The sequence below is a fragment of the Mytilus trossulus genome, chromosome 14 (assembly GCF_036588685.1).
Source record: "Mytilus trossulus isolate FHL-02 chromosome 14, PNRI_Mtr1.1.1.hap1, whole genome shotgun sequence".
NCBI lineage: Eukaryota > Metazoa > Mollusca > Bivalvia > Mytilida > Mytilidae > Mytilus > Mytilus trossulus.
In genome coordinates, this window is record NC_086386.1 from 10745523 (window position 1) to 10889701 (window position 144179).

General features: G+C 31.9%; 5 protein-coding genes across 8 annotated transcripts; 4 read left to right on the forward strand and 1 right to left on the reverse strand.

The window, feature by feature from the left end:
- The first annotated feature begins 1703 nt into the window (after positions 1-1703).
- On the forward strand, positions 1704-10670 carry LOC134697366 (uncharacterized). The gene is made up of 9 exons (XM_063559599.1): positions 1704-1866; positions 2174-2342; positions 4390-4493; positions 5230-5343; positions 6353-6529; positions 7202-7314; positions 8048-8150; positions 8928-8945; positions 10401-10670. Exons 1-9 carry the CDS (start codon positions 1809-1811, stop codon positions 10634-10636), a joined length of 1092 nt encoding a protein of 363 aa, XP_063415669.1. The 5' UTR covers positions 1704-1808; the 3' UTR covers positions 10637-10670.
- A 113-nt stretch (positions 10671-10783) lies between these two features.
- On the reverse strand, positions 10784-59772 carry LOC134697367 (uncharacterized). Its single transcript, XM_063559600.1, has 10 exons — positions 59572-59772; positions 57623-57803; positions 56463-56566; positions 19372-19500; positions 18448-18609; positions 17137-17252; positions 16515-16629; positions 14051-14376; positions 12610-12681; positions 10784-11229 (listed from the first exon to the last, which is right to left on the reverse strand). Exons 1-10 carry the CDS (start codon positions 59624-59626, stop codon positions 10939-10941), a joined length of 1551 nt encoding a protein of 516 aa, XP_063415670.1. The 5' UTR covers positions 59627-59772; the 3' UTR covers positions 10784-10938.
- LOC134697369 (D(2) dopamine receptor-like) lies at positions 22039-23598 on the forward strand. Its single transcript, XM_063559601.1, has one exon. The coding sequence runs from the start codon at positions 22099-22101 to the stop codon at positions 23485-23487; it is 1389 nt and encodes a 462-aa protein (XP_063415671.1). The 5' UTR covers positions 22039-22098; the 3' UTR covers positions 23488-23598.
- Positions 25781-30430, forward strand: LOC134697370 (uncharacterized). Of its 4 annotated transcripts, none has more exons than XM_063559606.1 (2): positions 25781-25890; positions 27707-30430. In XM_063559606.1, the coding sequence occupies exon 2, from the start codon at positions 27745-27747 to the stop codon at positions 29017-29019; it is 1275 nt and encodes a 424-aa protein (XP_063415676.1). In that variant the 5' UTR covers positions 25781-25890; positions 27707-27744; the 3' UTR covers positions 29020-30430. The 4 variants fall into 4 exon arrangements, with proteins under 4 accessions (XP_063415676.1, XP_063415673.1, XP_063415675.1 ...); XM_063559603.1 differs by lacking the exon at positions 25781-25890 and adding an exon at positions 27243-27430; XM_063559605.1 differs by lacking the exon at positions 25781-25890 and adding an exon at positions 27461-27477.
- A 1971-nt stretch (positions 59773-61743) lies between the features above and the next one.
- On the forward strand, positions 61744-73874 carry LOC134696043 (nucleoside diphosphate-linked moiety X motif 6-like). Its single transcript, XM_063557593.1, has 7 exons — positions 61744-61844; positions 62947-63434; positions 65031-65237; positions 66200-66258; positions 66775-66826; positions 67749-67796; positions 73470-73874. Exons 2-7 carry the CDS (start codon positions 63014-63016, stop codon positions 73790-73792), a joined length of 1110 nt encoding a protein of 369 aa, XP_063413663.1. The 5' UTR covers positions 61744-61844; positions 62947-63013; the 3' UTR covers positions 73793-73874.
- The last annotated feature ends 70305 nt before the right edge of the window (positions 73875-144179 follow it).

Below are 144179 nucleotides of genomic sequence, written 5' to 3' on the forward strand. Positions count from 1 at the left end.
GGGAAAATACAACATCACATTAAGATTCTCCACAATGGACAATTACAGTCATATTTTTTTTTAAGATATGAAAACAACAAACACATCGCACTATGCTCAGATAATTAAAAATAGAAACATTTGTTACAGGCCTTTGTTATGAAAATGCCACTAACATTTATCTTAATTATTTAACGTTATATGTTAAAAGTCTTCTAAGCTTAAACGAAAATACAATATGTCCTCTCAGATTTTCATAAACTGACAACTATAGTCATACTCATATTGATTGAAATTAAGAAAAATAAACAAACACAATCACTACGCTCATACATTATTAGAATAGAAACAAGTCTAAAGGTTGAATCCTTTTCTATGATAATAAAATGATAAATCCTAAAATTTGTACTAGAGGATGTCAGGTAGACAAACACACACAGATTATTGTATAATTATGTGTATGCACTTCTGTTTCGCTGACATTCTCGGTACGTAAAATAAAATCAAACAATGTCATTGTTTGAATAATATACTGGTATTATTTTTTTTCATATTTTTCTATTTTTGCTCCATTTATATATTATATATATATATAAATCTAAATAGGCGATTAAGGGCATAGGTAAGGATGATTTTTCGTTCAATGACAGAAGTGGTTTTTTCTTGTCAGGGAATGAGGAATCACAAAATACCAGTATGTCTTTGGCAATTTATTTGGAAAAAAATGATGCAACTTACCATTATGGAAAAGGAAAAAACTACAATCAATCCTTTCTTAAGGATTCTTTATTTGCTACACCAATCGAGGGAGACGTCCTTACATTGGTAGCATATAACTAGCACATGTCTTGTTACCGGTTTCTAAATATACTTTTTATATATATGTATATAAGTATATCACATACGACACAAAGGTGAACAACCATATAAATTTTCTTAACAATTTTATGACATCTATCAATTAATAATGTACATTTCATTAGGGACTATTATTTGCACTTGATTTTTTTCATTTTCATGGTACATGTACCTTATGATATGTGTTTTTTTGTCTCTCAACATATATATATTTCCTAGTAATTCAGTCAAACATGTTCGTCAAAGTTTCATATAATTACTCGCCAAAACGTAATACTAAACATAAATTAAAGACTGAAAGTATATATACATAATATTTATGTTATATGAATTTAAGGTGCAATTACTACATGAGTAAGACGCCTTCCAAAACCAATAACAACAACAACAATATAACAGACATTTCGCGTGTGTGTGTCTTGTCATCGTCGGTGTTTAAATGTTTTTAAACATTCACATCAATGAATTATATTTGTATTTATTATGAATATAATGATAAAATTATTACCTACAGTCCATTTTTATGTTATTGTGAACTATTATCATATTAAAAAAGATTGAAACCCTTAACAAATTTGATATAAACTTAAATACAGGTCTTATAAATGTTATCCAAATAATTAGAGGTTTTAATTTCAATCACATCTACCAAAAACACATCATTGAAGATTAGCATCTTCATTACACTTTTTGAATTTGTTAACATTTAATTTGCATGTGTGTATACCCTATATAAAAATACAATGAACATATTTATAAGCGATGTAGATAATTAACAGTTGTTTACTGTTTGAAATCAATTGAGCATCACAGGGTATATGTTGAAATTTAAATCTGATTCATCCTACATGAAATTAAACGAAATTTTAAATTCTTTTGTTATACAATTATGATGAGGTCATTCATAAAAAGCAGTTATTACGAAATCATTATTGAACGTTTGTGTGTGTGTTTCCCATGTAAAAGTTGCCATGGATATAACTGATATTTTTGGCACGTATCTTCTTTTGACAAGTATACAATACTGTGGTAAGTTAACAATTGACACATGTTTATGTCGTTTACCTTACCGATTACTGTTTTGCATTGCCTTGTTAACCTCCAATTAATGTATTCTGTTTTTCAGAGTGGGAGGGGGATTTGATTTTTCATCTATTTATTCACTAAGTGCATACGAATGCAAATACAAGTTAACGCTTTGATACTAATGTTAATCATTATAAAACGCCTTGTTTCACGTACTGGCATACTTTATGGTGAACAACTATATTGACGGGTCAAACAAAGACTCTGGCCAAACAAATTTAATCAAGCTTGTTAACACACTCTTTTTTAGATGGCGTTTGCAGCTTTCCAGATGAATTGCGAGGAGTTTGGATAAGTCTATATAATGGCCCAATGGTTTTTGGGTCTTCCTCTATCTCTGGATATAACACATCTATACCAAATATGAAGACGTTACATCTTAATTGTGTTGAAAGAAATTCTACGTTCTATATATTAAAGTGAGTATATTCATTATACGCTTTCAATATAATGTCTTCCAGACTTGTGCTAGATTTTATCACCGTCAGTTACATCTTATTTTCTTGACATCACAACTCATTTTACGCTGAAAATGTAAGACAGTTATATTCAAAGAATTATTACATTCAAACATACATTTGTGTGACGCACTGTGCATTATTCTTTTTGCTGTATTATTTGGTACTGTCGTATAAAAATATTATATGTTTGTTGTTATTCTATGTTTCACATGTCGACATGATCTATTATATTATTCGTTTGTGTATTTCTCTTGCCTGACTGTTCTTGTTATTATTTACATTGTCATATAAATGGGAGGTTCGGCTACCCATCTTACTAGTTTCAGCCAACCATTTCTTTTTCAAATATCTCGTACAAAGTCAGGAATATGACAGTTGTGATCAAATAGTTCGTTTCTATATATGTCGAATTGGTGTATTTGTTGCACTTCAGTTCTTCTGTTCCTCCGTTGTTTTCCTCATATATTTTGTTGACGAGATTCCCTCAGTTTTAGTTTGTAACTCGGATTTGTTTACTTTCAATCGATTGATGACTTACAAACACCGGTCTACTACTGTTGCCTTTATTTATGTTTGGAGTTATTCGTCACTTCTTCAATACATTAGAGATTGGCACATTATGTAGAAACCTTGTAGGGTGGTCGGCTGTAAGTAGTACTCCATACGTTTTTTGAAGCACTGTAGGTTTTCGGTTGTTGTCTCATTATCTTAAACCGCATATCTATGTCATCGTCATTGATCGAACCAATCTTATTACATAATTGAATGTACAGTTTTTCCCATGTCAATTATGAAGATACATTAACATAGGAACTTAGTACTGTTTCCTTAATATTTTTATACAACACGCCATGCAAAACAAATGTTCCCGTTATAGATTTTTTTATCTCGTATTACTAATGAGAGCACAGGATCATTTATAAAGATTTTAAATATATGTTAAACAACTCTTATCCCAAGCATAAAAACATAGCCGTATTTGACATAACTTTTTTCAACTTTTCATCTTCAGTGCTGTACAACTGTGTACTTTTTTACACTTTCCATCTTCTATATCTGGGTGTCACTGGTGAGTCTTGTCTGGACGTGGCGCGTTTGTGGCGTATTGGATTTTTGACCTGATGCTTTTTGTTATCTATTAATCATTGGTTTCTTTGTCTAATATGTTCTCCTTATTTAATTGTATTGTAGTCATGTTATATTATGTTGTCATTTCAATGTTATTTTTAACATTGTCATTAAAGTGCGAGGTTTGGCATGCCACAAAACCAGGTTCAACCCACCATTTTTTCCTATAAAGATGTCCTGTACCAAGTCAGGAAGATGGCCATTGTTATATTATTGTTCGTTTCTGTGTGTGTTACATTTTCACGTTGCGTCGTTTGTTTTCTCTTATTTTTGAGTGTAAATTCACATTGCGATAAGACGTGTGACGGTACTTGTCTATCCCAAATGCATGTATTTGGTTTTGATGTTATATTTGTTATTCTCGTAGGATTTTATCTGATGCTTGGTCCGTTTCTGTGTATGTTACATTTTAGTGTTGTATTGTTGTTCTCCTCTTAGAATTAATGCGTTTCCCTCGGTTTTAGTTTGTTATCCCGATTTTGTTTTTGTCCATGGATTTATGAGTTTTGAACAGCGGTATACTACTGTTTCCTTTATTTCCCATTACGTTTTTTAATACATTTTTATAACTAGTTTTAAATTTAAGGTTCGTATGAAATTAGCATGGTTCCCGGTATAACATCCAACGGAAAGTATTTATTCTTTTGAATCAATCGACATATCCTGGAAAATTATTAAACTTTAATGAATTGTTTTCAATTCTTAATTACCAGAAAAAATCACGGAGACAATGAAAATATATTATATAATATTTCTATTGTCTTTGTAAACATCTAGCTTGCCGAGTCCGTGCTGACGTTATATCAAACAATAATTGATTATATTACAGGCTTATTGGTGATGAAACAATATTAAAAACATGTTCCCTATTTTGCAGGTCTGCACAGGTTTTTAAAGTATTTGGACATGAGGTACATATGTACATGTGTTTGGAAATGGCACAACAGTCAGATTCTGTTTTTCAATATTACATACGAACAGGTGAGGCAATATTCAGGAGGAAAGGAGAAATTAATATAAAGAAAAGAAAAATTAAAAGCTTGATAAGGTTTCATATCATTTAGGCATAGTACGTAAAATCCGGCTAAACGAAAAAAGACAAAGAGAAATTCTTTTGAATTTAAAAGTGGAGGGAAATCTATCTCACATTTGATTGCAGTTTTTTAAGTCATAAATATATATCTGAGAAGTTTCAAATCACCATTTTTTGTTGCTTCTTTTTCGGGGTTCTTTTTAGTGTTAGAATATATGAAGAATACTTGAAAACATGAAGTTACATGGTTACTAAAGCTTGTACACAAGAACAAAAGAACAAAATTTGCCTAATTATTTTCCAGTGATGGTTATTATTGTATATGAAATGAAATACAATGTGAAATGTCAAGTATTTCTTATTTCAAAAAAGAATAATTCAACACAATTTTTTCAAAAATGCAAATTTAACAAAAATTTAATCATTATAGTGAAAACAATCTTAGCATCACATCATACGCATCTTGTTAGACCAGAATAACAAAAAGTGAAAGCAATCTTCTCTTTGAATTCTTATCGATAAAGTAAAGAATGATATAATTAAGCCATTTTTATGGTGATTATACATGTTATAACTAAAGATTTTGGCCATTTGTCACCACTAAAATCTAGGATTTGTTTAAAGTTAATATACGTATGGCTGTATTTGAGGACAAAACATAAATTGAACAATGTCTTTTAATAGATTTCGACAATTATTTGAACGAATTTATGAAAGGACATGGCAAGATAAATACTAGTACTTTAGACGAAGTCTGTGTTCCAGGTTTGGCAAATGAAATATTACTGGTGCGAAATGGTAAGTATGATAAACTGTTATCACAGAGATATGTCTCGCCTTTTTGTTATTTTGATTATGCAAATGTTGATAAAATAGCAATACTTTTTAAAACATCTTACACAAGTTTTGGCAAATATACAATGATCCATAACTGAGTTACATGGCTAAACAATCTCCATGTAAATGAGATGTGCCAATGCTAATACCAAAATACCTAATACCATTGACTTATTATAAGTCGTTGCCAAACCTAAACACAAACATTAACTTGTAAACTGTGTAAAAGTTTCAAAGTAAATGAACCATGAAGAGGGTGGGGCTATTCTATCTCCATGCAAACGATACTTGCAAATGCAATTAAATTTGCATACCAAATAACATTGACTTACCATTAGAAGTTCATTTTAAACTGATCTAATCACACAAACTAATGCATGTAAACTAAGAAAAGTTTAAAGTCATTAATTTCCATAGATATGACATGTGCCAATACTTAAACAACTGCATACCAAATATCATTGGTCTACCACTTGTGGTTCCCCGTAAACTGACCTAATCACAAACTAATACATGTAAAATTAGAAAATGTTTTCAAAGTCAATAGACCATGACTGTATGTGTTTACGCTAAATAATATCCATAGAAATGAGATGTGCCAATGCTTATACAACTGCATACCAAATATGATTAATCTACCACTTGTGGTTTACCATAAACTGGACCTAAACACAAACTAAAACATTGTTGACGCCATCGCCGACGCCGGAAACAGCATACCTATGTCTCGCGTTCTGACTCCGTCAAGGTGAGACAAAAATGAAAATACTTCTTTAAGATCAAAGTAAGACAACGAAGAATAAATTCCAGTCAAACATAACTCTACTACGGACGCATATATATTTTATCTTGATTAAACTTCATCAAATACACATGTATATGCACGTGTTATTGCAGATTGTTAAATATGAGTGTGCATGTGCTTTGAATCATTCCTCATTTCCAATCTTAATTTTTTCTTCTTTTTCAGTTTCGTTGATGCAAAGATCGTTAGGGTCAATGTGCCCTCAGATTATTCAAGGTTACTATGGTAACATAACGCAAGACAGTACAGAAAATGGAATATGCAGTGATGGATACTTTGATTCTTGTAAAAAGTCAACTCATTTTAAGTTGAATATTGACGAAAACTGTTCAAATATGTTTGGTAAATACTATCTAAATATTAAAACGAATTATTAGTATATTGATTGGTACAAAAACATATGATAATGGTTTCTTTGTTTAAAAAATAAAATTTCATATATAACCTTAATATATTATGCCATAGAGAAAACATTTAGACACATTTTAGCATATATATTTTAGGGGCCAGCTGAAGAACACCTACACTACATTGAAGACCCATTGGTGGCCTTCGGCTGTTGCCTGCTCTATGGTCGGGTTGTTGTCGCTTTGAAAGATTTACCATTTCCTTTCTCAATTTTATTTAGTGCAGTATTAATATCTAACAATGGCTTTTAAATCAAATGTTGTCTTGAGAGTTGTAGTTATCAAAGGTACCAGGATTATAATTTAGTACGCCAGACGCGCGTTTCGTCTACATATGACTCATCAGTGATGCTCAATTCAATACAGTGCGTATACATGTACCACGTTGTTAACAATTTTATTGCAGTTTACGCAATGTTAAATTTTAATTGGGCATATATTCCAACTTTGTTTTATTTTAATTAAGTAACAGTTTGAAATATGTTTTTTGATGATATTTAAAGATTCCGTTTAGTGGATAAATCAAGCTGAAATTCTACATATTTATCAAAGGTCTGACCTGTTTAATGATTTCATTTACAATATTTGATATATAATTGTTTCTTAGGAAATACAACTTTTACTTGTGTTCATTATGTCGAAGATAGTGGAAGCCATTTATATGCATGGACAGACAATGCGAACCTTTACAAGTTTTCACCTTTTGGATTTTTCTGTATGGTAAGTTTTGAAGTAACGGATATATACTAACCATTACTTATACCTTATTCAAATTCGTAATGATATGAAACATATAAGGGCCTATCAATTTTTTAAAACATGATAAAAGTTAAAAGATGGATTGTGGTGTACAAAAATTAGATGTCGTCGCACAACATTAAACATTACTTACCTCAATGAATACTATAAAACAAATGAATGTTCTGTTATGTCCTACATGAATAGCAAGAAAGAAAAAAAAGTCTTCTGCTTTTGAGGTAAGTAGCCATTTAAAAATCACAAATTGTACATGTAATTGCCGTTAATGTAGATGACTGTATGTGATATTTATTAAAAAATGTTTAAGGATGTACTTAGGTGAGGTTAGGTGAAATTAAGAAGTTAAAATGTATACTATAAGCTGGTAGAACATCAATCAAGGATAAAAATAAGCTGAAAAATATTGAAAGTTCATGGACCTCCTTTTCGAAATATTTGAGATTTAAATATCGCGGGAAAAGACTGACTCGGACTTTTACCTTATATTTGCATTGGTATCATTTGGTCTTAACACAAAAAAAAAAGAAACTTTAGAATCTTCTTCAATTTTGGTAAATGACCTTTCATGAGGTATATAATCTTGTATGAAAAAATAAAGAGTGTAATGGGGGAAAAGAGTCCGAACATTTGACACAAATTCGAAAACCTGACCTAAGTACATCCTTAAAGTATTATAGTTTAACATATTTTACAGAATGTTTCACAAGCTGGCGGTGTTGTTAGTATGTCCATTCATTCTGATCTTTGTAGTTTAGCTGATAATACAATTCTCAGTTTTCAATTACAAGATGTATTTGGTAAGTTTTGTTTTGTCTTTAAAATATCTCTGATCATCTCTATTTTGTCCTTTTCGCCAGGCATTATATATAAAGATATTGAGTGATTATTTATTGATTTTAACGCCACTTACATTACTCTATGAACTATGCCATGACGGTCGAACTTGTTTTGGAGAAAACTGGAGTGTCAAGATAGAACCACCGACCTTCGGCAGGAAACCTAACAATCCTCACAAAAAGGAAAATAATTGCTAACTGCTTATTTTTTCTATGAACCATGTTATCAACAATATTTTTTTAATATAATCATTTGCAATGAACCTCACATTTACATTTAATTAGACGTTAAAGAAATACCATACACGTAACCAGTGATTAAGCACGTAGCTTTCGGATTTTATACGCCATGATTATCTAAAACCTACCTTTACGAATGTAAGAATTAGTTTGGCCTAGAGCTTCAATTAAGAGACATTTATTGTCGGAATCTGCATCTGGTGAACAAAAATTGGTACCGTTTATGTTATTCCACAAAAAAGGAGGAACCATTGTTACATACTTCTGAAACTTTTATTTATATGGCATTCAAAGAAAGAAATCAGAAGAAAAAACTATAAAAGGTACCATACTAAAAAATGCGTCCACTTTTTATTCATCTCTTGCAATGTAAACTCGGTCATCTTTTCTTTAGTTCGAAACAAAATAGCACATCTTCAATAACTTCGGATAACTGTACAGTTTCCGCTTCTTACTAGTTATAATACAATTGTTTATTGTTCATTATTTGTTTGTTAGATAAATGCTTTGAAGACAGTAAGTACAAATATTTGTGTCAATTAATTCATAAAATTTATGTCAAATTTCACCAAAAATACCACAGGGTTATAGTTGTGTATGTCAGACGCGCGTTTCTTTTAAATAAAACTCAACAGTAGCTGTCAAATAAAAACAGATTTTTCCAATTGAAGGTTTTATAAATGTTACAAATCAAATGTAACTAATCCATGAGTCAAAGGGGTTCAAATCTAATTAATGGTGAAATTGAAAACTGATATTCAATGACATTCTATATGTTCAAAGTAAGATTTATGTGTTGATAAAAGTATGACTACCTGTATAACTGGATACTCATTGTTAATGTGAAAGTCAATATCATTTATTTATACTCTATTTCAAGCTTCATTAACTGTGACATTATATAAAAACTGACTAAGCATAAACATTGTTTAATCTGTTAATCATCGTTTTAAAGAGACATTTGTTTTAAACTGAAATTTACGTTTTCACAGTCGTGAACTTTAGCATAACATACAATGTAGTACAGTACTGACTTCATTAGGTTTAACTATCTTTTTTTGAAAAAAAATCTTTATAAGTACAAACAATTGCAAAATTTTGCATAGAACTTAACAACTCAGTCTAATATAATTAGTACTGTAAATGAATTTCTTTTTTCCTTTTTATCTGTATTATTTAATAATATAGTGCTGGTTTCACCTCTAACACCACTCTGCTTTTGTAATCAATTTACAAATTTATATTTCGAGATCACGTTGAAAGTACTAATGCTTCTATAAACATAGATGTAGAATAAGTTGATGTACCTAGACATAAAATGCTTAAAACAGATATAAACTAGTTGTCTTTACAGTTTTACAATCCACCAAAACCTTCGAATAAAGAAAAACGTATTTACAAAAATAATACCAACTTATCAATTTGCTAAACCATATTATTGGTGGCTGATTTATGAATTGGCCTTAATTAATTAAGCCTATATTGGGTTGCTGGCAAATCCATCAAGGTTTTGTAATTCAGTACCACGTCTTTGTCAATATATATCTTGTTATGCTTTTAGAGCAATCATACTCAGCATTCATTTACTAACACCTGTCAATTACCTCTTTTGTCAATGTTCAATTACTTTTTTTTCTATAAAATGTTTTATCCTCATTTCATTGATGAAACGTAAATGCTTTGATGTATGTATTTTCTTGTATTTGTATTGAAATACTTTTTCTTATTTCTTTATTTACATGTTAGTTTTATGTGTTTATGTCTTCTAAATATATGACGGCTTATGTCTTGTGTCATTCAGCAACTTCATATTTTGCTTTTAGAAAACTGCATTACATTTTGTAAAGAATTTCATAAACTTTACTGGTATTCAATTTGATTTCTTTATTTATTTGCCTATATAAAGTACTGCTTTTCCGACTGAGGTTTTTATTGTCCTTGATAAAGTTTATCTCGCATTATCTTTTTCAGCTACTAAAGATATCAGTACTGTCACAACAGATAAAAAGATGGAAAGTAACTTAAGTTCTGGCGTGATTGTAGTGATTGTATTGGTTGTATTTATTAGTGTAACCTGTGTCATAATTTTCGTCTTACATTGGCAGCGTAAAAGACTTGGTCTTAATTGTAAAAAACGTAAAACCAATGAGGATTATAGATTTGATGACGTTGCAACAAAAACACAAGACACTGAATCTGTTCAATGATGTATATGTTAATAAGACTTGATTGTGATTAAAATTAAAATTGTAAGGATTTTTTTTAAAATACAAGAATAAAATTGTAATTTTTTTTATTTGTTCTTTCAAAACCAAACAAAGAGTAAGAAAAACATAATTAATTGTATGCAAATATTCATCATATAAATAGTAAACGTAAAAAGGTAAATAAATTAAAACAAACAAACAAACAACATTACGATAAGACAACTGTAGAAACCAAGCTGTTGCTACATTGGTAAGATCAGAACTAATATGGTGTTTGGAATATTCGTTAACATAAAAATAAATCATTTATCATTTCCTTTGAATCTGACATGTTTAGGCGTCGAAAGTTTTGTCAATTTCTGCATTTCTTGGAATTTATTATCCGGAATAGTTTTCCTAGGTTCATACCACAATCGGTATACCCTTTCCCATAATGATGTAGCTGTTTCCAGTTCTTCTTTCTCTGGAGTCACCCATATTATCTTACTTGTACTAGTAATAGAATCAGTGCTTCTCGCTGTCTCTGAATCTTCATAACTTATAGATTTAGCCCAATCAGGATCCTTGTGTTGTTCCCATCTCACCTGCCATTGCTTAAAATGTACATTGATCTATATAAGTCAGGAATATGACAGCTGTTTTCCATTCTTTGAAGTGTTTGGGTTTTTGATTTTGCCGTTTTGCTAAGGGATTTTTCGTTTGGAATTTCCCCCGGATTTCGGTATTTTTATTATCCACTTTTTTTAACATATTATTTTTTATCTTTGCTAAGAATACTCTACCTCACCATTTTTGTGTGATTTGAAAAAGCCATGTAACTTTTAGCAAATTTGTTAAATGCGAATATTTATACACCTTTATTTTTCTAATCATTTTTTTTCTGGGGGGAGACTCGGAGCGTTCATGATCACAGTAAATTTAGAAAAGTGATTCGGACGCACCAGATACAATCACACAAAAATCTACGCGTATAGCTACAAAACTGTATTTTGCACTTTAATTGAAATATTATGTAATGCTTTCTATATACTGAATTCAAGAATTTAAATGTACTGGTTTAATGCTTTTTGGTAAAAAAAAACAAAAAAAAACAATGAGACTTAACAGTTGTTTTTTAAAACTTATAAAGACATGAAATTGTGATCTGTTTGAGTATGACAATTATGCTTGTCCCTCCACGCTTTTGTTTTTTAAAGTCATAAGAAACGAGTGACCGGTGAACAATAATGTTCTTCCAATTCTTGAACCAATGCATACACACATCATAAACTTAGTCTTCTGTGCTCGAATTTTTCATTTTTTTCGTGTAAATTTCGTATAATTGTCAAATTTTTTTTCATCGGTCAGTGTTGTTGTGAAAATATGGCAGGTAATTAAAGTTCGTGTTTTGAAGCCGAAGTTTAACGATTGTCACCTGTTTGTCAACAATTGACGAAAAATAAACAAAAAAGCATGGATATTGAGCACGTGTTTAACATGTAAATTCAGATAATAGTTTATTTTTAGGACATCCATGCGTATTGTGGTCACCGGATTTTTACGAGATTGGTCACACTGAGGTCACCTTGCATACGGAAAATATGTCGGGGGAATTGCTTGCTGGAAGGAAGCTATTCAAATAAAGTAAACTTCTTCTAAATATGAATAAATTAAAGAATGTTCTTCAGAAAAAAGTATATGTACATAAGTTTTATAATGAAAACTGTCCATTGAGTTATAAAAATCATATGCATTATTTTTTTTGATTTGAGGTTTCTTATGACTTTAATCTTTTTTAAACGGATTTCAGAATTTGAATTGTTTAAATTTATGGATCACTTTTAATAATGAATAACTCATCTTCTAATCATTTATACTAAAGCTTTTAGACATATACAGAATACTTGGTACCGTTTATGTTATAATGTACTATATCCATAATTTATATCTAGATTTACCGCATTGAAAGGTTTATAATTGCATGCATTACTCACCGGTTTATCAAAACCATTAACGTTTCCACTGATACCAACAAAATCTGTCCATTTTAGTTTTTTTTCTTTAGCCTGTCAAATAATAAAATTATTCAATATCATATGCATACATTTTAATTGATTCTCATAACGGAACGTTATATACATGTAGAAAGGAAAAACCGTTAGACAAGTTGGCGTAATGCGTTACTTTAATGTTCATAATCTTCTTGGATAATTCCAATTATCAATGGAAAAACAAAAAAATGGTTTTACACTAGAAATTGTGGGGCCCTTTATAGCTTGTTGTTCGGTACCGGTGTGAGCCAAGGCTCCGTGTCGAAGGCCGCACATTACCTATAATGGTTTACTTTTTTAAAAATTGTTATTTGGATGGAGAGTTGTCTCATTGGCACTCACACCACATCTTCCTATATCTATGTAATAACAGCACTGTTCATGTGTTGATTTTCAAAAATATTCCAAAATTGTATGACGATAAAACCCTTACATACACCACGTCTCCAGTCGATACTTATGTTTTGGTATTGCGCGAAGTAATTTTTTCTAAGATCGTTTGCTAGTATTATGTTTTTACACTAAATCCCTTCGAATTGTTTTTTTTTTTGTTGAAAATATGGTTTGTTTATTATTTATGATTGAAATAGCTTTCAGTTACTGTGAGTACTCCTAGTTCGATGCGTTATATCTTTTGAGTTCTTTTTTGTTATTTTATTTCACTGCTTATTTTTATGTAGAAGAAGTTATGTAGATATATGCGATCAATTTGCTATTTGCTATACGGTTCCCTACTGAACCCCTACAGATAAAGAGGTATTAAAATTACACAGGGGATAAGGTCTCATCCCCCATGGCATTTACGAATCCTCTATAGATCGGGCATAGTGATCCAATAGCAAACTATATAAACTATAAAAGAGAATTGTACGGCCTTCAACAATGAGCAAACCGCTAACTGTATACATTTTGTAAAAAGCTATGATACATGACATAAGCCAAAATTTGGAAAAATTCAAAAGAGAACACTGACTGCTTGATGCATGTATACAGTCGCATAAACATAAAACATAAAAGCGTATATTGACTACGGCAGAAAAATGAGTTTTATCAAATTGGTATGCATTTAATGTATTTCGTTAAATTAAAACACTTTCAAACACTAAAATGATACATATTTCTTTACTAATACTTTTACAATGACAACACTGTGTTGCATTCCGAAATTGACTTATTTGACCTAGATACGACAACCGTTCATGCTGGCTGTTCAAAAACTCCTCCCTCTGAAAAAGCAGTGCAAGCTGTATGCTTCTTAATAATCACGAATATAATGCCTACCCATGTTAAAACAACCAATAAAGTATAGCTTGCATTAATTATTTCTTAAATTAACCAGGTAACAGAAAAGTGTGAATCGAGCACACTTTATTACAATACTCACTTGTTCTTTCATTGATTCTGTTCGTCTTAAAGAAACATTCATATTTTGGTTTTGATCTATTTTTTGCTCATTGGCCGTCTTCTTCTTTTTCGTTTTCTTGTGTTTCTTCTTTTCGTCATGTTTAGCTTTTCCATCAGAAGACTTCGATTTAGATTCTGATTTGCTTTTTTTTACTTTCTTCTCTTCGATAATTCTGACTGCTTTTTGCCGCCTTTGTCCTAGCAGGAAAAGGACTAACAGAACAATAGTCAACACAATCAAGACAAGCAGCAGTAGACTCAGTATTACGCCAACAGCTATTTGGCTACCTACATCATTTGACATATCTAGAAGAAGAAAACAAATGTGTGTGGCTGTTATTTATACACATTGTACATAAAGCTACCTTTTTGGTTTTCGTTTTTGTTGTGTGTGTGTGTGTGTTTTAGGGGTCTGGTTCGTCAGTCGTACGCACCGATGTATTCGCCAAGAAGATCAACGAGGAAACTTGAAAGTATTTGATTCGTTAATAATACCTTTGTTCAAATCAAAAGTCAAGCGGTCTATTCTGTTTACATTAAGTAGTTATTACACCGGGTATCAACGGCTGTTAAAAAGTAATGGAAATTATTGCTGAACCTAAAACGAGAAATAAATTGAGCAAATTGCAAAAATAATGCAAAAATTTAATGCAAACGATTATTCTGTTCTTGTTTAGAGAATTCAAAAACGTAAAACAAAAACAATTTTAATATTCATTTTGGTTTTTGAAAAATCAAAAACGAAAAATAAAAAAACATCCGTTTTCCGTTTGGGTTTTGAAGAAATCAAAAACGAAAAAATGAAAACACTAAAAATATCGTTTTTTTTGTGTTTTTTTTATATTTTAAAACGAAAAACGAATGAACGCAAATATATACGGACCCTCGTGAAGGGGGATTTCAGGCACTTTATACTTAATGAGACACTGAAGTAACCATTTGTTGTGCACTGTGAATCACCCGTTGTAAGGAAAAGATTGACAACTTCGGCAGAGCCGGTTTTTTTTATGTAGTCCTGCATTCCTGTCTTGCATCCTTGTTTGTTGGTTTTTGGCAGAACCTTGAGGCATTTGTCGCTATCTGATATGTCACTGTGTCTCAAAATTCCAACAAATAAGCAATAATTTATTAATGTCACAATACCGAGGTATTAGTTTCTGTCAGTTTTATAAGTCAATATAATAGCTAGTCAATTGGTTTCTGTCTAGTTGTGTCACTGTGACATCGATATCTGAACCATACCACATCTTCTTTTTTTGTGAATATAGCAATAACGATCACCACATCAACTGTAGTTACACATGGATTATAGTGCATTGTAACATTTAGAAGCTATTGCAACTACTAGCCTAACGATCGCGGTCTGTTTGTGTCGGTGCTAAATTCTTACAATATGACGCTATTATGACCGTCCAATCAGATAACATCTGGTTAATGAGAGTATGTTCCCGACCGTATGAGTATTTGGACCGTATGCGTACATTTTCAAAATACGCATACGGTCGGACAGTACGCGTACGGTCTGACTTATATTAAGAAGTTGGTCACGTTTATCAGATACAAATGTATATAACAGATCAACATAACTTATATCTCAAAGTAATGTAAAAATTTCAATTGTAATTGAAATAAAAAAAAATAATATAACTATTTTAGAAAATCACGTTTATTTAATCTGTAAATCTCCTGTATTCAGCATGTCAGTAATTCAAAAACTGAAGCCAAGTATGCTGAATGAAATTGAAGTTATCGGAAGTAAACTTATAGTGGGAGGACAATCTTTTTAGAATATTTAGGAACTTTACAAAAAAAATGCAAAGGAACGTGCATGTACAAATTATGTAACTGTAAAAAAAAATATGAACTTCTTTGTGGAAGTCAGTGTCACCTTGAGTACCAAAATAGGATTCACGGATAAACAAATAAACACATATTTAATTTCAATTGTTCGCTTAATCATTTTATCCATATACATGTAATAATAACAATTTGTATAACTAAAAATAATAATTTTGATGAATATTTGTTTAAATTCAACCCAACTGATCCCAAAACATCAGCTGGACCGTACACTTATACTCAAACGGTCCGACTGTACGCGTATGGTCGGACCAAATACTCATATGGTCTGGAGCAAGTATACAATTCAATAGCAAGTCATGGAACTTATTTTCATGTAAAGTTGTTTTATTTTGCCCGTCCAGCTGGCCAATAAGAAGCAGCAATGGGCGCCTTCTTTTATGATACCGCCAATGTCGGTGTTACATAGTGACTATAATGTGCCATAAAAGACGTATATCGTTCATTGGATAGATATATATAGGAAGATGTGGTGTGAGTGCCAATGAAACAACTGTCCATTCAAATAACAATTTAAAAAAAGTAAACCATTATAGGTCAATGTACGGCCTATTGTCTATTTATGTTTAATATTTTATACTTACTATTTGAAGCTACAACGGCCACCCCATCAGTTGCCGTCAGTATTGGTGTCTGCAGAGGTTGACAGATTTTGGGATGATATGTAAAGTATACAACATGACCATAACTCCAAATTACCTATAATAAAGTTTTCTAAATTTGAATGTATGCAAGCTAATATTGTTTCATGTTTATGACCTCCAGATTTTAACATGTTGTTTGGTGTTTTTAGAAGGGGTTTGAAGCAGAATTACTAAGTCTTAGAGTTGTCAGGGTTTTTAATTGTTCCTTTATTTGTTCAATAAATGGTTCACCGCAGTCTGAATACTGTTTTCTAGCCGGGTGTCATGCCAAAATCGGTAAAGTTGTGTGTTAAAGTAGCTATCGTATTTCGTTCTTATCAATCTTGAAAAAAATTACATTTAATTTTCACACACTATCAAAAAAAAATGAAAATAGCAATTGTAAAATTTATAATCGTCTTTTATTTCTTTTTTTTTAACTCAACTAATAATTTTGATTGCCTTTTGTCATAGCTTAACGAGATGTTTGTCTTATAGGGAATAATATATTGACAGTTATTTGATGCATTTGTGAGATTTAAATGCCTTTTTGTAGATTCAGTTAAACAAAAAAATTACTTACATAGCATAAATATCTAAATGTTGCAGATTCATCAACCGTTGTATCATTGTTAAATACAGTCAGATAAGTATATGGTTCTTCTGTGACTGAATACATACAGTCAAATATCCCACCAGCTATAAAAAAAATATATAGTGTATTTAAAGCACTAAATTATATTGTTTTCAGCATAGACATTTTTATTTATGAACATCATTTTTTTTATCTTTTCTCTATGTCAAGTTTTCTTCATAGGTGTAGTTAATGGCTTTTGCTTGTCTGTTTTGTAATAAAAAATATTTAATGTTGTAAGTTAACAACTTATCAAAAATCTAATTTATTGAAACTTTGACTTTCTTAATTTTTTTTTGGTGGCAAATTTAGCATTTATCGATGAATAAATAAGGCAACACTATCTATACATATCGTGAGCGTCTTAATCTTACTGTGAGGTAGATGTACGTCTGTTTCATAATTTGACCTTCAGTAAGTTTACGGTTGACAAAACAATTTAAAGCACTGTTCCTTTGTGCTCTATATTTCATCTTCCAAATTAAATACCTATTTTTGGCTTCTATGATTACAAAGCATTTCACATTTTTGTCTCTCCTAAACGTTTAATCTCAAGATTTCTGATGATTTTTATTCCAAATTGACGTGGTGTGCGTACTGACTTCATATTATACGTTTTCAATGTTGGCCGTTTTTATTTTGAGGGAAACTGCTATTTTCAAGTTAACTATTTAAATTAGTCCATGTACATGTAGCAGTAGGAGACACAAATGAACCAAACAATCATTGACTTTGTGTATTCGTAAATTCTGAAACTTTAATAATTTATGTACTTGAAAAACAACTGTTACAGACATTTTTAGTGCTAAATTAAACCTTTAATAGTCAAGGGGACTAAATAGATTTTCGGCTATTGTTTTTATTTACTTTTCAAGTAATCATACATCCCGGGCTCTGAAATTTCTAATTTCATCTCTCCTGGTATAATCAAATCAACAACAAACTTTTGAAAACACCACATTTTATAAATAAATGGTTTCGGGAAGAAAAACTAAGGTATAATTACTTGGAATATAAACGTGAAAATATGCAACAACTTCCTAATACTCTGTGAAAAAAAACACCCCTAAAACTCGTCATTTTCCTGTCTAAATCGAATACGAATTAAGTGCACATGAATTTTAAATATTTGTATGGATAAAACAGCAATAATCCGTATAAACACAAAACATCCGTTACTGCATAATACTGTAGACGTCAAGACTTGGACACTAAGGGTTAGTTAATTAACACCCAGACACACTCTCTCATATAACTTACACGTGTACTTTGAAGTGACACACGATGCATAGGTGTATGTATGCTGTGTAGCTTTAGCAGCCCCATCAATGAAGTTCTCAACACACCCACAGGACTGAATGGTGGCACTTAGATAATACTGGATAGATGCTGGACAGCTTATAGCTGACGGAGAGACAGAATCTAAAATTAAATACTTTGTTATAAAACTGCGTTATATATCAATAAAGGTTTATTAGTGTTAATATATTAATAGATATAGGAAGATGTGGTGTGAGTGCCAATGAGACAACTCTTCATCCCAATAACAATTTAAAAAAGTAAACCATTATAGTTCAATGTACGGCCTTCAACACGGAGCCTTGACTCACACTGGACAATTAAGCTATAAAGGGCCCCAAAATTATTAAGTTCACATTCGAAACATTATTAACAATTGTCACTGACTTCGTCAAATAGTCACTGCTCTTTAACAGTTTCGGTCGTAATACATCTTTGGCTACACATCTACTTTTGCATAGGTACTATTTATGATCATTTATGTACTTAAAATCTGTAGTACTGGAAATTTACTTGTAATATTTAGTACTATTTCTTTACTTTCAAAATATTGTAATATTTAGGTACATGCATTTTCCAGTACTTGATTTGTACTCAAAATATTGGTACAAAAATGATGCCAACAATGATCACAGGATTACATGTTTGAAATAAAACAATACGTTTCGGACGCTTGAGATTTATATAGTGCTGCTTTCGTCTTTTCCTTTTTCGGTGCTTTTTTTTAATTTAGTTAAACAGTAAAGCCTCATTTTACCGAAAAGAAAGAACTTTATAACCAAGAATAAAAATATGACCCTTTTTGTTACTAAGATATTCTAAATCAGCTTCTCCCATTATATTAACTTTGTTTTGTCAATATTTAAACCTTTGTGTTAACCATACCTGAACGAACTAGTAATTCCTGTGTACCCACCGGTTGTGAACTGGTTAATGCGCATGCTTGACTTGGTGTGAGGGTTCCTGTGACATTGTTGATCACAACTACCCTAACTAAAGATGTACTATCGATGTCTGTTAAAAGAAAGTGTGCAACTATATAGAATTTAGAAAAAAAATATAAATCACCGTATATATTTAGGACTCGGGTGTGATTAGGATGCTGAAGTGCGATGGTATGCGCCGAAGTGCGATGATCCTTTCACTGATGTGTGATGATCATTTCGCTGATGTACGATAGTCATTTCGCTGATGTACGATAGTCATTTCGCTGATGTACGATAGTCATTTCGCTGATGTACGATGGTCATTTCGCTGATGTACGATAGTCATTTCGCTGATGTACGATAGTCATTTCGCTGATGTACGATAGTCATTTCGCTGATGTACGATAGTCATTTCGCTGATGTACGATGGTCATTTCGCTGATGTACGATAGTCATTTCGCTGATGTACGATAGTCATTTCGCTGATGTACGATAGTCATTTCGCTGATGTACGATAGTCATTTCGCTGATGTACGATAGTCATTTCGCTGATGTATGATAGTCATTTCGCTGATGTACGATGGTCTATAAGACGCGTTATGGCTAGTTTATAATAACAGATGTTCAATAATTATTAGAGGTAGAATTTGTATAAGTTGCTACATGTATATGCATACAAAACATTCAATTGTTATTTTTCAGTAGAGCCGTATGCAATTTTTGCTTACTAGTAATTTGTTTCGTTGTGACAAATTCAATTCAATTCAAACAACTACTACACTTCAATTATAATCATTGGAATTAGTACTCCTTAAACAAAATTAAGTGTCAAGTTCTGAACGACTGTTTGACTACTATTTGCTTTCTACAAAGTAAAATATACACTGCAACTGTTACAGTCAATGAGGACTGGATATTCAATGACTGTTTTAAATCAAAAGGTTAAACTATCCATGTTTTACATAAAATAAAAAAAACTGAACATTTATTTCTTCAACAAATTCAAATATGAAACAAAACATTGGCATTATGATTTACGAAATCAATTGCACTTCAGGGAAGTCATCAACAAAAAATATAGCTTCACAATGACACCATCATACTTCAGCGTCACATCATCACACAACAGCGTGACAATAGAGGTTCGGAGTACCATCGCGGGTCAGAGGCCTTCATTAAATGCAAATAGCAGAATTATGTCAAAGAGGAAGATCTCTCATTACGTATGCAACTCTAGATGAGGATAGACATAGAAATAATAAATGTAAATTTATATTTATATCAATGTACTATTGTTTTGGAAATCTTCTTCTAATGATAATTGCATATCTAGATTTTAAACTATTAACCATGCGTCAAATAGAACTTCGCACATCCGCGTATGGACCAACGCACTTCGGTGTAGACCATCGCATGATAGCATGACAATTGAACCTAAGCGTCACCATCGCACTGTACTTCATACTCCTACATATAGGTCCAAATAGTTATGCTATATTTTTTTTCTTTAACGTCTTACATCGACGAAAGCGCCAAATCAAAAATTTAAAAAGCCTTCCTAGACGTCATAATTATTTGTACTACTTACATATATGATATAGAACAACGGTATTGTTTAAAATTGCATCATTCCATACCTTTTTAATTTATACTTTAAAAATCCCTCGTCTATCAGGACTGCATGGAACTTTTCCAGACCCTCTAGAGATGTTTTAAATCAACTGTTTACAAAATTTAGATTTTTTTTAAATACTAAGGCTTTTCTACCTCAGGCATAGATTACCTTAGCTGTATTTGGCAAAACGTTTTGCTCTTCAACTTCGTACTTTATTTGGCTTTTTTACTTTTTTGGATTCGAGCGTCACTGATGAGTCTTTTGTAGACAAAACGCGCGTCTGGCGTATATATACAATTTAGTACTGGTGTCTATGATGAGTTTATTTATATCGATGTTATACTATAGTACACTATGTTTAGACATAGTACACTACGTCACACTATTTTACACTATTTTACACTATAGTCTGTTTTTCCCCATCTCAATACTTTAATTAAATTTGATAAACTTGAATTTAGTTGCTTGTTAACTATTGTAGTAGGAAAACCACCGTCCGGGACAGATTTTGAAAGCAAAGAAAACTGTGCACAATACAATCAGCATGCATTTATCATATGTCAAATTTAGGCAAAAATAAGACACAGGATTCAGTCACGGACTTGCGAAGTCGAGGGTGTGTACTAGTAATCTCGTTCATTGCCGGAAAACCTTTCATAAAATGTTGAGGTTTACTTTTCCTATTTCAGTTATGTATTCTTTCCTGTATGTAAAGAAATATTTAAAAAAAAATAAACAAAGCGTATATTATGCCTCATATCGTATCAGGAAATAAGGGGTATTTAGAGGGATAATCAGGGATAATTAGTCTAAATATTATCAGAGAACTTATCAGACAAAGCTATAACTCTTGAGTAGAACTCATAACACGTTAAGGTTTGATGTATACTCATCTCTTGAAACACTTGTTTATTTTAGTTACATTCGACTTCCCGGTATCAATTAATTGATTTTACACTATCCCATAGGCACCTATAAAATTATCATATCGTTGATACTGTACATGTTGTTTATATATGAAATGTTAATTCTCTTTCTATATTATAACTAAAACACGTATATCGACTCAACATGTCACATAATTCGACAGCCATTCCGGTCTCAGATATCTTCGACTGGCAAAGAGATACGATCCCAGATTTTGTGACGCTGTCGCTGTACATTATAATAGGTCTAGTTGGAAACACTATAGTTATTCTAGTTTACAAATTTCATATAACCAAGGCATCCGAAGAGAGATATTTCATACCAGTACTAGCACTAGCAGACCTTATAGCATGCGTTGTAAGCTCCTCGCTTGGAATAGTTTGGAACTACCACCAAGAAAACTTTACAAATGTAGCGCTATGTAAGATAGTGTACTATTTCATGGGAAATACAACCTATATGTCTATTTTCTTATTGCTTTGCATTGCAGTTCAAAGATACTTGAAAATATGTCGGAAGCGTACTTTGAGTTTACGATGTAGGCGCATTATGATTTTTATATGTTTACTGTGTGCAGTATGCTTTACTATACCGCTCTGTTTAACATACGGAATTGTACATTTCAAGAACAATGGACATGTGATAACATCGCACTGTAGTAAGTTAAAATACGGTAACAAAATATTTGGCGCCCTTTACGGCATTGTTGTGTCTTCGTTTATTTTCCTTGTGTATTTATCTTTCATATTTTTATATGGGAAGATTGGATATGCGATTTACCATCACTTTAAAACACATCAGTTCAAGCATACACAAACACATTATCCAAAAGATTCAACGCCAACAACTTCCAAACCGAGCAAAAGTGAAGAATCCTATGAGGATCGTTCACAATCGGAAAACAGTGAGATGGGTAACAATCTTACGTTCCAAACATTTGGGGATACTAACAAAGTCCATGTCAGAAAATCGTCGTTACACGACATGATATCCGACAAAAATCTGAAGACGAAAGGTTTACAGAACATTGCGTTCCCTGATGTAGACCTGGTCAGATTTCAAAAGATTAAAAATAAATCGATGACGGTAGACTTCCGAACAGTTGATAATGGAGTTATGACAGACGACCAATCTATTGACTCGCTTCAAATCACGTGCCCAATGTCAGACGTATCTTCAGACTCTCTTTCAACTACAAAAACCTATTCAACAACTATATCAAAACCATCAAAGAAGAAACACCGCAAACGGAAGCGGAGCAGACGTCTAATGAACAAATTCTCTTTCATGTTTATGATAGTTACAACAGTATTTCTTATATGCTTCATTCCTGTTTCAACTATTTTAACCTTGGAAGGATTCTATCCAGACTTCTGGGAAAAACTATCAAGTTCACAGGTCAATATAGTGATTTGGTTGTATCGAACATTCATCATAAACAATATATCAAACCCGCTGATTTATGCTTTTATGGATATTGAATTTCGTAATGCAGCAAAAAAGCTTTTTAAACGATGCTGCGGCACGATGTGAAAAATGAATGTGTTATTTTTGGGATAATATCTGACTCTTAGTTCTTTAAAATCATCCTTATTAACTAACTGCAACATAATGATCTATGTTGTATAACATTTATATGTAGATATCAATAAATTCATGATTTGCTAAAAAATTTCGTGATAACTTACTTTTTGCCGACATGTTTGAGATATTTTCACGTATTTGGATTTCCATGCCCAAAACTCTCTTATTCTTAACAGCTAGATTTCACGACCGGGTGGTTTTCTTAATACTTAACACGTAATTTGTTTGATGAGAGTTTTTCATCAGAAATATTCCAAAAATTACCAACAAGCATGAGGATGTCATATAATAAATAAAACATCTTTTGCATATTATTGAAACAAAAAATGTGTCTTCGGGTGCAAGAGTTTCTCGATATATTGAGGATCCATTGGTGGCTGTTGTCTGCTCTATGGTTGCGTTATTGTCGCTTTGACACATTCCCCATTTCCTTTCTCAATTTTATTTTTGTCTTCTATACATGTAGTGAAAATATCCAATGAACCGTGTCCAATACGATATTTTCCAATCCTCAACATTTGAATTTGATCGGCAATCCTTGCATAAGAAATATGAAAATATGGTATGTTGAAGTGGAATCTAAATTTACCACCAACACAATATCCTCGCTTCAAATTCAATTAAGCATAACATTATGCATATTAATTATTATAGCGAGTTATTTTGAAATATATCATTAGTTTTTACCCGATTGTTTTTGCATATCTATTATAGCATATTTTTTTTATTATTTCAAAATGTAGTTTATTGTTGAACATACGATTATTTTACCTTGAAAAAGAAAAACAATATCCCCTCTTATCTTCAAAGCGGAGACCTCCACCCCACCCCACCCCCACTCCCTTTATAATATACATCTATTTTCAGTGTTTTTAGTTATACCAAAACAAAAAGATTTAAGTTAACATCAATAAAAAACCACCTAACGACACAAATAAATAACAAACTTCTAGAGGTAAACAAACAGTTGCCAGCTATATTCATCAGACATATCATGTTTTTAAAAACATACTAAAACGACACTTTTTCATTACAACACAAGCCTAATTATATTCCATATATATATTTTTAATTATTGTGTATTCCATTTAGCGTTTTCATAAAATAATAGATGTATATCCGTAGGGCCATGAAAGTCTGATCAAAAACTGTTTAAAAATATGCAATTGTCTATATAGTGCTTCTGCAACATATGGTAACTATATGGAGATATAATGACTAATGTTCTTTCAAATTTAGACAGGCAAGTGAAAATGACAAAAGAATAATGTAAAGAAGAACCAATTTATACATCTTATTTACAATCTTTAAAGTAAGATGATATTTTCTAAACTTTTTTTTTATTGTACTGTCTTAGAAGCTTTCCCTGTTGGATTGTTGCATTAATTGTATGAGGTGGTTTAGGCTATATATTTTACTGTTACCTTTGTAAATATCATATGGAACCATGAAAACTATATATGTTAAACATAAGGCATGTGTCAACAAAGGATACGTAGAGATTTCAATACATGCTACTCAACAAGTTGATATATATATAAATAATTGACGTTCTTTTATAATGTATTTGTAAAGGAACATTTAGACGAATGATATTCCTACTGTTTATAGGTGGATAGAGAAAAGTGGCTTGAATTCATGGTATAAAACTGCAAAAGAAGTATTTTTACTTTTCCGATTATCAAAACGAGAGAATTTTCTTGTCGAACGCGTTCATAATAAGTGCAACGACCAATATCTCAATAATACGCTCAGTTAAAGTGTGTAGACCAGTGACGATTTGTGTTGTCATGATGTCTCAGATGCAGAGGTTCGAATACCGTTTAGGGACGAACAAATATTTTCTAACGCCAATATGCAGTTCTAACGTTAACATTGTTGGGCTAAACTTGAGACATCTCTGATTACAATAATATATGTAACTGCTTCATGACAAGTTAACATGATATAATTCCGTTATTTTCTTAGGTTTCAGAATGTTACTATGAAAATAATGACTTCATGGCTCGACCTTTTCTATCAGATGTCAAAATAAAAGATGAAATTACTCATTAATAAAAGACACTAATTGAAATCACACTCTAATCCGTTTGGATAACGAAATTATATATGATATGTCAAAAATATATTTCCTTTATTTTGATGGGTTTTAGTATTATATTCTTGAAATAACACCTTCATTAATCGACCTTCAGTATCATATATCAAAAAACTGTCCAGGTATTAATCCTTATCTGGCGTAAACTGGATGCATGGGTAACAATGTATATATTAAGAGTAAGGTGGAGAAAACCCTTCTTAGCTTTCTTAGGCTTACAGAATATAGATGTGATTAGATTAAGACGCACGCAGGTAAAGGTATGTAGATAAAAACTTAAAAATCTATCATTATGTAGATCATCATTTATGATCTTTTCTTTTCTTTTCTGACACTATTTCAATTTATCACAGTATACAAGGCATGATTGAGGTTTGCACATTCTTGATTAAAAAATAAAATTATAAAAAAAACGCTTTCTTCCAGTTTTTGTGGGGTTTGTATTGTTCAGGCTTTGGTTTTTTTTTATTTTATACTGTTGTTTGTTGTTTGGTCGATTTGCAATTTTAGCCATGCCATTGTGAGTATATTTTCGACTTATGAGTTTGAATATTCCTTTGGTACCTCCGCCTCTGTTTTTTATAGTTACATAATTTGTAAATTGTTATTTTCTTTTTCATGTCTATGATACTATCTTATAAATAGGTAATATCTTCTCGTTTATCCTGCAATTAGCCTATACTTTTGGACGAATAATAGGTATAAAAGTAAATGTTTGCTATAATTGAACTTGTTCAGATAAAGTCTCTTGCACTCGCTTAAAAAATGATCAAATGAACATAAAGTGAATAGTTGTTCATTTCAATATCATTTTTGAGGCCCGCGTTTCAAGTACAATTACAACAGTTCAATGTAATTTATTGAGTACCAGTTTTCCTTTGTACTATATTTTGTAATGCTAAACTTGTACTGAATTTGTGTTGTGTGTTATGTGCACCGACCAATTTCTTTGTTAGTTGATATTATTTTAAGCGAAAATCAAAATAATTGATTTTTATGTTACATTCATACATGTGAGATGTTTAGCTAGCTATTCAACAAGGTTTAATCCATCATTTTCTACATAAGAAATGCATGTACTAAGTAAGGAATATGACAGTTGTTATCTATTCATTTGAAGTGTTTGAGCTTTGATTTTGCCATTTTCTTAAGAACTCCCTCATGGATTTTCCTCAAAGTTCGAAATTTGTAAAATTTCTCTATTTAGTAAACCAGTAATATTTGTGCAGTAATTCTACTAGTTTATCCCCCCGTCTTATATATTTATAAGAAAGTGTTCAAGACATTTATAGCATATTAAGTTATAAGTCATACATACACTCAGCTATCTTTTCTTCATGTGCCACGTAATTAGAAAATATAAGAGGATTGTGCATAGAATGAATATCACCATATACCAAAGATGGAAGTATTACCCTCTTATAACAACATTTACAAAGAAACACAACATCTTGAATTCCTGTTTTCTACTTTTCCTTGTTTATGAGGGCTGATATTTCACAATGTTATTCATTAGTGCCTTTAATGGACTTGTTTTAACTATACTTTAACATTACCAATTTTTATAACTGTTAATGATATATGGCAAGCTTGTAAGAGTTTTTTTAAAGCTATACTTCCGTTATCTTAATGTGTTTAATAATTAGTGTTTTCTCGTTATTTACACACTATTGACTCGACAGTTACCTTCATAAAGATTGTACAACTATCATATATCAAATTCAATAATGAAATCACTCAATAACTAGATAACCACCTTTCTCTGACGTAAAGGATGCGAGGTTTATATAAAGAGTAAGTTAACTTGCAGCCTCCAAGTGATTACATTAAGACACCCGAAGGTAACGTATGTATATCAGTGTTTATAGTTTGTATATAATTATTAATAATTTATTTTTTCATTCTGTACCTTATTCGTTTTATCATTTGTTTTCTTGAGTTTTTCTATGATATAATGTTCCAGATAAAAGAGGGTAACAGTCATATCCGAAGTTAGATTTAAACTATTTGTCTCTTGATGCATATATTTAATCATTATATATCTAGTTTTTTCTTAATTTAATTTTATAGACACAGACTAATATATCGTTTATATATGCGATATACGAATGAACACCTCCATCATGGAAGCTATTGAAAGTGTCACAGAAGAAATGCAGCTTAATGCAACAAACAACCTTGAAGACTGGCCAAAGGTTGTTGAGACGTACCTGATTGGTAACAGCGTGTTTCTAGCCGTCTGTATGGTGATAGGAGTAATAGGGAATGCTATTGTCGTGGCTGTGTATAAATTGGAAATGAAAGACACGTCTACAGAACGATACTTTATTCCAGTTCTAGCTGGGGCAGATATTTTGGCTACGATCGTTGGTTGTATAACTTGTACAATATGGAATTCCCTACAATCCAGTTTTACAAGTAATAACCTTTGTAAAGCCATCTTGTTTTCAATCGCAAGCAGCGCATCATTCTGTTTATTCCTTTTCCTGTGTATTGCCTTCCAACGATATTTATTGATATGTCGCAAGTATCAGCTGAACTTGTTGCAGCGCCGAATCATGATTGGTATTTCTGCAATCCTAGGGATAGGTATGGCAATACCATTCACATTGACGTACGGTATCAATGAGTTTTCTGTTGAAGGGAGATCAGGAGGTCAACGATGTGGCAGACTCAAACGAGACGATGTTTACCCTATTGCGGTTGCCCACTCCATTGTGTTCGGAGTTATTATGCAAATGACTTGCACATGTTTAGTCATCTTCTATGGCAAAATCGGTTGCACTATATTCGGGCATTTTAATTCTCAGTCACAAAAGAAGAAATTGCAAATGAAAGAATCGTCTAGAGAATATACGGGAAGATTATCCGATAAGAAATCAAATGACCGAACAGAAGATATCCCAGCAATGAAATGCGAGATCAGGATTAACTCAATCAGCCAAGACGTCAACTTTCCATCAACAGATCATCATAATGATGAAGCATTGCAGAGGAACAACAAATCTGATACACAGAACATAAAGCAAGAGTTACCATCAGTGGAGTCTACAGTTTCCAAAAAGGAACCTTCAACACAAAGTGGCAGAAAAGATACCCGTAACAAAAGAAACAGGAGGTTTAAGACCAAGTTTTCGTTGATGTTTGTAGTAGTAACCAGTGTATCCATAGTTTGTTATTTGCCAGTTGGGGCAATCGTGATGTTAGAAGGGTTTATTCCGGAGTTCTGGGATAATCTTACTCAGATGGAACTCATTATTGTGGTATGGTTCTATCGGTCGTATATTATCAACAGCATCGCTAATCCAATCATCTACGCTTTTCTTGATATCGAGTTTTACAATGGACTAAAAAGGCTTTATCAAAGATGCTTCCGAAAATGAGTTTATTTGATGTGCATGTCTTGTAGCATGCGTGCAATGTTTCATATTAGAAATGAAGATGTGGTATAATTCGAATGAGACAATTATGTATTCTCGTTTCAGATGCAAGGTTAATTGTCTTAATCCTTTTTCCGCCAAAGTAAGTTATTATCATTGCGAATGAGACAATTAATTATGTTCATTTCGTTTCAGATGCAAGGTAAATTGTCTAACTCATTTATCAGCCTAATAAATTTATTATTTTAATTAAAACTAGTGGTAATATCAAGTATAGGTTAACATTAGTATATCGAACATCTCGACTTGATCTTAATTGCCAATTTGATATTCTTCTATGCGACTAGTGTAAAAGTGAAAGGTTTAGCTAGGTACAAAATCAGGTTCAATCAAGCTTTTTATATTTTCGTTGTATTTTTGTGAAGTTACATTTTTCGTGACATTTTTTGTTTTGAAACTTTTCTGTAACATATTTTGAATTAATTCCTTATTTAGGAATAAAACCTGACATGAATGTGTTTAATTAAACCACTCTATACCATATATATAATTTTCTATATGTCTTATATGCATTGGACATTATCGCAAAATATGTAATCTTAAAAATTAAATCTAGAAAACACTTAATTTGGTTTTTGGTGAGGTTTATGGTGCTCTGTCTTAGTTGTTTAATGTATACTGTTGTTTGTTTTTGTCATGGCATATTCGTTTTCGATCAGTGAGCTCGAATGTCTCGTTGGTATCGTTCGCCCCTTTATTCAAACACAACACACAATTTGTGAAGTCTTATTTTCTTTGTCATATCCAGAATTAAATCATGTAAAATTTATTATCTCTTTTAAAGCTGTACTACCACCAAATCATAGTACGTCACTTCGTCTGCATACGAAAACAGTCGAAATAAAATGTTCCCTCGAATTTGACAGTTTTCGGAATTTATTTTTCATTTCATTGCAGTAAATAAAAGCTGTGTCATCTACATATATCTTGCCAATGTGTGTTTCAAAGCACCATTATTTTTTTAGTTGGTGTTTCTATGGATATTTTGGAAATTTGATGTTACAGGGATACTAAAGCTTGTTTACAGTAAGAAAAAATGTGTGCAATTTGATCGGTTAATCATCAGTGATTGTTATTTTCATGTATGCAATGAAACATTATATGTTAAGTTTATTCGATAGAAATAGACGGGATAAATCTTTACTCAAGCAACTTGAAACAAATATGAATTCTGTACCTGTTTTTTTTATAAGTTCCAATTAAACAAGAATTGATATGGGAAAGCAATGGTGGTACTACACATGAACATCGATTTTTAATTTACATAAAGTTCCATGTTATATACTTGTATACCAGTTGTCTTAAATATTTTATTTTGTGTTTATTACATTGTACAGAATTTGATGTATGTTGTGTGTAGTGTGGTTTCAAAATTAATGCAAAATAAAACTTGTTATTCGTACTTTGTGTCATGTTCTATTTAACATAATACATCATAAAGGAGATGGAGGAAAGGTAGTAAAACACTATTGTTTGACGAAGGACAAGATTAACTTGTGGCAAAAAATGGCCTAAAATATCAACATCATCATTAATCCCAAAAAGGCTCTATGCTAAACAAATCAGTTATTTTCATAAAAGTATCAAAAATATGTTGTAATCAAACGATTCCAATTTTGGTACAGAATCCTTCAATATAAACACTTTTTGGCTCGTAAATGTCGGTCAAGTTTGATTTTGCCAAAACAATTAAAATTATGGAATAAAAGTTACCTTTAAATACAAATAATGTTTATTTAAGGTGTCATAGCTTCATAAATTCTAAACGAAGGTGCAAAAACATATATTTTTGTCTTAATTGTACTATTTTTATTTGAAGTATGTAATTTGGGCCCAATTTAAAACAAAACATCAAACACTAGGTAATGGTAACCGTTTGTTAACCTTGTTATCCCCCTGATGATAAAACTGTTCCAGAATGAAAAAGATTAAATGAAAACAGAAAACAACAACCAATTCCGACATGATACGGGGATTCACAAAATGAATGATAAATAAAGGCAACAGTAGTATACCGCTGTTCAAAACTCACAAATCAATGGACAAAAAACAAAATCGGGGTAACAAACTAAAACCGAGCGAAACGCATTAAATATAAGAGGAGAACAACGACACAACACCGAAACGCACCACACACAGAAACTGATCAATCATTAGACAAAACACCACGAAAATAACAAATATAACATGAAAACCAAATACATGAATTTGGGATAGACAAGTATCGTGCCACGTATCTCAATATCTCAAAAATAAAAGAAAACACAAACGACTCAACGTTAAAATGCAACACACAGAGAAACGAACAATAATATAACAATGACCATCTTCCTGACTTGGTACAGGACACTTTTAAAGGGGAATAAAAGTGGTGGGTTAAACCTGGTTTTATGGCATGCCAAACCTCGCACTTTAATGGCAAAGTTAAATATAATATTGAAATGACAACATAATATTACAGGACTACAATACAAATAAATAGGAGAAAATATTAGACAAAGAAAAACATGATTAATAGATAACAAAAAGCATCAGGTTTAAAATTCGATACGCCAAAAACGCGCCTTGTCCACACAAGACTCACCAGTGACGCCCAGATATAAAAAATCGAAAGTGAAAAAAGTACAAAGTTGTACAGCACTGAAGATCAAAAGTTGAAAAGGTTTCGCCAAATACGGCATTGTTTTTATGCCCGGGATAAGAACATTCTTATTATATAGAACAATTCATGCTATTGCAAACAGTAAATTTTATCAAATGAATATGAAAGAGATATACATAAAGAAACTGAAGTATTAAAAATTACAGAAAACTAAACCTGAATACATAACGCCTAGATATAAAAGATCGAACGTGAAAAAGGTACAAAGTTGTACAGCACTGAAGATCAAAAGTTGAAAAGGTTTTGACAAACACGGCATTGTTTTTATGCACGGGATAAGAACATCCTTATAATATAGAACACTTAATGCTATTGCAACCAGTAAATTTTAACAAATGAATATGAAAGCGATATACATAATGAAACTGAAATATTAACTAATTACAGAAAACTAAACCCAAGTTTATCACAAAATAGACACACATCCGAATCAGTTCAGGCGTCAACGTAATTAAAAAAATGTGATGTCACATACGATGGCGAAAAGGCAGAAACGTTAGGCCACATTTGAATTTATGAAATTTAGAAACAGCTTGACGTCACATATGAAAAACTGTCATTCAAAAATGAGATAGAATTAGGATTGATTTAGAACTAAATACTGATAATTCATTTAAACAAAATGCATATTGCAATACTTATTAATAGCAATTAACTGTAATATATAATATTATATATATGTCCAGTTTGTTATGAATCCAACTTCAAACGTTAATAAACGTACAAAATTTAATATAATTAATAAAGAGGAGGTGATAAATTTTTCTATACGTCACACCTAAATATATAATAAGAAGACCTCATGCAAAATATGAAGCATATTCAAAATCACGTAAAATATGAACAAACTGTTTTAAGGCAACAGTAATATATCACTGTTTAATGCTTATAAATCGATTGAGAGAAATTTGAAGAAGATACATTAACTGCGAGATAAAAACAAAGGAACAACAGAAGCACTAAAGTAACAAAACCAAACGCCAGAAATCAAAGAAACAAACTATTTGATAACAACTACCATTTTCCTGACTAGGTACAGGGCATTCTAGGATAAATTAGTGGATTGAATCTAGTTTTATTGGTAGCAAAACCTCCCGCTTAAATGGCAATGTTAACAAATATCGCTAAAATGATAACACTTCATTACAGAAATACAGTACAAACAAACACCTAACAAGTATATTTGACCTAGTGCGTATAATACCTAAATATAAAAAAGAAGATGTGATATGATTGCCAATGAGACAACTATCCACAAAAGACCAAAATGACACAAAAATAAACAATTATAGGTCACCGTACGGCCTTCAACAATGAGCAAAGCCCATACCGCATATAGTCAGCTATAAAAGGCCCCGATAAGATAACGTAAAACAATTCAAACGAGAAAAATAACGGCCTTATTTATGTAAAAAAATTAACGAAAAACAAATATGTGACACATAAACAAACGGCAGGTACTTAATTACAGGCTCCTAACTTGGGACAGGCACATACAAAAATAATGTGGCGGGGTTAAACATGTTAACAGTTGAAACCGGAATAATCTTATCATTGACTTTGAAAATGAGATCAATGACATTATAAAACCTGCCAGACAGACATGAAACAGTAGTTTGATTCAGGCAGTGTACTTATCCGGAGAACGAAAATTCCTAGTGGTTTTTTTTTTCCACCAACAAAAAATAACTGGCTTTTTAAATACGGGTCCAGTGTAAAATATCCTTCACTCATCATCACATTTTAAAGAGTTTTTTTATAAGGGGAAATATATAACAAATGAGGCATTGTATTTTGGTAGCATACATTTTTAATTAACTTAAACTTGTCTATTGAACGACCCACGCCATGATTTTGTAGATACAGTTATGTATATGATCACGATTATTCCAACAACAAAAAAGCGTATTATTTTTATATAACTCTATCCTTCATCGGGCAAGAGTTTTTTTTTTTTTTATTTGTAATAAAGAGGAAAAAGTTATAATGTTACAAATAAAATTGAGAATGGAAATGGGGAATGTGTCAAAGAGACAACAACCCGACCAAAATAAAAAAAAAACCACAACAGCAGAAGGTCACCAACAGGTCTTCAATGTAGCGAGAAATTCCCGCACCCGGAGGCGTCCTTCAGCTGGCCCCTAAACAAATATATACTAGTTCAGTGATAATGAACGCCATACTAATTTCCAAATTGTACACAAGAAACTAAAATTTAAATAATACAAGACTAACAAAGGCCAGAGGCTCCTGACTTGGGACAGGCGCAAAAATGCGGCGGGGTTAAACATGTTTGTGAGATCTCAACCCTCCCCCTATACCTCTAACCAGTGTAGAAAAGTAAAAGCATAACAATACGCACATTAAAATTCAGTTCAAGAGAAGTCCGAGTCTGATGTCAGAAGATGTAACCAAAGAAAATAAACAAAATGACAATAATACATAAATAACAACAGACTACTAGCAGTTAACTGACATGCCAGCTCCAGACTTCAATTAAACTGACTGAAAGATTATGATTTCATCATATGAACATCAGGCACAATCCTTCCCGTAAGGGGTTTAGTATCATACCATCATAACATATATGAGAAGAACATAACCCGTGTCATGCCAACAACTGTTTTTAGAATAAATGTGTTTAGTTCCGACGCAAAGACCTTATCAGTGACTCAATATTAACGCCAAAATATGCAATCTTTAATGACTTGACAACAGTATCGTAATTATATCCCTTCTTAATAAGTCTATTCAAAGGTTTTGTAAGTTTATGAGGTGAATACTGACACCTTTGTGCTTTATAAAGAATATTTCCATAAAAAATTGGATGTGAAATACCTGAACGTATAAAAAGTCTGCATGTTGAGCTATATTTACGAATGATGTCTTTATACCGATGATAAAATTTAGTAAATGTTTTGACTAGTTTGTGATATCGAAAACCCTGGTGTAATAATTTTTCAGTAATACATAAATTTCTCTCGTTAAAATCTGAAACATTGTTACATACACGAGCGAATCGTACAAGTTGAGATATATAAACACCGTAAGATGGCGACAAGGGAACGTCACCATCTAAAAACGGATAATTAACGATAGGAAATGAAAAATCATCCCTTTTATCATAAATTTTAGTATTCAGCTTTCCGTTAGTGATATAGATATCAAGATCGAGGAAAGGGCAGTGGTCATTGTTAGTATTAGCTTTATTTAAAGTGAGTTCACCAGGATAAATTTCATTAATATACATACTGAAGTCGTCATTATTGAGAGCCAAAATATCATCCAAATATCTAAAAGTATTATTAAATTTGTTTATCAGATGTTGTTTTGATGGGTCTTTGCTTATTTTTGTCATAAATTGTAACTCGTAACAATACAAAAAGAGGTCCGCAATAAGTGGTGCACAGTTAGTCCCCATTGGAATTCCGATAATCTGACGATATACGGAATCCCCAAAGCGAACAAAAATGTTATCTAGTAAAAATTCAAGGGCATATATAGTATCAAAGCATGTCCAATTAACATAGTTTTTTTGTTTATTGCTACTAAAAAATGACCTAAAAGAGTTTGAACATATATATTCACATTCTGATTTTTTGAATGCCCATTTAATTAGATGTGTGAATTTTTTCTTAATGAAAATGTGAGGCAATGTGGTATACAGGGTAGAAAAATCAAAACTTTGAACAGATTCAAAATCACCAATATAAGCATGCAATTTATCAAGTACTTCCAACGAGTTCTTGACACTCCAAAAGTAATTTATTCCACTATTTTCGAAGGCCTTATTTGAACAATTTATTATAAGGTTTTTAATTGTACCAAGTGTGCTGGTAAGAATAATAGACAATTTAGTAGTTGAACAATGGCTTGAAGACGAAATAAATCTATATTTGTAAGGGGTTTTGTGTAGCTTCGGAAGCCAATACATAGTTGGAACTTTCATTGTATTTGGCTCTGCTTGTAAAGCGGTGGCTAAAAGTTTATGTTTGTTACAGATTTCGTTTTCTGAAAATGGAGTCAGTTGGAATGTTGGTGAATTGGTGATTTCCTTTTTCAGAACCTCGATGTAAAATTTACGTCAAACAATAATAATATTATTAGCAGCTTTATCGGCCGGGACAAAAACAAATTCCTTGGCTAGTTCTTTTAGTTTATGTTTGATACGAGAAATAGGTTTATTGTGGTTATTGTTAATAGTAAAATGTTCTTTAAAATGTTGAATACGTATATCAACTATCTTCATTACTGAATTAAAAAAAAGAGTCCAAAGATTTTTTGTCAGCTTTTTCCCGTTTTATCCATTTCATACAGTAAGTAAGGAGTGAGTCGTGGATGATATTACGACACTCATTCCAATTAATAATTGACGGGGGACGATATTTAGGTCCTTTACTGAGAAATGATTTTAACTCTCGGTCTTGAACGATGTTAAGATCTCCTGTTATAACATGAGAAATGGGTCCATAAATATATTCGGAATTACTGCAATTACATGAAGTAGGTGTATTTTCACTGATATTAACATCTTTACACAATTGACTATAATTAAACACAAATTTCCGGGTAGATTTCTTGTAAATATAACAAATAAGAGGTAGCTCAGTATTGTCAAAATATCCAGGAATTTGTTCTTTAACAGAATGGTCGTTAAATATACCGGCAATATTTACAAAATCAAAGCCTTTGTTGACATACTTAATTTTAATAAAATGTTTTTTATGATCTTCAGGGCGATCAATTTTGGGAAATAATTTAGAATAACAATATGCCATAATAATTTGAACAATTTCATACTTAGGACTGCTATATGAAATTGTGTTGCAATCCTCCAAAATTTTATTTAACTTATTAACCGGTAACGAACAGAGTTTTGTTAACAGATAATGTCTGCCGTTGTTTTTTGAAATAGAAATAAGGTCCGAAATATTGGTATGATTGGCCCGAAATTTTCTTTGATTGCGATTTGTTCTACAACCGTGAGAACGGTTTTTACGAACAGTTTTAGAAACAATATCCAAAATGTTAACGGAATTGGTTCTAGATATATTACCAATTCCCATGATATTATCATTTAGACCGAGAGGGTAAACTGTCTGTAATTTTTTAATCCAATTTAATTCAATTATTTTCCGTGATCGTACAAACTTTGAATGCGATTCACCAGGCTGCTTATTTACTACTTCTAAAGGTTGAACTGCTAAATATTTAAAAGGATGGTTGTGCTTCTTAAGGTGTTGGTAAATGATACTTTTGAATTTATTAGGTCTTTTAAAACGATACAGATGTTCTTGAGTGCGTTTTGATAAATATCTTCCAGTTTCTCCTACGTACTGAATACCACATCCCGGTTTGTTTCATGTGAGTAAATAAATAATACTGTTTGTTTTTCAAGTAATATCAGTTTCAAAATTTAAAGAAAATGTGCGACCATTAAACGTGGACCTTACCGTATTGTTGGTGGAAAGACGGGGACATGTAAGTCATTTTTTGGCATGACACTTATCGATAGAAGGGTAACCACGATTTTTATTGTTAAAAATGTTAGCGATGGTAGTATTTTTAGATAACCGATTTTGAAAATTGAGACGTGTAGATACCCTTTGAACAAGTTTAGTATTTAGTATTTTTCCGTTTCTTAGTTTCATAATTGTTTTGTTAGTGAATTACATAATAAAGGAGCAAAGATTGGCGTCCAGAATATGAACCAGCATACAATAATTAAGTTAAGTAAAAGTGATAAATTTGTTCGGCTGAAAATGTCGAACGCTATCAGTATTAATTACCCGAAAAAGATAGTGTATATCAGGGTATGACTGATGGCTGACCAATTAGTAGAATGGGGCTGAATATTGAAATACTACTTTTTGATAAACATTCCTAAAGTTATGAACTAGAGAAGTTCTCGCTCGGACACACACTCCATAATCTAGTATATTATAAGAGCATAAACCTGAAGCACGGGGAGGCACTCTACTGCCTCCACACGGCACTAAAGACAAACTCTGTAAAAAATAAAATTGAGAATGGAAATGGGGAATGTGTCAAAGAGACAACAACCCGACCAAAATTAAAAAAAAAACACAACAGCAGAAGGTCACCAACAGGTCTTCAATGTAGCGAGAAATTCCCGCACCCGGAGGCGTCCTTCAGCTGGCCCCTAAACAAATATATACTAGTTCAGTGATAATGAACGCCATACTAATTTCCAAATTGTACACAAGAAACTAAAATTTAAATAATACAAGACTAACAAAGGCCAGAGGCTCCTGACTTGGGACAGGCGCAAAAATGCGGCGGGGTTAAACATGTTTGTGAGATCTCAACCCTCCCCCTATACCTCTAACCAGTGTAGAAAAGTAAAAGCATAACAATACGCACATTAAAATTCAGTTCAAGAGAAGTCCGAGTCTGATGTCAGAAGATGTAACCAAAGAAAATAAACAAAATGACAATAATACATAAATAACAACAGACTACTAGCAGTTAACTGACATGCCAGCTCCAGACTTCAATTAAACTGACTGAAAGATTATGATTTCATCATATGAACATCAGGCACAATCCTTCCCGTAAGGGGTTTAGTATCATACCATCATAACATATATGAGAAGAACATAACCCGTGTCATGCCAACAACTGTTTTTAGAATAAATGTGTTTAGTTCCGACGCAAAGACCTTATCAGTGACTCAATATTAACGCCAAAATATGCAATCTTTAATGACTTGACAACAGTATCGTAATTATATCCCTTCTTAATAAGTCTATTCAAAGGTTTTGTAAGTTTATGAAGTGAATACTGACACCTTTGTGCTTTATAAAGAATATTTCCATAAAAAATTGGATGTGAAATACCTGAACGTATAAAAAGTCTGCATGTTGAGCTATATTTACGAATGATGTCTTTATACCGATGATAAAATTTAGTAAATGTTTTGACTAGTTTGTGATATCGAAAACCCTGGTGTAATAATTTTTCAGTAATACATAAATTTCTCTCGTTAAAATCTGAAACATTGTTACATACACGAGCGAATCGTACAAGTTGAGATATATAAACACCGTAAGATGGCGACAAGGGAACGTCACCATCTAAAAACGGATAATTAACGATAGGAAATGAAAAATCATCCCTTTTATCATAAATTTTAGTATTCAGCTTTCCGTTAGTGATATAGATATCAAGATCGAGGAAAGGGCAGTGGTCATTGTTAGTATTAGCTTTATTTAAAGTGAGTTCACCAGGATAAATTTCATTAATATACATACTGAAGTCGTCATTATTGAGAGCCAAAATATCATCCAAATATCTAAAAGTATTATTAAATTTGTTTATCAGATGTTGTTTTGATGGGTCTTTGCTTATTTTTGTCATAAATTGTAACTCGTAACAATACAAAAAGAGGTCCGCAATAAGTGGTGCACAGTTAGTCCCCATTGGAATTCCGATAATCTGACGATATACGGAATCCCCAAAGCGAACAAAAATGTTATCTAGTAAAAATTCAAGGGCATATATAGTATCAAAGCATGTCCAATTAACATAGTTTTTTTGTTTATTGCTACTAAAAAATGACCTAAAAGAGTTTGAACATATATATTCACATTCTGATTTTTTGAATGCCCATTTAATTAGATGTGTGAATTTTTTCTTAATGAGAATGTGAGGCAATGTGGTATACAGGGTAGAAAAATCAAAACTTTGAACAGATTCAAAATCACCAATATAAGCATGCAATTTATCAAGTACTTCCAACGAGTTCTTGACACTCCAAAAGTAATTTATTCCACTATTTTCGAAGGCCTTATTTGAACAATTTATTATAAGGTTTTTAATTGTACCAAGTGTGCTGGTAAGAATAATAGACAATTTAGTAGTTGAACAATGGCTTGAAGACGAAATAAATCTATATTTGTAAGGGGTTTTGTGTAGCTTCGGAAGCCAATACATAGTTGGAACTTTCATTGTATTTGGCTCTGCTTGTAAAGCGGTGGCTAAAAGTTTATGTTTGTTACAGATTTCGTTTTCTGAAAATGGAGTCAGTTGGAATGTTGGTGAATTGGTGATTTCCTTTTTCAGAACCTCGATGTAAAATTTACGTCAAACAATAATAATATTATTAGCAGCTTTATCGGCCGGGACAAAAACAAATTCCTTGGCTAGTTCTTTTAGTTTATGTTTGATACGAGAAATAGGTTTATTGTGGTTATTGTTAATAGTAAAATGTTCTTTAAAATGTTGAATACGTATATCAACTATCTTCATTACTGAATTAAAAAAAGAGTCCAAAGATTTTTTGTCAGCTTTTTCCCGTTTTATCCATTTCATACAGTAAGTAAGGAGTGAGTCGTGGATGATATTACGACACTCATTCCAATTAATAATTGACGGGGGACGATATTTAGGTCCTTTACTGAGAAATGATTTTAACTCTCGGTCTTGAACGATGTTAAGATCTCCTGTTATAACATGAGAAATGGGTCCATAAATATATTCGGAATTACTGCAATTACATGAAGTAGGTGTATTTTCACTGATATTAACATCTTTACACAATTGACTATAATTAAACACAAATTTCCGGGTAGATTTCTTGTAAATATAACAAATAAGAGGTAGCTCAGTATTGTCAAAATATCCAGGAATTTGTTCTTTAACAGAATGGTCGTTAAATATACCGGCAATATTTACAAAATCAAAGCCTTTGTTGACATACTTAATTTTAATAAAATGTTTTTTATGATCTTCAGGGCGATCAATTTTGGGAAATAATTTAGAATAACAATATGCCATAATAATTTGAACAATTTCATACTTAGGACTGCTATATGAAATTGTGTTGCAATCCTCCAAAATTTTATTTAACTTATTAACCGGTAACGAACAGAGTTTTGTTAACAGATAATGTCTGCCGTTGTTTTTTGAAATAGAAATAAGGTCCGAAATATTGGTATGATTGGCCCGAAATTTTCTTTGATTGCGATTTGTTCTACAACCGTGAGAACGGTTTTTACGAACAGTTTTAGAAACAATATCCAAAATGTTAACGGAATTGGTTCTAGATATATTACCAATTCCCATGATATTATCATTTAGACCGAGAGGGTAAACTGTCTGTAATTTTTTAATCCAATTTAATTCAATTATTTTCCGTGATCGTACAAACTTTGAATGCGATTCACCAGGCTGCTTATTTACTAATTCTAAAGGTTGAACTGCTAAATATTTAAAAGGATGGTTGTGCTTCTTAAGGTGTTGGTAAATGATACTTTTGAATTTATTAGGTCTTTTAAAACGATACAGATGTTCTTGAGTGCGTTTTGATAAATATCTTCCAGTTTCTCCTACGTACTGAATACCACATCCCGGTTTGTTTCATGTGAGTAAATAAATAATACTGTTTGTTTTTCAAGTAATATCAGTTTCAAAATTTAAAGAAAATGTGCGACCATTAAACGTGGACCTTACCGTATTGTTGGTGGAAAGACGGGGACATGTAAGTCATTTTTTGGCATGACACTTATCGATAGAAGGGTAACCACGATTTTTATTGTTAAAAATGTTAGCGATGGTAGTATTTTTAGATAACCGATTTTGAAAATTGAGACGTGTAGATACCCTTTGAACAAGTTTAGTATTTAGTATTTTTCCGTTTCTTAGTTTCATAATTGTTTTGTTAGTGAATTACATAATAAAGGAGCAAAGATTGGCGTCCAGAATATGAACCAGCATACAATAATTAAGTTAAGTAAAAGTGATAAATTTGTTCGGCTGAAAATGTCGAACGCTATCAGTATTAATTACCCGAAAAAGATAGTGTATATCAGGGTATGACTGATGGCTGACCAATTAGTAGAATGGGGCTGAATATTGAAATACTACTTTTTGATAAACATTCCTAAAGTTATGAACTAGAGAAGTTCTCGCTCGGACACACACTCCATAATCTAGTATATTATAAGAGCATAAACCTGAAGCACGGGGAGGCACTCTACTGCCTCCACACGGCACTAAAGACAAACTCTGTAAAAAATAAAATTGAGAATGGAAATGGGGAATGTGTCAAAGAGACAACAACCCGACCAAAATAAAAAAAAAAACACAACAGCAGAAGGTCACCAACAGGTCTTCAATGTAGCGAGAAATTCCCGCACCCGGAGGCGTCCTTCAGCTGGCCCCTAAACAAATATATACTAGTTCAGTGATAATGAACGCCATACTAATTTCCAAATTGTACACAAGAAACTAAAATTTAAATAATACAAGACTAACAAAGGCCAGAGGCTCCTGACTTGGGACAGGCGCAAAAATGCGGCGGGGTTAAACATGTTTGTGAGATCTCAACCCTCCCCCTATACCTCTAACCAGTGTAGAAAAGTAAAAGCATAACAATACGCACATTAAAATTCAGTTCAAGAGAAGTCCGAGTCTGATGTCAGAAGATGTAACCAAAGAAAATAAACAAAATGACAATAATACATAAATAACAACAGACTACTAGCAGTTAACTGACATGCCAGCTCCAGACTTCAATTAAACTGACTGAAAGATTATGATTTCATCATATGAACATCAGGCACAATCCTTCCCGTAAGGGGTTTAGTATCATACCATCATAACATATATGAGAAGAACATAACCCGTGTCATGCCAACAACTGTTTTTAGAATAAATGTGTTTAGTTCCGACGCAAAGACCTTATCAGTGACTCAATATTAACGCCAAAATATGCAATCTTTAATGACTTGACAACAGTATCGTAATTATATCCCTTCTTAATAAGTCTATTCAAAGGTTTTGTAAGTTTATGAGGTGAATACTGACACCTTTGTGCTTTATAAAGAATATTTCCATAAAAAATTGGATGTGAAATACCTGAACGTATAAAAAGTCTGCATGTTGAGCTATATTTACGAATGATGTCTTTATACCGATGATAAAATTTAGTAAATGTTTTGACTAGTTTGTGATATCGAAAACCCTGGTGTAATAATTTTTCAGTAATACATAAATTTCTCTCGTTAAAATCTGAAACATTGTTACATACACGAGCGAATCGTACAAGTTGAGATATATAAACACCGTAAGATGGCGACAAGGGAACGTCACCATCTAAAAACGGATAATTAACGATAGGAAATGAAAAATCATCCCTTTTATCATAAATTTTAGTATTCAGCTTTCCGTTAGTGATATAGATATCAAGATCGAGGAAAGGGCAGTGGTCATTGTTAGTATTAGCTTTATTTAAAGTGAGTTCACCAGGATAAATTTCATTAATATACATACTGAAGTCGTCATTATTGAGAGCCAAAATATCATCCAAATATCTAAAAGTATTATTAAATTTGTTTATCAGATGTTGTTTTGATGGGTCTTTGCTTATTTTTGTCATAAATTGTAACTCGTAACAATACAAAAAGAGGTCCGCAATAAGTGGTGCACAGTTAGTCCCCATTGGAATTCCGATAATCTGACGATATACGGAATCCCCAAAGCGAACAAAAATGTTATCTAGTAAAAATTCAAGGGCATATATAGTATCAAAGCATGTCCAATTAACATAGTTTTTTTGTTTATTGCTACTAAAAAATGACCTAAAAGAGTTTGAACATATATATTCACATTCTGATTTTTTGAATGCCCATTTAATTAGATGTGTGAATTTTTTCTTAATGAGAATGTGAGGCAATGTGGTATACAGGGTAGAAAAATCAAAACTTTGAACAGATTCAAAATCACCAATATAAGCATGCAATTTATCAAGTACTTCCAACGAGTTCTTGACACTCCAAAAGTAATTTATTCCACTATTTTCGAAGGCCTTATTTGAACAATTTATTATAAGGTTTTTAATTGTACCAAGTGTGCTGGTAAGAATAATAGACAATTTAGTAGTTGAACAATGGCTTGAAGACGAAATAAATCTATATTTGTAAGGGGTTTTGTGTAGCTTCGGAAGCCAATACATAGTTGGAACTTTCATTGTATTTGGCTCTGCTTGTAAAGCGGTGGCTAAAAGTTTATGTTTGTTACAGATTTCGTTTTCTGAAAATGGAGTCAGTTGGAATGTTGGTGAATTGGTGATTTCCTTTTTCAGAACCTCGATGTAAAATTTACGTCAAACAATAATAATATTATTAGCAGCTTTATCGGCCGGGACAAAAACAAATTCCTTGGCTAGTTCTTTTAGTTTATGTTTGATACGAGAAAAAATGAATGCATACATTTTTGTCTATTATGACTATAGTTCAACCACATACGATCGCGTGTCGTTCCCCACCTCTGCATTCATGTTCGTGTTATACATTTTAAGTGAAAGACAAAGAAGTGTGATCGATAGTAATTAAGAGACATCTATTCACACTTTAACTTCTATACAATGATGCTCTTACTCAATTCATGGTTTTATAAAGGGGATCAGTTGCTCCTTACATTATATGAGTACAAGTTGGTGTCTGTAAAGCTTTTATAAGTCGTAAGCACTTGCTTTCGCTTTATGTCTCGTTAAAACTAAAAGGTCACTCAATAGACAGTTCCTTTCATATTTATTTGTAATTATAAGATAAAGAACGTAGACAAAATCCCAAATATAAATGACAGCGGATAAATGAGAGACTGAAGATACATGAGGAATACACATACACAAAACTGACAATTCTCTGGTGAAAACATCGAAAAGACAGAAATGTCATGGTGATACATTTATAATAATCATCATTTTACTGCAATCATAAAAAAAAAGTTTCACCATGCTGTCTGATTTATTCCTTCTATTCACAAATACGTAATATATTGTGCAAATGTAAACCAATATGCCCAAAAAAAACATTTAGGACGACATTGTATGGATTCGTTTAGTTTGCAATTTAAAACACTTAAAAATGTTATAAAACTAAAATCCAAACACGCGGTCAAGAAGATTGTGGACGATGGGGACACTAATGATTCTTTAAGTCCGTATATAGACTGATCATCACATGATTATCCCAATCTTATTGGCTAATAGTTGAATTTCTCTATTAGAATTTCACTTAATCGTATTGTTGGGCTATTTTCATCTTCTTTTATTTACAGTTATTAATCAAAAAGGCTGCTGATAAATTACTTTATTATAATGTATATACGTGAATAAGATGATATAAGATCACGATTATTCAAAGGAAAAGCATATAGTTTTTATACAATTATATCCTCCATCAGGTAATAGTTTTCATTTTCATTTCCAATAAACAGGGAGAACTTATTATGTTACTAATGAAATGTTATATTCAACTGAAACCTGTTATGCAATAAGCAAGATGTAACTATTACATAACAAGGAGACAACAAAGTAAAAGGAAAATCACAAAAATACTGAACTCCGCGGAAATTTTAATTGGACAGTCCATAATTACAAGGCAAAATCAAATGACAAAACACATTAAATGAATGGACAACAACTGTCATATTCCTGACTTGGTACAGGCATTTTCAAATGCAGAAAATAGTGGATTGAACATATATTGATTTTTCTTCTATGGTTAGATATTCACGATAAACTCTATCACCATTATGTCTATAAATTAGAAAACCAACGCTTAAGTTTATTTCAAATTAACTGCACTTAGATACTATTAAAGACAATATGTAATCTTCAGATGTTTGTTAATATAGTGTTCTCAAAATCTAATTTTATACAAGATTGAATTAAATGAAATTGCAACTTATAATATAAATAAAACGATGTGGTATGAGTGCCAACTCTTTATCTAAGTCACAAAAAAGGTATAAAAACACAAAGCCTTGGCTCACATCGAACAACATGCTATAGAGCAATTCAAACAAAAAACCGAACAGTCTAATCTATAAAACAAAAACAAAAACGTAATCGCTTATATTCCTCATCCCCCTTCCCAAAAAAAATATACTACGACAGGTTCCATATGTTTGCTTTATAGAAAAGTACCGATCTATTTTCACTTCAAACGTTATATTCTTATCCATATAATGATACTCATTAAATAATGTTTACTGCGAGGGGTTGCAAATACATGTACATGTACTTTCAGCTGTAATGAAACCTAATATTGAAACATCTGTCTGTTAATTAATTTTCATTATTTTCAAATTAAGCACCATGAGAGATACATTTCAATACATGTACTCTCCTTATTTGTTCGTATAATTATTTCCTCCGTCCGGAAATAGTCCATGTGAACATGTGATGATTAGGAAGACAGCGTTATTGGAAAACTGGAAAATTGACATAATAGTTATACTCAAATAACGAAACGACCGTTTACATTTCTTAGTTAATTTGAATAACACAACAAAAATCACAGGAACATCACCTATATATATGATATATAACCATGATATATGGTTTCAAGGACACTCTGTAATTATATAGTTATTCAAATAAGGCCTTCGAAAATAGTTGAATTAATTACTTTTGGAGTGTCAAGAACTCGTTGGAAGTACTTGATAGATTGCAAGCTTATATTGGTGATTTTGAATCTGTTCAAAGTTTTGATTTTTCTACCTTAATACCACATTGCCTCGCATTCTCATTAAGAAAATATTCACACACCTAATAAAATGGGCATTTAAAAAGTCAGAATGTGAATATATATGTTCAAAGTCTTTTAGGTCATTTTTTAGTAGCGATGAACAAAAAGACTATGTCAATTGGACATGCTTTAAAACTATATATGCTTTTGAATTTTTACTAGATAACATTTTTGTTCGCTTTTGAGATTCCGTATATCGTCAGGTTATCGAAATTCCAATGGGAACTAACTGTGCACCACTTATTGCGGACCTGTTTTTGTATTGCTATAAGTTACAATTTATGACAAAAACTAGCAAAGACCCATCGACACAACATCTGATAAACAAATTTAATAATACTTTTAGATATTTGGATGGTATTTTGGCTCTCAATATTGACGAATTCAGTATGTATACTAAGGAAATGTATCCTGTTGAACTTACTTTAAATAAAGCTAATACTAACAATGATCACTGCCCTTTCCTAGATCTTGATATCTATATCACTAACGGAAAGCTTAATATTAAATTTTATGATTACATTTACTACATTTTATCATCGGTATAAGAACATCATTCGTAAGTATAGCTTAACATGCAAACTTCTTATCCGTTCAAGTATTTCACATACAGTTTTTTATGAAAATATTCTTTATAAAGCACAAAAATGTCAGTATTCACCTCAGAAACTAACAAAACCTTTAAATAGACTTATTAAGAAGGGATATAGCTGCGATACTGTTGTCAGTATTGTTATGCATCAACTTTTCTATATTGGCTAGGGTTAAGGGGAGAGGGTTGAGATCTCATAAACATGTTTAACCCCGCCGCATTTTTGCGCCTGTCCCAAGTCTCTGGCCTTTGTTAGTCTTGTATTATTTTAATTTTAGTTTCTGGTGTACAATTTGGAAATTAGTATGGCGTTCATTATCACTGAACTAGTATATATGTTTTGAGGGGCCAGCTGAAGGACGCCTCCGGTTGCGGGGATTTCTCGATAAATTGAAGACCTTTGGATACCTTCTGCTGTTGTTTTTTCTATGGTTGGATTGTTGTCTCTTTGACACATTACCCATTTCCATTCTCAATTTAATTTCACCACAAATGTATTGCCGATGGATGTTTCCATTGGAAAAAATGAATGATTAATACATGTAATATAACAATATTAACGTAAGTCGTGACTTAATCAGTGTTATCTTGTTTTATGAGTGATAAGTGGGCTGTAATGTCGCCGTTGATTGTAACGCTAAACATCTTGCCTAACGTAGTAAGTAAGCAAGTAGTCATCAATTTCTATAGGTTGTTGATATTTGCATTTCTACAGGGAAATTTTCGGCTCTCCCTTGACACCATTTGCGAGTATGGTCTTGAGGAAACGATGATAGTCCGTCGGACGGGGACGATAAATGGCTGACCCGTGTTAAGAGAGAGCCATATCTCTTGCACGTTAAAGACACCCTTGTAGATTTCGAAAAAGAGTAGGCTAATGCCGCTACAAGGCAGCACTCGCAAACGCAAAGTGGAAAGGGATTAATATAAGTTGCAAAACTTGTTTACCAATCCACTATAAATAAATATGTTTAAACTAAACTACAGGGAAAACAAGCTTTTATCAAGAACGGTGATTTACTGAAATCAATTACATTAATACCAATATTCCTTTATATATAATAAGGTCAATACAGAAAATAAAATTAATTTTCTGCTTCATACTCAGCTATCGTTTCAAAATTGTGGATAATTATTCTTGGCCATAATGTAAGTACTTTCTATTATTCACATATTAGGAGATGTGGTATCATTGCCAATACGACACTATTCACCAATGTTAAAATAAGGTTGATGTGAAGAATTACAGACAACGGTACGGTCTTCCACACCGAGAAAAGCAAATGCCGTACAGTCGGCTAAAAAAGACCACAGCAAACAATGTAAAACATTTCAATTATACAAGATTGACAGCCTAATTTATAACAAAACAATATACGAAAACAACTATGACAGACAACGATAACCACTGTAATACAGTCTCCTAACTTTATCCAGGCACATACATAATGTGGCGGGCGTACACATATGTGGGAGCGCTTAATTCTCCCTTTTAAAACGTGTGACAATGCTGATACAGCACCACATAAAAAAAAACTGTAAAAATTAGTTGCAACTAGCACAGCCCAAAAAGTCGGTTTGAAGTCCAAAACAACTAACATAAAAACAAAATATGCAATTCACCAAAATTAGAATAATAGCAGTTACTGAATGCTAGTTGAAAGCCAATTACAACTAATAATGGTTCGTGTTTTCTGATAAGATATAGTGTTCTTTCTTTTCTTGTCTTGCATGTCAATATCAAGACTATGAAAATCGTCTTTTACAGATATAGTACATAATAATAAATGAAATTCAAAACTCTTTAATTTTATTTATGAATGCAAAAACATTAGAGTTTAAAAGATGTTGAGACATTGTACAAGTATGAAAATAATAAAAAGTATTTTAGTTTTATCCAAAAAGTAGTAAAGAGATGAGAATTATCGTGAATAAAAATGGGAAAATTCAAAATAGACTGAAACGGTGTAGACCATAAACGACAATAAAGATTGGATTGTTTTGCCTTATTAAATCCACAACACACGAACACGATGCAACGGATTAAATGTTTAAGCAAATTTTAGTCAAGAGAAAATAATGAACTTACACAGGGTATGTTATGCCTTGAAGAAAATTTCATTGAAACTTGGTATCGTTCAAAAGAAAGACCTACACCGAAGGAAAACCCTTTAACTCCCTCGTCATGGAAGTCTTACGCATTTAATACATCTCTTGCAACCTTTAACGACATTGCCAGAAGATTTGAATTCAAACACTCACAGATTGAATAAACTAAATTATTTATTAATATCAATAAATTACCGACCCTAGTGACCTAAACCAATTTGAAAGTTATAATGAGTAGTTTAGTTTTGTTTTACTTTGAACCATTTTTCATTATTTATTTTTTGTAATATTCATATAACTTTTAAATACTAGTTGTTAAATTTCTCAATAGATCCTGTCCAGCAAAACAAGAAAATACAATGTCAATGATCCCGGAATGTATTAATTGTATGTTGACTAAACTCACATATTAGGATTTAAATATGTGCATAAAATATATTAAGATAAAAAGGATTAATTATGCGGTTTTAAGCCTGTGCAATGATTAATGTAATAAAACTTACCCGTCACAGCTGTTTTCATTGAACAAAAAATGAAGCAACAAGTTTGATCTTTCTAAAAAGCTATGGACTGCTTTGTTCTATCCTAATTTAAGGTAATAAATATGTGCATGTGGTTGTTGATTTAGTATTAAAAACTGGTATTTTTTAATATTTATTAATACTAAACGGATTTACTTTAAGAGTGTGTGTTATACGCCGATGCTTTTCAAATGTTTTGATTAATTTAATTGAAAATTAAATCAATTACAAAAAGAAACGACCCTTGAGAAGTGTCTCTTTGGAGGTTTGCCTAGATTGTCAAAGGTTGTAAAATACAGTTATAAAATGCATTTTTGTAAATATTTTATATGAACATTGATGAGCAAAACAAATCGTATATATTGCAGATTAAAAAGGCAAATAAACACGTATTTGTAATTGATAGTTCAATATTGAATTTATCTGTGCCATATATGCATAATAGAACGGCCATGAATTAATGACCGTTGATCGGAACTAAAATAGAAATAGTAAATTTTCGGGCATTTGATGTCTTATCTTCAGACGAGAAAACATGAATATCTTCATCTCATTTACACCACTAGGTCGATGCCTCTGCTGGTGGATGTTTCGTTCCCGAGGGTATCACCATCCCAGTAGTCGGCACTTCGGTGTTGACATGAATATCAATTATGTGGTCATTTTTATAAATTTCCTGTTTACAAAACTTTGAATTTTTCGAAAAACTAAGGATTTTCTTATCCCAGGCATAGATTACCTTAGCCGTATTTGGCACAACTTTTTGGAATTTTTGATCCTCAATGTTTTTTGACTTTGTATTTGTTTGGTTTAAAACTGTTTTGATATGAGCGTCACTGATGAGTCTAATGTAGACGAAACGAGCTTCTGGCGTACTCAATTATAATCTTTGATAACTATTTACGCCTATAGCTGCTGCTATATTGCAGCCGCATCAAATTGCAACCAATCAGAATCATTTTGTTTTATTTAGTAATTAATTCAAGATGGCGTGTTTATCGACTGAAACTAATACATCAGCACCGTGATGCAAAGCTAAAAAAACATACATTTTCTACATTGCTTAGCCCTTACATCATCACAACGTTCACGTTTTCTTAATTTCTTAATGTCATGTATTTTATGTATGATTTTTCTGTTTCTAGGACACTGTGGGCCAACGTTACCATGCGTTCATTTGCAAATGCCAACGGAAACATGTCGGAAAATTCAGATGCAGAAAAACTCAATATGACTAACAAAATTGTAGAAGAATGGATACAGCTACTTGAGAGAAACCTTATACCTGATATGGCATTACTTTTGCTGTATATTATCGTTGGAATTATTGGAAATTCCGTAGTTCTATTAGTCTATAAATATGAGATGAAAGTTACTTCAGATGAAAGATATTTCATTCCAAAGTTAGCGATGGCAGACATGTTTGCATCCGTTGTGTGTTCGGTGGCAGGTATTATCTGGGACATATATCAGATCAAGTTTTCACATAACATTTTATGTAAACTAACATTCTGCTGTTTAACGGTGCCAGCCTCCTTATCTTTATGGCTTCTACAATGTATTGCTGTACAAAGATACTTCAAAATTTGCAGAGACCATACCTTAAGTTTAAAAGTTCGGCGGAAAATGGTTGTATCCATCTGTGTTATCTCTGTTATTCTATGTTTTCCATACCTTGTCTTATATGGATCAAATGACTTTTTTATAGATGGAATTAAGTATGGGAGCCGGTGTGGTAGGCTAAAAGGTTATGATTATTATGAAGCTGGATTTGCGTATGCCATATTGTTTGGGGTTTTGATGATTTCAACTGTTATTGCATTAACGTTTCTCTATGGTAAAGTTGGTTTAAAAATATTCCATCATTTCAAATCCGATAAATGTGCGAGTACAAAATTGTCAAACAGCACAACTACAAAATCGGGATCTGAGGAAAACACTGATAAGGATGTTGTTTCAGATAGTCAAGTCAATATAGACATAAACAGCACAGACAATGAGAATACCTTGGACACAATCTGTAAGGAAGAGAACACCTCTGAGAAGAACGGAAACCTAATAGAAATGAATTCAAAAAATCAGCATAAAGTAGTATCAAAAGTTTGCACTGATTCTAGTGGTGGACAAAAACAAAAAGCAGTTGACATTGTAAACAATAAAGTAAAGGAAGATCCTTTTGAGAAAAGAAACAGACGTGTAAAACGAAATTTCTCCATCATGTTTATCATCATTACCTCCGTTTCTCTCCTATGTTATATCCCTGTTGGATCAATTGTTGTGTTAGAAGGTATAAACCCAACATTTTGGGAGGAACTAGATCCGACAGAGCTGGCTATCGTCATTCCATTTTATCATTTATTCATTGTCAACAGTATTGTTAATCCCTTTATCTATGCTTTTTTGGATGCAGAATTCAATGCAGCCCTGCTGCGTCTTTTTAAAAGATAGTTATACGTATATTATATAACTAAAAGGTACCAACCTTCACCCTTATCTGAAACAATAGCGTTAGATCACAACAAAGACAGACATACTAGAAAAAATCAATTGAAATGGCTTTACTCAATCAAATGACATATTAACAAAAGTGATATACACTGAACAAATAAATGTGATCTTTGATACAATGTAAATGCAAAATCAATTACATAAGGGTTGGATAAATAAAGGCATCATTAGTATTCCGATGTGAGATGTTGAACAATTTAGAAAAAAATAACCTTGAACAATAAAATTATACAAACTAGTAAATGAAAATAATGTTTATGGTAATGTAAACAGTTTAAATGGAGAATGGAAATATTTTTACCGAATAAATAATTTGTTGTTTATAGTAGTACGAAGAAGTGAAAAATTATAGTTATACCAAACCCTTCTCAAAATTGATATACAGTATAGACAAATATAATCCTGAATAAGTAAACATTAAATAACAAAATAGCATCAAGAGGTCAATTACTAGTAACAATAAAGCATAATTTGAGAGCACTGACAGTTACTGACTAGTTAAATGCCAAAAACAATTTTAATGATAAAAATCAAAGCATCAGAGACTAAAATCAACTAAAACACATCCCAGGGATTTAGTATTTTGACAACATGGACAGTCAAAGACGAAAAGACTTGTGCAATACCAAAAATTAATGTATCGACATGCAAGCAGGCAATATTATGTTCATGGTTATAACAAAAATAATGTTTGTATTTTTATTGTGCTATTCGCCAGAAGGGACTTTATTATTATTGTTTATGATTTCTGGGCGAGACTCGCTAGTGCGGACATGTCCGTAATGTTGGTTTTGTATTACACTTATATTATAAATAATATAGCAAATTCATTCATCTACGACTTTATGGATTTTAATTTTATAAAAAAAAAGGCTAAAGCAGTTCTTAAAAGATATTTTTGATAACAATCAGACTTTTCAATTCAAGTTCAAGATTCTGCAAGGAAAGAGCTTTGTTATTTCTATATTTCATTGCATTCTTAAAACTAGTGTATCATGTAAAGTATGTCTTGATATCAAGTATGGTATACTGGGATGTCTAGGTATCAGGTAGTATATACAATGGTATTTTGTATGGTATGTGTGGATATCAGGAAGAATATGCTAGGGCATTTTGTAAGGTATGTCTTTGTATAAGGTAGGATATATTGGGGTACTTTGTACGGTATGTTTGAGTATAAGTAATGATATGCTTGGGTATTTTTGCAAGGTTTGGATGGATGTACTAGGATATTTTGGTATGGTATGTCCTAGTATCATTTAGGATGTGGTATGATATTTTGTAAGATATGATTTGGTATCAGAAAGGGTATGCTATGATATTTTGTAAGGTATGTATGGATATCAAGAAGGATATGCTAGGGTATTTTGTAAGGTATGTCTTGGTATAAGGTAGGATATGTTGGGGTATTTTGTATGGTATGTTTGAGTATAAGTAATGATATGCTTGGGTATTTTTGCAAGGTATGGATGGATGTGCTAGGATATTTTGGTATGGTATGTCCTAGTATCATTTAGGATGTGGTATGATATTTTGTAAGATATGATTTGGTATTAGGAAGGATATGCTATGATATTTTGTAAGATATGATTTGGTATTAGGAAGGATATGCTATGATATTTTGTAAGATATGATTTGGTATTAGGAAGGATATGCTATGATATTTTGTAAGATATGATTTGGTATTAGGAAGGATATGCTATGATATTTTGTAAGGTATGTATGGATATCAAGAAGGATATGCTAGGGTATTTTGTAAGGTATGTCTTGGTATAAGGTAGGATATGTTGGGGTACTTTGTATGGTATGTTTGAGTATAAGTAATGATATGCTTGGGTATTTTTGCAAGGTATGAATGGATGTGCTAGGATATTTTGGTATGGTATGTCCTAGTATCATTTAGGATGTGGTATGATATTTTGTAAGATATGATTTGGTATTAGGAAGGATATGCTATGATATTTTGTAAGATATGATTTGGTATTAGGAAGGATATGCTATGATATTTTGTAAGGTATGTATGGATATCAAGAAGGATATGCTAGGGTATTTTGTAAGGTATGTCTTGGTATAAGGTAGGATATGTTGGGGTACTTTGTATGGTATGTTTGAGTATAAGTAATGATATGCTTGGGTATTTTTGCAAGGTATGAATGGATGTGCTAGGATATTTTGGTATGGTATGTCCTAGTATCATTTAGGATGTGGTATGATATTTTGTAAGATATGATTTGGTATTAGGAAGGATATACTATGATATTTTGTAAGGTATGTATGGATATCAAGAAGGATATGCTAGGGTATTTTGTAAGGTATGTCTTGGTATAAGGTAGGATATGTTAGGGTACTTTTTATGGTATGTGTGGATATCAGGAAGGATATGCTAAGGTATTTTGTAAGGTATGTCTTGGTTTAAGGTAGGATATGTTGGGGTACTTTTTATGGTATGTTTGAGTATAAGTAATGATATGCTTGAGTATTTTTGCAAGGTACGGATGGATGTGCTAGGATATTTTGGTATGGTATGTCCTAGTATCATTTAGGATGTGGTATGATATTTTGTAAGATATGATTTGGTATTAGGAAGGATATGCTATGATATTTTGTAAGGTATGTATGGATATCAAGAAGGATATGCTAGGGTATTATGTAAGGTATGTCTTGGTATAAGGTAGGATATGTTGGGGGTATTTTGTATGGTATTTTTGGGTATAAGTAATGATATGCTTGTGTATTTTTGCAAGGTATGGATGGCTGTGCTAGGATATTTTGGTATGGTATGTCCTAGTATCATTTAGGATGTGGTATGATATGTTGTAAGGTATGTTTTGGTATTAGGGAAGATATGCTAAGGTATTTTGTATGGAATGTGTGGATATCAGGAAGGATATGCTAGGGCATTTTGTAAGGTATGTCTTTGTATAAGGTAGGATATGTTGGGGTACTTTGTATGGTATGTTTGAGTATAAGTAATGATATGCTTGGGTATTTTTGCAAGGTATGGATGGATGTGCTAGGATATTTTGTATGGTATGTCCTAGTATCATTTAGGATGTGGTATGATATTTTGTAAGGTATGTTTTGGTATTAGGAAGGATATGGTATGATATTTTGTAAGGTATGTATGGATATTAAGAAGGATATGCTAGGGTATTTTGTAAGGTATGTCTTGGTATAAGGTAGGATATGTTGGGGTATTTTGTATGGTATGTTTGAGTATAAGTAATGATATGTTTGGGTATTTTTGCAAGGTATGGATGGATGTGCTAGGATATTTTGTATGGTATGTCCTAGTATCATTCAGGATGTGGTATGATATTTTGTAAGGTATGTTTTGGTATTAGGAAGGATATGCTATGATATTTTGTAAGGTATGTATGGATATGAGGAAGGATATGCTAGGGTATTTTGTAAGGTATGTCTTGGTATAAGGTAGGATATGTTGGGGTATTTTGTATGGTATGTTTGAGTATAAGTAATGATATGCTTGGGTATTTTTGCAAGGTATGGATGGATGTGCTAGGATATTTTGTATGGTATGTCCTAGTATCATTTAGGAAGTGGTATGATATTTTGTAAGCTATGTTTTGGTATTAGAAAGGATATACTAAGGTTTTTTGTAAGGTATTTCTTGTAATCACGTAGGATATGCTAGGGTATTTTGTTAGGTATGTCCGAGTATCAGGTAGAATATTCTATGATATTTTATAAGGTATGCTTGGGGACAAGGTAGGATATGCTAGAATATTTTGTAAGGTATTAAATAGGATATGTCAAATTTTAAATTGATAAAAAAAAAAATATGAGCATTGCATCCATCCAATACTTAACACAGTACATGCACAACAACAACAACGAAAAACACACATTAAAAAACAAAGGAACATCACCATCACCGTTCTTCATCTCAAAGTCACAGTGAGGACAAGGATAATATGTCAGGGTATAAAGTAGGATGTGACAGAGTATAATGAAGGATATTTCAGTGTATCATAGAATACATGTATGTTAAATAATTTCATGAATATATTCCATGTTTTCAAGTAAAATATTCGATATGTCAGAGTACAATGTGTAATGAACAAATGTAAAACAATTATTCAGGGTATCAACAAGGCTATATTAGGGTATCAAGAAGGAAATATAATAGGTTATTATGAAGGATATGATACGGTATTTAGTAAGACAAACCATGGTTTCAGGTACGATATGACATACTATCGAGTGACTATGCTCAAATACCATATCAAATCTGCTGGAATATTATGTAGAATATAATAGGTATATATCACATAGGATATGACATTTGTATGATACAGATTTCAATATGGAATCGCGAACGGCATTGCAATGTATCATACGTATTGTGTCATGAATACAAAGCTACAACAATCTGGAATACAAATGCCATATTTTCGAATATACAATGAACTTACCGGCGTCATACGTCATAATATACTTCATTGATGTTATCTTGGTAAATTTCATGCAGAAAAAGGCTTTGAAATTGTCCACTGCACTGAATATATTAAACTGTACCCTAAAATGAAAATTGGGATGAAATTTTGACATTTGCATGCACGAAAAGTACTAGTGTTGCTTTTTACAAATGCTTCAAATGTTTATTTAAACAATTTATTGATATAATCACAATGTTTAAAATTCTACGACAAATGCTAATACAATATACTAAAATCATACAACTTCAATATTCTCTTCACCAATACACCGTCTCGGTAGTCTCTTGATAGTATGATCGCTCCGGTCGAGTGTAGAAGGTAGTGTGTACGAACAGTGTATCCGACTTAGCCTAGTACAAAGCAGGGTTCACAACTACATGTATATATAACATTTAATATTCCGGACCTGTTATGCTTGTTACGTTTGACAAACGACACTAAACACTAATTCATCATTTTCATCATATTTTGTAGCTTTATCAGTTTTCAATTAAGTTTCATTGTCTATCATTTCTACATTGGTGCAGACACCAGAATAATAACAAATACCTATCAGTATACAAGGGCAAAATATGTCAGGTCAACCGACGTAACTCATTTAATAAAATCGTCAAAATGTTTGGTCTACACAATACATTATACCTTAAACAATCGGCAGCTACTGTAAGCACTTCTTTTTAAGGATCACAACAATGCGATAAACGAGATAGACTTAGTCATTGCCACCCGACCCGAAGCCGAGAGTTGTTTCAACATTTGTAATCACAGTTGAGACGTATTTTATGACTTGTAAAATGAAAGATTGGGAATTTACATGTTCTACACGTCTATAGGGAAAGTGAGACTTTGGCGTAAATTTAGTCTGGAGATGAAAACAAAATCAAGATCAGTTTGACCCTTTATCAATACAAAAGACAATCATTTTCATATATTGTCAAAAACACGAAGAAACAGTTTCTATAGTGTACGTCGCCTTATAAATGTACGACAGATTGCACTTTCAGCTGCAGATAATACCAATATCGGTGTCGCTCATTTTACAATGTACCTTTAAAATCCGAATGTATAAAATACCGATTGTTTAGTTAAAAGCACAATAGACAGTCTGAATACCTATTCGAATACTTTCTACTCACGTGCTAATGTAACGATCTGTGTCGTTGTCATATTCTGAACAGGTTAAAGTAAACGTCGCGCTCTGTATTGCTGATTTAAAGTTTCCTATAGTACTACCATCAGACGCTATTGTCACTTTTCCATTACTAGTCGTGTACCAATCATATCCTCTCAATTCAGCGGGAAACTCACAGGTGCCCTCTACAAAATAAAAAATAAAAAAATATATATCTTTCTTCTCCACTCATTTCAATGGGAAACGCATAAGAAAATGCATGTACCAAGTCAGGAATATAACAGTTTTGCAAATTGTTCAGGAAAATTTCGTTTTGAATACCTTTGAGTTAGATATTTTTTTGTTATTTTACCTCCACATGTGTTCTCTACAAAACAAAGAGATATGTATGTATAATATCCTCTAAATTCAGAGGGGGCACTCACAGCTAAGCACATTCTACCAAAAAGGATATTTGAAAATGGAATGTTTATAGTACAAATATTGTTTTATGTTGCAATTTAAAGTATTTGTGGCTATTGTGTTTTAAGTTTAAATATAATGGCAGTTATATATTGTTTAAACTACAATGTATCCCCTATCCTGACTATTGAAAAATTCAACACACCCTTATTGCATATTAGATAGCACTGGTTCCCAGAGGTTTGGTAGTTCAAAAACATGTACGTCCGGCTGAACAACAGGGCAAATGTGCCCTTCTATCATAGTTTCATTACATGTTTGTACTATTCCAAATAAACTTTCAACAAAGCTCTTGCATTGATCACAAGTGTTTAAGTTTTTATTTGATACCAAATTTATCAAAATACTAATTGAAAGTTACAGCTATGCGTAGGCACTATTCTGTTTAAAATATGTACTACTTTCTTCTGTTCTTTCTGACCTGTCCCGAATTAGTGATTCTATACAAGGTTATCATTTCACTCACTTCATCTTCCGATATTTTTTTCAGATTGTACACAAGGGGTACAATCAAAATCACGTGATGGATATACACACACCGGAAGTAACAGTCGAGCAGACCGCTTGAAAGGTTATTAGTCGTATTTACTTGTTTATATCAGTAAAATTTAATAAATAAGGTAGTGCACCGAATGTCGGATACTATCTAGTTTGAAATACACAATTATCCTTGCTGGAAAGCGTGCAGTTAATGCTAACACTTCGACACAGTTCCAAAATTTCACCAGATAACTGTGTCGAAGTGTTTGCAATAACTGCACGCTTTCTAGCAAAAACAATTGTGTATTTTAAAACTACATACTATCCGACATTCGGTGTGCCAACTTATTAATCAAAATTTAATTGATATAAACAAGAAAATGCAACTACTTACCTTTCAAGCGGCGAGTTCGACTGTAACTTCCGGTGTGTGTATATCCATCACGTGATTTTGATTGTACCCTTTGGTACATGTATGCTATGAGCAAGCATACATTATAGATTGTGTACAGAAAGAGCCGTCGTTTATGATTTCTATTGCATATTAAATTAAAGATGTTTATTCTATTGAGCTATTGCCGTTTTTATGGTGTATACCTTATAGTGAAATGCATCACTGTTTTTATATAATAGATGTCAAATATAATTATTGTTAAGTTGTCAAATGAGTATTTTTAGTGATTTCCATCTGTTGATCATTTATCTCATCATTGGTTGACTCATTAGTGTTGTGCATTATGTACAATGTAGCTATATGTGCAGTTTCCCAAAAAATGGAAATATAAATGATAATTACAAACATTGTAAATCTGTTGATATAACTGAAGACCAGCCGTATTGAATATTTTATATAATAACATTAACGGTACCAATTTTCTGCACCAGATGCGCATTTCGACAAATCATGTCTCTTCAGTGATGCTCGTGGCCAAATATTTGAAAACCAAAGCTTATATAAAAGATGAAGAGCTATTATATAACTGTTTTATGTCGATCTCAATATATACTTACCAATTGAAACAAAAGCCAGACTGGCTATCAGGAAATAGGTGAACGTCATATCCATGCATAAATGTTATTCGTCTTATCCATAACCATTGCTAGATAAATACATGTCAATGATTTCCTACACACAACATGTGCACGATTTTTAATTAATTATTAAATCACTTTTTGTTTGTACTCCTCCTAGCGACTTAATTGAAATTTAGGTCTGATAAAGTAACAATGGAAATAAATCGACCAGTTCTTGTGTATTGCTTTAAATAAAGTCAATGTGAATACAACCGTGTTTCGGAAGAGTTCCTCTGTATATACATGTGTAAAGTTAGATATGATAAAAAGTATTGAATTAACTCATAAAGACAGTAGGAAACGTTCGAATAGAAATTACTTTATTTCTGAAATATATACCATAAAAACATAATCGGTGACAATTTTAGAATAGTCAGTTCACTCAAATAAATGTTACCAGTGTTTACATGGCTCAGGCAAATATGTCTAAAACAAAAGTGACTTCAAATAATTGAGGGAAATCTCGAATATAAAAATGAAGATGTGGTATGATTGCCAATGAGACAACTATCCACAAAAGACCAAAATGACACAAATATTAACAATTATAGGTCACCGTACGGCCTTTGACAATGAGCAAAGCCCATACCGCATATAGTCAGCTACAAAGAGCCCCGATAAGACAATGTAAATCAATTCAAGCGAGAAAACTAACAGCCTTATTTATGTAAAAAGAAATGAACGAAAAACAAACATGTAACACATAAACAAACGACAACCACTGAATTACAGGCTCCTGATTTGGGACAGGCACCATACATAAATAATGTGGCGGGGTTAAACATGTTAGCGGGATCCCAACCCTCTCCGAAGTTAAAATCCAACATATTGCACTTGGAGAAATATGAAGAATAATACGTAAATTCTAATCTTTTATATCTGATTCAGTTTCTATGCCCAAAAAAAATATAATTCATAATTACTGTGTAAATAGTTTTAACAAGTATTATTTATTACGAAATGTGTTTTAAAATCATTGGTTTTATGTGTATGAAGAAAAATACATTTCTAATGTCAAGTTTTTTTACTAATTAGGGATTTCACAAAATCCCTAACAATATGCCACTGCTGGTGGAGATTTATTTCCCCGAGGGTATCACAAGCCCAGTAGTCAGCACTTTTTTCTGCTGACATGAATTGTCATTGATATTGTTATATTTATAAATTTACTGTTTACAAATTTTTGAATTTTTTGAAATACTAAGGCTTTTCTACCTCAGGCATAGATTACCCTAGCTGTATTTGGCAAAACTTTTAGGAATGTTGGTCCTCAATGCTCTCAGCAGCTTCGTACTTTATTTGGCCTTTATAACTTTTTTGGATTCGAGCCGGTCACTGATGATTCTTTTGTAGACGAAACGCGCGTCTGGCGTATACTAAATTTAGTCCTGGTATCTATGATGAGTTTATTCAGTAATTCTATAAAATTCCTGATAAAAATCCCTGAAACTGATAGTGATTTTACAAATTCAGTGTGAAATATAAAGATTTACCATGATTACCGACCGCAATACAACAAATTACCCATTTTATAAATTCAGTCTTTTTGGTAGACACCATTAGTGTATACTTCTACTGTTTTATACACTCTCAATCAAATATAAAACCTCTTGTATAGTCTGTATATGTATTTGAAATCCAAGCACTTATTTACTTCACTCTGCACTAATTTTCAAATGATTTGTAGGTCTTAGAATACATTATAAAAAAAAAGCTGGGACTATTATACTAAGCACAGAAACATATAATACATAGTATATGTCTTTGCTAAGTACTTAGTCTACTAGTAGTATAATAGTCCAACAAGAAAATAGCTGACTGATTTTTTTGGTGAAATTCAACTTAATGTATGTAAAGTGCAGTAATTGATCATCAACCTGCTTGATGATCACAATGATCATGTATCTTAAGATATAAAAAAAATATCTTCAAAAGCATTTATGCTCTTATTTAGATTTAATGCGTTTCCCTCGGTTTTAGTTTGAAACCCCGATTTTGTTTTTTGTCCATGGATTTATGGGTTTTGAACAGCGGTATACTACTGTTGCCTTTATTTAGGTAAGAGGTGCTCCTAAGACGTTGAAGTGTCAAGTACAAAACATAAGATCACAAACTGTTAATTTCTCTCCCCTAAATTAACTTCTCTTTGCCAGTACACTCAGTGGAGCCAAAAGCTTACATTCTTGCTGATTCGTTATTGCAGAGTGAAGGTAGGATTATCAAATTTAAACTGTATCAGAAAAAGACCTGAAGACAAAATTTAAGTCACAGTATTAGTCAATGCGGACTACTGTATTGATTAAAATCATTAATTGCATAAGTAAACAAGAGGTCAATATCTAGAGTGTTTTTATGAATTCACCTGTAATGTCATTCATTCTATGTGTAAACACTTTTTAAGTAGACTTTTCAGAGCTTCCTATTCATTGTTACACTAACATCAGGGGCGGATCCAGCAATTTTAAAAAGGGGGTTCCTAACCCAGGACAAGGGGGGGGGGGGGGGGGGGGGCATAGTTTGCTGGGATGCTTTATGAAATATCTGTTGGTAGAAAATGTATTATCAGCAGTATGACAAAATAATCCTTAAAAAAAAATCAAAAGCATTGCTCCCTTTACTTGTAAGTTAACCCTTTTAATGGACAGTTTACAACCAAAGTCATGAAGAAGTCAGCTTCAAACATGTAGAGATAAGAAGATGTTGTATATATGTGCCAATGAAACAACTTTCCATTCTAGTCAAATTGTGTAAATAGTAAACCAGGGCATCATTACATGACAAATGTATTATAGGTCAAAGAACATGTATGAACAAAATTATAATATCTTGTGTCAACTTTGCAAAAGAAAATTACAAATGTACATCCTTACATGCCTTATCTTACATAAAAAATTATGTTGTATGATTGCCAATGAGAGAACTTTCTACTTGAGACCAAATGACACAGAAATTTACAGCTAAAGCTTATAATTCACGGTATGATCTTCAACAATGTGCTAAGCCCATACTGCATAGACATTTAGTCTGCACCAAAAGACCCGGAAATAACAAATGTAAAACAATTAAATGAGAAAACTAACTATCAAATTTATGTTAAAAAATGAAGGAAAAAACACATATGTATAGACATGTAGCAACAAACAACATCCCCTAATTACAAGCTGCGGAACTGTAGCTCTTGGGTCCTAAAAGCTACGGTTCCGCAGCTACCTTATTACAGGCTCCTGACTTAAATAAATAATTTTGATATTGATGTGATATTTCAGGATTAGTTTTATGATGATTGCTATGATTATTTTCATTTTTCGGCAGGAATAAATTTTATACATCATAGGATATACAACAGTTTTGTAAAGACTGACTTCATATATCCATAGCTATGAATAGACATGTTTGCAGCAGATGTAAAAACATATCCCTGCTCAAACAGTTGCAAGGAATCAGTAATGACACCATCATGCCTTCTATATCTACAATGAGAGTATTTAAAGGACAGACTAAACTAACCAAAAGTTGTAATTCAGCAACTTTTTCTACCTTGTGTAAAAATTCAGTAACCCAGGGCCATTCAAATGGAAAACAGAAGCAGACTTCAAATTCAGTATGGTCAGTTAATAGACCCATGCTTGGAGCACAGTTTAGGACAGATACCTTACCATTGATTAGTGTAAGACAAATGAGTTCTGGTCCTGATACCATCTTTCCTGCTGGTCAGGTAGACAGATACAATGGGCTGACCCTTGACCTCGGTGACCTATCTGAAGATTGTACTGATGTACAATTTAACTCTCTACTTACTGGTAAGTATCAAAATAATACTGACATGTTTCTCTACGGTACTGAACAAACGAGGTGGTTGTGTAGTAGTTTACCTGCTTCGAGAAGACAAAACTTTACTCAGAATTATTTTATCATGTTCATTTATATTTTGCTATGTATTAAAAATTGATAATAGAAATGGGGTATGTGTCAAAGAGACAACAACCCTACCATAGAGCAGACAACAGCAGAAAGTCACCAACAGGTCTTCAATGCAGCTAGAAATTCCTGCAACGGGAGGCGTCATTCAGCTGGCCTCTAAACAAATATATTTACTAGATCAGTGATAATATAGGCCTTACTTCAAATTGTACACAAGTACTAGTAACTAAAATTTAAAATAATACAAGACTAACAAAGGCCAGAGGCTCCTTACTTGGGACAGGCGCAAAAATGCTTCTGAGTCAAACATGTTTATGAGATATCGACCCTCCCCCTATACCTCTAGCCAATGTAGAAAAGTAAACGCTTAACAATACACACATTAAAATTCAGTTCAAGAGGAGTCCAAGTCTGATGTCAGAAGATGTAACCAAAGAAAATAAACAAATGACAATAATACATAATTAACATCAGACTACTAGCAGTTAACTGACTTACCAGCTCCAGACTTCAATTAAACTGATTGAAAGATTATGTCTTCATCATTTGAATGTCAGGCACAATCCTCCCGTGAGGGGTTTAGTATCATACTATCATAACATTTATATGAGAAGAACATAACCCGTGTCATACCAACAACTGGTTTTTAAATAAATTGTTTAGTTCCGATGCAAAGACCCTGTAAGTGAATCAATATTAACGCCAAAATAGGCCATCTTTAATGACATAAAAACAGTTTTGTAACTATATCCCTTCTTAATAAGTCTATTTGAAGGTTTTGTTAGCTTTTGAGGTAAATACTGACATTTTTGTGCTTAATAAAGAATATTTCTATAATCTATGACTTTGATACTCATTTAACTTGGTATCATTTATCTTATATGTTTGCATTTTGTTTATTTCTACTACAGTATCACATAAACTAAGAAATACATTTGATATTTTAAAATCAGGAATATTTATGAGCAAAATAAGATATTTGATTAAATAAAACAATAAACCTAGCTAAGGGTTGTAAATTGGACTTCTATTAAACATGTAATAGTGAATAGTGTGTCATTGCTTGCGACCTGATGGAGGGTCTACACAAACTATTTGTTGAATTAAAGATCAACATGATCAAAGTTGTTTTGTAATTTGTGTATGCTTTACAATAACTATTTTTTACGCTACTGTATTAAAGAAGAAAGTATTGTCATTCAGGAAATAGGTAAAAAATAATAAAGAATATGTTAGCCATTCACAAATTTTCTACTGACAAGAGAATTCACCTATTAGTATATATACTGTCATGACTGTGTTGAGTCTCTTTATATCTTTGAATAGTGAAATTGTATCTTTCATATTTTTTACATTCATTGGTTCTTATATTGAAAATGGTTTTACTTTTTTGAACAACTTTTCACTCTTATTTAGTCTTTAAACTAGAAATTAAGAAATAAAGGAACTTGATTAAGTGATTATATCAATTCCAGAATCTTTATTAAAGTGGAGACAAGAAGGGAGATCCTGTGTATGGTTAAAAGTACCAATTCATAAAAGTGCATACATATCTACTGCTGCTAATAATGGTTTCCTATTCCACCATGCTGAACACCAGATGTCACTGCTAAAGTTATGGCTGAATACCAGTTGTGAAGATAGAACACCAAGATTTGCCACTCATCAGATAGGAGTCTCAGGTTAGTTGTAACTTGTGTAACATATGTAACGTAAACATGACAAGTAATTTCACATGACATCTGAATGACCCTGCTATGTTTTTCTTGCAAAATGATTTAGAAAATCATATATTTTTACAGATTTTTCGCTATAAAAATGTTCACCCACTTTTATATATATATTCACCTCATGAATCTACTGAAAATCTACAATCAAACGAAACAACTCATAAGGTAATAAATAATATAATGCAGCCAACGTATTCCTGGTGTTGTTGTGTGCAGTCATGCTTAACTTAAAGAAAACTCAAGGCTGGTATGTGTTATAGATATAGGAAGATGTGGTGTGAGTGCCAATGAGACAACTCTCCATCCAAATAACAATTTAAAAATTAAACCATTATAGGTTAAAGTACGGCCTTCAATACGGAGCCTTGACTCACACCGAACAACAAGCTATAAAGGGCCCCAAAATTACTAGTGTAAAACCATTCAAACGGGAAAACCAACGGTCTAATCTATATAAACAAAACGAGAAACACGTATATATTACATAAACAAACGACAACTACTGTACATCAGATTCCTGACTTAGGACAGGTGCAAACATTTGCAGCGGAATTAAACGTTTTAATGGGCCCAAACCTTCTCCCTTTTTCTGAAACAATAGCATAACATCACAACATAGAAAAACATAAGATAAAATATCAATTGGCAGACTTAACTCAATCAAAAAACGTATGATTACACAATGAACGAATAAATTTGATCTGCGATATCTGAATACAAATGCACAGTTAATTAAATATTAGATTAAATTATATCTTGCTTACTACTATCTGACAACTTCTTTTAAATGGTATGATTGTCTGAGATTCAGTATAATGGTTGGAAAGGCACATTTTGAAGTAACAAATGTAATAAGAAGCTAGATTACTTGCTTTGTGTTTTTTTCACATAATGTATCCAACAATTTATCCTAGGAATGGTTTATAGAGAAGAAACAAAAGAAATTTTAGTTGTAAAAGACAAAAATAGTCGGGTAATTATTATATATATTGTAACAACTCTATTAATTTTAAGAAAGAAGAACAACTTAGACACATCTTTCAATGTTAGACATTTTGTAATCTAAATAACATTGTATTAATATATAAATGAAGAGAAATAACTCTTATTATTTTGTAGCATAAAATAGTATTTTTCTTAATACATAGATTTCAAATTGTGGTAATTTATTTTTGACTAATGATGAAATACATTTTCAAATCATTGAATGCAGTTTAGTTATATTTCCTTTCACCATTCCTGTGTTCTCTCAGGGGCTTTTAGTATCATGGTAACATGATGCTACATTTCTTGAATATTATGCTATCTGTATTTTTTTGTAATAGATTATGCTACAAATGTGGTGCAAATTATTTAAGAATAATATGGTATTTTAAATTTTCCTGTTTACCTGGATGTTTATTGAAATATCTGGGGAGAACATTCATATTTTTCAGACAGGATTTGTTTGTAAACATACACTGTAGAGTACATTTGTATTTAATTTTAGTTTTCCTACTGGAAGTTTCCTGGAGGATTGTCTGATTTAGAAGAGGATATAGGTAAGACAGACCCACTATTATTGGGTGTTTATTCTTTGTTTACAGTACATTTCTATTCATTTTTTCCAAAAATTCTCCTTTTTGTTTTGAGTATGAAATTACATAGATGATGATGATGTATGGCTGCTTAATGTCTAGCAGCAAATTGATATGCATATTCAGGACAAGAACATGTTGATGTGATATGAATATAAATCCTGCTTTGTACTAGACCTACAGGCTGAGCCAGATTGTTGACATGCTTGTTCACAAGATTAATACAGACTGTAGGAAGATCTATCACCTTACCCGGCTGATTATTCTGACTCTCAGACAGCCAGCCTTTTCTCACTCCTTAATGACACATGCTTCGCATGGAGGCAGCAAATACCAAATTTAAATATAAAAAAAGAAGATGTGGTATAATTGCCAATGAGACAACTCTCCTTGAATACAGAAAGAAAAGACCAGAATGACACAGAAATTAACAACTATAGGTCACTGTATGGCCTTCCACAATGAACAAAACCCATACCACGAAGTCTTTTATTTGACCTAGCTGGGGATTACTGCTGTGCATCTCTCTGTAAGTCATTTATGTTGCATTTTTCTCATATAGCACCAAGTTTCATCTGTTAATTTCTACCCATGTGACACTTTTTTTATGTCCTCCAATTCTCTACCACCTTTTTTCATATAGTTATACAGTTTTGTTTGAAGAATGTCATGTCATTACATTTTACAAGTCTTTGGCACATAGCTTCATCTGTTTATGACAAATTGTGAGATATGTTTTCAGTCCCATCCAAATATTTCTAGTTTCTGGTTTAGCAACATTGAAAGTATATCCCATACTGCACAGTGCATCTAAGGTTCTCTTAAATGACATTGCATCTTAACCTTAAGTTCTTCTTTTATGATATTATGATAATGTATTTTGTAGCTGACACTGCAGAAAGAGAAATTTTAGAGGAAACTGGGATAAACTCTGGTAAGATGATTTTTTGTAAATAAATGTTTGCAAGCAAAAAGTTTTGATAATTATCAGAGCATGGTTGTTTTATAGGTTCAATTTTCAATTTTAATTAATAAACTGTATTTCATGAAGCTGTCAAAACTTACAAATCACTCAAATTCTCAAAGGAGATGGGGCAATACATGTAGGTCCCTTATTTAGCAAAAAATAGTGCAATTTTATAAGAAACCATAAATCCTTAGTTTTGTTCTAACTACATATATAGATTAAAGGTGTTTGGAAAGTATAACACAATTTACCTTCAACTATATACCATGGCAACAAACTGGAAATGTGTTATTAAGATTTTAAACAGATTCTTTAAAATCAGTTTGTTGTTTACCTGCTGCACATGATGTTTTCAGAAAGAAGATCAGATGGTGAACTACATAAAATTTACAGTCTTCTTTATTTTCATGAAAAAATGTGCAAATTATGATGTAATTTTTTAACTGATTTGTGTTTTTTCTTGACCTTATTTGCTTCCAACTTTTTGTGCAAATTTGAAATAATTATCAAAAACTGGCGAGAAACAGCCCTTTACCAACACATGCCCCCTCTCCTTACATTAAAATTTACATAATTAACAGTATTTTGATTTTACAAAAGCTTAATAGGAAAATAATAAACGAGGCATGACAACATTTATCTGTTATCTACTCTTTGGTTGGGTTGTTGTTTCTTTGACATATCCCCCCTGTTCCATTCTCAATTTTATTTAGCTGATGTGTACAAAATTGAGCTAAACTGACCATGAAAACTATTAATTTTTTAATATGTTATTCTAGTAAATGCTTGAAGCCATAAATACATGTATTATCAAGATTATAGCTATTGGCACTATTTTTGGACTTTAACATTGCATTACCTGAATAAATATTTCATATATTTAATTAGAAAATAGTTCTGTGATTTCGGGATCAGGACCCTCTTATCCCCCCTCATTACCCACCATGCAAATCCTCAGTGAAGTAAATAGGAACAGGACACACTCGGTAAAATTATAAAACAGACTATCATACTGGTATCTAAAGATTTTAGACCATGGAAACGTGTAAATGGTGAGTTGAGACATTACCACATCTAATCGGTCAACAAGTTCGTGATTATAATGATCAAAAAGTATAATACATTTGGACATGTGGGTAATTTAATTCGTTCATCTTCCTCTGTTTGAGTTGTTGGTCTTTAGGAGCACATCCATATTAATTAAGTCCGTATAGTGTGAACATGTTCGATCGTAACATATTGACTTAGATATGTAAACACCACACGATGAAACACTGAGAGCCTGTGAGTGTATATAACCACTGCGAATTTCAATTAGTGTCAATTGGAAAGTAGAAGTAATCACTTATTTGAAATCGTCCTTCGGAGTCAGTGTTGAAATAACGAACAAGATATAGCGCTGATCTTGTACTTTCGGTAGTATCGTTAAGTTCACTATTGTATACAAGATGTAGAGTATTGAGTGACAACATCATTGATATATGCAGGGCCGTAACTACATTGAGGCAAATGAGGCAAATGCCTCATGTTTGAAATTTAAAAAAAAAATGAAACAAAAGAGTGTCTCCATATCAAATTGTTTTCACGGAAAGTGTCTTGCAAGAAGCAAGTTCTCTTCACTCTCTGATGTCGCCCCTGCATGTTTTTAGTGATCCATGTTCCTTTTACTTTTAGTTTTCAGAGTTGATGGTCTATTGTTTGCACTTCTGTGTCCCCGGGTTTGTCTTTTATTCATTTATTGTCATACTTTATTACTCTAGTCTGAGTGTTGATTTTCATTTGTAAACATGTGATTTTGCAATGTTGCATGTCCACCGATGTCCAGACATTATGCGAGAAAATATAAAAAAATATACGATGCTACTGGACATAGAAAAAAAATTGTCGTTTCTGCATGGAGAATTGAACACGATATCAAAGAATGCAAAACTGGTTCTTTTTATTGTAGATAAAACTAGATATCTGACATGGTTTAAATTTAAAAGTTAGACCACAAATTTTCCAGTATCAAATCATGTATTATAACATCAATGGTTTGCCATATGATCTTTTGCATTGAAGCATTACATTTGCATCAAGTCGTGTTGAGACCCTCAACAGACAATAAAGGAATATGGAATAAACGTGCACGGTACCTAATTTCATACAAAGTCAATGCATATAGAAAAAATATAGATGACCAATGCATGGTTAAAGTTTTTATTCCTGTTCTTCGTCTTGATAGCTGCTGGAGGGTCAACAATACAGAAATTATTAATACCGTATAACAAGATCAAGATGATCCTTAATGTCGACTTAAGTAGTACTAGTACTTAAAGAATAATACTGCACTGTCACTATATTTTTAAAATCTAGTCATAAAAAATCACCAAAGTCTAAGCACAATACACAGGCACTTGTTTCTATCCATTGGAAGAACCACTATCAACGTATATTTACTGGTAAATATACGTTGATAGTGGTTCTTCCAATGGATAGAAACAAGTGCCTGTGGCACATTACAAGACAAGAACAGACATCAATCTGGCCGTTTTATTGATTATGAGAATTACTATTTTTTCCTTTGTCCTACACATCGGTCTACTTTTAATGTTGTCCCCGTAAAACCTAAAAGTCTTAAATTACAATGCATGCTCCAATCGATGTTTTTGCTTTGAGACAAGAAAATTGTCGAAAACAAAATCTAAAAATTAATTGCGTTTCAATATAAGAAAGAGTCCGGGAAACGCTCAGAATGCACGATTTTGCTTTATTTTTCTCAGAGCTTCGCAGACCCATCTCCAAAATTTTTTCGCCTCGCTACGCTCGGCGAATATATTTTGCCTCACAATTAAAACAGGCTAGTTACGGCCCTGATATTTGAAAGTAAAGATAAGGAACTCAACGAGATGACCCTTTCGTTTTGTCTTTGAGCAGGGTCTGTATGGTTTTATACAAAAGCAGGTTGGCAAGTATATAGTGATGCACAATTAATACTGTAACAAAAACGATTGTCTATTGAGTTACCAATCTACCAAACTCAACGATTAAAACGTTCAGTATTAAATTTTCATTGATATCAAGTACGGTTAGAGAAGTAATCTCTCCTGCTTTCTTTAAAAAATGATAAAATAGAATAACAACAGCCAGTATATAATGTCAACATTTCTTCAGACATTATTGAATGTGTCGGTAAAAAAAAAAGGATTTAAAAACTGTAATATTATTGAACAAATCAAACTTGTTGAAAAGTCAGAAGAATTGATTTGAACTGAGTTATCTTTCTTTTTATACACAATCAAACGTTAAAAAGTTGGATGAAATGAAATAATTGAAGTATTTGATACAGGGTTCGTAAATGGAGAGGCTTATGCGCTATATTTATAGTTTAAATCTCCTTAAATAATCAGCGGGGATCACCCCTGGTTTTTGTTTGGTGCACATTTCGTTTTCGATGTTGTGTTTTGATTCTGCTGTTTTTCGTTTTTCCTACGGCATTGTCAGTTTGTAAGAATTATGAGTCTGAGTGTCTCTTTTTGGTATCCTTCGCCTCTCCTTTATCGTATAAGAAAGGCAAAATGAGTATGTTAAATTTGATGTATGCCTTTTTGTGCTTCTTCGTTACATTTGTTGTTTTATAGTGATATTAAGATGATAACACAATATTGACTGCTGTACCCCTATTTTTGACATTTTTACTCTTTGAGTATGATTGTTTTGTTCATGCATCGTTGACAATGTAATGGAATTTGATACGACTGTCATCCAAGTGAGAGGTTTAGCTAGCTATAAAACCAGATTCAATCCACCATTTTCTACATTAGAAAATGCCTGTACCAAGTCAGGAATATGACAGTTGTTAGCCATTCGTTTGATGTGTTTGGACTTTTGATTTTGCCTTTTGATTTTGGATTTTCCTTTTTGAATTTTCCTCGGAGTTCAGTATTTTTGTGTTTTTACTTTTTACTGTAACATAACATAACACAACAACCCGTATTTGGCATTTTTTTTTGGAATTGTGGGTCATCAATGCTAGTCAACTTTATACTTATTTAGCCTTCTTACTATCTTGATCAGAGCGGCAGTGAAGAGTCTTATGTAGACGAAACGCGCGTCTGGCGATTTCTATATGAGCCTTGTATCTTTGATAACTAACTATGTTGGAGTAGACACTTTCAAAAATTCTAACGGACTATTATATATAGACGGATTTATACGATTGTATCTTCCAACTTCTTGTGATATGTTTTTTGTAAAAAAAAAGGTAAACTGCTTTGACCTTTTGAGAAGACAGTATTCACCATAGTTATTCAACGTACTCTTTCAATAGAATGAATTCATTAGTCCCAGGATTTAACTCAGACCATGCCGTTATTTATTCTAAAGTCCTATATTATATACCCTTAAAGTATATATTGATTCAAGTTAACATAATTTAAACCAACATGTCCTTAGAGAGACAGAATACTAACGCACTGCACATGTGAGCTTGCAGCTTGCTATTATTACTATTGCTATTCTGGATGGCACGTTTACGGGGATGTGGGATATACGGATGAAAAAGTGCTATGCTGGGTTGAAGGAGTAAACAATAGGGACGAAAGTCGTTGAATATAATATAAAGATCTAAAAAATTGAGAATCTGTGAAAAAAATTGATGAAAGGAGAGATTTGGGAGATGAGCACGCTCTTCGTCTTTATAGTATAATTTTTAGAAATAAAAAAAATATTATCAAACATATGTGCCCCCCCCCAAAAAAACAAGACTTAAGCTGGGTACAAATACCAGCATGTAACATGGCTCCTTATTGCAGCCAAAATATCTAAACCGTTTGAATGGGTGAATACTCGTATTCAGTCGTCATCCTGTTTTTGGTAAAGTGCTTTGAAGATTAGTTGATCTTTACATAAATTTAACGGACGCCTTATATTTTGTTGACGTGAGCGTGCTTCGGCTTCTCTTCATTCTACAATAATCATAACCAATCCCGGAAACTTGTAAACTTCTTTGCAAGGTCATTGGATATATTATATAAGAACGATGCTCATGTTTATTGGGTCAATAGAAATGTTGTACAAGTATATCATAAAATACGAGAGGATGAAATAAAAAGTTTGATGTGAACATAGGTATGTTTACAACCAGGATGTCTTAATGACATTCATTCTTTGTAGGTAGACAAAATCAAATTAAGATAGTGGAAGGAATATTTATTAGGTGAAGTGACAATTCACCAATATCATAAAGTATATGTGATATAAGTAAACACGTCTGTGTTTGAATTAAAGGTATAAAGTGTCGAAATGATTTAGTTCTTCATGTTTGCATAATTTTATATAAGGTATACTTGAAAAATCAATGAAGATAAAAAGTTTTAAATTGCTGATTTAGCTGATTCCATTGATGGGTTTTACCGTGGATTCATACGTGGGTGTTTATTTCATGAATTAAATTCCAAATTTTATTGCACAATATATAGATCGAAATATATTTTGGCTTACCTGTATATACTATTATATGTAAAATATTTTAATTCATTTTTGCTGTCGTTTGTATTTTTTGCATTTTTAAATACCCTTATAGAATCTTGATAAGTCTACAAAATAGATCAGTAAACTAATATTGATGTAATTTAATTCTAGTCTTAAAATTTATTGCAGAGTTCTTGTCGATCTTGGCTTTCCGTCAGCAACATCTACAACCAGGAGCCTTTGGTCGATCAGATATTTTTATTGTATGTAGATTGAAGCCTCTGACGTTCGATATTATGCATTGTGAAAATGAAATCAGTCATTGCAAATGGATGAGCTTGGAGAAACTACACGCCAATACGACAGACATATCACCAATCACCCACAGAACATGTCAGATTATGTTGCATGGTATTAAAAATGGATTCGATAACGTTGATATAAGGTTTAAGGAAATGAAGTCGGTTTATAAGGGTCTAAAGTATAAATTATATCATAGACCTCTACCATAACATTTGTCTATACAAGTCATAAATAAGTCTTCCACAGTTTTTAATCAAAAGGCATTATAATAAACTATTTATTTATGAACAATTGTTTTATTTATTTAACATTGCCGTATAAGCGGTAGGGCTGGCTAGCCATAACACCAAGTTCAATCGGCCTTTTTTTCTTAAAATGTCCTGTACCAAGTCTGGAATATGGCAGTTGTTATCAAATAGTTCTTTTCTATCTATGTTGGCGTTTGTTTCTTTTTCACTTCAGTGTTCTTGTTGTTCCTTTGTTATCCTTATAGTTCGTGTATTTTCTTTGGTTCGATTTTTGTAACCCGGATTTGTTGTCTATTTATGACTTTTGAACACAGGTATACTACTGTTGCCTTTAGTTAAGTTCTTTTAAGAACGATTGTTTCATTGGTATGTACTAGTTGTCAGTGTGGTATGGGGTTCACTTCTGTTGCCTACATTACATTGTCGGCAACTTGCGTTTGGCATGATAAATTTCTTTTTTATTTTGTCTACCATTTACTTCGTTGAGGTCTTTATATTTAAACGTAACGTTGTAGGTCACAGTGATAATTTAACGATGGTTTCAGTAATTCTACGAAGACAATTATTTTTCCATTACCATCTTTGCACTGGTATTTTATCCTTCACGTTTTTATTAGCTCACCTGGCCCAAAGGGCCAAGTGAGCTTTTCTCATCACTTGGCGTCCGTCGTCCGTCGCCCGTCGTCGTCGTCCTGCGTCCGGCGTTAACTTTTACAAAAATCTTCTCCTCTGAAACTACTTGGCCAAATTTAACCAAACTTGGCCACAATCATCATTGGGGTATCTAGTTTAAAAATTGTGTCCGGTGACCCGGCCAACCAACCAAGATGGCCGCCATGGCTAAAAATAGAACATAGGGGTAAAATACAGTTTTTGGCTAATAACTCAAAAACCAAAGCATTTAGAGCAAATCTGACATGGGTAAAATTGTTTATCAGGTCAAGTTCTATCTGCCCTGAAATTTTCAGATGAATCTGACATTCCCTTGTTAGGTTGCTGCCCCTGAATTGGTAATTTTAAGGAATTTTTGCTGTTTTTGGTTATTATCTTGAATATTATTTAAGATAGAGATAAACTGTAAACAGCAATGATGTTCTTCAGCAAAGTAAGATCTACAAATAAGTCAACATGACCAAAATGGTCAGTTGACCCCTTTAGGAGTTATTGCCCTTTAAAGTCATTTTTTAACAATTTTTCGTAAATCTTAGTAATTTTTTACAAAAATCTTCTCCTCTGAAACTACTGAGCCAAATTAATTGAAACTTGGCCACAATCATCATTAGGGTATCTAGTTTATAAATTGTGTCCAATGACCTGGCAATCAAACCAAGATGGCCACCATGGCTAAAAATAGAACATGGGGTAAAATGCAGTTTTTGGCTTATAACTCAAAAACCAAAGCATTAAGAGCAAATCTGATCGGAAGTAAAATTGTTAATTAGGTCAAGATCTATCTACCCTGCAATTTTCAGATGAATTGGATCATCGGTTGTTAGGTTGCTGCCCCTGAATTGGTAATTTTGAGGAAATTTTGCTGTTTTTCTGTTATTATCTTGAATATTATTATAGATAGAGATAAACTGTAAACAGCAATAATGTACAACAAAGTAAGAACTAAAAATAAGTCAACATGACCAAAATAGTCAATTGACCCCCTAAGGAGTAATTGACCTTCATAGTCAATTTTTAACAATTTTCACAAAATTTGTAGATTTTCACCAACATTTTCCACAGAAACTACTGTTACAGATAGAGATAATTGTAAGCAGCAAAATTGTTTAGTAAAGTAAGATCTACAAACACATCACCATCACTAAAACACAATTTTGTCATGAATCCATCTGTGTACAATGTTTAATATTAACATAGACCAAGGTGAGCGACACAGGCTCTTTAGAGCCTCTAGTGTAGCTATTTTACTGTTTTCTCCCAGCAAAATCATCAATATTTGATTGGTTTTAGTTAACAATGAAGACGTGTTTCAAATCCTCATCTAAGAATAAGTTTATCATATGTCATCTAAGATTAGAAATCTTTGTAAATCGAAAGCATTCCGCAGCAGTCGATATAAATTGCAAATGAGATTAATGGATATATTTAAAAGTAAAAAAAACTCGATCCTTGCAATGCAATGAATGGTGCCTTGACATTGCCTGTATACATAAGCTCTGCACTTGTGGCCTTTCTGTATTAGGATACATGATAACTCAAAATATTTTCCCATGAAAAAGTTTTAAATTAAAAAAGCGGTGATTATAAGTTCATAACATCATTGTTCCATTATCTTTACTCGTAATCCTCATACACACATTAGGTTAGAGTTTCTTTTCCAATCAATTGATCACTAAAATCTGTCGTTTATTTTAGACTTTCTTTATCAATACCTTACTTACTTTAAATATTTATCCCAGATTACATGATTTATTCAGACAACTTTGCTTTTTGCTCAGCGATAATTTTTATCAATGAAAAAACTTCAAACAAAATAAAGATTTAGTGAACAGCTAGGAGCATAGTTGTTTAGCTCTGTCAACTAATAGTACATGTTAATTTGATTAAGCCTAAAGCTTCCATTCACCCCTGTCACTATAATTACAGGTGTACGGTATTTTACTGGTTCAGATAGACAGATAAACTTTGACATACGAGGTGTCCCACAAGTGCACATTGTTTCTTTTGGCTGAAATTAAATGTACTCACCAAGTGAAATAGAGAGACATAGAGGCAGAAAGTGTATGTCTTGGGATGCTTTCTGCTCTTTTAAAGTTGTTGTCTCTGACACATTTCCCGTTTTCATTCTCAATTTGTATGTGTAAGATAAGATAAGATAAGATATTTTATTGGTCTAACATCCAAAATTACAGAATTGATACCAAGACCATACACAGTATGCGCTAACTCTTGATTTATATCAAAAGTAAGCGAAAGTGACGACACGACTTATTGTTTAGTACGTCAGACGAATGTTTTTTCCTTTTCCAGCTAAATCTCGTCTTTTCCAACTAAGATTCGTCTGTGATCCTGAAATATAAACTGCTGGTATAGCCAACCCAAATTATTACAACGTATCGGAAGAATCCGAGATGGTGTTGTACCTTAAAAACAAATTGATACTATTTGAAATTCTTCGAATATTATTGCGCTACTGTGTAACAGTTGAAGTGATAGATATGTTTTATTCATGCTTGAGAGTTTTATGTTGACAAGTAAATGTCGGGGATAGGATTTAGAGTTAAAAATAGCCGTCTGTATTGACACTACTCATGTAATAAAATGTTCTGTATATACAATAAAGGAAATGTACTCCCAGACGGGAACGGATGAGAATTGGCAAGGACTGTCGGACTAAATATTTCTGACTTTATTAGATGGTAATAAAGCCAATGAACTCCAGACGTGAACTGATGAAAATTGACAAGGAGGGACTGATCAGACTAAATATATCTGACTTTATTAGGTGGCGATCAAACGCCTATAGAAATGGTGATATGAAAGTCTGAACCTTAATTACGTTACAGGATATATTAGTATGTCTGTGTCCTCGTATCCGATGAAAGGTGAAAATTGATTTATTAATGCGATTTTTATCCCTGTCAAGATACTCTCGTCAATATAAATTACCTACAATTATCTCCTCTTGTTAGTTAAAGGTAGACATCAAAGGAATATTCAGGCGGCTGTCCAGATTTAGTTTTCTTTTTGATCAATCTCCAGCTTAATAAATGTACATGATATATTCAATTTATATAACCCAATGTTAATTTATTTCTTTGATGTTCAGGACAGTTGTGGTATTTGGTGATGAGGATTAGAAATATGTTAGAGTTGTCGCCCGTTCGTCAGAAATCATCAGTGAAACGAATTATATAAAAATATCGAACTCCAAGGTCAATTCAACAAAGGGGAAGTCCGTAAAAATGAGAAAAAAAAACAACGTTAGTAATAACCCCAAAACCAATTAGTTTTATGGCTATGATTCTAACATACTAGTAATATACGATTTAGATATATGTTTATTTTATACCATATAATTGATAATGAAAATGGGGAATATGTCAAAGAGACAACAATCCAAGAGCAGACATCAGCCGGTGGTCATCAATGGGTCTTCAACGCAGCGAGAAAATCCCGAACCGCAAGTTGTCCTCAGCTGGCCCCTATATAAAATTGTGTAGTAGTTCAGGGAAAATGGAAGTCACACTAAACTCCAAAACATATGAATGCACAGAAATTGATTGAATGTCCTTTTTTACTCCTTTTCATATTGAGTTGATGTTTTGTTAGAATTTCTGTGACATGTATTTTAAAAACCATTTTATTATTACATATAATTTACATCTTTATGATTTTTTTCAGTTCAAATACACATTTGGGCTTGGGATTTTTCCTCTGCTACTCTGTGTGCGAAGTTGAAGCTTGGCGAAATATAGCCTAATAGTGGCATCCACTTACCCCTTTTATAGTATGCTGAACTTTAGTTAGTGCTTATATATTGCTAACAATGCCTCAATTTTGCTTAAATTGCTTTTATTACGGCGACAATTCTGATATATGTGTTAAGTCCACTTGAACCAGAAACAAATCTTCAAAGTTATATGAAAGAAATATGATTGAACTTCAAACTGTTAACTTGACAATCATCTACAGTATCTATTGTCTGACGTGTTATCATGACAGCTGGAAACTGGTCAGTATAACTGGTCAGTATGATCAACCCTCAAGGTGACCTTAACCATAATTGATTATAGTATAAGTTTGAAATTGAAACTTAATTTGCATAAATAGATATAAGAAGATCTTAACGCAAATGTCATCATTTGGCGTCCGCCAGCTGTCGACAACATTCTTATATTTTCGTCCCATTTATGGACATTATGTTTTTCGGTTTTTGCGCCCGATACGATCGTCTGTTCGTTCGTTCGTCCGGTATTCGTCCGTCTGTCCTGCTTCGAACCAGTTAACGTTTGTCATGCTAAACTTTTTGGTCAAAGAAGTGTCTGATGAATTTGAGTTTCAGTTTTCTATGATACTACTCACTAATGTAAATGCCGAATTTCACGGTACACTGAAGTGCGTGTGGGGAATCCGTGTACTATAGACCCATCCATATTACTACTCATCATTAAGCCACATACTTAAAATGTGATTTCCCTAGTTCTAAGGTTCTTTACCTGCTACTGAAAATAGAATACGGTGAATAAAAGAAAAGAGAATGTTTAATAAGCAATAGTACATGGCAAAAAAGGGGGGGGGGGGGTTTCAGTGCACAGTAGATATTCTACCGTCTTCCAACATCATGTATGATTGCTGGAAAAGTTGTCCAATAAAGAGAACATGTGGAAAGTACAACTTTTACTTATCATTTTATAACACCTCAAAACCAGCTGGACACCGGTCAGACTGACAATTATCTGCCCCATATCAATTGACCTTTGTTGACGTCGACGTACAAAAAATAGATCTAGGTCTTGTCATTAAACGTTTCTTTACCTAGAGAACCCGGTGTCAGACTTCAAAGGATCTAAAGAGAAGCAATACACATTTCTTTATAATGCATAGTGACCTATGATTAGACGTAGGTAATGACAGGGACATATGATCTTAGGTCTGTAGGTTTCTATTATCTAAACTCAAGGTCACGGAGGTCGTTGATGGGAAATTAATTTTGAAGTATAGTATACAATTTAAATGTTAAATTTAAACGATGCTGTTCAAGTCACTTTAATATAAGTCTACGCTAACAAATAGAACAAGATTAGTATATATAAAGATGTGACCTTTATTTGACCTTATACCCAGATCTTAGACCCGACAAGTGGTAGGGATGTACTTTTCACATAACAAAACACATTATTCAACTCTTAAGTAGCAATTCAAACTGTATATTTTAAAGCATCTTTCTGTAAAAGAAAGATACATACATCTAGACTATGTGTTTGTAAGCCTTCAATTTGTATATAATTTAATGTATGTTACCATAAATTATTGCGAATAATTATGTTTCTAGTTCAACATGTCATGACAACAGTGACCTTCAGTAATGATCTATAAGTACTTTAGGTGTTTCATGATTAGATTGGAGGAAAGCTCGATATTTACAGTAAAATAAAACACGAAAAAAAGCATATCTTAAAAAATATTGTGAAACAAATTTGCTGCACAACTTTTTTTTTATGAAAATAGCTTTTTGGTATATTGTTCCCTCATCGGTATCTGAACCGGCTTCCCTCGTGTACCGACTCATGTAAAACTATTTGAATATAAATTATTATCGAAATATATCTTGCATTAGTTTTGAAATAAATAGAAACTTCAAAAAGGTACCATATGTCAAATTGATTTGCTCTATTATTCGAAAGAACGTAGATAATAGCAAGGACTACATTGTGATAGACCCACTAATTCAGGAAACATGAATCTGTTGTACCTTTCTTGAGTAGCAAATACAGTTTAACCTAGTTTGTTAATATATGTTTTTATGTTAAAGTAAGCGGTTATTCTGTTGATAGCTGTAGATAGCTGCATTGTGTAATTTTTTATTGCATGTTTTGGTTTAAGCTTTACGACATTTTGTTTACATCGACAAAGGTGTATGTTTCTGCTCACGAAAAACTGGTTTAATCCATAGTATTTGTCTGTTTTATGCCAGGCTATCGGAACTATGTTTTATTTGTCTGTCTTTGTTTATATGTCATGTTTATGAGTTGTTTAGTTGCTGTTATTGATTTTATTAGGGTCCTTGTTACTCAGTCTTCATATGGTGTGTATTGTATCCTCGGTGGTGTTTGTATTTTGGTTGTTTTTCCTGTTTTGTATTTTGCCATGGTGATGTCAGTTTTAAATCTTCCGTCTCTCTCGTACTTTTTGGTATGTTTCAGTTTCATTGTTTATTTTTCGATCCAGTATCATGCTTGATTTTTATATTCGTCAATCCTTTAGATTTATAACCGACAGAAACACACTATCTTATATGGTGACAGTACTCGTCGTAATTACGCTTTTAATCATTTCTGCAGTGTGCAGAAAACAAGTGTAACGTCTAGGATGTACCTCTGGCATGTATGTGGTATTTTGACTTCCTTAAATTTCATCAATAATACGCTGTTCTTTACACAGCCATCAATTTACATCTCACCCTTTTAATAAAATTTCTCCATTACCTTTTCATCAGATGGTTCACATATTCTTTGATTTTTCTAAAATTTGTTTCCATCTACTACTTTCTATTGGTATAAACATCACGGGGTTCCAAAAAATGTAAGTTCTTAAAGTATAGTGTCAAGTATACAAGAGTTCTAGTTGTTTTTCTGCTTTCTTTACTTATGATTTCGATTTGTCAATGAAAGTAGTTGTAAACTCCATTTTCTTTTTAATTTAAAATTATAATGATTGATGATCAGAGATCATCCCTTAAAATTGTAGTCTCCCCTTATCTTCCTTTCTCTAGGTTTGGCTTCATTGTAAACTATGTTTAGGAAATATTCCAGCAATAATGACTGATTCATCGGTAAGATTGGATTACTATTTATTTATGAATATTTCATCCTTTCAGAGCATGATTAATATATTTATTATACATGTAAATCTTTATCATATGTTCCAGTGATTTAAAATAGATTAAGATATAGTTATGAAGCTTTTTATTTCATTTTATATTATTTTTCATAATTTTTTATTTTTTTTTATTTTGTCAAAATTGTATATTATAAATAAAATAAATTCCTTTGATGTATGATAATATCAATACATATAAGTGTGAATAAAATTATGTAATATTTAAATTCTAAACGTAGGTTAACACATGTGTGTTGGCTTGTATTCTTCTTTAAGTTTGCCAGTCTTCCATCTGAATAAAGATGATGAATAACAGGTAGGACTTCTGTAAACTTTTACTCTGAACTTCACAATAAGTACCAAAATCATTGCTGCTTTTCACACGACACAGTCCCATTCATTTTACTAGACTTTTCACACGACACAGTCCCATTCATTTTACTAGACTTTTCACACGCCACAGTCCCATTCATTTTACTTGACTTTTCACACGCCACAGTCCCATTCATTTTACTAGACTTTTCACACGACACAGTCCCATTCATTTTACTAGACTTTTCACACGACACAGTCCCATTCATTTTACTAGACTTTTCACACGCCACAGTCCCATTCATTTTACTAGACTTTTCACACGACACAGTCCCATTCATTTTACTAGACTTTTCACACGACACAGTCCCATTCATTTTACTAGACTTTTCACACGACACAATCCCATTCATTTTACTAGACTTTTCACACGACACAATCCCATTCATTTTACTAGACTTTTCACACGACACAATCCCATTCATTTTACTAGACTTTTCACACGACACAATCCCATTCATTTTACTAGACTTTTCACACGACACAATCCCATTCATTTTACTAGACTTTTCACACGCCAGAGTCCCATTTATTTTACTAGACTTTTCACACGACACAGTCCCATTCATTTTACTAGACTTCACTGGATAAAAAAAAATACTGACAGTTTACAGCTGTTAAGAAAGTCTCAGTTTTTCTTACTAAAGACGATTTCAATCAAATTTTGTAAGTCCCCTTTTCATATATTTTGCCTATCTATATAAAAAGATTTATTTATTTCAGCGCACCGAAAGACTTGACAGAAACGTTGTATGAATGCGGCCCTTTAATTCTACATTGATAAGAAAGTTACTAAGTAAAGATTCCCAGCTCCCTTATACAAGTTAAACCTTATCTTTGAGAGTTTATGATGGTGGTTAATCCACAAAAGTGTTGTGTACGCCTCAAATTTATGAACTATGATTGCCAATGAGACAACTCTCCACAAGAGACCAAATGACACAAAAATTAACAGTTCATGATACGCCTTCATCAATGAACAAACCCCATACCGCATAGTCAGCTATAATATACCCCAATATTACAAATGTGAAATAATTCAAACGCGAAAACTTAACTTTAGCTAATTTGTATGCTGTTTTGTATAGTTGGTTTCCTATCTCATTAATGTTATTTCGGGGGAATCCCACCATTTAGTTTTTTATGAATCTTTCCAGAATCTATTGCAACAAAGGCTGTGTAATCAGATATATATCTTTTTTATTTGACAAATTTCTACGTGACTTGAACAATTTTGGGCATTTATGGTATGTGTAAATTGACTTTCTATTAAACTACAGAATTTGTAAAAAAAATAAAAAAAAATTATTGCTTTGAATTATAAATTTTTAAAGGTATTTTGATTGTTATCATTGCATGTATTCATATAATTACTAAATTTCAAGTCCTCTTTTATTCAGTGAATGTCGGATGGTTGTTTTCATTCACCTTCGATCTCTTTCATTCACATCGTTTAAAGTCAATTTATTTATTATAATACATTGAGTAGACCTTATCATTTACATTTTCACTGTCTAAGTATTAAGTAAGTATTTCATTCATGATTTACTGACAAGAAATTAGAATTTTATTAATTCTTTGGACTTTGATTACAATCTTTGTCACTTATCCAAATCTGTCATTTTTACATCACAAACGATATACTGAAAAAAAATAATTAGTCCATAATCATGATCAGAGAGATAGACCAACCTTAATATCTGTCAATGTAAGAACTCGCAACAGAGGACCATCATTAATAAAATTTAAAATGTTTTTTGTAAAAATGTTTTAAAAAAGCTGATGTAAGTTAAACTAAGAATAACCAAAAAAATAGAAATCAGTAAATACCTTAGATTTTATGCAATAAACTACAATAGCAATATAAAAACACCGTGAACAAAGTCACGATTCTTTCTGGTTATGTGCCCTTACATTCGGGCGCTTTTATGCTGACTGAAACCAAGCAGACCAAGCCAATACAAAAATGAGCTATACTCAGCTGCACATTAAAGCGCTGTTATCACTTGGAGAAAAAAAAACACAAAAAGTTTCCTTTTTGTCCAATTAATAATTTTAAAATGTATTCCTGAGATGTACTTTTTTAAGTCCCTTCGTTCATTTAGCTCTTTGTTTGTTTCGGAAATTATTCAGCAATGGCTTTCAAATAATCCTGACGAATGTTAATCTTGAAAAGCTCTGCGGACGCATAACATTTACAAACTGTTATTTTTTTGTCTTTCAGAAAAATCAGGATATAAGTTGTTCGGATTACTGGATATAGAATTAGGTTCTACAGGTACAATTTACATATATGTTGAATCAGTTATCAAACATATGCTGGTTATTTTATAAAGTCTGTTTAAATGATTTATTGGTTGTCTGTATTGGTCCTGATTATCATTTCTGATTGAAATTGCCTTAGAATTAAGCTACATGTGGTATGTTTTTTGCTCATTGTTGAAGTTCATTCGGTGACTTATACATGTAGTTGTTTACTTCTATGTCATTTGGTCTCTGGTGGATAGCTGTCTCATTGACAATAAAATACCATATTTGATTTTTATGATCAAAATTGAATGCTTCTTTGATTGCAGTGTTAATTGTGCTGATTCGGTAGAGATAGATATAGGAAGATGTGGTGTCTGTTTCAGACCACCTTATTCATGATAAAAAAAAATCGAATCTTATTATAAGTTACGAAACTGGTTACCAGATGTATAAGGTAGACCGTGACATCTACAGGAGGAAAACATATATTTAGACATACACAGCAAATGTCGTTATAAGAATTATCTTTTTAGAGAACGTCAGCATAGGTCCAAGTTTTGTAAATACAAAACATGGATTTAAAAAAAACACATGAATACGAATACACATGTATTGGTACTTATTGAATATGTACAGTTTTATTGTCTCTCATGTTATCATTTGGATGCAGTTTTTTCTATGAATTACCTGCTGACATCCTGTACTAAAAAATTGACTATATTGTAAGGAAAAGTTTGAAAGTTAGTGCAATTTTTTTGTTAAAGTTATTTTTCAATGAGGTCAATAAACTAGTTCTAGACCGATTAGTGTGCATGCTGTTTGTAATATTTGAAAACTTCTTTGATATCCTATACCCTATTTTAAAATATAATGTTTATTTCACCATTATGAGCATTGGGAGTAGAGACTCTTTTATAAAAACACGATTTATTCATTTTCAAAAACTTTAAATGTCCATTTTGTCGACATGGGTGTTCGCCCTCGTCACACCCACATGGAAGTCTCGAACAAAAAATGTTCTGTATATACAGTCCACCCATTAATTTCAGAGTTAAAAAGTCATGAGAAAGTATTTTTTTGTTGTCAAAAGTTTCTTTATACTTGTCTGTATAATATATACAAAACCTGACCCTGATCGATCCTCTCTACCCCAGACAAGTGTTGTTATAACATGTCCGTGGCTAAACTTTACACTTATTATTGTTAGAAAAAAATTCACATTAATCTTAAACAACAAGAATTCACTTGAATTTATTAATTACAAAATTCAGTTATTTGTGGGTGATTTGTAATGATACATGCGGATAATAGAGTTGTTTTTCTTTGACTGCTTCAAACAAAAATTAAATTGTTTTAATTTGAGCATTCTGGTTTGTTAAGTGTGTGTGTCAGTCCGTTCGTTTGTCTGTTCTGTCCGTATCTTGTTACACAATTTTCGTTAAAGAAATTAGAAAAATAAGAGCCATTATATGATTATTTGGAATAAAAATTACAAAAAAAGTGAAGTTACTAATACTTTCAAAATTAAGTTGATTTGAGTGATACATGATTAGGTTAATATAACATGGACCCGATCATAAGGATCGTGTGTGATTTAAGAAACATGCTGATATTAAATCAATTATCCATTTAACATATATATTTTTTAATTAGATATGAGCAAGCATTTAACCCGATAAAAGAAAGGCCAAAGATACCAAAGTGAAATTCAAAAACATAAGTAGAAATAAACTGACAATATCATGGCCAAATAAAGAAAAAAAGATCAACACACAAACAGTACACAAAACACAACATAGAAAATTTGCAGACTGAAGAACACAAACCCCACCAAAATCTGTGTGTGTATTAGGATTTCCGGAAGGATAAGAAGATCCCGATCAACATGATAAGATATTCCTTATACTATTATCCTAACTCTGTAGAAAACACATAGTGCAGGTAAATTTCAACCAGTATGTTTACTAGCAATTTCCAGTATACAATACAAAAAGTTAAGTTACTTGAATTTTAGATGTACACAGGAGATATTTTAATGCCAATTAAGTACATACTGTTAAAGGGGCTTGTAATTAAATGGTGTCTTTCGGTATTGTTCATCATATTTGTAGTTTGTTCATTGTTTTGTACTTAAATCAGGCCGTAAGTTTCCCGTTTGAGTTGTTTTGCATTTGTCATGTAGGGGCCTTTCATAGCTTACTATGCGGTAAGGGGTTTACTCATTGTTGAAGGCCGTTTGATGTCCTATAGTCGTTTAGCCATTTGGTCTCTGATAAAGATTTGCCTCATTGGTATTCATACCACGTCTTCTTATTTGTATAAGCTTGTCCCTATTGCACTTCAATGTATTGAGAGATAAAAATTGAAGTATCGGCAAATGTAGACCAATTGCAGACAGACAGATCAGAAAGTGTACACACGTTTAAACCGTGTCGTATAGTTAGACGATTGGACAGACGAACAAAGTGTTGTAAATATAGCTCTACTTCCAGACAAACAAGTACGCCAATATTCATACGTATACGCCGTAACAAAGGTTATGTAACTTATCTATTGATAAAGACATCGTTCAATATTATTCTCTTATACCGGCTGCTGTACTTCCTATGAAATATTATATTACAACTTCATTTCGGTCGATTGAGGCAATAATGACATGAGTTAAATTGCACAAAACAGCTCTTATTATTAAACAAGAAGTACTACTCATATTTTAAATTTGAAAGATGATTATCTTTTGAATGTAAAAAAAAATCAAAGTACGTCGGGACCTTTTAAATTTGACGATACGGTATCGGTTTTGTCATTGTTGAAGGTTATACATTTCAGGGATTTTCTTCCAAATATGCAAATTTCGACCCAAATTCTCTCAAAAAGTAAGTCATGAAGGTACTTTTTTCTTTGCATATTTGCAAAGTACACATTGAAATTGACCTTCTATCAAAATTTTGAGAAAAAATCAACGAGGGATCTCTACTGTATCGTATGCCCTTAATTTGTACTTCTACAATGAACAACAAATATACTTTCTATGTAAATCTTAATTTGCACAAATGAATATGTACCTAAAATCATCTCCAGATTAAACCGTATAACATTTGTATATTCATTAACCTCACACAGAGAAGTACAATTGCCATTATAGAAGTAAAGATTTGAATTCTAATTTCTGATGTAAAATTATTATTACGACCCTCGTTTTCAACCTTTTATATACAAATACATGAATAATATATCTCACTGGTGTCCAAACCGCAAATATGTTTACTTATATTACGTGGGTAGGCAAGGCTATTCCTGTGTTGTTGAGATTTGTCAATACCATTTAACAGTTAATATGAAGCTAAATTTATGCTGAATAAGCTAATTTTAAGATTTACTTTGATATTGGCTTAACCGACTTTTTGCACAATGATTTGACAATTGCCTTGCCGATCGTGCATAGTCCCCCGACCAGTTTCAAAATATTCGAGTGTAATGTGTGATAAACATATTGTTTGACTGGGGAATAGTAATGTTCAACTGAGAAGTGCCATATGTAAAATTAGAATCAGTGCACATGACCTCAAAATAGAAAGAGACAGGTATAAAACATTATATATAGAAAGAGATCAAAGGCTTTGTAAGAAATGTACTCTAAATCTGGTTGAAGATGAACAACATTTTATAACTAGTTGTCCAGCATACAAAAATGATAGGGAGATATTTTTCAAGGAGATACACTGTATTTGTCCTAATTTTATACATCTTTCAAAAAAGGCAAAATTGGTTTGGTTATTTACTAATAAAAATTTGTCTGTACTTAAATATTTAGGGAGCTATATTGTTACAGGTCTAGATGTTAGACGAAATGTCAGTTAATGTAGGTAATAACAATCAATGATAATTGTAATGATTAAAAAAAATTTATGGTTTTTATCCTGCCTGGAATTAAATGAATATGATTTCTCTACCATAAATGGGTGTATTTAAACATGAGATTTGTCTAACAATGTTCCGGCAACATATCTGCTTTGTGAGCAAAGACACTTATCGTAGCACTGAATGATCGAAACACGCATTCTTCAAAATAATACTCGAAAAAGTTTAATTCACATTTTAATGATGTGTTTTGAAGAATAACAGTTACGAGCTTTCTACTGTTAATCGCATCAAACTGAATTGTCTCTCGTGTGATACAGATTGGTTAATAAAACTGAAATAATTATGTTTGATTCGGTTGTTAGTGACGTTTGCATATGAACCTATGCCTTTGGCGTAGAAAAGTAGATATTTTTTTTTTAACTAACAAAAATCTGCCATCATCTACCAGTTTTGAAATATGACAATGTCGAGAACATTAGGATAATCACTTACAATTGCTCTTGACTTAGGTTCAGGTACGTGTGGTTAAAATGTTAAAATGTATTAATTTATATAAAAAGAAGTAAAATAAATTTAAACTCTTATAAGACTCTAAGTAAGTCTGAATGTTTTGTCATTACTACTTGTTGCTATATTTAGCATATGTGTTGTGTGTTCATACATGCACTTTTGGTCAATATGATAATAATGTTGCAATACACTTATTAAGGTGGTATCCAACACTGTTGCTTAAATTAAGTTTGCTCGTTTAATTTTTATCCATTTTGTCAGAAATATTACACTGGTTATAAAGCAATTTGACAAACACTAATTTTGATCATTGAGAAGCTTAATATTCCCTTTACAACACAACGTAATTGAAACATTAAGCTGATTTAACAGAGTTATCTCCTTGTAGTGTTAGGTACCACCTTAAGTTGTTAGTTTGTTAGTTTCTGTATAAAATAAATTAAAACTTCTTATTTTACTATTTTTAAAAAAGGACCTGTTTTGATTTTCGATTTCATGGTTTAAAGTTTATGTTTTAAAAGTGTGCACATGACTTTTGTATTGACATATTATAAATGCGTAGGATATGCGGTTAGCCGCAGGATACGTCAAAACACTTTGTCTCTACTGATCAATGTTGTACGACAGAACTTTAAATGGATAAGTATGCTTAGGTATGCTATTTTATCACCAAGAGGTTTATAAATAAAAATACTGTTGAATTGGATTTATCTTTGATGAAGAAGGCAACTTTTGAAGAATTGACATTTTGATAGTATTATTATTATGAATTGTGGTCAGAAACAAATCAAAACTTAGATTTATTGATAGCTGTAAGAGCCAAGAAATACTAAACTTTTCTAACAAAATGTTAACTCCTACATGTACCTTGTAAGCAAAAAAGCGTTGACTGAAGCACTTTTTGTACCAAACGCGGAAGTGTGCGTACACCAACGACTTTTTAACTACTAGTATTAGTTCCCGTTTACACTGACAAAAAAGATCGATCTTTGGTCCAGTGTAAACGGGTAAGATCGATATTCAATCGGACTTACAAAGTCTACCTTTAGAGGTGGTTTTAAAAGGATCGATCTTATTTGAATATATATATATCTTTATTCTCACAAACCAAATTACAAAGGTATAGAGATAATTATACATATTTCAAAATTACATAAATAAATAATGTACGAAAGTAGATAGAGGCATTCACAATTGTTCACCCAGAAAAATTCAATTTGTTATTGATCTCCTTAATAAGTTTACATAGTTCGTTCAGTTCTGAACATTTTTTTGAATTCATTAAATCATAAAACTTCAATGTATTTGGACTATTTCTATAGTAAAATGCAATACATTGTTTTCTACAGTTATCAAAAGCTGAACAATTAAAAATGTAATGGTATTCATCACCAATGGCATCTGAATTACATAATACACATTTTCTGTTTTCTCTTTCTATTTTTTGCCATCTTCCAGTTTCTATTGGAAATTTCATGTTCAAAGTTCGAAATTTAAAAAATAAGGATATTTGCCTATCATCCAAAATATTAAAATATTTTTCAAACTCCAAAGTATCTTTAAATAAACGATAATTTAATGCTTTTGGTGATTCCTGTAGGCTTGCTAGCCATTTTTGTTTGAATTGATCTATTAAATTCTGTTTGATGGTTACATGTAGCCATGTTTTATTTACAAAAAAGATATTGTCCCATACATATGACAAGCCACAAGTGTCTAAAATTGACTTGACTTGTTTTAACCATAAAATATTTGTACCATATTTGGCATTTGCTAAGTTATACAAAATAAAAGGCAATTTGTCAGGTTTTCCGGTTACCAACTTGAACCAATAATTTATCATTCGTAACTTAATTGAAATATCAAATGGATATCTTCCCAATTCACCATAAATCATAAAATCAGGAGTAGACTTTTTTACTCGAAGTAATATTTTACAAAATTTAATATGAACCCTCTCGATTATTGAATTATTTCCAAAACCCCAAACTTCGCACCCATACAGAAGTATTGGTTTAACAATTTTATCAAATAGATCAAGTTGGCATTCAATTGACAGATTATGTATTCTACCTTTTCGAATAATATCGTACATAGCATGTGTTGCTTTTTCACATTGCTTTTTTTTAGCTCTTGAAAAATTTCCTGATCTAGACAGTAATACACCAAGATAAGTAAATTCACTCATAATATCTAGTATTATATTATTATACTTAAAAACAATATTTTGCGGTAGTCTACCTTGTGAAAAAATTACAATCTTACTTTTTTCCACATTTACTCTTAGTTTCCATAACTCACAATATTCATATAAGGAGTCCAGTTGTCTTTGTAAATCTATCTGAGATTCTGCCATTAAGACAGTATCGTCAGCATATAAAATGACAAACAATTTTAAATAAACATTTAACTCTTTTTCTAACTCATCAGAGATAGTACACAAACCTTCTATATTATTATTCTGTAAAAACAATTCCAGATCGTTAAGATAAATGGAAAAAAGCAAAGGAGAGAGATTCTCTCCCTGTCTAACACCAATGGAACAAGGGAAAAATTCAGAAAAATCTGATCCAAAATGAATACGTGATTTGATATTATTGTACATGTTGACAATAACGTTATACATTTTTCCGTTAATCGAATGTTTAATAAGTTTTGACCAAAGACCAGACCGCCAAACAGTATCGAACGCTTTCGCAAAGTCAACGAAAGCACAATATAGTTTCTTCTTTTTCCTCTTTAGCAACTCAAATAAGATGTGAATAACAAATATATTGTCTACTGTGGAATAACCTTTTCTGAAGCCAGCCTGGTTTTCATTTAATAATAAATAATCCTCTAAGAAAGAACTCAATCTAAGATTTAAAACAGATGTGAAAAGTTTTCCCAGGCAGCTGAGTATAGTAATTGGTCTATAATTTTGGGGATCAGATTGGTCACCCTTGTTTTTATAAAAAGGTATAATATTTCCCATAAGCCATATTTCAGGCAAAGTACCAGAATCAAAAATCATATTAAAAAGTTTCACATAAACGGGTACAAAAATGTGCGATGTGCTTTTAATAAATTCGTTGATTATTAAATCATCGCCACTAGCCTTACCGTTTTTCAAGTCTCGTATACACTTAATAATCTCATCTGCGGTAATTTCTGAATTCAAAACTTCATTTACACCTTGAATGTCATTCGGCTCAGTTGTGACGTCATTTGTAATCTCGGCGTTATTTAAATTTTTGAAAAAATCAAACAATACATCTAATGCTGTTTTTTTCTTTTCCCTCCCCTATTTAAAATTTTCCAATATTCCTTCGGATTTTTTGTCCTCAGGTTTTTCATATGTTTTTGAATTTATTTATTTTTTTTTTTTTTTTTTTTCTATATTCCCTCATCGATTTATCCATCTGGCGTTTATATTCCCGTTCTTTCTTTTTCATTTCTTCCCTTTTTACTTCTGATCTATTACTGTTATAATTTCTCTTTGCTCCCCTGTAAATCTTTCTCTTATTCCAACATTGCTTATCAAACCATGGTTTGTTCCCCCTTTTTTTCCCTGTACGATTTCCTAAGCTAGCATTATATGTACCTAGAACATTTTCTGCAGCATCCAATAATATGCTGTTAATTTTTTCGACTACTTCGTTAATTTTGCCTTGAGATAAATGGTTACTGTCAACTGATTCTAATTCGGCAACAAAATCTGAAATTTTATCCTTGTCGATAAATTCTACGAAATCTTTCTTTTTCTCAACATCCCATTTTTGTACCCGTTTAACTTCTCTTGCATTTTCCACGCTGTTCTCAGCAATATGCACACCTTCCTCAATACCATCTTCAAAATTTAAAGATAATATTAACGGAGAGTGGACATCTGAGAAAAGCTTGGAAAAGTCTTGAACATACATATTTACAACGAAACATAGAAAATCATGAGTACAAATAAAATAATCAACAACACTGGCCTGACGGCAAGTAAATTTGCCTTCTTTGTCACCATTTACTCTACCATTAAGTATAATTATATTATTGTTTTTACACATTTCTAACAACATGTTACCATAAGAGTTTTTACTTGTATCCATACTACATCTAACTTTAGACATATCATATAATTCTAGATTGTTTAAAATATCTACATTATCAGTATCAACAATATCATGCTGACTATGAACAATTTCAATATATTCTACATCTCGACTAGTTCTACTATTAAAATCACCATTTTAAAGTATATACTTGTACTCTACAGAAAATTTCAAAAATTCTTGTTCTAATTCATTAAAAGCATCAGGAACCTTGTATACAGAATTTTCTGGAGGGATATAAATATTTCCTATCATGACGTCTTGGTCAGTTTTAAGTAAATCGGAAGAAATTTTCCACCAGTATACTAAACTACTGAAATTTTCAACTGGCTTTACAAATTTTTCCAAGTGTGACTTATAGCCGAAAGCTATTCCTCCCGATTTAACCCTTGCTATATTTTTTCTATTTTTCAGATGAAAAGTAAATCCTGGAATATCTATCTTATCTAGATCATCTGTTTTAGTTTCAACAAGAGAAATAAAATCAAATTTCTGAACCATATCTATAAATTCTGGATAATGCATACGTTTAATAACACCACAACAATTTAAAGTTAACATATTAATTGTACAGTTACTCGTTCTAGTTAAACATTGTTCACTGTCGGGTAAATTTGTCATACCATTACACTTGTTCTTTTCTGGGGGTCCCTATGAGTGATCTGTTGAATTTCACGATTCCCTTCGTCGTCTCTTACGTGACTGATAGTCTTCAGGGGTATTTAATAATTCTCTCCGGTTGTTAGGCGATGGAGAATTTATAGTCTGATGGTTGTAAATTACTCCGTCTACATAAAGTATGTCTCTAACAAGTCTCACACGATGTCCATCTGCTTTCATCTCTTTCATAACAGGATAGAGACTTTTTCTGGCTTGCTCGATGGCTTCTGGAAACTGTTTATTCACACCGTATTGTTTTCCCTTTAGTCTATATGTGTTTGACATAACCATTGCCAGATCGTTGTGGTAAATAAACCTTGCGACGATAGGTCTAGGTCGTCCGCGTTTTCCAGGTTGGGCTCCGCTACCGAACCTATGTACGTTCCCTAATTCAAGCTTGTGGTATATGTGTAGCTCATCTTTAATAAAACCGCGAATCAAGTTTTCTGTGTTTTCGTTTTCTGGTTCTCTTAGGCCTGTGAAAATGAGATTGTTTTTCATTGAGCGACATTGTAAATCAATTATGGTATCTTTAAGCTCATCATTCTCTTCCTTAACCTCGTTGATCGAAACCTTTATTTCCTGCTTTAACTCGTGTGACATGTCCTCAAAATCATTTACCGCCTTGCTCATCGCTGTTCTTATTCCGCTCACTTCTTTTACATTACTCTCATGCTTGGCTCTAAAATCGTCGATGAAATCGCTAAGTCCTTGCATGTTTCTATTTGTCTCACTGTTATCTTTCTTCATTTGCTTCATGTCCCTATCAATATTAACGTTTTTGTTCTTTATAGAAGCAATATCAGATTCGGTTGTAGCACTCTTGCTTTTTAGCTTATTTACATCAGACTCCACGTTGCTTACTTTCGTTTTTAGCTCACCAAAGTTATATACCATTGTATTTAGAGTTCTGTTTATCTGTGTAACTTGTAGCATCCCTTTTTCAATTGTGGTTAATCTTACGTTCATTCCAACCATAAGCTGATACACGTTTTCAAGTGTTACACATTCTTTAGTTTCTCCATACAATACTTCTCTACTTTCATTGATCAAATCCGCTACTGTGTTTGTGCTATCCATGGTCGCACTCGTATAGAGCCTCAAATCGACTCGGATATGGATTGTATTGTTTATGTATTGTAAATACCCCGGGGCTCAGGTAGGTATAAGGTAAACAATTCAGGTATATAAACAAGCTCTCTCGGGTATTATCAATAACTTTAAGTAATGTCACTAGAATTTCTAAGTTTTCCCAAAAAAATATCGTCTTTCAGCAGAAAGTGAAAGCGGGAGCTGGATCCCAAATCCCATCGTTAATCATGCTCTCAGTTACATTTCGAAAAATCTCTTGAAATTATATAAAATATCGACTTATCTGCAGAGCGATTTCGTACGTGCCTCCATCGTACATTCGTAACTCTCTCCTTTTCGATCTTTTGTTTGTTTTAAACGCTTAGACCGATAGCGATCCATCTTTTCAGGTGTTTGTTATATTTCGATAGAAAAATAAAGATAAGACCGATTCTGTGTATTTTGTAGTGTAAATGCACTGGGTTAAAAAGAACGATCTCGATTGATCATGCTTGTGCAATGTAATCGCTAACTGTTCTTTTTAAGTTCGAATCAAATAAAGATCAATCCAATTTCGTTGCCAGTGTAAACGGGGTCTTAAATTACCAGTTATAACAATAAATTGGTACAAGTGTTGAATTGCTTAGAAGTACAATTACAATTTGATATTGAAAAACCTTCCGATTGATTTGTCTACCTCTCATACTTTTAACAAAGAGACCACAACGATAATTTCTAAATCTTCAATATTTACAGTTTTAAGAAGAAATGGAATTTCACTTCTAAAGACAGCAAACTATTACATGTATTATTGGAACTGCTGTACGTTATCAAATAGTAGGTCACCATATGTACCACAGATGTATTAAGTTTCCAAGTGGGTAGGAGTACTGCACTTTTGACAAGGCTTTCGAGGTCAAGTTATGAAATTAAAATCAAATAATGTAAATGTTGATATTACAATTGTAAAATACACGTGGAAACAATCATAGGAAATATGTGATTTGATGCATTATGATAACTTTGTCATAACTATCGTTTGTGTCGCGTGCAAACATTCAATCAAATCTCTTGACGTTTCAATATAATGTTATGTCTATTTATTTATACTTATTCAAAGTTCAAAATCTGTACCCAGCTCACTTAAGTTAGGTCACTGGCCTCCACATGACATAATTCGTTCCATTAATGGGATGGAGTGTACAGCTGTAGGTGTCTTTATATGGGGTCAGTCCTGAACGTAAAATATCGGAATATATTGTAGGACTATTAAGGTGTTAAAGGAACGATTAATATTGCATGCGTTGCCCACGAGATGTTAAGGACTGATTGTTGCCCTTTAGATGGTTGAGACTGCATGTTGCCCTCGCGATATAAGGCGCTGCATGCTTCCCGCGAGATGTTAGGGACTGCATATTGCCCTCGAGATGCTAGGGACTGTATGTTGCCCTCGAAATTTTAAGGACTGTATTTTTCCCTGGAGATGTTAGGCACTGCATGTTGCCCTCGAGATGTTAGGGACTGCATGTTGCCCTCAAGATGTTAAAGACTGTATGTTGCCCTCGAGATTTTAAGGACTGAATGTTTCCCTCGAGATGTTAGGGACTGCATGTTGCCCTCGAGATTTTAAGGACTGAATGTTTCCCTCGAGATGTTAGGGACTGCATGTTGCCCTCGAGATTTTAAGGACTGAATGTTTCCCTCGAGATGTTAGGGACTGCATGTTTCCCTCGAGATGTAAGGGTCAGCATGTTGCCCTCGAGATGTTAAAGACTGAATGTTTCCCTCGAGATGTTAGGCACATGTTGTCCTCGAGATGTTAAAGACTGTATGTTGCCCTCGAGATGTTAAAGACTGTATGTTGCCCTCGAGATTTTAAGGACTGAATGATTCCCTCGAGATGTGGGGACAGCATGTTGCCCTCGAGATGTGGGGACAGCATGTTGCCCTCGAGATGTTAAAGACTGAATGTTTCCCTCGAGATGTTAGGCAGTGCAAGTTGCCGTCGAGATGTTAAAGACTGTATGTTGCCCTCGAGATGTTTTAAGTACTGCATGTTGCCCTCGGGATTTTAAGGACTGAATGTTTTCCACGAGATGTTAGGGACAGCCTGTAACCCTCGAGATGTTAAAGACTGAATGTTTCCCTCGAGATATTAGGGACTGCATGTTGCCCTCAAGATGTTAAAGACTGTATGTTGCCCTCAAGATTTTAAGGACTGAATTTTTCCCTCAAGATGTAAGGGTCATCATGTTGCCCACCAGATGTTAAAGACTAAATGTTTCCCTCGAGATGTTAGACACTGCATGTTGCCCTCAAGATGTTAAAGACTGTATGTTGCCCTTAAGATTTTAAGGACTGAATGTTTCCCTCAAGATGTAAGGGCCAGCATGTTGCCCACCAGATGTTAAAGACTAAATGTTTCCCTCGAGATGTTAGGCACTGCGTGTAACCCTCGAGATGTTAAAGACTGAATGTTTCCCTCGAGATATTAGGGACTGCATGTTGCCCTCAAGATGTTAAAGACTGTATGTTGCCCTTGAGATATTCAGGACTAAATGTTTCCCTCAAGATGTAAGGGTCAGCATGTTGCCCACCAGATGTTAAAGACTAAAAGTTTTCCTCGAGATGTTAGCCACTGCATGTTGCCCTCGAGATGTTAAAGACTGTATGTTGCCCTCGAGATGTTAATTACTGTATGTTGCCCTCGAGATTTTAAGGACTGAATGTTTCCCTCCAGATGTTAGGGCCTATTTGTTGCTTTGAAGATGTTTATGGTTGCATTTGCCTTTGAGATGTTAAGGACTGCATGTTGCCCTCGAGATGTTGAAGACTGAATGTTGCCCTCGAAATATTAAGTACTGTATGTTGCCCTCGAGATTTTAAGAACTGAATGTTTCCCTCGAGATGTTGGGCCTATTTGTTGCTTTCAAGATGTTAGGGACTGCATGTTGCCCTTCAGATGTTAAGGACTGATTGTTTCCTTCGAGATGTTCTAGACTGTATGTTACCCTTGAGATATTAAGGAATGCACGTTGCCCTCGGGATGTTTCGAAAAATGTAAACTTGCTGACTGTGCAACAAGTCCTTACTACAAAACCATATTTAATGACAGCATTAAAGCTCTTAATCAACTAATTGAAATTCTATTGTTTATGTTGTAATATCAACGTATAAAGTTCCTGCTTGACGATTTGAAAACAATAGACATAAACAAATACCTCTCCCCACTGGTAAGGGTTCAAGTGCTGGGATTGGTTAAGACCATTGTAGCCGAAATGCATGGGCGTAACTTTTGTCTACCAGTTATGAAAAAGTACTCATTACTCGGGAGTACGAAGTTATTTTGTGCTGGAAACACCAAACCCATGACTTTCGATTGGTTGATTCCTGAGTCCGGGAAGTAAAACTTGATTTGTGATTTGTAAACTGTTGAAAAACAAAAAAACTAGTACTGTATATATTTAAGACCGCGGAAACATGTCGTGTATAAATTCGTTTCTGTCTGGCACGAGTATATTAAACTCCTATACAGGCGTTTTGCTGATGGTTTTTAGTTATCATCTGAACATTGTACTAGTTATGTGCCTTAAATTGGAATTCACAAATTAAGCAAGGTGTTTCTTATTGGTAGGTTCACGTAGCCTTTCACACACAATCGTACAAATATATCAGAAAGTTTTTTGAACTTGCTAATTTTTGTGATGGAGTCGACTGAGTTTCCACACCAGAAACTCCATCAAAATACCCTTTATAACTTAAATGTACTGACTGCAGTCACTGCATTCGTGATTTATTGTATAACCATGCATTGGAACCATAATTATAAAATGTTATAACGATGTAGTTATATAATATCTGGAATGTCACGTTGCTAACTCTTTGATTGCTTGCTATTAAGAACCTACTAGTTATATCCGTAGAGATTTGAGGCAATAATGTGGATTTTAAAACATGTTTGATAGGTTAATGCCTTCAGAATCTTCGTTTCCTTTTAGTATGCTAAGTTCTTTAATTGAAGTCTTAGCGTTACATAACACGTATGAGTCAGTTTCCACTGGAATCTCCAAGATTTTTTTAGATTTTTTTTTCATTTAAATTTTTTTTTTACTAAATGAATTTAATGTCTCCAACTGAACTATTATTTAGCGTGGCAGCCACTAATGGTGTTGTTATGTTCTCTAGTTGTGTTTAATATTTAATATATAATGGTTAGCAAAGTTTTTCTTCATAGAGAATTTTATACTTTTGCGAAAACACAAACTCTATAAATTATATTCACAATGCAAGTGCCTCGGTTGCTGTTTTTGTAACAGTATAATGGAAAGTTGTATAATAAAATTTAGAAAGGAAATGGTAAATATGTCAAAGCGACAACCACCCGACCATAGAGCAGACAACAGCCGAAGGCAACCAATGGGTCTTCAATGCAGCGAGAATTCCCGCACCCGTAAACATTCTTGGCGTGTTAAATAACGAAAATGGGCACTTTAAGAACATGTTAAAAACGATTACCTTTGTACTTTAACAGTGGCGACAACTAATTTTTACCAATGCTTTGTAAAAAAAATATGTAATTTACATATTCCCACAAAGAGAGGTACTACTGATCGGTACCAATCATCGTGTAGCACTATCCATTTTTTCGAAAATCTTTTACTGAAACTGATTTTCAAAATTAAACCGCAAACTAAAATCGAGTCCAAGCTACATTTTTTATTGTTATTGCCAAAAAGTTCCGAAAGTTGTAAATACATCCTAGATATTATATTTTGTCAGAATAAGGCAAAATGTAGTCGGTATAATTATGTCAAGTCATTAACCTAATTTGTCAGTTTATCTGCCGAAGGTCGCTGGTTCTCTCCAGGCGCTCATGCTTACTCCATCAGTAAAATACTGCCAAGAAATAGCACAAAAGTGTAGAAAGTAACGTTCAAAACCAACCAATCAATCAAAACATTCCAAAATCAATTAATATCGGAACATCCTGTAATTTTTATGTTGTTTTTTTTTGCTATCGAATGTCTATTCAATACACATAAACATCGGTATGTCAATACAACTGTCTGAAGCTTGAAAATCTTATTCTTAATTATTTTATCTTTACATCAATAAATCATATTTAGATGTTCAATCTTTACATAATTGACATAAATCTAAGACATAATTGACTTCATGCTTACTTTGTCTGGAGTATAAATTATTCATAAAAAAGGAAATTGTTTTGTTCATTTCAATGAAACATAAATCTATTCTGGAAATTCCATAAATGACTAGACTCCAAACTATACTAATATAGGATGATTCCGAGATATTATTCGTTAGACACAGTGTTACGTAATTGGGAATTTCTATTGAAAATTAACATATGAATTAGAGTAACAGAGAAGTAACATTTCTACGTTTGAAAAATATAGAATTTGGAAGTGTTTGCAATTTATACGAAATGTTCATGGAATGTATATTTAATGTTGTTCGTGTTGCTTAATCTTTATTTTTCGGTGTCATATAAAATAGTTTCTATTCTCGACTCGGTCAAAGATCTTAAATCCCAATAAAATCACCAAAAGAAGCATTTAATTCTCAAAACTAAATTTTCAAACGGATTTATTCTACACTGTTTGCAACCACCACAATATTGAATTCATTCCCTCTCTTCTTAACACATTTTAAAATTAACTATTTTAATTTTAGTTCATTTATGTATTTTGAAGTTTAGCATGACGTCCATTATCGCTAAACTGGTACACATTTTTGTTCAAGTGCAAAATGAAGGACGCCTCCGGGTGCAGTATTTTATCGCTTTGTTGGAGACCCATAAGTGGCCTTCGGCTGATTTCTGCTTTTTGGTCGGGTTATTGTCTCTTTGGTGCATTCCCCATTTCCGTTCTCAATTTCATCTGCATACTCTATGCAATATGTCCATTCGAAACATACAATCATATATACAATATAACCATAAACAATAACCATTAATAAAAGAAGGATCTCTATACAATATAATCATTAACAATAGACAGATGCGTATACACTATAACTATTAACACTAGACAGATGTCTATACAATATAACCATTAACACTAGACAGATGTCTTTACAATATAATCATTAACACTAGACAGATGTCTAGACAATATAACCATTAACACTAGACAGATGTCTTTACAATATAACCCTGAACAATAGACAGATATCTATACAATATAACCATTAACACTAGACAGATGTCTAGACAATATAACCATTAACACTAGACAGATGTCTAGACAATATAACCATAAACGCTAGACAGATGTCTTTACAATATAACCCTGAACAATAGACAGATATCTATACAATATAACCATTAACACTAGACAGATGTCTAGACAATCATCATAACCAATAGACATATGTATATACAAAATAACTATTAATAGACAGATGTCTAGACAATATTACCATTAACAATAGATATATGTCTATACAATATAAACATTAACAATAGACAGATGTATTTACAATATAACCATAAACAATAGACAGATGTCTAGACAATATAATCATTAACAATAGACAGATGTCTCTACAAAAGAACCATTAACAATAGACAGATGTCTATACATTATCACTATTAATAATTATAGACAGATGTCTATACAATATAACCTTAATCAATAGACAGATGTCTTTGCAGTATAACTGTTAACAATAGACAGATGTCTGTACAATATAACAATAATCCATAGACAGATGTCTATACATTATAACCATTAACAATAGACAGATGTCTAGACAATATCAATATTAACAATAGAAAGATATATATACAATATAACCATAAACAAAAGACTGATGTCTTTACATTATAACCATTAACAATAGACAGATGTCTAGTTAATCATCATAACCAATAGACAGATGTATATGCAAAATCACTATTTATAGACAGATGTCTAGACAACATCACCATTAACAATAGACAGATGTCTTTACAATATAACAATAAACAATAGACAGATGTCTATACAATATAACCATTAACAATAGACAGATGTCTTTACAATATAACAATTAACAATAGACAGATGTCTATACAATATAACCATTAACAATAGACAGATGTCTCTACAATAGAACCATTAACAATAGACAGATGTCTCTACAATATAACCATTAACAATAGACAGATGGCTTAACAATATAACCATTAACAATAGACAGATGTCTATACAATATAACCATTAACAATAGACAGATGTCTCTACAATAGAACCATTAACAATAGACAGATGTCTCTAAAATATAACCATTAACCATAGACAGATGTCTTAACAATATAACCTTGAACAGATGTCTATACAATATAACCATTAACAGTAGACAGATGTCTATACAATAGCACCATTAACAATAGACAGAATCATATACAATATAACCATTAACAATAGACAGATGTCTGTACAAAAGAACCATTAACAATAGACATATGTCTATACAATAGAATCATTAACAATAGACAGATGTCTATACAGTATAACCGTTAACAATAGACAGATGTCTATACAATATCACTATTGACAATAGACAGATGTCTTTACAACAGAACCATTAACAATAGACAAATGTCTATACAATATAAACATTAACAATAAACAGATGTCTATACAATATAACCATTAACAATAGTCAGATGTATGTACAATAGAACCATTAACAATAGACAGATGCCTTTACAATATAACTATAAACAATAGACAGATGTCTTTACAATATAACCATTAACAATAGATCGATGTATATTCAAAAAAACCATTAACAATAGACAGATGTCTAGACAATCACCACTAACAGTAGAAAGATGTCTAGACAATAGAACCAGTAACAATAGACAGATGTCTAGACAATAGAACCATTAACAGTAGACAGATGTCTTTACAATATAACCATTTACAGTAGACAGATGTCTATACAATAGTACCACTAACAATAGACAGATGTCTATACAATAGAACCATTAACAAAAGACAGATGTCTCTACAATAGAACCATTAACAATAAACAGATGTCTCTACAATAGAACCATTAACAATAAACAGATGTCTATACAATATAACCATTGACAATAGACAGATGTCTATACAATACAACCATTAACAATAGACAGATGTCTATACAATATAACCATTTACAATAGATAGATGTCTATACAATATAACCATAAACAATAGACAGATGTCTATACAATATAACTATATACAATATACAGATGTATATACAATATAATCATTAACAATAGACAGATGTCTATACAATATAATCATTAACAATAGACAGATGTCTTTACAATATATTTTAACAATAGACATATGTTTTTGTAATATAACCATTAACAATAACCAGATGTCTTTGCAATATAACTATTAACAATAGCCACATATCTTTACAATAGAACAATAAACAATAGACAGATGTCTATACAAAATCACTATTGACAATAGGCAAATGTTTTTGCAACAGAATCATTAACAATAGACAGATGTCTATACAATATAACTAATAACAATAGACAGATGTCTAGACAATCACCATTAACAGTAGACAGATGTCTGTAAAATAGAACCATTAACAATAGACAGATGTCTATTCAATATAACTATTAACAATAGACAGATGTCTATATAATATAACCATTAACAATAGACAGATGTTTATACATTAAAACCATTAACAAAAGACAGATGTTTATACAATATAACCATTAACAATAGACAGATGTCTATACAATATAACCGTCAACAATAGACAGATGTCTATACAATATCAATATTGACAATAGATAGATGTCTTTACAACAGAACCATTAACAATAGACAGATGCATATACAATATAACCATTAACAATAGACAGATGTCTGTACAATAGAACCATTAACAATAGACAGATGTCTATACAATAGAATCATTAACAATAGACAGATGTCTATACAATATAACCGTTAACAATAGACAGATGTCTATACAATATCACTATTGACAATAGACAGATGTCTTTAAAACAGAACCATTAACAATAGACAAATGTCTATACAATATAAACATTAACAATAAACAGATGTCTATACAATATAACCATTAACAATAGAAAGATTTATGTACAATAGAACCATTAACAATAGACAGATTTATGTACAATAGAACCATTAACAATAGACAGATGCCTTTACATTATAACTATAAACAATAGACAGATGTCTTTACAATATAACCATTAACAATAGATCGATGTATATTCAAAAGAACCATTAACAATAGACAGATGTCTAGACAATCACCACTAACAGTAGAAAGATGTCTAGACAATAGAACCATTAACAGTAGACAGATGTCTTTACAATATAACCATTAACAGTAGACAGATGTCTATACAATAGTACCACTATCAATAGACATATGTATATACAATATAACCATTAACAATAGACAGATGTCTAGACAATAGAACCATTAACAATAGACTGGTGTTTAGACAATATAACCAGTAACAATAGACAGATATCTATACAATATAACCATTAACACTAGACAGATGTCTAGACAATAGAACCATTAACAATAGACTGGTGTTTAGACAATATAACCATTAACAATAGACAGATATCTATACAACAGAATCATTAACAAGATTCATTATTTTTTTCGTAAATTGTTTTGTTTATTAAAGTAAGCCGTTAATTACCACTGTTAAATTGTTCTATAATTTTTATGTCAGGTCTATTATAGCCGACTTATAGATTTTTCTCATTGTTGAAGACCTTGTTCTTATTTCCACTTCATTTGAACCTTGGTTGAAAGTTGTATCATTGGCAATTATATAACATCTTCTTATTTCAAATATACACTTTTTAAAAGATCTTACTACGGGTCAGATACAGTAGTCACATAAACTGAGTTATTCCATTGATTATAACTCTCACTATAAGTTATACATTCTATGTTATAGACTGGAAGATATGATATTTGTATCATTATATTCCAAATCTGTACTATGTTTAGACTGACGAAGCATACCAGGTGTTAGGTACTTACTGCTGATTTAGCTTTTTACTACTGACTACGAGTTGACAGATTATCTTTGACAGTTTGGTGTGTGAACATCACTAGTTGTCTATTTTTCACTGATCTTACAGCTATTTCTGGCCTTGTCTATACTAGAACACTACTTGTCATACCATCCATGGGAAGTAAAAACCCACTGCAGATGTCATAACTTTGTGGTTAAATAAGTTAATAACCCCAGCCCTGACCGACAACATTGTAGTGTACGAATTCAATTTGTAGTTTTCAGTCCATTCATTGTTTTTGTGAGATCATGTAATATATTTCTTTTTAACAGTTGTTTTTATTCTAAACTGAAATATTTTGATTCAAAAGGGGAAGTGAAGAAAATATTTTGTTTCCAAATAAGTAAATAAATTTCAACCTTGGATGAGAAAACAACAGGTTGCACATGATATTAAACAAAAAAAATTGTCAATGGAAAAAAACTATGTCTACCCCACATGCACATACAAAATTAAAGTGGTAGCTGCTTTATGAAACAAAATATTAGGAATACGTATCGTTCAATACATTTAATAACATGCTATATTAAATGCACGTCTAGTATAACATTCAGTATGAATATATGATGACGTCCGTATAGTATTAATAGTAGACACGACCTTGTTAAACCCCGCCAAATTGTGAATGTGTGTGTGTGTCTATCCCAGGTCTTGATCTCTTGTGAAGAGTTGTCTCACTTGCAATCATCTTCCATTTTACAACCAAAGACACAATTCAAAGAGCAGAGGACATCAAGAGAGCGATTATCTGTGTCGAATGTATTGTTGTATTTTTATTACCAAATTCTGCGTATATACAAATTATCAATACTTAAATCTTCTGGCAAAATTTCGTAAACCAATTATTATCTGTCCTGATATATGATAACCTAACACTTGTACGACAGATTTGTTATTTTCTTTACTTGGTATGGAAATATTGTAAGATATTTTGTACCTCTTCATCAGGAATTTGATATTCGTCATCATAAACAATTTGTTCCCTTTCGGTAATACATACAAATTACATATTAAAACATGCTACTGAATTTATTTGCTATTTTCAGCTAGACGTATATCATAACATATAAATAAACAATAACAACCTCTGTTGGCGTCTTATTATTTATATATATATATAAAATAATGCATGTTCGGTTGGCTCAGAAGAAGGAAATGCAGACTATTTCAGATGATTGGGTGGTAAAAAGAATTAAGAAATTTTATTTTAAAAATTGATTCATGGTAACACACAAAGTTTGGTTGCTATCGATAGTGTGTCAACCTCAACTGTACAACCCATATTCGCACATTGTCTATCTTACATATCGATATGAAATTAATTTACCTATTGTGTGTTACATATCGATATGAAATTAATTTACCTATTGTATGTTACATATCGATATGAAATTAATTTACCTATTGTATGTTACATATCGATATGAAATTAATTTACCTATTGTATGTTACATATCGATATGAAATTAATTTACCTATTGTATGTTACATATCGATATGAAATTAATTTACCTATTGTATGTTACATATCGATATGAAATTAATTTACCTATTTTATGAAACATATCGATATGCAAATAATTTACCCAGTCAATGATACAGATCGATAGAAACTAGTTTACCAATCTTTTGCCACTGTAACAGATCGACGTGAAACTAATTTAAACGAATCTTCGATACAGATCGCAATGACACTAATTTACACAATCTTTGATAAAAGATTCATATGAAACTTATGTACCCAACTAATAATAAAAATCGATAAGAAACTTAATGTATCCATCCTCTGCTATTATAGATCAAATATGACAAATTTTCGTGTTCTCTTAGTCCTACTACAATTTACTTATTAATCCAGTATATGCTACTGATCATATGAAACTAATGTACTACTATAGTACTTAACTTAGCTTTATTTAAGATGCTACACTTTGTGTTATATGTAGCTGCGTTTGGCAGTACGAGTGGCGCTTCTCTAAATCAAAATTCAAATGTAGTTTCTCTAAGTAATAGTTGTCGCTGATACTGTATAATTACTTTCTAGAAATTGTTGAACATTACAAAATTCTACTAAGTTATAAAATAAAAATCGTCATTTATGAATATACATGTCGAAAACGATCATAGATTAATCAATCTTTCCAAAAGAATTCCCATCAAATACAACAATTATGGCTCTTTCTTCATGTTTTATATACTAAAATTAGCTTTTGCGGTTTCTTTTTGCAACATTTTTAAAGATGTGAATTAAAAGCTTCATAATTTTAATGCTAAAATTAACTTTTGTGGTTTCTTTTTATAACATTTCAGAGCTGTGAATAAACAGGGCTGTCCTTTAATATATGCTTTATCTATCTTCACATCGTTCTATCATGAAATAATATGTCACATTTAATATTATACAACCATTCATTTTTATCAATAATTTAAAATTCCCGCCCTTTTCCTAACTAACCTTCTAGGCAGAATCTACCTATTGGAACTTGATTAGATGTGTTTCTGCTGGATGTTGACACAGCTGTTGTCGATCAATCAAACCATTTGAATACGAACTTTTTGTCTTACTTGTAATTCTTAGAATGGAAAGAATTTAATAACAGTTATGAAAGTATAACAAAAAGGACAAAACTATGACGGATCGAAAATGTAACAACACATCAATATGACGGTTAAAACAGTATGTACATTGTGAATAGAACTTGTAACTTTTTAAATATCCTGCATATCTACTTTAGGCGTTGGAGCACAATCGTAAACACGTAGTCTCGTTTTATTACGACCTTCAATGAAAAAGCACACATTTAGTGCTATTCTCCTTGCTTTCACACTGGAAATGAGGATACCTGAATGGTTTAAATTCTAATTTTATTTTTTTTCCTTATACCGTATTCATATCTCTACACAATCTTTGTGTGGTCTTATCAATGCTCAGTATTAGACTGTATCATGAAGTTGTGTGAAAAATTGACAGAAATATGCGGAGCGAAAGACAGTGTGCTTGTATCATCCATTTTTGTTCAGCAGGACATAAAACACTGATAACGTGTACAAAAATTCTGTACAAATTATAATTTGTACAACATTACAACTTGTACACAACACATATACCAAATCTTATAGACGGGTTCATCTTGTTATATCTTTACTTTGAACTGACTTTATAATTAGACTAGTGTTCGTCATGTTTACTTTCGTATATTAATTGTATGTATATGCGGTTGATCCTTGTTGCGACTTGAGATTGCCATAACATTCTGTTAGAAATTCTCATGTATTTGTATGGAATAAGAAAACACCTGCATAAAAAAATTTCTTCTTCCGGAAATTAACTCTTTTAATAATTGATCTGTATTAGATCTTTAATGGTGTATGCACGCGACAACTTTTTCTCAATTAAATATGTTTTTAATTTAACCTCATAATTTAATTGACTTTTAATCACTTTTTAGTATATATTTCTGTTTTATGTGTATTGTAAAATTCTATAAATCTTTTTTTCGTCATTATGTTTACTTAAGCGCGCACCTGTCGATCCAATTTAAATAATTTTTATGCAATTTCGTCTTCATTTAATTTTACCAAAAGCCATGTTATTTGAAATATAATGACATTTCACTTTGAATTGACCAAATTATGAAAAATAATTTTACTTACCGAATTAGTATTTTCTATAAGAATTCACTGAGCGTATACATAAGCAACTTATATTAAAAAGTCGTAAATTTTATTCGTAATGATTTACCCACGCGACGAGAACGCTTTTGAAATTTCTTTCATAATGAAATACAGGATGACTATTTATCATTCAGAAGAATTTCAATTTATTTACTTATAGACACGTGTCAGTACAAAAGAAATAAATAAATAAACCGTTATTTTAAAAGTAGTGTCTTTTGAATGGTCTTTTTTTTGTTTTGTTTGTCTTTTTTCTTTAAAAACTGGCTTCAGATTTCCATAAAGTATTAAAATTCTAAAGAATTAAATTTCATAATTTCTTAAAAATTATTATTTAAATCTTTTACTTAAGTGTTTTATTGCATTTTTAATCGATCTCAGTGTGTTGTAATTCCTTTCTTCACGCGAATGGCACGCGTCTGAAATTACATCCGCTTCATTATACATACATTAAGTCATTTTAGTAAAGAGGCTTAATTGAATTTTAAAGAAGAAAAATAAGGTTTAAAACACACCACGACATAATTTTCTATGATTTTTAATTTGTATTTGAGTTGCATTGTTAGAAGTTTACAATGAATTTAGAATACTTGTTTATAATCAACAAACACTCATTTTTCGTATACCTAACATATATATATATGTTTATGCATGCATTCGAATATATTAAAAATCAGTCTGTCGAGTTTGTTTAATTTCTTCTGTTTAAGATTCTGTCTTCGGAGTTGTACCAATCTGGTTGAAAACGAAAGTTTTATATCATTTGCCGTTTGTCGTATTTTTACTGTTTTACTGGTTATTTGGGATTGTGTCGTATTTTTACTGTTTTACTGGTCATGTGGGATTGTGTCGTATTTTTATTGTTTTACTGGTCATTTGGGATTGTGTCATATTTTAACTGTTTTACTGGTCATTTGGGATTGTGTCGTATTGTTACTGTTTTACTTGTCATTTGGGATTGTGTCATATTTTAACTCTTTTACTGGTCAGTTGGGATTGTGTCGTGTTTTTACTGTTTTACTGGTCATTTGGGATCGTGTCGTATTTTTACTGTTTTACTGGTCCTTTGGGATTGTGTCGTATTTTTCAGTTTTACTGGTCATGTGTGGTTGTTTTTTACTATGTTTGCTGTTATAGTCTTCATGTTTTGTTTGGTGGTATGATTTGGCGTCTTCTGTTGTTCAGAGATATATCTGTCCCTCAACAATTCTGTAGAATTAATTGTCCGTGTTGTTACCGTCTATCAAATAGGGGAGAAGAGTTCTTTATGATATACCCATTATTTCTTTAAGTGTTGTCTGTTGGCGCTCTTTTGTTGTTTGGGTACCAAAACATTAAACGAATTTGAGCGTCAAATGCAGTCGATTTGTACTTCATCATTAATAAGAATCTTGCATGTCTGCGTTTTAAATCTTTTAAATGCTTTTTCTAACAATGCTGTATGTTACGTATTATTCTAGGGTCAAACAGACTTTTTAACGAAAGTATGCCTTATGCATGTTAACTTGTAGTCAAAAGATACTTGAACTGCGAGTGTGTGTTACGGCTTACCTTTACAAGTCTGTGTCCACGGAGTTGTTTATGACTATCATAGTAAAGAATGAATTAATGTGATTAGGAAAAAAATATTCTTATTGGGGATTGGCAGTACATTATGGAGACCGACAGAAAGAAACAGCAAAACAAAATGCTCAGAGATGACAAAATGTGAGACAACGCCAACAAGAAAACCAACGGCAAATATTTATACAATACAATTTAAGGAAAACAAATGTATAACAAACAGCAACCGACTACAACCACTTAGATATTAGCACCTGACTTTGAACACCTACGTAAAGAATGTTGCGGTTCTAAAAAAAAACATATTGTGAATTCCCTTATCTAGGATAGTGGAGTAACAGCAAAACATGAAAACAAAATGTAAAAATCCGTTAAAAAGGCTTGTTTCATCAGCTCGGCATGAAATACAAATTAACTACTTAGTAACACAAAGACATAGATACACAAAGTGCCATTCTAAAAGTACTCGCAGTTAATGAAAGCTGGCTAAAAACTAATTAAACCTTAAATACAATGATGTTCTTTTTGTTTCATCGCATAATTTGTTTCGTGTTTTGTGAATTTTGTAATTCTGGAACTTCGGTAAAATTGTATGTTTGCAATAATTTATCTAGTACTTCTCGAACATCAAACGTGAATACTGTTGACTCTGTTAAAAGTTTCACCTTGAACATTAGTAATAAGTGGGAAACCCTGAACCTTAAGATGGCATGTATCATCGGAGTGGTACCACAATAGTAAACATCGCCATCAGATCTAAATACGGATTTACTTATATATTCTATTTGTCTGTAAAGCTGTCTGAACTGCGTAATGTCGACAACTTATCAGACATTTCATTAATACTACAGGATTAGTACATAATAAAGAAGTCTATGACAGTCTGATGATTAAGTCACAGGAATTACTTAGTTAATTCTGTCCAGTCTTACTCATACTATACTACAACTGATGTCCTTGGTGAAAAAGGAACATTGATATTTAGATAGAATATTATATGTGCTTTCCCCAATCCCTCCGGACATGATCCGATGCACGTCTATTGCAAAATTGCAAAAAGTCCTTTTGACGTTAATATTCTGGACAGATGAAATTAATGATATTTGAGATACATCCTTGAAATTCGACAATCAAAATGTAGATCTGGAAGTTACTAGATTATACGAGATTAATTAGACGGAACATAGATCAGTATGAGTCATGTTTTTGTCTGGAATAGTCAACGGCTTATGTAGTTCTCACCTAAATGGACTTTTATGCCGAAAGTATACTTATAGAATGGATTTTAACCCATTACGTCTCCATTATAGTGTCATTGTATAAACACTCAGGCATTCGTTTATTCAATCAGGCTGTTGTTACAGAACAACAGCTATAAATGATTCATGTTGTCGGGTTGGTCAATTAACATTATGGTATTAGGAAATAAACAAGAATTTGCAACTTGGTACAGCAAAGAGCTATCGGTTCTAAATGAAAACCATACGCAACGCAAATTAAAGACCGAATTTATGCAGTTTTAATACTTTTCAAAGCTAAAAGCCATTGGACAGTGTAGTAAACAACGTAAAAGACATCAAGTGGATTTTTTCAAACCGAAAAAAGGTCGACGAAAAACAAGCAACACAAAAGAAAATAAATTACAGACCAAACACAAAACACAACGGAGAACCTGAACTCCGAAAATTGAACTCAAACCTCTCAAAAACATAAGATTTACTCAGGTACAATCAAATAGAAGTTTTTAACGACCTTGACTGGCTATACATTCCTTGCACGGTCGGGACTCAGGTACTTGTGAAAGAGGTTAGCTTTAATAACGTCTGCCTCATGAATAGCCAATGGAAATGTCTTAATATCGTATCACGATGCCGAATAAGCCTATCAAATTAACACAGTATTCGTATTACATTAAGGAAATGAACAACCTGGAACTATTATACTAATACTACTTTTAGTACTAGTATTAATAGTCCCAGGAACAACATTGTAGGATTAAAAAAAACGTAAAGTGTCTTTTTAATAACAAACTTGAAGAAAGATTAGATTGGCCGATTAGTGTGTTTTTCGTGTAACAGATCCTTTATTTTGTACACAACTGTAAAAAAGTTCTTCGTGGATTCTTTCAGTGTAGTGGTTCTGAAATTGATGAAATATATTGTAAAAGCTGTACATTTTCCGTCGTATGTCTTTTTACTTAATATCAATTATACCTCCGTGAAAATTAAATAAAACTGAGCTTTGATTAATATTAAATCAAATGTATAAGATCGTGATGAGCAGAAGTACAGTCGCGTGCTATGACGTATATACGGTTCACTTATCATAAACAAGTTTGGCTTTTTATCACATATAAAATTATTGATCACACGTACGGATGATTTGAAGTATCGCGAGAGGTTGGCGTTATCGGGTTTGTGTTGACATGTTTTTCGATGTTTAAAGATTAAGTCTATTTAAATTCATCAAAAAGATCGTCTATTTAGATTACATTTTAACAATTTTTATGATCAACAATTGTGTAAAAGACTTATTAAAACTTTGGTACGGAATTTTATACAAGGTGTAAAATATATCATTACGATCTGATGAGTTGCAGTTTGTCAAAATATTTACATTTTTCACCTTTTGTTTCGGAAAATAGTTTTTATAAAAGAAATAAAAAAATATCTGGGCTAGTTTAAGAGGGAACTAATACTGTAGATGAAGATTTGTATCTTGTTGTATTCTCATTTTGTTCCTGATTCCAAAACGACCAACTGCTAGTTTTTCAATATTTTGAAAAATTCCAAGAAAAAAAATAGTATTTTTGGCGATTGACACTACATGTTTAGTCTTGTTATAAAATAGCAATTTTGATGAGGTAAATTTAAGTTATAATATTAAATGAACTTTCAACTTTCATATAGCATTTATTAAATAACATGATACATTATTTTAGGTTGTATGTGGTTTTACTGATACACATTGCCATTAAATATTATCATCGACTAAGTCAAATAGATTTTACTTTACCATAGCGAGACCTTGTGGTAGGATTGTGAGGATATATTATAACGTACTAAACGTATTTGCCATGCGTTTTGGGTGTTGCTCATTGTTGAAGGCTGTATGGTGATTTAAAGTTACTTGCATATATGTCCCTTACTCGTATGTGCATATATATATGAGAAATTAAAGATATAAATGAATGAATGTACTTGTTCCATTGACAATCATAACTCAAGGCATCTTGTATTTATTTTTTACAAAATGCATAACTGCTTAAATATGAATGGGTTTCCTTGCTACAAGTAATTAAGTTCATTGATTAATTGCAGTGCATTAAATTTTTCTAACAAAACCGTCATAAGCACTGAGAATCGAATGTTTCGTAAAAATAGTTATGATTTATGGGAAGAAGTAAAGCTATTAAATCTAGTATCATTAGTAGCGATAATTCCCTTGTATACATAAAAGATATTGAATTTCAACAATCGGCGAATTATACTAATTTTACAAAGATATTGATATAAATTACTTTAAGTTTCTCTCCAAACATTAACAGTATACAGTTCGTAGTGGTATGTCATCTTTTGTCAGCTTTATGTCTTATTATTAATGAACAGACTTTAAACTTCACAAAGATAACCATTTTATTGTTTTTAACGGTTCAAAATCAATTAAGAAAATGGGGTAATTAAAATAGCAGTCCTATGTTTAAAATTCCTTTAAAACATTAACGGTAATCGAATAGGACATAAAACCTAGTCTACAACACCCAACTATCAGGTAACCCATTCTCGTTAAGTATATTGACTAGAGTATGGGTAAATATCTATAACAATTTAATAGGTCATTATTTTGTCAATGAAATACCGGTGTGCATGTTCACTGACTATATAGTTCTAATGAAATGTTACTCTTTTTGATTTTTGTAATCCTAGTATTCTTTTTTATCCACCTGTATGGGTTGTCCGGAATATTATCTGTCAAAGATAAGTTTTTTCCCACGAACCTTCTTCCGACATACTATTCGATGTGCGGACATGTGAATTCTTTAACGATTGTCTCCCTTGAATAGATTCACTCAACCTTGGGTTAACCCTTTGTCAACCCTTTAAGACAAAGCTCATCAAAACAGTATCAAATTGCCTATTTTGACTTCATTCATAGATCTTCTTTCTAATAGCAGGCTTGTCATTGGAAAACCGACAATATACTAGCAAATAATTTGTGTTTAAATTTCTTGATATTTTTTCTATAATTAATTTTCAGGTTGGAATATAAAGATCTAGCTTTTCAATAGTCAAGAACTTTATTAGTGTTGTCTTATGTCATTATTTTTGTGGTTTTTTTTTGTTTTTTTTAATAAACTTGTTTGGGGGGTTTTTTGTTGGGGGGAGGGGTATTTGTAGGATTTTGACTGATAGTCAAGTATCGTATGCTTAATAACTTTTCGGTTTTCGTACCGTTGCTTTGTTATAGACAAAATACACGGAAACCAGTACAAGTCGCCACTGTTTCCTATTATTAAGTACGAAACTACTTATTGAACATAAACCGTGGACTACATTTGGTTGTCGGACAATCTCTACAGAACCTCTATTACCTAAATCTTACTGACCCGGATGTTCCTGCACTGTCATGCCGCCATGATATGATCAATATTGTACACATTGTCAACACCCTGACAATGGCATTTATTTTGACCTCTGTTTACTACGTTTGTTTTAATTTAAATTTTAGATGAATGATTGAATACTACGATGATAATTTGATATTGTACTACAACACCTTAACAGTAGAGTGATAATGCGGTTTGTCTATCCAATGGTGCCCAAGTTTTTGCTTTGTACTATTGGTTGGTTGTTTAAAGTGCAAATTATAATAGCTGATTAAAGTAAACAAATATATCACATCTTAGTTTTTAAACGGAACTTGAAATACCTGAAGTTGAATAAATATATTAGCAGCTAGTAATATACTATTACATCTATATAACTCAAAGATTTGTGTTAAAGTTTATTTGTAAACATTTCAAAATTATGAAATCTCGAGAAATGAAGATGAAGGAATCGAAATTATATTTGTTTCAAAGATTTTGAAACAATTTCCATCATATAATTCATTAAAATAAATATATAGAAATCCATTCATATACCTTCAATGAAATTTTAACTGGCTAAATGTTCAGAAATTGAAAAAAAAGATATTTGAAAAATCTTAAATTATTCAAAATATAGTCTTCATATGTCATCTTAAACATACTCCTCCCATACGCCAGAACTAATCTGACTGATACATTATAACTAACATACAACTCCTATACGTCAGAACTAATCTGACCTATACATTATAACTAACATACATCTATACGTCAGAACTAATCTGACCGATACATTATAACCGACATACACCTCCTATACGTCAGAACTAATATGACCGATACATTATAACTAACATACACCTCCTATACGTCAGAACTAATCTGACTGATACATTATAACTAACATACACCTCCTATACGTCAGAACTAATCTGACCGATACATTATAACTATCATACATCTATACGTCAGAACTAATCTGACCGATACATTATAACCGACATACACCTCCTATACGTCAGAACTAATCTGATCGATACATTATAACTAACATACACCTCCTATACGTCAGAACTAATCTGACTGATACATTATAACTAACATACACCTCCTATACGTCAGAACTAATCTGACTGATACATTATAACTAACATACATCTATACGTCAGAACTAATCTGACCGATACATTATAACCGACATACACCTCCTATACGTCAGAACTAATCTGACCGATACATTATAACTAACATACACCTCCTTTGCGTCAGAACTAATCTGACCGATACATTATAACTAACATACACCTCCTATACGTCAGAACTAATCTGACCGATACATTATAACTAACATATACCTCCTTTGCGTCAGAACTAATCTGACTGACATATTATAACTAACATACATCTATACGTCATAACTAATCTGACCGATACATTATAACTAACACACACCTCTTATACGTCAGAACTAATCTGCGAGATCCATTATAACTAACATACACTTCTTATACGTCATAACTAATCTGACCGATACATTATAACTAACACACACCTCTTATACGTCAGAACTAATCTGACCGATACATTATAACCGACATACACCTCCTATACGTCAGAACTAATCTGACCGATACATTATAACTAACATACACCTCCTATACGTCAGAACTAATCTGACCGACACATTATAACTAACATACACCTCCTATACGTCAGAACTAATCTGACCGATACATTATAACTAACATACACCTCTCATGCGTCACAACTTATCTAAACGACACATTATAACTAAAATACACCTCCCATGCATAAATCTGTCATGCGTCACAATTAATCTGAACGATTCTTTTAATAATTGAATGCTTCTTTTTGTAAATTTTTAGGGGTGTAAAAGCGTTGACCGAAGTACATTTTGTATGATGCGCGGAAGCGCTTCATACTAAAAATGTGCGCACCGTCAACGCTGAAAGTGCTCTATGTATGTACGTTTAAATAACTAGATTGATTGTATGATACTATTTTTTTTTTCTCCTTTTGCAATCAAATTGTTTAGCCATGTTCAAAATAAAAAAAAAACATTCATGTAGTTTTGCTTTTCCTATAATCTATACACATGTATATGCATCTTATATATATAGAAAATAAGAATTAACATTTTTAAGGCCCAAGTCATGTTAAATAAATCAATTTTTAAACATTCTTATGCGTATTATTGTTTGTGACATTTTTGATATACTATCTAGTTAATTTTTAGATTATTATTAATTTCAACACACGTCACAAAAAATAGTGAAAAAAGGTTAATGTATTAGACAAAGTAGGAGTAGGCGGATTTTGCAAAGGAAATTAGCTGCATTGATGAAAAAAACACGAATACCAAATTGTTAGGCCTGTAGCAAATAGTTTACATGATATGGTATAAGTACATGGACAACAAAACATACAGTTGATAGACAACAACCGTGCGCATTGTTATGTGTTTACTTTTCTACATTGGCTAGAGGTATAGGGGGAGGGTTGAGATCTCACAAACATGTTTAACCCCGCCGCATTTTTGCGACTGTCCCAAGTCAGAAGCCTCTGGCCTTTGTTAGTCTTGTGTTTTTTTAATTTTAGTTTCTTGTGTACAATTTGGAAATTAGTATGGCGTTCATTATCACTGAACTAGTATATATTTGTTTAGGGGCTAGCTGAAGGCACCTCCGGGTGCGGGAATTTCTCGCTACATTGAAAACCTGTTGGTGACCTTCTGCTGTTGTTTTTTTCTATGGTCGGGTTGTTGTCTCTTTGACACATCCCCCGCCATTTCCATTCTCAATTTTAAAAAATCAAAACTTTAACATCAACATAATTTCTTTTGATTTCTTTAATTATATGTTCTTTTGTTTCAGTTTAAACAAATTCCCCAAACTATTGAAAGTTACAAATAATGATATTCGCACAAATTCTGTAGGAGTTTTTAATGGTATGGAGAAGCATATAAATGACCAACCTGACCTAATGCTAATGACTCAGACAAAACATGTCCTTTCCGACCTTGGTGAATATCCGATTAGGAATTTCTTCTTATTTTCAAAATTGCTATCAAATTACTTCATTTTATGATGATTATTCGGTATTTTAGACTTTTATTTACAAATATTCGCTCCGTCTCCTTTGACGCTGCCGTCCTTTTGTATGTATTGTCACTTTCTTATTGATGATGTTCTTTAGACATACCTCGGACCAGCAGGTTACTTGCTCCCAAATTATCGTCCTTAACAAGGTTTCCCGCCCACCCGCGTTGACCTGTCAATTAACCAAGATTAAAAAGATGCTTGACCCCTAACCTGGTCAAAATATTAATAATATACTTGACAAAATGATGACTGTTTTTGTATTATACAAACGTATGTCTCTGTCCTTAAGACGTTTGTAAGGGCTACTTACGTCCATATGTGTGACAAAAAGATTTACAGGTTTGGAAAGACATGATATCATTAATGAGATATTAGATGGACGTGATTTATTTCGGATTCTTTTCACTTGTATCATACTTTTCTATTCAAGATAAATTGTATTGAGATAAAGCCTTTATTGCCGTGACCAATTCGTGTGGCATCGTCATAAACAATACGGGATGGACATTATAATTTGACAGTAGTAAATCTCCGCTATCTGTAATAGTAATAAATATTGTGCTTAATCTGATAAATTTCTAAGTATATTTATAAGACTATAAATTCTTTAAGGCAGACTGCTATTTAATATATAGTAAGGAAAACATTTCCTGAAGAATATATGGAATCATGGTTTTCTAATTATAGACAACTTTTCACCAAAAAGACGTCAATTTAATGTGCATTTTTCCTTTCTAAAATTACTGATTATGAGTCTTTTTTTCTTTTTTTTTTATAGATAAAACAAAGTCTTGCGTGCACAATTTGTAGCCTAATATTAATGATGATTTCATTCAAACGAAATTACTGTTTTAGCTTCAAGTACTAATACATTATACTTATCTGACTGACACATACTTTAACCACACAAGCATCTCTACAAATCAGATTTAGTCTGACCAAAACATGAGATATATAATGTGCACTTCCATAGTACCGATGCAAAGCTGACCCAAGAAAACTTACACTATATAAAAAAGAAGATGTGGTATGATTGCCAATGAGACAACTATCCACAAAAAACCAAAATGACACAAACATTAACAAGTATAGCTATCTATCTCACACCACAGAATGCTACCCCTCGAACGGAATGAAATCTCTATCTCAAAATCTTAGACAATGCTGCCAGACTAAACGGTTACTAGTGTGTAGAAAACTTGCACATAAATCTTATAACATGATAGCACTTTATGTTTGCATGTCTAGTTTTATTTTATCATAGTGATGGCATAATAATATTCTCTACATATGAATATAAAAAAGAAGATCTGGTATGATTGCCAATGATACAACTGTCCACAAGAGACCAAAATGACACAGACAGCTAAAGGTCACCGTACGGCCTTCAACAATGAGCACAGCCCATACCGCATAGTCAGCTTCAAACGGCCTCGATAAAACAATGTAAAACAATTCAAACGAGAAAACAAACGGCCTTATTTTAAATAAAAAAATGAAGTCAAATTATATCGTTCTGTCAAGCTCAAAAGAAATGACACACGTGTATGTAGCTATGCTTTTTCCATGATCTTTACACGTGTATATATCTTATATAAAAAAATACATTGAACAATTAACATTTTTAAAGCCTAAATCATGGTAAATCAATCATTTTTTAACATCCTTTATCGTATTATTGTAAGATTATTTATAATTTTAAAGCAAAGAATGGGGAAAAAGATAATTTATTTGACAAATATATAGAATAAAGAGATGAAACGCAATTCTTCCTTCAACTTCAAGTACTGAACGTCGTTTCATCTTCATAAATTATTTACAATCGTTTACAGAAGAAGAAACAAATGAAAACGCAGTTAATTATTCACCCAAGCTTTCAAAATCCTGTAATATTCGCCACTGAAATAAAAATTGGATAAATAACAATTCAACATGCAGAAAATATGTTAAGTCTCAAAAATGTAAACATACGTTAAATACAAATATTGATGTATTACCCTCACGTCCTTATTTGAGATATAATAACTAAATACATGTACATATATTTTACTAAAATGTCGGTCATAAGGGCAAAAAGTGCATAACGGCGATGTGAACATTTCTTTCACTTCAATTCAAAAGAAGATAATATATGAAATTGACATCGAGGTATAAGCAATGCGGTAAATTTACAATTTTTTGGAAAATCTTTTGTTATGATAACAAACATTAATAACGGTCATTTAAACTCGGACATCAAGGAGGACCTTTACTACTTAAGTCAAAAATCAATTCCTCTAATCGCTCACTGTTCGGCCTATCTTAGATTTTGAAAAGTTAATGTATAAATAATACTATTAGAGGGTGAAGGGCTATTTATTACTAATCAAGAAATTCCGATTGCAATTTAGATTATCTTAAATAAATGTTATAAATCAATGTTAGACAGAACGTTCGATACATTGTTGATTGATTGTCAGTGCTCGCTTCATTTCAAAGAAACATTTTACAGTTTTTGAAAACTACTATTTGAATGGACTTTAAATCAGGTTGTTGAGTTGTATACAGCGGTATAAGGTCAATTTCCCCTGTATTTATTTCACGAAAGAATCATAAACTTAAAGCCCTTAGCCAAAAACACAATATTGTTGTGTTTAATATTGCTAACTATCGTGAGAGAAAAAAATACCCAAAAAAATCCACACGACGACGACGACGACGACGACGACGACGACGATGACAATGACGGTGATGATGACGACTATGATATGAGTCACTATACGAAAGTTTTTGAAGCGTTAGAGCCTGAAATAAGTCTTCAAATTGTGTCGAGAAGCTGATATATTCCAATATAAGTATAATCAGCAAGAGCTGTGCAGAGTGATGTAGGCAGTGAGACGACCGATATTTATTGATCATTTCAACGAGCCGGTGTTATATAGTCATTCTTCCCCCATGCCAGTTTTTCCCCCGGGGGAAATTTGGATCATTGTCATTCTTCCCCCGCGGAAAATTGGCAATACGTATACATATAGCCATTTTTCCCCCGTGCCAGTTTTTTCCCATAGTTAACTATATACAAGTCTGAAAATTAAACCCTACAGTGTTGAATTAGATTTTTATGCGGGATATGAACTGTTCAGCGCTCTAGAGCACTTTACCACATTCGCTATATAAAATATAAACACGATTGTGTAAAATATATATATCTTATATCAATACCGCTGCGCAAATTTTAAGACTGATATATATTTTAACTCATCTGCAATCAATTAAATCTTTATCCTCAATATGTATTTCATGTACTGTGTTACAACACTAGATTCTACAGCTGTCGGGCAGAATCTCAGCGAGGTTACAGTACATTTCAGTCAGTATGTAGTTAATGATAATATCTTTGGTTAGCTTGCATGTTAGCTGAACCGTGAAGTCATTGTTAGGTAAAGTAAACTTCCCTCCTTTAACAGTAGACTAGCCCAACAGATAAGAAATCTATCTCTCTGTAGGACTAAGCTACTTTAAAAGGAGGGAGGTTTACCTTGCCTAACAATGCCTTCACGGTTCAGCTAACAAGCAAGCTAACCGAAGATATTACCATTAGCTACATACTGAATGAATTGTGCTGTAAAACAAATATTAGCCTCCGCAAATTGCAGATCTAGCATTGTTGTGCTGAGTAATCATAACATATTTCATATTATTAACATATTATATACGTTTAAACATTTGACAACTTTATGACAGATATTGCATTGCTATCTGAATGCTAAAAAAACCTGTTTTTTCGAATTTTGATGCTTTTAAGAATTGTTGATTATACATTATGTTTGCATGTCTTTTGAAAGGTCTGGTATCAAGAATTGGATTCCTTAACTTTGTTACAGGGGTGCCCTCTTCATTCGAAAAAGTTTGTCAAAATACCGACCACATATATATAGTGGACATAAAATCGTTTTCCTATTCATATTTACTGCAGATGATAAAGTGATATCGTAAAAAGTTGAGATTCACACTTTCACCTCAGGATTACTTTTTTTTTTAAATTCACACAGTTATTGATTGAAAGAAATTGACTGTTGAAAATATTGATTAATATGTATTGATGCGTGATTATTCCAAAATACACTCTCTACATTGATATATGAAGATGTGGTATGAGCGTCAATGGGACAACTCTCCGTCTAAGTCATAATTTGTAAAAGAAAAACCATTATAGGTCAAAGTACGGTCTTTAACACAGGGCCTTGGCTCGTACCAAACAGCAAGCTATGAAGGGTCCCAAAAATATATTAGTATGATGAAGGTTTGGTACTGGTAAACTAATCAAACAAGTTACTATTTTGAAATCGATAAGAATTCTTACTGACGTCGCCGACGTAATATTACTTGGGTATCATGCTTCTAAGGGGGAAAAATAGGACTGATCCAAATTTTCCCCCCATTACGCTGAGGGGGGGGGGGGGGAATTTGGATCATGCCAATTTTTCCGGGGGGAAAAATTGGACCGATCCAATTTTTCCCCCCGGAAATATTGGCATGGGGGAAGAATGACTATAGGACACCGGCACGGCGAAAGTGAAAAAAAAACAATCGAGTTGAAATGACCAATGCTTATCTGTTTATCGCTATATTACATATGACGACGTTATCTATGTCATAAGCAACGGAACGTGCCCCCGTAGTTTTTAGCGATAATTTTCTTATCACTCGACTCAAATGAATAGTCTAACCTTTGGAAAGAATATCAGACATTGGAGGCAAAATGAAGCCTTAGAGGCAATATTAAGCCTTTGGAAGGAATATGAAGTCTTTGTGAAAATAGCAAGCAAATATGTATAAGGTATATCAAGTATTTTCAGTTGTATTAACTGGTTCTTACTGTTATTAATGCGACGTAGATTCAATTATAGATCACTCATTGATAATTTATATCATTTTTCATTTAATATAATGACATATTTTATCTACCGTAAAAACAGATACATTCTTTTAAAACATGTCAAGAATTTATAATCTATTTTAGTTGTGTAATACGAATCAGAATATGCATTGAAGCTACTATATGTATAATTCATTTTTTGTAGGTCATTTTTCAATATTTTCTGTCTTCTATCGTCTTTGATTTTCTTTATTTCTGTTTTTGATTTATTTTTACTTCTATTTGGTAACTTTGGTTTTGTTTTTGTCCTATTTTATTTTGGTTTGTATTGGCATTCAATTCCTTCTACTAATATCTGTTGTGGAAGGTAAAAACAATGTATCATTTGGTTTTTGTGATTCAAATATTGAAAATGTAATGAAAATGGCAATGTTTAAGTACAGAATTAGGGAAACTACCGAAAACACATTGGGTTAAGCAAAATTTTATAACCAATAGACGATACAAGATTGAAAAAGCCACAGGAAAATGAAAACGCATATATCATATATTTATGTTTATTTATTTGGTGGCGATGGCATATATTTGATACATTTGAAATGTCTGTTTAATTTATTCCAAACTTAAAAAGACAAAAGGCGTTCGAAAGCTTGTTGTATTGTAAAAACAATGCCTACTGTTGAAGGTTGTATTTTAACCTTCGAATATCATTGGGTTATTAATGTCTTTGGGTTGCTGTTTGGTCGAACAGTACACCACATCCACTTTTATGTATAAATGTCTTATTGTTATCGCCATATGGATTGTCTCTAAAAGATTAAGAAATTATGGAATTTTCAACAACAAAAAAACAAATCTCGTTTTTTAGGCAATTATTAGACAATAACATGTAGAAAACATATTGTTATTTTTTCTCTGCATGTTCAATTAATTTTCAAAACACAGTGTTTACAGATAAATAACAATACATTATACTATAGGAAATTAGTCTTTGAGGTGTTTTGACTTAAGGAAGTGTTATCATTATACACGTTTTTAATAAATTCATTTTAATAAAATAAAAATGCGCAATTTGTATGCAAAATGTTTAAAAGACCAACCCTGTACTTTTAAAAAATTGAAATCTTTATACATGTTACACGAAATGAAAACAATACTAAAAAAACACATGGATTTAATTCAAAATTTAATCTATTGCCTTCATATCTTCTAATGCCGAATTTTTTAATTATATTTTCATAATTTTTCAATCTTTATTGTGGATTGTTTGTCAACATTTAATATACAAAGTTTTATTTCCCCTTTTACGTCATAAAACACAGACTTTTTTATGACTTAGGCAAATGCCATCTTTCAATGATGGTACTTTCATCATAAAGACTTGTATTGCATATGGTATCGGAGTGCAGTCCTCGAATACGAAATTGATATACAGAAGTTTCTCAATACATCGATTCGTATCTAATTCTAACATCCAACTTTAAATTCTGCTGTACAGATGATGTATTTTCCCTAAAATCATTGAACATTTGCAAACAATCATAACCACACCTACACTATTGCACTTGAAACACTGGAAATTTAGACGCAACTGATGCAACTGGGTTTGCATTCATATGTTGACTTACACCTAGGATCAGTCGAGACCTACACTGTACAACGAGTGAGATGGCATCAGTTTTCTCGTTACGAATTTTCCATTTGTATGTAGCAACACTGATAGCACCTTATTGCAGAATATGTATTTCTAAGTCGATGAGACACTTGAGCCCCCCCCCCCCCCCCCTCCCCTAAAACAATTGTTATCACGACTGGTGGTTTTGATTGTGTTATTTTATCTTTTACTTTATACTGTTTTGTTGACTATAGTTTGCGTTTTGTATGTTGATTTTGGTGGTTTTTTTTAGTCGATTTGTAGTGTGTTGGAAACTCCTTGATATTTCCATACTTATTACAAAGTTACCTAGATTCAGCGCCAAATACAGACCAACGTTGTTTGACTTGTGAAGTTACCTAGATTCAGCGCCAAATACAAACCTACGATGTTTAACTTGTAAAGTTACCTAGATTCATCGCCAAATACAGACCTACATTGTTTGACTTTTGAAGTTACCTAGATTCAGCGCCAAATACAAACCTACGATGTTTAACTTGTAAAGTTACCTAGATTCAGCGCCAAATACAGACCTACATTGTTTGACTTGTGAAGTTACCTAGATTCAGCGCCAAATACAAACCTACGATGTTTAACTTGTAAAGTTACCTAGATACAGCGCCAAAAACAGACCTACGATATTTGACATGTAAAGTTACCTAGATGCAGCGCCAAATACAGACCTACGATGTTTGACTTGTGAAGATGTATAGGAAGTGTAATCGATCATTTCTTTGGTTTATGTTTTTACATTAATTAATTCCTAAAACACAAACCATACATAGATGAATTATGATATATTATACAAATTCATCTTTAATAAAGTTCCTAAGATTGAAGGAAATGCTTGCCTAAAAACGGCACAACTTTTATAAATTTGTTTGAAAATAGAGTTGTCTTTGTTTATTTGTATGCAAGGTACTGCGTTCAATAAATTCTTGTACTTCAATGCACTTTTTCGGTTCATTTCTTGATAAAAAAAACCTGTTTTCATAACATTGTATATTATTAACATATTGATATGACTTTTATTAATGCAAAATTAATACCTCCACTACGTACTAGATAAAATGCATCAATAAATCAGGAGTTTCTTGAGAAGTAGGAAATAACATCTATGTTCTTGTGGGTGTGATATCTGCAATTCCTAAGATATCTCCGTTACATATGTTATTGTGGGTGTGATATCTGTAATTCCTAAGATATCTTCGTTACATATGTTATTGTGGGTGTGATATCTGCAATTCCTAAGATATCTTCGTTACATATGTTATTGTGGGTGTGATATCTGTAATTCCTAAGATATCTTCGTTACATATGTTATTGTGGGTGTGATATCTGCAATTCCTAAGATATCTTCGTTACATATGTTATTGTGGGTGTGATATCTGCAATTCCTAAGATATCTTTGTTACATATGTTATTGTGGGTGTGATATCTGCAATTCCTAAGATATCTCCGTTACATATGTTTCCATTTTTATCTAACCATATCGCTTTGTCATTTGGAAAATGTTTTTAATCCGTCGTGCATAGTATTCTAGCAGTCTCCTTTTATTTTGTGTTTTTAATGTTGATCACAGAGATTAAATATGTAATCAGAGAACTATTCTATGTATTATTTTCCATTTTTGTCAGTGCATCTTTATTTTAAGGTTTTGAAATGATATTGAGATTATTACATTTATTTTTCAATTTCATCTTTAAATATCATTGCTACTATTTTGACATACATTTGTCAGTCAAATTATAAAAATTATAACTGAAAATAAAAGTTCGCAAAAATCCGAGTCTACTGTTGTGCATTCCTCTACAAAAACATTTGTATTTCTTTTGTGTTTTATTTTCTATAAGAACTTATTCAACATTGTCCCACAGCGTGCGTTATTTTAATATATTTATACATACTGATTTTTTTAACAATAAATAACCTTTGGTTTATATTCTGTGTAAATATATTACATTACATCTGATATTTATTACAATTTCCTATTTCTGACCATGTTTTGTCTTGTCAATCTATTAAATCTGATGAGTATAGACAATTATAGCGTTATGATCATATTAATTTTATACTTAAACACCAATAAAACAGGACATTTATGTCCAAATCGGAATGGCAAACAAATTAATTATCACCTATAGTGGATACCTAGCTTCCGTTTATTTACATCAAATTGAGGTTTTTGTCCAAGTACATGTACATTCTCTCTTTAACTACAGCTGCTGTATATCTATGTTTCGCAAATTCAATGTGAGTGTTAGTCGGACAATTGTCGACCCACTTCATCGGTTACCATAAAAAAAAGCAATCATTCATGTCATTTTTCTTTTTATATAAAAGAACAAAACCACTCAGAATCAAAAATAACTTTTGTTCATTTTCTTGAGGAAGTGCAAGAAGAGCGTCCTGAGCCAAAAGTCAGAAGTGACGGTTTTATAAATAAAATGCCAATTAGTTTTCAAAAATAAAGAAGGAACTCCATCAAACAATAACATAAAAAGGAGAAATACTATGAGATAGATTTATATCCATCAGGTAAATGCAAGGATCCGTATAGCTACAGATCATCAAATGATCTTCAACAACGAGCAATTACTACCATATAATTTATAGCAATTAGAAGGTTAAGAGAAATACTAGTAGCTAGTCATTTGACGAAACAAAACATTAATTGATAATGTTGAAATTAACTAAATGCGCATTTCATGAAACTTAATATACCATAAACGTATTTCATTCTAACAGGATATTACAGTAAAATGATCATTACTTTGAAATATATGTTGCGATGTTTATTAACTTTTAAATATTATACCTGGGTATATTATTCACGTGTACATACAGGCGGAAACAAACGCTACAATAAAGGATTGAGTACATATCCTATATAAAGATTCTATGTGATCTTTTTTCCTCAATATATCTTTATGCCTGGTCGTACTTTGCCACCATTCTAACAGCTTTATTACAACCAATTGACATTTGCAGTGACTTTCATGACATCTTTAAACAATTAACCTGCCTACATGTTTGATAACATTGAGGAAATCAGTTGCAATGACAGTGTGGTCGAACAAACACATCAACATCGTGTTAAAATTGTAGAATGTTACTTCAAAAGGACATTAATGCAGGTTAACGAGGACACATCAATACAAATAGAATTGATTCTGTCCTTTTATCACTACATTTATTGTCTTTCATTAAAAAGCATTATTTCCTCCTCTTTATTCCCTATAAAGAATAATACTTGTTAAATCTATAAACGAATTAAAAATTAGTTTTAAATGTCAGCATAAACATACTGCGAGACAAACAAGGTAAACATTGATTTTTATAGATATTCTTTAAGTCTTATAGGTGGTCTGTAATGAGAAGATAAAGGTTAATGATTTTAATGCACTTCCGCATGGAAATCTTCAAGTAAGCCATACAACAACAATTTAAATATCAGCATTAAAATGGTACATATGATTAACACAAATCAAATAAGCGAACGTTTCCTCATACATAAAAACATTTTCGTTCATATTTGGATACGCAGCAAATAAACAGTTGAAAAAGACAACGAACAAACAAGCTGTAGTTTTCTATCATCCTTTAAAAATTGATAATATATTGTTTAGAGGGACATGAAGGGAACATATTAACAAATAAAGACAACAGTAGTGAATTGATTGAGAGAAAACAATCCAGCTTACAAATTCAAACTGAGGGAAACATAACAACTACTAGAGGAAAAGAACGAAACAACAGAAACACTAAAGTGCCACAAAAACAAACGCCAACCGTGATATATAGTAATCAACTTTTTTTGTAACAACTGCCATATTCATGACTTGGTAGTTGGGCCTGGTTTTATGGCTAGCCAAACCTCCCGTTTTAATGGCCATTTAAAAAAAATATCGTTAAAATGAAAACACTACGAAAAAGAAATACAGAACAAAAAAACGCAAGAACACTTTACACAGATAATTTATAGAAAAATGTAAGCCTCAGAATAAGAACTTATTCATAAAACAAATGAACTTCATCTAAACATTGATTGAGTGTATAAAATAAATTTGATGACATGAAGATGAGAACGTTGATAAAAATTTATTTATTTTCAAGCAACAACTAGTATTAAGGTTTTCATCTTGTATTGGGAATTCAAATCGCATCAAAATGCCCAAATGAGCAATTTAGATGACAAGAAGGCGAGATGGGTGAAAACGAAAACGACGATGACTACGAAATTGATGATGACGGCAACGACTATGATGAAAACAAACTTGAAAGCGAACCCATTGTTGATGATTCACATTTAAATACAACAATTCTGAACATCCTAAAGTCAAGACATAAGTTGAAGATATCAATCTACACAACCATCAAAACATTAAGACAATGATAAATTAATTATAAAAGATGCAATTGTGTCATATATCTAGTAGATATAGACATAATTTAATACAAATGTAATGTATGATGTTTTCATCTCAAACATGCCATGGCAATCGACCATATCTTAAAAACATACCATAGCATTTGACTTTATATTATACACATACCATGGCATTCTATATTGTCTTACTAACATACCATGATAGCTTACCCTGTCGTTTGAACATACCACGACATTTGATCTAATCTGTTAAACTTATCAATTCATTTTACCATATATTGTATAACATACCATAACATTTGACCTTATCTTATAAACATACAATGACATTTTGCCTTATTGCATATACCATGGCATGTGTCCTTACGTTATAATCATACCATGATATATGCCTTTATCGTACAAACATATCATGACATTTAGTTGTATGGACATACCATTGCATTTCACCTTATCTTATATATATCCCATAACATTTGACCTTATCTTATAAACATACAATGACATTTGAGCTATCATATCCTATCCTATAAACACACCATAACTGTTGGTCATATCTCATAAACATATCTTGTCATTAGATCTTTAAAAGTTACCTCACAAACATGCAATGCAATTTTACCATTATTAAATCCACTTGTAATGATATAAGTTATCAAAAACAAACTCATTAACGATACCAATCTTGTATTTTGAAACACATACCATGCGCGTATTCTACATTATACTCATCACTGGTACTCATTTCAATGAACAACCTTTTTGTCAAACTAAATACGAACTTGAAAATAATTAGGAACCGAGATCTTCAAAAACTTGTTCGAATTATTTAACATATTATAAACTATTTTACAGAAAAAGAATCGATCAATGGTATTTCACATTAAAACAAAAGGCTAATTACTTGGTTGGTGATACATTCATTTAGATTGAATCAATATTTGTGCTAACCCTTTGAATGTACCAGAATTCTTATATAGATGGTTGAGATACTTACGGTTTGTCTCATGAGACATATAAGTTCAGCTTTAACAGCAAAGTCAACTTGGAAGTTGGAAAACACTGAATACCAAAAAATCAAAACAGTTGTGCCAACTACTTCTACATCAATTTTACGGTTTATTCAACTTATGATAAACAATATTACATGTCTACACAAAAGTGCAGAATACTGGGCTGGTGTAATAAGCAGGGGAAAAACGTCCAACAGCACTGTCATCGACCCATATGTTTTAAAAACTTCTTATAGATACCAGTTTAAAACTCGGAAAGCCAGAGACGCATTTCATGAAATCGGTCATTTTTAGTTTATCTTATTTTTTAAATATGGTTTCCAAAGCAAAAAAAAAAATCAAATGGTATGCAACTTTTATAGACATAATTGCAATTATTTTCTGAATTTATACACAGCTTTCATCACGTTCATGTCACTGATTTGGTTGGGACTTTTTGGTGATATACACAAGGTTACCACTTGTGTTGTACAATACCAATAGTAAGGTGAGTGAACTGCATTAAATTGCAATGGATCAATTCAATGGTTTCCCCGTGCATTGTAATAAATCATATTATCGTTTTGACAAATAACATTTTGAAAAAATATTATAAACTTACAGATAGTAGGAGTTATTTTTGACAGACAGTCTTGACACTTTTTTGTACAAACACAAGTTATCCTGTACATTTTAAGTACTAAAGACCTAGCTAAGCTCTTTAAACAGATAGATATAATCGAACTAAATATAATTTCCCATGAGAAAATTGATGATCAAAAGACTAACATTTAAAACATAGAAAGTTAATACTAATGAGAAAATCTTGAAATCAGTTCAAGTTCATTGAAACTTTTGTTGCCAATATATTTATATGTATTGTTTTAATCACAACAGGGGTGGTCCGGTTACGATCCGTGTATTACTTGTCCCAGACAGACATTGACAAGGGGTTATTGGGTATAATTAAGGTGAACAAAGCTATATATCGTAACAGCAGTATTACTACTAGACATAGCTAGCGTGTCCTTATATCGTAAGTTTGCATTAGTAAAGTGATTATTATGTTTAGTTGACTGGCTACAATGTTACCCTTGTCTATATCAAAATATGGACAGTAGAAAGGCTTGTCAATTGTCAACAAAAAGTACACTTTCATGATATAAAAAGATTTACTGCGACTTTTTTTTTCTTATTGCACTTTCCTATAATTAAACTGTTCTTTAAATAGAAAAATAAATGAATACTTATATCTTTCTTTATCAGTCCGAATGGCCAATAGAGAACATAAAGTCCTTTTTTTCACATCACATGAGTTCAAAGAAAACTAATGTAGAAAAACATAATTCTAACAAGACAAAAATACTCAAGAGACAAATCAGAACATAAACCATTCAATGTTATAAGTAAAACAATGATATTATATTTTAAAATCAATGTATAAGTGTAGTAGATTATGGATATAATAAGAGCTTTATATGATGTCACAGGTGACATAAAACAGCATACAATAGAATCCCTAATTAGGTGGTATATTTGTGTAATAAAACACGGACAGAAGCACTGATCATAATGTCATTGATACAGGTGGAACGCAGTAACCGGAAATCAAGGATATATCGAAACTTCCGATCAGATAAACACACAAATAATCAACCAAGCAGAAAATAGTCGAGAAAAACAAACATTTTGATAATTAAATAAGGTGATATGTGTTTTTTTATTTAAAACTGGACATAGGCACTTCCGATTTGAAATAAAACCTAAATTTCCATGAGCATATCGGAAATCAGATCAAGTAATTTTGTGGAATATGATGGTATCCTGAATTTTAAATACTGATCTTCAGAAAAGATATAAAACTATCGGGTGTGCAAATTAAAAATGAACACATAAATAATAGGTCTTGTAAAGAGTGTACCTTTGCCGTCAAACTTTGTTTTACTGTTTTACACTTTGAAGTATACTTGTAAAAGAGGGACGAAAGATACCAAAGGGACAATCAAGCTCATAAATCAAAAATAAACTGACAACGCAATGGCCAAAAATTAAAAAGACAAACAGACAACAATAGCACACACAACATAGAAAACTAAAGAATAAGCAACACGAACACCATAGTTCCAAGTAATCCACTTGAATTTGCAAAAAAGGTAAAATTGAAATACAAATTACTGCTTAAATTAATTGTAATCATCTCATTAATCCTATTTATCGTGTAATTCTTAAAGTACAGTAAACAAATCGTTTGTAGACCGCAATTGGCTCTCTTTAAACTCCATTGAGGGAATTTGAAATGACGAAGAACCAAAGCCAATGTTGTTTCTTCCTGTGCTGATGGAGACCTTGAGCAAATTGCAAAGAAATGATTTTATTTAATTACCGGGATTTTAAGAGATGCTTTTCCCAAGATGTTAAGTTATTAAACTAAAAACGCACTTTCCCTGATACATTTCCCTTTTGTTAACCTATATTTAGCAACTATGTATAGTTCAATAAAGCTTTACATATGTGTGGATTATATGAATATTTGAAGTACTATTAAATTTAATATATCAGAACAATGCCTACTTTTATGAATAAAAAGTCCATACTTATCAATGAAGTTGTATTACCGAATGCACGAGAGTCTTAGCGCGGTAACCCAGGCAGCCGACGTTTCAAGGACAAGATCCGGGTTACTTCGTACATCTTATCCTAGACGGTACAGGCTGTATCACAAATCATGATATCATTAAAAACTCTTGGACAATCCTGCCTTGGCAATTCATCCGCTGCTTAAGTTGTCTTTTTTATGGTAGAGATAAATGTTGATCAGAGAAATAATTGACAAATAAATAGACAATGATTTATGTTATTATTGGGACAACATTGTAATAGGTAAATGTGACAATAAAACTGCTTATCGTCAAATTCCTTTGATGTTTGAAATGTTCATTGACAATGTTTTGATTTACATACGGGAGATATAGGTATAGAAATAGATCAATAAGGCACTTTTGTCGTTATTCAGATGATAGGTTTTAAATGTATCTTTTGTTCGATACTACTATAAGATTGTGTAGTCTCAAGTAGATCGGTTACTTCACCGGAAAAGAATTTCAGATATGGCATATATAAACATGTTGGATAGATTTGTAAAATATTAAACTTTCGGAGATAAACTTTGACAATAAATTTACATTAAAATCTGAGATATAGGAGATATAGAAGATGAAACTATGGAATTAGATAAGTCTAAAAGCAGCAAAGAAATGTTTATATACTTAGGTTAAGGACATTTGATGAATTCACGACTATTTTTAGTCGACATAATGAATATGAAAATTGAAAAGATACCCTGGGCCATTCGAAACAATACCTCGGACTAACGTATTATGCATAGGAAAGACAGACAACATTTCAAAAGAAAATAAAGGCAAATGAAAACAGCACACAAGACACTTTATACAATGTCTAATTAGATTATCAGGTGGTGTTCTCTTCATTTTAAACACGTCAACTAACAGATATATTATCAGTCTGGGAATTCATGGCAAGCCATAACTCTACAATGTTTTGGTAACCCATAACCTTCATAGTTATGGATATCCATAACTGTGCATTTTGAGGGAGGGAGAAATTATTTTTCATTTATCTTGATAAGGTTATGGGCATCCATTACCTTTCTAGTTAGGGTTTACCATAACCTTCAGTCATAAAAAGGTTTTGGTAGTCCATACCATAAACAAAAGGCTATATTTCGTATCTTCCTGATCCATGCTGATCATGGCATCCATTTCAGAATACAATACAATTATAAGAGAAAATATAAATGTTAGACCTATAGTTAATGTTAGACCTATAGTTAATGTTAGACCTATAGTTAATGTTAGACCTATAGTTAATGTTAGACCTATAGTTAATGTTAGACCTATAGTTAATGTTAGACCTATAGTTAATGTTAGACCTTTAGTTAATGTTAGACCTATAGTTAATGTTAGACCTTTAGTTAATGTTAGACCTATAGTTAATGTTAGACCTATAGTTAATGTTACACCTATAGTTAATGTTAGACCTATAGTTAATGTTACACCTATAGTTAATGTTACACCTATAGTTAATGTTAGACCTATAGTTAATGTTAGACCTATAGTTAATGTTAGACCTATAGTTAATGTTAGACCTATAGTTAATGTTAGACCTATAGTTAATGTTAGACCTATAGTTAATGTTAGACCTATAGTTAATGTTAGACCTATAGTTAATGTTAGACCTATAGTTAATGTTAGACCTATAGTTAATGTTAGACCTATAGTTAATGTTAGACCTATAGTTAATGTTAGACCTTTAGTTAATGTTAGACCTATAGTTAATGTTAGACCTTTAGTTAATGTTAGACCTATAGTTAATGTTAGACCTATAGTTAATGTTAGACCTTTAGTTAATGTTAGACCTATAGTTAATGTTAGACCTATAGTTAATGTTAGACCTATAGTTAATGTTAGACCTATAGTTAATGTTAGACCTATAGTTAATGTTAGACCTATAGTTAATGTTAGACCTTTAGTTAATGTTAGACCTATAGTTAATGTTAGACCTATAGTTAATGTTAGACCTTTAGTTAATGTTAGACCTATAGTTAATGTTAGACCTATAGTTAATGTTAGACCTATAGTTAATGTTAGACCTATAGTTAATGTTAGACCTATAGTTAATGTTAGACCTTTAGTTAATGTTAGACCTATAGTTAATGTTAGACCTATAGTTAATGTTAGACCTATAGTTAATGTTAGACCTATAGTTAATGTTAGACCTATAGTTAATGTTAGACCTATAGTTAATGTTAGACCTTTAGTTAATGTTAGACCTATAGTTAATGTTAGACCTATAGTTAATGTTAGACCTATAGTTAATGTTAGACCTATAGTTAATGTTAGATTATAGTTAATGTTAGACCTATAGTTAATGTTAGACCTATAGTTAATGTTAGATTATAGATGTTAGACCTATAGTTAATGTTAGATTATAGATGTTAGACCTATAGTTAATGTTAGATTATAGATGTTAGACATATAGTTAATGTTAGATTATAGATGTTAGACCTATAGTTAATGTTAGATTATAGATGTTAGACCTATAGTTAATGTTAGATTATAGATGTTAGACCTATAGTTAATGTTAGATTATAGATGTTAGACCTATAGTTAATGTTAGATTATAGATGTTAGACCTATAGTTAATGTTAGATTATAGATGTTAGACCTATAGTTAATGTTAGATTATAGATGTTAGACCTATAGTTAATGTTAGATTATAGATGTTAGACCTATAGTTAATGTTAGATTATAGATGTTAGACCTATAGTTAATGTTAGATTATAGATGTTAGACCTATAGTTAATGTTAGATTATAGATGTTAGACCTATAGTTAATGTTAGATTATAGATGTTAGACCTATAGTTAATGTTAGATTATAGATGTTAGACCTATAGTTAATGTTAGATTATAGATGTTAGACCTATAGTTAATGTTAGATTATAGATGTTAGACCTATAGTTAATGTTAGATTATAGATGTTAGACCTATAGTTAATGTTAGATTATAGATGTTAGACCTATAGTTAATGTTAGACCTATAGTTAATGTTAGACCTATAGTTAATGTTAGAGACCTATAGTTAATGTTAGACCTATAGTTAATGTTAGACCTATAGTTAATGTTAGACCTATAGTTAATGTTAGACCTATAGTTAATGTTAGACCTATAGTTAATGTTAGATTATAGATGTATTACCGTTTGTAATCAAAAAAAATTAACGGTATCAATTTTCTTGCACCAGATGTGCATTTCGACAATACATGTCTCTTCAGTGATCCTCGTGGCCAAAATAATTGAAATCCAAAGCTTATATAAAAGATGAAGAGCTATAATCCAAAAGGTCAAAAAAGTATAGCCAAATCCGTGAAAGGAATCATAGCTTTGATGCATGTTCGAATGTCCATTTCAATTTAATGATACAAGATTTTCTTTTAAATCATGACTAGTCGCTCCTTTTACAAGATATTTTGAAATAGGTTATACAAAGAGTTATACTAGCTATTTTGGTCTATATTTATTTATATTGAGATAGAAAAAGAGTCCAGTATTATGAATGATAATTATTTGATTAGTATACGGTCATAGTAATATTAAGCTGTTTGATGGACATATGTTATTTTAATATCGAGTCGAAAGACGGATGATTTTCATCTTTAGTTTAAATTCCAAATGACAAAGTGTAATATGAAAAAGATTTACTCTATTCGACTGTCATACAAATGAGAGGTTTAGCTAGCTATAAAACCAGGTTTAATGCACCATTTGTTGCACTCTTTGTGCTGACATGAATTATTATTGATATGGTTATATTGATAAATTAACTGTTTACAAAATTTAGAATTTTTGAAAAACTAAGGCTTTTCTACCTCAGGCATAGATAACCTTAGCCGTTTTTGGCATAACTTTTAGGAATTTTGGTCCTTAATCCTCTTCATCTTCGTACTTTATTTGGCCTTTTTAACTTTTTTGGAGTCCAGTGTCACTGATAAGTCTATTGTAGACAAAACGCGCGTCTGGCGTATATACAAAATTTAGTCCTGGTATCTATGATGAGTTTATTTACATAAGAAAATGCCTGTAACAAGTCAAGAATATGACAGATGTTATCCATTCGTTTGATGTGTTTGAGCTTTTTATTTTGCCATTTGATTAGGGACTTTCCGTTTTGAATTTACCTCAGAGTTCAGCTTTTTTTGTGATTTTACTGTTTTCTATATTAAGGGTTGTTAGATATAACCCATAACAAACAGATTATATAATATAATTAACACACAAAACCCAAATTGTTTGTAGACAATAACATATTTTTCAGAAAAGTCGAACGAATGTCTAGCAACATATGGGTCTTCGAGGACAAATGCAGCACTCTTGTCGATAGACTGATTGCAGCCTCACATGTTTAAATGTCTGTTTAAATAAAATCGGTATATAGAGGGGGAATTGGCAACAGCTAGCTATAAACAAATTTCAGTAAAACAATATCAGTCTACAATAATATTCAGATATCACGAAGATCACACCGAATGGTTAAATGCTAACCAAACCACATGCAGAAGTTTATCTAAACGTTCAGAACCTGATTGCTAAATCATGATAGAAGAATTACTGTATTTTTGTTTTTAGTCGTAAAAGCTAGCCACACAATAACATTACATATAAGGATCATTAAAATCCTTCATTTCAAAGGTAACAGTAGTGTTCTGATGTTCAAAATTCAAAAGATACAAATTAAGGTTAGAAACATAACCTGAGGGATTCACATGAACTCCAAAAAGTGCGAGACCAGTCGTGTCAACAGAATAATTAGTTAAAGGTACCAGGCCTTGATTTAATACGCCAGACACGCGTTTCGTCTACATAAGACTCATCAGTTAGGCTAATATCAGAATGTTTATAAAGCCAAACAAGTACAAAGTTAAAGAACATTGATGACCTAAAATTCCAAAACTTGTGCCGAATACGGCTAAGTTAATCTATGCCTGGGATAACAAAATCCTTTGTATTTCGAAATTTCATACTTTTGTAACAGGAAATTTATAAAAAATGACCATATAATTGATATTTATGTCAACACCGAAGTGTTGGTGATACCCTCGAGAACAAAACTTTCACCAGCAGTGGCATCGACATGCATCTATGCTGTATTTAATATGCAACTGAATGAGCATGCAGTCAAATTGGTAGAATCTGAAAGAAGACCAAATAAGTAAATTTACAAAAATGACAACTGATCTAGATGCAAATGGAGTTCAGCTGGCAGATTTTACATTACCAATGATATTGGATTCTAATCATTTATTTGTGAGTTAAAATAAATCCGAAGATGAAAAAAAATAATATAACAAAACATTCTATCGAGGATAATGACATGTTTATTGGTTTCGCCCTTTTCATGACAACTTTAACTCAAATGTTACTGTATTTCGTTTTTTAAAATACAGCCGCCTCAAAAACATTTACAAATGATTGATGCTGGTATGTATAGTAGGTAATGGTTCACGTTTACACATACGGCAAACAACACAAGGGTGATGATTACAGCTTTCAAAATGTTGTCAAGTTTGATGGTCGCATCCTTTCAAACAGACAACTCTTATTTGTTTATTTTAAATTTTAGAACATCCGTTTTTTGTAGTTATTCGTTTGAAATGTATATTGTTAACCAGATAAGGTAATATCTATTTCATATTAACGACCCATTACAGAAAAGATGCTTATATACATACAAATTGCAATGATTAAAAGAGGAGAGTCATTACCGGCCTTATTCGGTTTTTCAAATAGTGGACAAACGATTTGCAAAATTTGAATTACAAGTAAAATACAAACAATTACGCAGTACATGTTCTCATTAAAACAGCTCAAACATAGCCGACTATACGGTATGGGATTTTTTCTTTTTTGAAGACCATTATGTTGCCCGTATCCACTTCATTAGTTGGCGGATAGTAGTCTCAGTAGCAATCATACCACAGCTTCTTATTTCTTTATCTACATTGTACGTGATAAAATAGAATAAGAATAAGAATATTTATTATTCCAATCAAGGGCCCTTGATGGGCAGCATAACATGTACACATAAAACAATACATCATGATTTGTAACAGAAAATCATAAACATTTAATTCCAGGCAAGATCACATTTTTTCGTTTTCTCTAGGAGACTCTCATGGAGAGTCTAGGGATTTAAACATCCTTGTTCTAGTAGTGCTATTAATCAACAATAAAAAGTTATTTAGAGCATGAGAAGTTAAATTACCATTTCAGAACAAAATTCAAATACCCGAGAAAAACAATAAACTCAAAGTGCTCCTCGTGGCAATAGCGATTTGTATGTTCCACTTGGCTTTATAGTGCTATACTTTCTGATGGCATTTTCTTGTTGAAAGTTGTGTTTTAAGAGTTTGTAAAAATTTGATTAATATTTTTTTTTTAATTTTGCATATGTAATCTAAAAGATGGGCTGAAGTTGAAAGTAAGACGTATATACGATGAATTCAAACAAACATCTGTGTGTAATTCAAATTTTGTTCAAAATCTTTTTTTTTTTATTTCTGGTATTGACACTCCGCAATCGAGTTTAATATAACGACAAAACTTGTCTTCAAGCTGTATCGTTTATATAAGCTCTTTAGACCGATATAATTCAAATCTACTGAAAACATATATCTGGTCGTGGATTGTAAATTGCTTGTCTGTCTATACCTATATCACCACAACCTCTTTGCACTACCACACCTGTCAAAGGTAAGGATAGGTATGTAAATATGTAAAATTTTGAATTTCTATCCATTGTTGATAAAAACTGAAATATTTAATGTGCATTACAAAATATAGAATAAGGCTTCTAAATATGTTTAATATTTAATAACAAAATAATTTAGATACCATAGAATCGAACATTTTGTTCCTTTTTTTCATTCTTTCTTCATTTGTATTCAGTTTGGTCACCATTATGATCACTGTCTAATATATTTCGCTGCAGTTGTATTAGTAAGACAAAATGCAACGAATTGAACAAAACAGTTGCTCGGTTGGCACATGCACTTTTTTGCCCTAGATTTGACAGACCTAACCATTAGAGGGTACTATCCTGTAACTTTGAATGGTAGAACTCCCTGACGTTGTCCGAAAACTAGACTAGCAGATTGTATAACAGTTTTCACAGGATGTTGTGACAAACGAAATAAAATCATTCCATTGAATATTGTCATTTTATGCAAAACCTCTGCAGGTGCGCATTGGACCTTGATATTTAATCATGTTGGTTTTAGAACTATTTGCTGATTGATGGAATATAAATCGACCCACTTAATATAGCATCACTAGTTCAAATCTAGGTCAACAAGACATATTTAAAACATTGAAACATATTATTTTCTAAAGTTCATTTTGCATAAATATATGTAACTATTAAAAATGTGAGTTTATAAAGACACAAATGTCCTATCAAATCAAACTTACAGTCCTCAAGTCTACATGCATTGAAAAGAAATTCAAAAGATTCATTGTAGTAAAATATCAAAATAGGTACAATATATTAAACGCAAATCATCATCATGATCATGTATCCCTTTCCTTTTTCAGCATAGTTTATATAATGAATATACTAATAAGTAAGTAATTATTGTGATGTTATATGATATACAATTGATTTTTACAATCTATTGGTTTTGTTATATATATTGTCTTGTTTAGAAGATTTCATAAGTTAGTTTTTACTTGTGTCCTATCCTTTAGCTTTAAAAAAAAATATGTTTAACCAATGCCTTTTGTATTCCGCCTATTTTACCGCCAATAACAAAATATGATGTTCAAAACTACATCTTTTTCGCAACTCTTTAGTTTCAGTATACTAGTAATCAAATTAACATGTACACATGCTTTTAATTTTAGGGAATTGGAGATCAGCCGTAGTAAAAAAAAATGGCTAAAGTGGTATTTTTAAACTTCACAGTCCATATATAATTTTGAATATTAATCTATAGATCTCTTGTTTTAAACGAACGATAATCAACTAACAAAAACGAACCGATCCAATCGGAGTTTTTTGTTCTTGATACCCATTACGTGTATGTCTCATTTTGTCCCAAGTCTATCCAATGTTATTCTGAAACAAAAACATGGAATTTTAGAACAACTAGTTAGGTTTGATTATTATGGTAAACTCAGCACTAATTACATGTAAATGTTAACTTTCCTTCGACAATTGTCTGCCTATTTCCAATTACAGCACTTCTTCTTACTTTTACTACAAGTACTATTCAACCTTCGATAGTCTCTGTAGGAGACAAATGCACACATTGTACTGTATGGTAAGGTTGGACAAGGAGGTAAAACTTCCCGCCCTCAACGTCGGAATACAAGTCACTTCTTATTTTGTACACAAGACTTTGTTTACTTGTGAAATCAATTAAAATAAATTTCATTATTCATCAAATTCAACAAATAAAAGAAAAAATTCGTTGTGTAAATTCCACAGTATTGTATTTGAATAGATATAATTCAAGGTCTTGTAAACGTTGAGATCTTGTATTGAGAAAGAAAGTAAAAATTATCATATCCTTATTAAAGAAAGTTTACACATTTATTGAAATGTTTGATGTTTTTAAAAAGTACTTACTTCAATTTGATTACTGAGCTTTTTCTTGTTCAATTAAAATAAAAAGTTTCTTTGTGTAAATTCGTGCTAGCTGTGTGCTAAAGGTTATAGTAAACACGTTTCGACTCCAGTCAGTCGCGTGCGGTTAATTTGTAACAATGCGCTATTCAAAATTTCATTAAAATATGTTAAAGAGAACGTTTTCAGAGCAAATACTACTCATTAATGGTATATTTAGATGAATAGTTCCGAGACTTATTGGTGTTACCCATGTTATTTAACTTAAAAATGTTATAATAACAAAAAAATTAAAGATATTTTTCGTATACTTATCGTTCTTGGTAAACGGGTCTATGATCAAAGTGTCTACACGGACTTTTAACATTACGGCACATTTAGTTAACGCCAAGGACCGTCTAATTAATTAATGACTGATATGTACAAACTTGTTCATGAAATGTTTTAATCGTTCGCATTTTAAAAAGGCACGTATAGCTACATTTTAGTCAAATGTTTAAATTGTGACTTCTTTTTGTTTCAATCATATATTTTAATGTAATAAAAGCGAAAGATTAAATCAATTATTATAATAAACAACCTGTTTACTTAAATTTTTAAAAACTAAGATAAAAAAATCCATAGCAGATGTATTTTTGTATTGCAAGATAAAAATTCGACCTCAAAGGCAATTGATCTGTACGCCTACAGCCTAGATTTGATCGATATTTCTAAATGTGGTGCGCATGTGTTTACCAGGTTTAGTTATTAAAAAGAAAAATAATTAATAGTGTAAACTGAAATAAGGGAACCATTAGGGAGAATTATCCTACCTCTTTTTTTATATTTTTCATTGAAAACTTCAATAGCGAAGACACATCATGGTTGTGTCGACTATTTTACAAGCGAACCATGTAAAGGCAGCTATTTCCATGGACACCGATTGGCCCTATGTTTACATGTTCTTGTCAATCCTTGTGTTAACTACCATTTCCATGGACACAGATTGCCCTTATCTACTTGTCCTTGTCAATGCCATGGCGGTCGAGTTACATCAAACTTTCTGGTCAGGCCGGGTATATTGAAATAACGGATGTTTCAAAACCACATGATCAAATAATTAGTTGTCTTGTTGTCAAAGAAATATACAAGTAAATTCACTTATCTATTTATTAAAATTCCATTCCGGACACTTTTTACATAACATACAGTTTACAAAATGCATAGTTCATATATTCATTGGCACATTACTTTCACACATCACAAATGGATTTCATAACAACTCCGCATCAAAATCAGCAACAGTGTCCAATACTGTGCACACCACAGAAAAACGCCACAGGCAAAGTGTTCTAAACCATGCAACAGTCTGAGCGGACAAAATATCAAAAATACATACAGTTGAATAGTAATGACACAACTTTCTATGAATCTATGACATCTTTAAATTCTCCCAAAATCGGCTAAAACTGCACAGAATAATAAAATCTTTTGTAACGTTTCATAATGTAAAGTTCATTTCTCACCTCCAATTCGTTTTTAAATAACTTTTCACATTGTATTGTTCCTAAATGTCTTGCCTTCAATCCTCTTAAATACTAAAACAGAGGGCTCTTATATACAAATTGCCACCAAAAATGCACCAACTATGCACCAATAATTTGACCTAAATTCTACTTGTTTATCTGACCTAAATTGCCACCAAATATGCACCAAAAATGCACCAACATATTTAAACATAATAAAATACTACTTAAACTAACACATGCTAAAAGGCTATGACCTCTATGGAATCAAATACATTACAAACTACTGATAACTATACTAGCTATGATACAAAAATAAAATGTAAAAGAATGAAATAAATGACTTTAGCAGATGATAACCAAAACGTAAATATGACAAAAAATAATTACAGTGGACAAAATAACACTTGTACATCAATCCTTGTGTCAAATACCATTTCCATGGACACATATTGGCCCTTATCTACTTGTCCTTGTCAATCCCTGTTTCAACTACCATTTCCATGGACACAGATTAAGCCTATGTCTACATGTCCTTGTCAATCCTTGTGTCGACTACCATTTCCATGGACACAGATTGGCCCTTTGTCTACATGTTCTTGTCAATCTTTGTGTCAACTACCATTTCCATGGACACAGATTGGTCCTTTGTCTACAAGATGCACTTGTGACGCTCGAAACAGTCGGAAGGCCCAATATTGAAATATCGAAAAGCATTAATTATTGAACATTCTGAAAGGATTTTTCAAATGCAGCTATGGCAATCTTTGCACGGGGAGGAATCGTATTAATATTTCGAAAAATTAGATATTTGATTCAAATGCGAAAAACTGTTTTCACCTGCGTTGAATTAATTGTTTTTATTACGGTTACCTAAATTTACGAACCAATTCTTTATTATGAATTTGATCTGGTAAAATAACTAATCATTAGAGTGTAAAATTCGATTTTTTTAATCAAAATTTACATCTATTTTAAATGTCATTTCTATTGTTTTAGGTGTTGACGTCTTTTGTGTTTAAGTTGTCATATTTCACAACTTAATACTTCAGTTAATTTAGTTCTGTTATACATGTTTCTCTTATTTCAACAAAAACATATTTTCCGTCCAAACCTAATACGGTCTAGATCTTGACTAGAAGAAGATATTGTATACATAAGCTATTTTGACGTAACATCAATGACGGGAAGGGTAACTGATTCTTCTTTTTTTCTATATTTTCCAAACTATTTAAATCTTTTCAATCATTTACGCCTTTAGAAATGCAAAAGTTATAAACATAAACATAAACAACTATAGTAGATCATAGTAGTAGGGATAGACATAATAAATTATAGATCATTAACGCAGCATTGATATACAAGAGACAGAATAAAAATCGACATTCAACACAAAAGATAAAGCAAGAGATAGAATAAACGTTATCATTGATTCAACCCTTCATTCACCAGGAACGCGAAGACCTGAAAGTTTGTGTTGTTGAAATACGTCGAAATATGTAAAGAGACTAAAAAAAGGGAAGCCACATTTATCTTATGCCATCTTTGCCTTGGTACTACAAATTTCATAATGTGAAATCAAATATTAGAGTCGAACTCAACCAATGCGCACACACTCAAAATAGCAAAAGCAGTCGACATAATTGATAATCCAGAGTCAAGTGGAAATGGAACTCAGGTGAAAACCACAAAGGTAATATATGTATTTGTACACAAACTTAACAGAAATACGTCTTGTTGATGTATTATACCTTTTTAATTTTGACAACCAAATGTTGTCAATGGTTATAGATAACTTTACATTTATTTTCCATGGCGCCTTTTAAAACTATTAAGATATTTTTATCTGAAAATAATAAACATGCTGATTTAAGTTTAGCCAATAAAAAGATATGATATATACCTAATGTCTATTTTTGTGTTTCAGGCACGTACAGTTCTGCTGAAGTTGCAAGGTCGGTAGTTTCGGATCTTGATTGGAAATCATTTATCTTGTTTACATTACCCGCCGTGCACTATCAGCTCATTAAAGCATTTATCCTGACAGTATCTTGCTTTTAATATTCTTCGTAAATTAGTTATGTTTTTCTTGCATTTTCAAAGTACCCAACATTAGTATTGCTGAAATATAGAATTTGAAGGCCATTTTTTTTATTCAGAAATAAAAATTGAAAATTCTTATAAGCGAGTTAATACCCTCGACATTCCAAAAAGTCAATTCTTAAATACTTCAGACAAGTTTTCCCCAAAATTTGTAACTTATTACCAATTTATCATACTTACATGTAATCATGAAAACCACTGGATAGCTAGATTACACATTATATAAATTTAAT

Excerpts from the sequence above, each read along its gene's own strand:
- LOC134697366 (XM_063559599.1), top strand. The coding sequence starts at position 1,809 with ATGGATATAACTGATATTTTTGGCACGTATCTTCTTTTGACAAGTATA. Across the intron at positions 4,494-5,229 it reads TCAATATTACATACGAACAG|ATTTCGACAATTATTTGAAC; the intron begins GTGAGGCAATAT and ends GTCTTTTAATAG. Across the intron at positions 5,344-6,352 it reads AATATTACTGGTGCGAAATG|TTTCGTTGATGCAAAGATCG; the intron begins GTAAGTATGATA and ends CTTCTTTTTCAG.
- LOC134697369 (XM_063559601.1), top strand. The coding sequence starts at position 22,099 with ATGTCACATAATTCGACAGCCATTCCGGTCTCAGATATCTTCGACTGG.
- LOC134697370 (XM_063559606.1), top strand. The coding sequence starts at position 27,745 with ATGAACACCTCCATCATGGAAGCTATTGAAAGTGTCACAGAAGAAATG.
- LOC134697367 (XM_063559600.1), bottom strand. The coding sequence starts at position 59,626 with ATGGATATGACGTTCACCTATTTCCTGATAGCCAGTCTGGCTTTTGTT. Across the intron at positions 57,804-59,571 it reads TCTGGCTTTTGTTTCAATTG|AGGGCACCTGTGAGTTTCCC; the intron begins GTAAGTATATAT and ends TTTATTTTGTAG. Across the intron at positions 16,630-17,136 it reads CATTTAGATATTTATGCTAT|GTAATTTGGAGTTATGGTCA; the intron begins GTAAGTAATTTT and ends ACTTTATTATAG.
- LOC134696043 (XM_063557593.1), top strand. The coding sequence starts at position 63,014 with ATGAATAGACATGTTTGCAGCAGATGTAAAAACATATCCCTGCTCAAA. Across the intron at positions 63,435-65,030 it reads ATTTAACTCTCTACTTACTG|AATCTTTATTAAAGTGGAGA; the intron begins GTAAGTATCAAA and ends TATCAATTCCAG. Across the intron at positions 67,797-73,469 it reads GGAAACTGGGATAAACTCTG|AGTTCTTGTCGATCTTGGCT; the intron begins GTAAGATGATTT and ends AATTTATTGCAG.